General features: G+C 37.7%; 3 protein-coding genes across 6 annotated transcripts; 1 reads left to right on the top strand and 2 right to left on the bottom strand.

Annotated features, from left to right (window-relative positions):
• Positions 1-2,339: 2,339 nt before the first annotated feature.
• On the bottom strand, positions 2,340-23,614 carry LOC140165106 (WD repeat-containing protein 13-like). The gene is made up of 11 exons (XM_072188537.1): positions 23,546-23,614; positions 22,970-23,088; positions 22,145-22,227; positions 10,426-10,566; positions 9,708-9,874; positions 8,847-8,990; positions 5,782-5,840; positions 5,066-5,185; positions 4,640-4,758; positions 4,092-4,240; positions 2,340-2,797 (listed from the first exon to the last, which is right to left on the bottom strand). The coding sequence occupies exons 1-11, from the start codon at positions 23,612-23,614 to the stop codon at positions 2,756-2,758; spliced, it is 1,212 nt and encodes a 403-aa protein (XP_072044638.1). The 3' UTR covers positions 2,340-2,755.
• Positions 23,615-24,269: 655 nt separating this feature from the next.
• LOC140161014 (WD repeat-containing protein 13-like) lies at positions 24,270-27,750 on the bottom strand. Its single transcript, XM_072184397.1, has 3 exons — positions 27,672-27,750; positions 26,122-26,177; positions 24,270-24,404 (listed from the first exon to the last, which is right to left on the bottom strand). The coding sequence occupies exons 1-3, from the start codon at positions 27,748-27,750 to the stop codon at positions 24,306-24,308; spliced, it is 234 nt and encodes a 77-aa protein (XP_072040498.1). The 3' UTR covers positions 24,270-24,305.
• A 10,600-nt stretch (positions 27,751-38,350) lies between these two features.
• LOC140160984 (cytohesin-1-like) lies at positions 38,351-119,674 on the top strand. Of its 4 annotated transcripts, XM_072184354.1 has the most exons (13): positions 38,351-38,514; positions 54,302-54,375; positions 67,854-67,915; positions 89,835-89,904; positions 96,065-96,183; positions 97,746-97,826; positions 99,492-99,604; positions 104,120-104,268; positions 107,457-107,568; positions 116,347-116,423; positions 117,011-117,082; positions 117,821-117,972; positions 119,178-119,674. In XM_072184354.1, exons 1-13 carry the CDS (start codon positions 38,427-38,429, stop codon positions 119,248-119,250), a joined length of 1,242 nt encoding a protein of 413 aa, XP_072040455.1. In that variant the 5' UTR covers positions 38,351-38,426; the 3' UTR covers positions 119,251-119,674. The 4 variants fall into 4 exon arrangements, with proteins under 4 accessions (XP_072040455.1, XP_072040464.1, XP_072040447.1 ...); XM_072184363.1 differs by lacking the exons at positions 38,351-38,514; positions 54,302-54,375 and adding an exon at positions 57,732-58,249 and having other exon boundaries at positions 107,457-107,569; positions 116,345-116,423; XM_072184346.1 differs by lacking the exons at positions 38,351-38,514; positions 54,302-54,375 and adding an exon at positions 62,182-63,574.
• Positions 119,675-123,960: the final 4,286 nt, after the last annotated feature.

The raw sequence follows: 123,960 nt of genomic DNA, 5'->3' as shown, positions 1-123,960 counted from the left end.
AATGCACTTTCATGGTTTTGCAATGAATCCACTGGCAAACCTGGTATTAAGTTATCAAGTTCATGGTAGTATCAAGCTTACAGTCTTCTAAAACAATGCCTTCTAATCTGAAATTTAAGGAGCGAAGCTCTAAATGTTTAGTTCATCTCTTGCAATGATCACATTTGATTTGTCCAACAAGACTTATGCAGCATATTTTGATTTTGTAACTGAAGAATTAGACAGGTGAAGGTGTGCCTCTTGTTTGCTCTCGAATATTTTAAGTTTCTCAATTTTTAGCATATGATTTTTAGTCAATCTGTGGTATACAGTCTGGTATATACTTTGTGGAGTCACCGTAGCCTGTGTTTTTACATAGATTTTGTGTGGATTTTGTGCGGATAAACGAGCACCATTCCAACAAAGATACCGAACAGAATTCAACAATGGTTGAGCTTTGTGCTGTGACAAAAGAGGAAGGGAGCATTATGGGATAGCAGATGCGAAATTACATCAAGAAGACCAGCTAAAAACGCACGTTGGTTGAAACTTTGAAATCCTTGAATTTTACTATTCTATTTTTCACCCCTTGTGCACGGTGGCAGTATTTTAACCAGACTAATATTGTACATCATGATCATGGTCAGTAATTATTTGCAACAATATTAAGCTCTTGTATATTATATGGAAAAAGAAAAAAGTACTTTTAAGGCTAAATCCGATTATATAATAAGATCCGATTATTATGCAGTATATAATACAAAATAACATATAAATAATATTCATAAATATATACATAAAAAGCATGTTTTCTGTGGAATGTGACAGTTATGTACCTTGATGTCAGTACCTCCAAAGCCATCCAAAAAAGGCTCAAAATAAGACGAACGCTGGGGCCAATGGCCCACAAAGTCATCTACAGGTAATGTTAGTAAATTGGTCTTACACATGAAAGTACAAAGGGTATTCCTAATGTACACTCTAAAAGATGAGTTAACATCCATAAACATCCAAACTTTATCAGAGCTTACTGATACCTCTTTAGCCATAGTCCAGCTCTTCCTCAGACACGTCATAATGGTGCTGTCTTCTGATTCTTCTACATACACACATAATGTGCCACATCTTTTTTCATTTCTTTCCAATGCTTTTCAAGTCAGTGAGCAATGTGAAGGAATCAAGCAACATGAGTTATTTCTCACCAAAATGTAACAAGATCAAGGGAACGAGTCGGATGTCGCTAACATTGATTTTGGGATATTGGCAAAGAAAGTGTTAAAATTCTTTTGTTTTCTATTGTTTTCAGTGATTGATAAAGTGATCTAACTTCGCAAAGAAGTTTTTGACTTGGGGTTTTCAGTTTCTGAAAGCTCTAAATGTCCTCTTGAAAAACGTATGTAAAACTTTTTTTTGACCAAGGTCAACATGTGACTCATTCCCGTTGATCATGTCACAAATGAATTTGAGATGACCTTAGGAAATTGTTACCATTTTCTTTCATATTTTATGATTCCCTACAGCCTTATTAAAATTATGTGTCAATCTGAAGAATAAACACACTTACATTAGAATTTCGGCAGATTGCAGCAAATCAAATGGAGAAGAAAAATTAATGATAAAAATTAAAATTGACTTTGCTTGACAAATAAATCATTTTAATTGACCCCATCACAAATGACTTCAAGCCAACAGATTCAACTGTCAGATGCACTTCTGACCCCATCACAAATGACTTTATCAGGCCAACAGATTCAACTCTCAGATGTACTTGTCTGATCATATTCTTCCGCATTGTTAGTAGATAAGTTTGTTAGTATAAATCATCAAATCTGATCCATCACAGGTTGTTACTGATGATTTAGTGTGGTAAATAGCAGTGGTGTCTGGTTGATTTTCCCCAAGATGATGATCAAACATTATACTGAATCAGATTTGATGAGTACTGTACTTTCTTCAAGGAATTTAACCAGGAGAACATGGATGACATATGAAACTCGGCCATATTGGATTCATCATGCATGAAGATAGGGCCACAACCATACCGTGGACACATGGAATGTTGCCTCAGGGGATCGACGCGAAGTCAGGTACCGCGTGAGCAAACTCAAAAATAGCGCAAATAGCGCGAAAGGCGTACAAAAAGAAACTTCACAGAAGATAAGCAATGTCGCCAGGTCTGTACGATGTACCGGCGTCAGCTGAATTCGAGTACGCTTAGAGGGCACAGACATGGAAAATTCCAATCTGTGTATTAATAATCTAAGGCCACAACAATGTACTACAGGCATTGTTTAGGAGAAGCCAAAATGGAATGACTTTTGCATCACATAAAGCATCTTTCCAAGCATATGCCAAAAACACAGTGGTATACTCTTCTCCTTTTCAAGAATGATGTTCAAACATGGCCGAGTCTAAAATTCAATCTCCTTTCTAATTCCTTGATATACTTTGTCAAATCCTTGAGGAAGTCAAGTGAAGAACATATTTCTTATGACTTCCTCTACAGGATGAGTTGTAAGATGAAAAATAAAAGATGGATACAGATTTCCAACCATTATGTTGAAGGAGTTGTCCAATATCACGGCTACCTGTTCAACATGGATACAGATTTCCAACCATTATGTTGAAGGAGTTGTCCAATATCACGGCTACCTGTTCAACATGGATACAGATTTCCAACCATTATGTTGAAGGAGTTGTCCAATTCCCTGGCTACCTGTTCAACATGGATACAGATTTTCAACCATTATGATGAAGGAGTTGTCCAATTCCATGGCTACCTGTTCTTCTGTTCCCTTTTCCATATGATCACCAAGCCCTGCAATAAACAAACATACAATGAATGTTTAAAGTATGTCTTGTCTCCAGTTGAGAATAACGCCATGTTGGATTTTCCAGTGGCAGATTTGAATTGTGCGCTCAACCTATTCCCACATGGCATATATACACACTCGTAGAAGGGCAATTTGTCCGTACGCTGGTGATGCAACTGTGTAAATGCACTGATTCAAATCTTCCACTGCAATATCCAACATGACATTACTCTTAATGTTGGAAGAACATTTTTTTGTTCCCCAAGCTAGACAAAACCAACATTGAAATTCTAACAGTATCTATATCACTTGCCTTTGATAAAGATTCTGCTAGGATCAAAAGCCCAGGCCATTACAATTTTTTTTAACTGATCTAAAATGGTGGATTTACCATAACATTATGCACAGGATAAATCTGAGTCTAATCTCTTTGGTAATTCTTAAAGCACCACTGAATGTTTATTATATTCTTTAGGGACCATATGTGACATGATCTGGTCCATGGGGGCCAAAGGCGGCAAATTTGAAACTGAGATAAAGGTAAAAATACGGAGTAAATAAACAATAAAATACATAAGAAATTAGGCATCAAAAAACTTCATAACTTTAGAACCAAGTATGCTGGACCTTTGGTGCTTTCAGTTAATGATAGCCTATTGTATGTATAATGCAATAATTACAGTAACCCAATTTTCAAAAATGCCTCCTTTGGCCCCCATGGACCAGATCGTGTCACATATAGGTTTGTTTGAAAACTGAACATATAGTTTACAATTTCACATCCACCCGTAAACAAGATTTATTTTTGGTTTTATCAGGGTATATGAAATTTGGTGAAATCCTATCACATATAGCAAATCTTTGTTACCAGCAAGACAAAAACACTCTGTATCATGTGCGTATTATTGGGGGGGGGGGGCTTTGGGGGCGCGAGCCCCCCGGGGGAAAAGCAGGGGGCGGCCAAAACAAAGGGGCGGCGGAAGAAGAAGGGGCGACAAAAACAGGGGCGGCAAAAACAAAGAGGCGGCAAAAAAGAATTAGTAAAGAAAAAAGGGCGGAAAAAATTTGAAAAAGTATAAAAAATTGTGAAAAAAAGGTACTATACATCATAATGTGTTGCTTTTAGGGCGCTAGCGCTTATAATCCTTTCACTTTTTCAAACCACCGAAAAAAAAATCAGGTCAACCTTTTCGGGCTGTTGACGAAGGGGCGGCAAAATTGAATTTTCCTCAGCCCCCCGGGTAGGAGCAGCCACGGTACACCACTTTGTATGTTGATACTGTTAACTGTGTAACTTACATCTGCATCAGATGATGCTAATAGACTCTCATCGTAATTGAAGCACACTGCTAAGACGGGTGCTGAATGTCCCTGCAGTTTATTTACACATGGCTTACTGCTACGTTCAATATCAAAGAAGTACACATTCATGTCCTCACTACCCGTTACTGTCAAAGATAAAAATAAATATGTGATCACTATTAGAAGATGAATGACAATGACTATCACTAAATGAAACATTCATGGCAGAGAAGACTAAACGCTTAACAGAAATCCCTGCTTGTTTCAACAATAACTTTTGCATAAATATTTTTTCTTCCAGAGTCGGACCTCAATAAATGAACAACAACAACAATGCACTTATATAGCGCCCCAACAACAAAAAGGCCTCTAGGCACTTTACAAAAGATAAAAAACTTAAAACTTCAACCAAAAAAGTACATCTTAAAAACTACCAATTAAAAAACAGAAAATTATACACAAAAGTAGCAAAAATATTTACAACGGATAGTCAAATGAAGTCATGTAACCCTACTATTAACAGGCTTTGGCACACAAATACTTACTGACACATGCTCCTTCTCTGAATGACATCAATGGACAGAAAGTACTTTTAATTGAATGAATCTTGTGTTTGATGGAGAAAGTCTTCCGGAGTCTCAGACCTCCATCTCGACTTGTTATTCTGAAATTGTGTAAATAATGTTTATGTTATACGAGTGGATATTCAGATGTAGTGGTAGATATATAATTAAGAGTTATCCCGATTGAAGATAAAGATATCATCACACCATCCCTTTTGCTGAAGACGCTAGTCAACCTATCATGTATCCATGGATTCCTTGCATCCCTGTTTCCCACGAACAGGGTGATATACACACAAACGTCCCAGGGTCTGTTTTCAATTTCGGTCTAATGTCTTTGGTTTGTATCGAGTAAACACACAAGTTTGAGGGATATGGGTCCCATTGAAGTAGATTTCACATACATACCTATGCAGACAAAGTGAGTTGACAGCACAATTAATGAGTAATGACGGATCCCTTGCCTCCCTGTTGATCCATGAACGGTATGATATACAAGTCACTGGGCTACCTTCACATATCACAGTACTGAAAGAAACAAAAAACCAGTAAGATGTCAGAAAGCAGTAGTACTATCATAAAAGTTGAAAATGAACAAACTCGTTCGCATCTGATGATTCTGTCAATCAAAACTCCAGCACAGCCCGTGATTGGTTAGTATCACAGAGCTAGGGCTATGTTACGGCCGAGCCTTTGTTAGCTACGCGATACTAACCAGTCACAAGCCGTGGAGAATTTGATAGGCTCGTCAGATGAGGACAAGTTCCTTTTTTTTCTGGCCTTTTTATATATAACCTAATTTGTAACATTCTCAGCAAACATTCCCCCCAAAATAACCAGAACCTTCATTGCGCCTTCTTTTTCTCCCATTTCTGAAAAGTTGATCAAACATATTTTGGTATGTTAAGTAACCTTTATTCGTTAGCTTTAATAAACCGAAAGAAATATTTCAATCGGCTCACAACTTTTGAAGATATGCTCTTTTAAAAAAAATTTGCATACCAAAATACATTTGACAAACTTTTCAGAAATAGGAGAAAAAGAGGGCGCAATGAGGGTTCTGTTTTTATTGGGACACCCTGTACTATAAAGGTAAAGACTGTCTCTACCATGGCTGTTCTTACCGCTTTCCTTTGGTGAGTTTACCAGTTGCAACATCAAACAGGAATGACATTATAGCACCCTGAAAAGAAATAAAGGAGATGATATGTAAATGTATTTCAGATGATATTTAGAATTTAGCATGACCATGAATATATGAAATCAACATCTTGTATTCTTCCTCTATTAATAATTTACAAAATTATTACAAAATAACAAAGAAAAAAATAGAAGAAAAAAAAATGCCCATCCTTACTTTCAATTTCTGTATCTGTTTATAGATTTTGTTACTTAAAATTCACTTCTTTTTTTTCAATCACATTCATAACTTATTGGAACTATTAACAAAATATGAGCCGGTGTATACATTCTTGCAATGAAATAGCCTCACAAGCCTGGGCATGATTGCTTCTCACTAAACTATTTCTGACATCATCTCTGCACATTGGCACATATAACAACATTAACTCACATATGAGAAGCTGTTAGGTAACACATACCATAAATTGACATAATAAGCAATGCCATGTTCCATTAATTCTAGTCTAGAAACTCTAACCCATACAAAAAGGTGTTAATGTTTTATGGCCAGACATGCAGGTAGCTCTAATATGGTAAAACATAACCAGCATTTGAAATAAGCACCCCTAAATTTGCCTTTTGTGATATAACTTTAAAAGTATGGTGCAAAATTGCGATACCATGTTGAACTGACTTTGAGAGTGTTTCTTGTCTGAGACTGCAATTTAAATTACTCTGCGTCAGATTAAATTGCACCACAACTTTCAAAATGGGATGCAAAAGTGCACCAAAGGTTAAAAAAATAATTCAAAGCAAAGACTGGGTGTAATTTCTATTTGAATCACTAACAATTTCTTCATTTTGCATGGTTGAGGATAATTTTAATATTGAACTCATGTGACATGCAATAGGTTGTCACATACAAAGAGATTCAAACAATGTTACTTCTTCTACCATTAGTTGGATAACTGAATGACACATACTTTGGTAAAAGAAAGTATTGTCCTCTCATTGCTTTTACAAGTTAATCCTTTTACCATGTAAGGGTCATGCTAACTGTCTGTTAAGATTTGATAAAAGAGTAATATTTTATATTTATAAAATAAGAAGCTGTTAATGAAATTAGAATCACAATTTGCCAGACATCAGACATCATTTCTAATTACATGTCTCTAAATTGTACAATTATAAAATGACATTTCAAGTTGCATGCATTCATGGTAATTACATTTCTCTAAAATATAAATTAAAATGACATTTCAAGTTGCCATCATTCATAATAATTACAATTCTAATAAAATATTGATATAGCAGATGTGCATTTGTCACACAACCCTGACAGAGCATACATGTATCTATTCATAAACATTGGACCACTTTACACCATGTGTTATGTACAGCTATTTGGTCTCCTGGAATCACCATAATAGATGCTAATATTGGGTAAGTGAAATTCATTTACTGTGAATTTATTGATTTTAACTTGTAAAACAAATATTATGAAAGTTATTCTGATTAGTTTTGCTATGGTATTAGTGATATAAGTTATCAAGTGATATTTGCAAGCTCGCTATATTGTAGTGTTGAACATCCAGACAGTCATCAGTCAATTGACCTACTGGACATGTGATCGATGACTAGGTATTTCAGAGATTTAATTCCAAACTTTTTCTGTATATTCTGACTGGATGACTGAGGACATCCACTCATTTCTCTATTTATGGATTGAAAATGAGACTATATCTCTACTGCAACTCACACACCACAGAATTTGCTGCATTCATATGCACCAAGGGAAGTTTTACCCAAAGTACTCTGATGGTTAACTTAACCCACTCTTTAAAAAATATTGAAGTAATTCACACCATTATTCTGAATCGTTGTTACACTGCGTATGTCTCAAACGTGTGCTATCTTGTATAATATGACAGCTATCCCTGGTATTGGTTTGGCTATGAGATAATGAGACACACATGTCAGTTCAGTCACCCGGAACCACTAAACTCTAGATACATCATTATCACATTTACATGGTTGTTCTGAAGTACCAAGTGATTAGTTCATGAATATAAGATTGAACCAGTTGTTTCTTGTTTTTTGTCTCAAATGCTTATTATTGCCTTCCTATTTCCTTTATTGCTCATACATTTTTGCAAGTAGCAATTGCAATTTTTAATTCCTCACTGATTTCAGGTCTTTGATCCTTTTTACACAGTTAAGGGATCTAGAATGAGCGTTTATGGCGTTTTCGACAGTATTTTTTGTGGGACATGAGAGCACCTCAGGCGTATCGAATTGCATTCTCAATACGAAGCATGTCTTTCTGATATCAAATAATTTTCATTTTTGAAATTCACGATATAATACAAATTTTATGACAAATTATAAAAATTTGATATTTTTCAAATTTTTGATATATAACAGTCCTCGAAATAAATTTTATAAATCTAATGATATATTCTTAAAGTGTATGTAGCTGGGAGAAAAAAAGCGACGATCAATTGAACATTTTGACCTTTTATATTGAAGATATGGATTTTTCCCCCAAAATCCATATCTTCAATACGAAAGGTCTAAATTTTCAATTGATCGTCGGCTTTTCATCCCACCTACATACACTTTAAGTATAAATCATCAGATTTATAAAGTTTACTTCAAGTACTGTTAAATATCAAAATATCAATTTTAATGATTTGCCATAAAATGTGTATTATATTGCGAATTTCAAAAAATCAAAATTATTTGATATCAGAAGGACATTCTTCGTATTCAGAATGCAATTCGATATGTCTGATGTGCTCTAATGTCCCGCAATAAATACTGTCCAAACGTTCATACCCCTTCCCTTAATGCAATATGTAAAACAAAACACTCACAATTTGAATTAAGTCCGACTGCTTGACCTCATTCTGACTCAAAATGCACTTGGAACTTGCCTGGCAATTAACACCAATATTATTTTATCATATTGTGTGATGAAAATTCAATTTTGCAGTTTTGCTTTAAACTGAACAGTTTCTCAATAAAGACCACAGGTCCCACGTTCAAACCCAGGTCACTGACTTACTCTATCATCTCCTGCCCATAGCACACTACCACCATCATCAAATGCTAGACTACACACTTGACCAGCAAGTTTGCCTTGTCCTCCTTTAGCAGCTTTCCCTGTGGATACATTCAATACTTGCACATGGCCTTTACTGTTGCCAGTCTGAGAGAAATATTTGTTAAAGAAAATCACATTTGTAGAAAACTGAAAACACTTTGAACGCAATAATTTATAAGACTATGGAGGAAATACTCTGTGGTGTGCAGTGTGATGTGCTGAAACTGAAAGAATTTGGCACAATTGAATGCAAGGCCGTCCGTGACATATCCTAATTGCATTTAAATCAGAACTTCAAGTTCAAAGTGCTGCAGTGCTACTTTAAGTAGCACTGCAGCACTTTGACCTAAAACTCACAAATTGAAGCTTTGTGTAATGAAATTTGCACCAACATCACTGAGTTAGAGTTTCAATTTCTCACCAAAAAGAAATATTATTTGGTAATTTTATATTACAAGTAGAAATCTGTTGCAAGCTAGTGTTATCTAACCCTAACACCCAACCCTGATTTTTGCTATAGGAAGTTACAGAAGAAACAAAAATGGAGAAAGGTGAACAAAGAAGTCACTTGGCACCCCCGGGATTTGAACCTGCGACCACCCGCATGCCAAGCACACGATCACCGACCGGTAGCCACACGGGTAATGCTGCCCCGGGCAGCGCTTCCGTGAGCATATAGCAATTGCTTCATCGCAGACCCTGAGATTCACGCATGCGCAGTGGTTTTCATCATGGTATTTTGTGGTATTTATGAGTGTTAGGGGCATTTTCCTTTTGTTTGTATGTTTTTTGTTTATGTTATAGTACCATCTATAAGGATACAACAATCATGTTGTTATTGATAGGTTGAAATCTGCAGACTCTGAGCGCTGCGTTGTCTGTATCTTTGACAGTCCTAACACATTTGCCGCTGCTGACATACCATAACATGGCTGTACCGTCTAGGGAACACGACAGGATCAAATCATTGGATGTAGACCAACAAAAATCTGAAAAAATACAAACAGAAGAAAACATTAACCCCATGAGAACTACCTGCCGATTGGCCAAAACGAAGTTTTCATTATCAATCAACCCAATCAGCAACATTATTAGAATAATTTCATCATGCAAAAACATTGGGGTGAATTATTTGCAAAGCTCAATTCTGATTGGTGATTAAAGTGGAGATATCATGTAAATTGACCAATCAGAGGCAATGTTAAATTGGCAGGAAGTGCTCAGGGGGTTAAGAAAACATGTTTCAATGTTTTAACTTTACACCCAGAGATGCCACTTGTGATGTTGATAAACCCTGAAAATCCTCTACAAAAGTCTAAAGATTATATCAGATTGAGGCAGACAAAAATAAAATCAGGTTTTATCTTGGAAATGTGCGTACCTGCTGTATTCAACCAGTCAGTACGGCAAAGTTACATATTTTAAAATTGTGATATTGCAATTTGCCATCAAAGATAATCTGCATTAAGAAAAAATCTTATGAATGACCCTTAAACTTAGCATCTAAATATGATCCCTTATGAATAACCTTTGAACTTACCTGTGACCCCATGTGAATGACCCTTGAGTACAGCCACAACAGTAGCCGGTGATGGTAATACTTGGCATATGGAGAGTGTTCCATCCATGGAGCTACAGGCCACACGTGACTTGTCTTCATTGGCAAATCTGACTGCAGTTACTGCAAATCAAACACAATGGGATTTGTTAGTGTACACATGTGAGAGCGAGTTGGTGCAGCGGTTGTTCCCTGGCCTTGAACCACGAAGGTCCCAGGTTCAAACCTGACCGTGCCCAAGGACTATGTGCACTTGGTTTATCCCGATTCATGCTCACTCTCTCGCAGATTTTCTCCTGGATCTTTAAGCCCTGTTATTCATAGGCTTAAGTATAAGCTGATTTTGTTTGTTTGTAAGTAAGCAAAGAGAAGAAACACAGTTCAAGGAACTATTCCGAAGCCACATTCACAAGAAGAAACTACAATAGAGTTTGTTTGTTTATTTATTTATTTATTTCACTTTATCACTGGCACAGAATTACACAAAAATATATAATATTGCACATAAGTTACATCAAAAATTATACACAATCAACACAATATTATGAAAGGAACAATATTTGTTTTAAAAAGTCCAGTGAATGGCTGCGAACAGGTGCCAGGCACCTCTAAGACCGCCCCACCAAATCCAAAAAAGAAGGGAAGGGAAATATAAATTAGAGGGGGAAAATGCAGGTTAAGTTATATTTGCCTGCAATTTGGACAATTACAAAATGAGGTCCAAGTGCAAACAGAAGTTGCATCAAAGGTGCGAGCAAATTTGGACTGGTGTTATCATAAAGATGTTGAAATAAGGCTCCGAAGGTGGCAGTGCTGGTGTTCTACCAATGAATAACTTCTCATGGATATCTGCTATAAACCTGTTACTTATGATGTGCATCAATCCATAGATTTTAAATACCGGGATAGAGTTTTCTTCGGAACTTCAAACGTGCCGCCAGTAAATCTGGGAGCAAGCATTGCAACGGTACATGCTACTCCGATGACAGATTGGCCTCCAAACATATCCCCAACAGCGAGCGAGGTCAGTATGCTCTGAAAAACATTAAGCCAATCAGCGCTCACGTTTCATTTATGCCTCGGCACTATAGTACTTCCGCAAAGGTCACACACGCAATGCCACATAGGACAAACAAGCAAGACTACTTACTGACACCTATGTTCTACAAAGCAACCGTGCAAAATTCAACCAGCATAAAGTTGAAGGTACATGTCTGCTGTGTAAGTCAGAAGAGGAAACTAAACATCATTTTCTGCTGACCTGTGAAGAACTAGAACAACCAAGAAAGTTCTACGCCGAAAGGCTTGAGAGATTTCTCTACGAGAACTATCCTGAGTGCAAGGTGAATGAAATTATGCGCAACAGGAAGCTGATTCTTCAACTTCTACTAGATTCTTCACACTCAGATATAGCTGTCCACATATGCTTGACACCTGATTCTACAGCTGAAATCGAAGCCATCACAAGGAGCTGGTGCTACGCTTTACATGTCCACTACGGAAAGCCATATCGGATATGTTGAAGGATGATGTGGAACAGTGAAAAATTGTATGTATGATGATGAAGACGTTGAATGATGAAAATAAAATGTTGTATAATGAAGAATCCACGGACGTCATATCCGAAATTGCTTTCCGTAAAGCGTTGTATGATGAAACACCTTTGATTTCATGAAGAATGATGAATGGGCTCGTTGTGAGTCGTCGTACGATGTGGATTGCGGCGACGTATAACGAAGAGTGAGTGTACGCACGACGTGGAAATTGGTGTGGTGCGATGCGAGATGCTTCGCCGCATGATGATGAAGAAGAGTGTACGTCTGACGTGAAAAAAATCAACGTATGATGAGAAAACGCGATGTATGTATGACGATACTACACTCCACGCCGTACATCAGAAAGCCATTTCGGATATGTTGAAGAATGATGTGAGACATGAAAAATTGTATGTATGATGATGAAGGCGCTGAATGATGAAGAGAAAGCCAAAAAGCATTAATCTTGGATACGTTAATAGTAATTTTCGTTATGAAAATGTTTTAGTTGATTATGGCCACCCTCCCAGCAAACACAAAAACGTTTTTAAAACATTTTAAATAAGTTATATTTTGGGTTTGGGTTTAGGTAAAACGCTTTTAATAACATTAAAATGTCGGGTTATATAAAGGTCATGAAATCGTTTTAAAACGTTTTGTATGAAAACACACTACAACAATATTTTTAAAATGTTTTCGAAATGTCATTGTAAATTATTTTTGCAAACATTTTTGGCCAAATATTTTGTCAATACTTAAATAACATTATGTTAAAATATTTGCACCCAGCAAACACAGAAATGTTCTTAAAATGTTTTTTTTACAAAACGTTTTAATAACATTTAAATGTCGGGTTATATAAAGGTCGTGAAAACATTTTAAAAACGTTATTGTAAACATTTTTTTGCAAAATATTTTTCAACCCCAAAATAACATTACCTTTAGAATGATTTGTACCAAGTTTTCAAAAATGTTTTTGGAATGTTATTAAAACGCTTTTTATACCCTTTATATAACCCGACATTTAAATGTTTTCTGTAAAACATTTGTGTTTGCTGTGCAGTAAATTACCAACAAATGTTATTTAATGTTATGAAAACGTTTTATACCATTAATGTACCCTTTATATATACCCGACATTTAAACGTTTTCTGACAACCTTTTATAACCTTTTGCGAATGCTGTTTGACATGAGAAGTGTGCTTGTGGTCATACTAGTCATGTGCGGATTGTGCCCCCACCCGTGGTTAATGGGGGGGCACATTGTTGTCGTTTTTTTTTCATTTTGGGAATTCAACACCACCCCGTATGTTCTGAGGTGGTTGTTTGGCCCCTTTTCTATTTTCTTATTTTATCAAGCATGATTTCTTATTTTATTCTATAGCCTAATTATTTCTTAACTTTAGTATAGCCAAGGGGCTGTGCAATAATTATTAGCCCCTCCCCGTTTAATTTTTCAAATGGTGTGCCAAGAACGCCCACCCCCCCACATCCGACTCGGTCTGCCCAAATTGCTTCGTTTTTAGTGTTTTTGTAAGCATTGTGCCAAAATATTCCTTGTCCCTCTCCCTCCCAGCTTGCCAAAAATTGACCCCCCCTCCTCTTGGCAACTTTTTGCTGTGCCCAACGCATCTCCCTCTGTTCAAGTCCAAACTCCCCCGTTATTATAAGGACTATGCTAATGATTTAAGGATTGACATGTAGAGAATAAACCATACTTGATTGACAGAGAGTACTAAATTTGTACCTATTACGGTTTGGTGACACCAATCTTCCAAATACGACCAAGCCAGGGCTGCCCGGTGAAGTAAAATCCGGGGGTCACTCCCATTGTGGCCCGTACACCATCCGCGATAATCAATTTTTGAAAAGCACCCTAAACAAGGATTTAACCCTTTGCTAAAACGACACCCTAAACAGGGATTTCATTCCTAACATCAAATTTCATACCCTAAATTTCATTTCCGCGTGTTTAGCACTTTTGCTACCCTTTTTTCCAATTTTTCATGTTTTTGACACCCTAAACGCGATACGCGCGTATCGTGCCTACCCACGAAAAACCCCAGACAAACGTATGTCTATGCGAAAAACGACCATTTTTACGCGTTTTCATTATCGCGGATGTGTGCATACATGTAGGCAACAATAACTGCATGATGTGGGGTGGGGGCACCTAATACAAATGACCATACAGGTATATGTCCTCGGAAAGACCATCCCCCCTTTTATTAATTTCGCAGCTCCTAAAGACCCCTTATATTTGACCAAAATAGAGCTCCAAAAGACCCATGATTTTGATAATTTCAGCTCTAAAAGACCCCGAAATTGCTCATTCCTTATATTTCTGGGTTTTTTTTTTCAAACGATTTTCAACCAGAAAGCCGAGATCGAGAAAGACCCTTATAATTTTGACTGTGTGCAGCTCCAAAAGTTCTCATTTTACTTGTTCGCAGCTCCAAAAGACACCCTTTTACCGGTGCGCCGCCAGCTCCCCGAAGACCACCACCTAAAAATTCGAGGAACAAACCATCAATTTTTTTATGTTCCCATGCTCCTTTCCCCCCCCACCACCACCCCACGAATAAAGCAAATTAGCATTTGTTACCCATGTTAACGCATAGATTTTAAATGGTTAACGGCAAGCAGGAAGATCAGTATTTGTAGTACATAGTCTTTATTACCAGTCGTTTAGTATCGAATTTAATAATTGTTCTCTATTATCAATATCATGAGTATTTGGAATGCTCAGATATCATGTATATGGAAGAACTATTACGAATGTTAGTGATATACGTATTTACAACTGCAGGGATGCAGATAGGGTCCAACGTATGGAAATTTAAAGTTGTGCAAGTATGAAAGAAAACGATAAACACCTAGTATTACACGTATACGAAATACGAAATGCATGTACAATAATTAAAAATTGTATGGGCCCAACGAAGATGTACCCGGGGACGTACCTCCCTCTTTGCATGCTTTTGGTTCTTTGATTCACCATGCATGATTCCATAGATTCAGTGGTGGATCCAGGGGGTGAAAACTGCCCCAACCACTATCAAAGGACATGAAAGAAAAATAACACTAAGGGGCATCGGGTATCCCTGGGTTATCCCCACCCCCATCATGCGGTCGTGGGCTTTGCATGCCAGTTGCCCCTCATTGGGCTCCCCCAGTTGCCTGCACCCTATCAAGGGCGGCACGAAGGAGACATCGGGGTGTTTGCAGTGGCGCCGGCGCCAGAAATTTGTCCGGGGGGGGGGGCATTGGGGTAAAGTGAATTTCGGGGGCAAAATCAACAAGTTTTATGCAAAAATGCCGTAAAAAGTGGAAATTTTCCTAATGGGGTTTTACTGGGGGCAACAGGGGCCAAGAATTCTGACGGGGGTATTTTCCTCCCATGCCCCCCCCCGTGGGCGCTGCCACTGGGTATTCATCCCTCATTTATGGACTTGCCGCCTGTGTCCTCATTTAAATAGGGGCAACACGAATGGGCATTTGTAGTCTTGACATGCTTGAGCCAAAGTTTCCAATTTTGAGGGAAAGAATCGAATATGCACAATATTCGACATGTTTGTTACCTCAAACATTGGTTTTCCCTTAGGTTGGCCGCCATAAGTTTATCCCCCATCACTGACAATTGTTCCGGGCGTTTAACATAATTTCAAGCATTTTGCATGAAATATAAATAATTATGTCTAAAGTTAATAGCACGGGAGGGCAGTGGCGTGGCGTAGTCGGAGGGCGGGGGAAGGGGGCAGCTCCCCCCTGTGAGAAGTCTTACCCTCCCCCAACAGTGGGTTGCTGGCCGCCCTGATCATGCTGATATGTAAGATTTTTAGCCCATTTTTGACTATTTTCGTCAAAGTTTTCCCCCTTAAAAGTTGGTTTGCCCCCCTTGTTCCCTCTTTGCCCACCCGCTGAAAAAGTGCTGGCTACGCCACTGCGGGAGGGGATACCGACCAGTGGCGTAGCCCCCCACATCGACTGCAAATTTTAGAAAATCCCATAAGAAAATGGCCAAAAAACGACTTGTGCCCCCCAATCAGACCCGGTGCCACTCAATTATGGTCGGTGCCCCCCCCCCCAATCGGATGACCCACGCTACGCCACTCATAGCTACCCTTTTCCCACCGTCACCTCATGTGCATGTCTGTGAGTACACAGCTGCCTTAAATACCTTCAAAATTGCCCATTCCTCACATTTCTGGTCTTTTCCAGAAACCAAGAAAGACCCTTGATTTTTACCCCTTTTTCGGTACGCCGTCAGCTCCCAGAGACCCAACACCTCACAATGGATGATGTGGCGTGGGAGGGGGGGGCTTTTTGAATTTATCTTTTGATGGACATTTCAAGCAGACAGGGACATGACCCAAGATTGGGCCCAAGTCACTAGACTTTCGCGATTCGTTTTCTTGCACCATGTGAGATAGTGATCATAGTCTGAACCCGGGGGGGGGGGGGGGCTGGGGGGCTCATCAAAAATTTTGGTGGGTATGTTCCCCGGTATTTTGAGGTGGTGGGTCTTTGGGAGCTGACGGCGCACTGCAAAGGGGGGGGTCTTTTGGAGCTGCGAACAGTCTAAATCGAGGTCTTTCTTAGCGTTTAAGTTGAAAATAGCCTGAAAAAAAACAGACATACGACGACTGACCAATTTTGGGGTCTTTTAGAGCTGAAATTATAACATCAAGGGCCTTTCAGAGCTCTATTTTAGTCAAATATAGGGGGTCTTTCAGAGCTACTGAAATCCAAAAAGGGGTTCTTTCCGGGGAACATACCCGCATGGTCATTTGTGTTAAGTGCCCCCGAGTCTGAACTGAGTCAGAACTGGAACTGAGTATAGTCTGTAACTTAGAAAAAACAGGGGAAGTGATTTGAGGGGAAGTAATTTAAGTGAGTGTAATTGAAGGGGGAAGGAATGAGAGAAAGGGAAGAAATTGGAATATAATGAAGAAGAAAAGAGAAGGAAGGAAACTTAAGGACGAGAAGGGAAGTAATTTAGGGGAAGTAATTTAAAGGAACCGTGGCAGTGGCGTGCGCAGCACATTCAAAGCCCGGGATTCAAAGTGGCGGGGCCAGGTTGTTCAGTTCCCCCGAATGGAGTGTGGTTAGGGTGCGGGCATTGCTAGCGGCTTGCCGCGAAGCCCCTCACGGATGGGGTCCAGGGGGAGGGGCCCGCCTTAGGCCCAGGGGAAGCTCTGGGGTTTTTAGCGTTTTTAAAGGGCAAGGAATCCTATTTTGAGGGGGCAAATTTTGACGTTTTGGCACCGTAAAAGTGACGGACTCTTTCATAAATACTTTCTCAGAGATTTTTCCTTCCACGGGACCTTCCAATTCCCCCCCCCCGAATGACTGATGTCACGCGAATGACCAACAAAAGTGGGCGGGATGTGCAAACCCCTGCCCCCCTTTTTTTGCGCACGCCACTATAGCGGGAAGGAACGAGAGAAAGGGGGAAGAAATTGTAGAATGTAAAGATTTTACAAATGGGAATTCCCATGTAATATTGCGAGAACAAGGAATGGGAAATCCCAGTGTCATCTTGGGGGGGGGGATGGATAATATCTGGAATAGCTCATTGGGTTCCCAAAAATCTGGCATGTGCAAAGGGTGGGGGGGGGGGCAAAGATTTTTTGGCAGGCCGAGAAGCTCCGAGAAGGATAATCCCAGTGTCATCTTTGGGGGATAATATCTGGAATAGCTCATTGGGCTCCCATAAATCTGGCATGTGCAAAGGGCAAAGATTGTTGGCAGGCCGAGAAGCTGCGACAAGGGCCGAATGCATTTTTGGCACGCTAATTTGTACAGCCCGTAAACTTGTTGGAATATTACAGACTGTAACAGTTTGTGAAAACTTCTTTATTTTTAATATAAAGCTAAAATCTCAGGCAATTGAAGATAACAGATGTTTTCCTCTCATCATCACTTCAAGATATCTATGGAAGATACCTGTGATGATGCTAATGCATGTTCTCTTGAACACCAGAAACAATTACACAAGGTCGTACAGGTCAAGTTTATCCTTTTTCTGTAGGGCCATTGTGGGATTACATCATTTTGAAGGTCTATGGTCCAAACATGTTTAATAGTGTTACATAATAAAGGACACCATAAATTATATTTTCAGCATAAACATGATAAGGGACGCACCATAGATTCTGGGGGGGCTTGTGAGTTTGGGTCCGGCCGAAGGTGGCAGATTTTTTTTTCAATTTTATTTTATACCTAGGCCTATACAGAGTTGGGTGGGATAATGGTTTTTACCCATCAGTGAGGCGCAGTTCTTTTTTCGTCTCACTAGTGGGAAAAGGTTTTTTTTTCTCCAAAAACTCCCATGTCCCCCCCCCCCCTCAGTAGAAATCAAATGGTGTGCTCCTAAAGAAAGTATCCCTCGTGCGTACCACTGTGGAACATATATTGGATGTAGGCGTACACGCCTATCTACTTCCTTCTAGAATCTGTTAAGGGGGTACTACACCCCTGGCAAATTTTGTGCCTATTTTTGCATTTTTCTTAAAAATTATAGCAGATTGGTGACAAGTAAGATATGTATATTATAGGGGCAAGGACTACAACTACTGCACTGAAAATTCAACAACTAAAGGCAGAAATGACAGAAACAACCTAAAATTGAGCCTCCCCTTATGATCACAAAACCTTCCTAAAGTGTTTCTTTTATAGGCTAGAAAGCATCTCAACTGGAAGTTGTTTCAACATCTTATTACTAGTTCATAAAATACTCTGAGTACGTATATATAGGCTATTTAAGAAACAAAAAAATTGACATTCAGTAGACTAACCCCTCTCGACTAATGATTGGGATTACTCCGCTTTGTGAGTGCAAACAATAAACTGAAATAGGTATCTGCCCATTTTATGCAATTTAATTACAATTAAGGGCCAAAATTGAGTGTAAATGACACAAATTTCAGCTTAAAGAAAGCTTAAAGATTTTAATTGAAACCGGTTTGTAGGGAAATAGCACGCCGTACTTTGTAGTTTGTGAAACATGCTTTCTGAAATTACTATTTAACGATACTTGAGTGTACCATACGATGATGGTGAAGTGTACGATGATTCACATTGCATGTTTTTTCAAATGTAGGCCTATGTATGATGAACGATGTGGACTTTACGCCACGCATAACGAACTTGAAGTATGTCTGACGAAGTGGATCATGTAGTATGAGGAAGCTGTGCAGGTGGATGTCCGATGAAAAAAATCGGTGATGCACGATGTGGATTTTCGCCACGCATGACGAACGTGTGGCGTGTGTATGATGATGTGAAAGCGTTCGACACTACGTCGCGTGCGTAACACTGTTCATCGTACACCTTCATCATCAGACATACAATAATGATGAGCCAATGAAAATTTGACGAAGAGTGTGAAATCATCGTGCAACATTTTTTCACGTCGTATGTAGTTTTCCAAATTTCATCATCATACAACACATTTTTCATCGTACAACACAAATGTTGTATGATGATGTAACTCTCCATAGACTTGTGTGCAAAATTTCATCATCATACAACAATATCCGATATGGCTTTCCGTAGTCCACCGGAGTGCTCTGATTGCTAGGATTTCTACAACATAGCCTGTTGTTGTGGTCTGAAACTACATTTTTAATAGTTTCTTGGCCTCATTTGTGTGTCCGCATCCCTCTTGTTTTTATATAATCATGGACTGTAGAAACAAAATAGCTACAGTCCATGCTTTAGTAATTGACATGTTCGGCACTTCTCGCATTAGCCGACTTTGGATATGTATTTAATAATGCTGTTGCAGCTATTTTTCATTGTTTATTTTTTGATTAATTGTATTTTGTATCTGAAGTGGCACAATTTGTATTTTAGCCACCTTATGTATTTGTGCTAGTTGCAAGGTCTAAGCCAGTGTTAAATACCTGCTATTGCCAGAACCTAATATATTTGTGCATCACCTACATGCATGCATTACATTTAAAACTCATAACTTCTCAACATCAGCTCAAATGCTATTTTGAACTCACACCATAATCTAGTACCTGAGCATGTACATAATACATATAGCTTGGCTTGCTTTGAGTGTTTTATATTCTATTGTGACAGTGTGGTGTTTTCGTCTGTGGAGTTACCAGTGACATTCACGCATAAAGCGGTGCACCTGAAACAAGAGGTGGGAAGTCCAGAATTGATTGATTGACCCCAAAATCAATAGGCTAAAAAGAATTTATCCGATTGGTTGATCGCAAATTGTATTATGTGACCTCAATCATAGATACTTCTGGATGGTTTCTCAAAAATTTCATCAAAATCGGTTCATCGGAACATGGTATAATACACTGCGAACCTCACACACGTGGAAATAGGTAAACAAACAAGCAATCTTGCTTTGTTTGATTCACACACTCACAAAGCTTCACACATACATTATTATTGACGCTTTTAACCTCAATATCTTTATTTAGTTTCATATTTGTGTACAAACACCAATTCTAAATACATGTTGACTGCGAAATTGTGAATATGTTGGCGTGAAAATGGATTTACACCACCAGCAAAATATGCTTTTCGCCGGGGCTTTTCGTGCAGTACGGTTGTTAGTTGACATGTCATTGGTAGTCGTGCATAGTGTTTGGTATAAACATAAACTCGGCACATCATGGGACATGGACAGAAAAAAAGATGATGAGTTAGCAGGCAGATGGGCACATCCAAAGCCAACAAGGATAATTTTACAGTATTTTCTGGATCATGGACTACTGATTTACGGCAGATTCCAAAGAGGGGGGGGGGGCTTAAATATTGCCAAAGATATACAGCAAAACTGATTCCGGGAGTTATTGGACAGGCAAGTTATTCAACATTTTCATTATTTGTTGATTTAAACATTTGTGCCTAATTTAAGGAGGCTATAATTTTCTTCGGAAGGAAGGGATGCTGCATCTTCTGATCTACCGGATAAGAAATATAAAAACCGGCCCAGTCAGAAGTAGCAAATTAAAGAACGTCATCAGCCAGTTTGTATTTTACTAATGCAATTCTGGTTGAAATTATTTAGAAAATATGTCTGGAAGAAATATTCCGCTTTATACGGAGCTCCGAAATTAATTATATCCTGCAAAGAAACGAAAAAACAAAGATGCTAGACCAACCGACCCTGGGTGTCAATGGGGGGGTCCCCACTTTGGGCCAAAATGACCCATTTTTGTTCTTTTCAGCTACTTTTATGCAATTCAGGACGAATCCCCCTCCCCGACACACACATTTCAAGCAAATTAAAGAATCAATCAATGTAAATATGACCAAATAAGCATGATATTTCAATGACACGACTTGTCCATTTTTTACATCAGATTTTCAAGTGAATTGGGTTTTTTTTTCATGTCTAGAACCTCGATCCCATAATATTCAAGCTTGTTTTGAGTGCATTTATCATTTTATGCATGTCTGACAACAAACACAGTATACCGGTAGGATACTGGCAGTGCATGATGCATGAAATTAAAGCTTAGCAATCATGACAATTATTATCATTCAATCATCGCTAAACGCGAAATAATTAAAACGTGAAGTATACAAATAACAAGTCTACGTAAAAACGTGGGCAATGATCCAAAATTGGAACGTATTCAACAAAAAATATGATAAAACAACATCGTTCATGCACTGAGTTTCCACGTGTGTAAAAAGCTTCGAATTCGATCGAGTATCAATCATGCACTATCACGTCGCACACACTGATCATTTTACTAAATCGGGTATTGAGATCGACGTCTTCAAACTCCATAAACTTCTCATAACCTTCAGGCTCAACATTCATTTCAAAATAATTCCGAAATAATGATAATTTGGATTTAGATTTACAAATTTTCTCGGTACGAACGAACGAACAGCTGTTTAAGATGGCGGTCTAGCGACGTGTTTTGTTTACATCGCTATGCATGCTGGGAAAATTCGAGGCCAGCGAGGCAAGCGATATCGGATTTCTAGGATCGCTGCCTGCTGAGTTTGTTACGTAAGTTTTACGAGCGTTGCAAAGCTAGATCAAAGCTGTGCCGCGAATACTCTATCCCGGTATTTAAAATCTATGATCAATCACACCACTCTTCAACCTATTATAACATACAATGAGGTACAATGCATATGATTCATTTTGAAATCCAAGAGATGATACTCACCTGCTTTATTATGTTGGTCAAATATATGGTGCATTCCTGCAAAGGCATAATTCTCTGCAATGGTTGTACCACCTGCCATAGCCCTACAATAACATGAGACAATACACAATAACAATCACATTAGAAAAATTAAGGAATTCAAAACAATATTGTTATTTTTAAAATAGGTTATGGGTCAGTTTTTGACAAGTATCAAACTTTCCAAATTTCCAAAATAGAACAGAAAGTTAAGATGCTTTGACACTCTTCTTTGGCACAGATGTCTGGAGCAATCAAGGTATAATATAGCCCAATGGCTCTAATAGGTCTAATATACATGTAGCTCAATAGCTATAATAGGTCTATGAGCCCAATAGCTGTAAAAGGTCCAAGAGCTCAATAGCTGTAAAAGGTCCAAGAGCCCAATAACTCTTAGTGACCTGTAAGCCATATGACTTAGTAATATAAAGATATCATAAACTATGTTATAATTACAATTTCAAGAAGCCCATAGACTACTGCAACACTTATCACCAGTGTTCGAAATAAGCACTTATCCTCTTGTCCTCTTATCCAAAAATCACTGGGGACAACCATATTGAGCTAAGTACTTATCCCCTGGACAACCACTATTTGGATTCTTTGCACTCAAAAACATGACATATATATTTTGGGGATAACCAAAATGTTTTGAGGACAAGCAGAATTCATGCTTTAGTTGTCCTCGGGACAACCTCCATATTTTCCTTATTTCGGACACTGCTTATCACATTTATAAAATGTTAATAATCATAATTATAAGCAGTTCCTGCTATTGTTTGTTTTGTCTACACTTGTTTTGTTTACCTGCTGGCATCAGCATTTTTAGTTGGAACAAGACCTTGGTTCTCTCCTAGATCTTCCAGTTTGCCAGAACCTTTGCTATGTGTTCTTCTGTGAGAGCCTTGTACACTGTCATCCAAACTCTATAGCAAGAAAACAAATATATGCAACTTCCTTAGCTAGGCTTATTCACAACTGTTTGGGGGGGGGGGAAACAAGCATTTTCCAAAGGTCATCTGAATAATATGATAATATATTATGGTATTAAAATATACCTTATGACAGGATTTTTGATATTTACAACTGTATTGTATACCCCTTGAGAAATGTATGCTGTATATCACTAGATCCAGCACGACAACTTTGGTTTTATTTGGGAATCTTTCTTATCTTTTGACATATGAAGTTATCTGATCCACATGTGGGACCTGATGTAGTTATAACAACTCCTTTGTTTCATAAGTGCTGACTAAGAAGAGAAAACAAGACACAATATTGCTTTTACAGCATTAAAAAAATTACGACTTACTCTCACTACCTGACCAAAATGTTTTACATCATTAAATAAATGATCACTATCTGATAAAACAGTTAACGTACCTCCAAATTGCCCTTGCTACCTCTGATGCTTGTGTTGCGGCTATATAAGCTGCTGTGAGGGAGAAACATGATGACATCAAAGTTACATGAGTACAACCTGATGATTGGTTACAAGGTAGCTATTATGATTTATTGAGCCAATCAGCAACATGGTAAGAATGGTGATAGGGCTGAAGAGGTTTGATCCCATGAGTTCTACCTGCTGATTGGTTACAAGTAGACTATTATGATTTATTGAGCCAATCAGCAACATACATGGTAAGAATGGTGTTAAGGCTGAAGAGGATTGAGGTTTATTATTTAGAACCTGTGTTTTAATTGGTCACTCATATGAAAATATTGTGCAATTCACCAATCAGCAATCCTGTAACAAAGCTAGTAGATCTATGAGCACTATGAAGAGTGGTAGATTGCACCGTTACCATAATTACAGTACTATGCTCGCTTGTAAAGGCAGTATAATTGGAGTACTCTCACATACAAAGATATATTTTGAATTTTGATGTCACTCGCACTAAAAGCCACAAGAGGTATAGAATTATACTCGACTGATGGATCCACATTTTTTATCCTCGGAGACAGCTACTTACGCTTTTAAAGTTCACCCACTCACCCCTCCCTCTGCAGAAGATTCAGTTTGAATCTTTCTCAGAGAGTGTATTGAAATTCAAATGGAGCTGCCTAATGTCTTCCACAGGGGTAGTGTGGATTTTACATAGAGTGCTGAGTAACCCAATTTTGCTTGGGCAATAGTACTGTATTACAAACCTTGGTCACTCATGTTGGCTCCATATCGCTCAGACAGAAGTTGTGAACGCATTTTGAGGTACTGCTTCCTCATCTGTCCATCAGTCTGAGCCTAAAAAGTAAAGAAAATTTGTTTTAAAGCACCTAAATTCTGAAATATAAATGTCGCAATTCAGAAAATCTTGATGTACATGTACGGTTAATACTATGGATATGGGATGGGTTATGACCTAATATGGGTCTTTTAACAAATCCATGATAAACACAATACACCTGATGAACTTGGAAAAACACACAACTGAGTGCAGGACAAGTTTTTAGTTTGCAGCACACACAGGCGCTTGGCAATCGGGGGGACAGGGTGGACGAAGTCCATGGGCCCCGAGCACAAAAGCGAAAATTAAATAAGGGCTGATAATGGAGAGCAGGGTCAGATGGGCCCGGGTTCAGGGCAATTTTGGGCCCCACAATTTTCGGGACCCCAAAATTGCCCTATGCATCTTTCTTTTAACCCCAATAACAGCATGTTTTTTTGGTCAAAATAGGGCAAAATTGTAAAATTGTCCGCGCTTCGCGCGCATTCAAATACCAAAATTTATGTTGATCTGGGGCCAAAATAGTCTAAAATTGAATTGAACAAAATATGTGTACATCCATATCAAAAGCGATGCACTTGTCGGCTGCTACATGTGTCTCATTTCAAATAATAGTTAGGAATAAATACCAGACTCATCTCAAGTGAAGGTCACTCAGTCAAATCATCCCAAGTCACATGGTTAAGAAAATGTTCTCTGTATTCGTAAACCATGTGACTTGGGATGATTTTAAGTGACCTTCACTTGAGTTGAGTCCGGTATTTATTCCTAGCCACTGTTTCAAATGAGACACATGTAGCAACCGACAAGTGCATCGTTTTGATATGGATGAACACATATGTTAGTCTCCCATTAGTTAAACCAAAACTTGGACATTGACTTGAGTGCACATACCTTCCTGGGCCCCAATAAGGTAGGCTAAATCCCTGGATAAAAGGGCCCGTACTGGTCCTTGTCCATGGGCCCCTGATGCTCTTGCTACGCCCCTGAGCACACAGCATTGAAAGAAATTGGTGATGATATATCAGATGGACAATCGAGTTGACCAAGCATGGCGTTGACTACTCCGAGGTCAATAATGGACTGAGCAGCACCAGGGTCTAAGCTAGGATTTGACAAATGCCTGTCATTTTCTAAAACCTCTACCTCACTCTAAAACCTCTATGTTTTCATAAACCAGACCTCTGCACCTTCTGGGGTTCAGTCAATTCAAATAGCTTGTAACAGTGCAGAATGTTGAGGACAATCAACCTTTTTCTAAGGTCTTGATTTATTAATCTGGTCTTGTTTTTGGTTCACAGAACTTATTAAAGCATTATTTTTAGAATTTAGTATCTACCAGAAGCATTACTCTTGCCTGTCCCAGGAGCAAACTACCGATCCAAAATGACGGGTTGACGGGTAGCTGGCTAAGACTCTGGCAGCACCTGGCAGCAAATTTGCATGGGTAGCACATTTTGGGGTTATAAATTCAGTTCTGTTACATAGATAATAACGGGACAGATGTATACATGTATTACACCATTGGTCACCAGCCATAATTGTAACTAGCCTGGATCCAAATTGGCTTCTGTTTTTTTTCTCTAAATACAGAGCTTGAAAGATGCTAAAAGTCAAATAGCCTGGTCACACAGAAAATGGTCAGAGTTAACATGGTTAAGTACCCGGTAATTTATAGTTTGCTTTGAGAATTTATGCATAAAATAAATAAACTTTCGGTATATTTTAACCTACCCCAGCTTTGGCATTCTCTCTCAAAAGTTGACTTCTTCTCCTGATATACAACGTTCCTGTACGAAACAAAATAATGAAAACAATGTTTTCTAACTTGATTATCTAATTATAATAAATAAATAAATGTTGGCATTTAAACAGCGCCTTTCACAAGCGCTAAGTTACATTTATTCTGTTGTTAGATTAAATTCAGCTGACATTGACAATGCCCAAGGCATGCTCATACCTTTGGGTGGTACTCAACAGACAATATTCATAATAGGCCTACATGTAGCTCCCCATTCCACCAATGGGTAGATTGTAACAGAGAAGCAATGAGGTAAAGCGCTTGCCCCCGGCACTCAAACTGATGGTACAATTCTGGTTTACCATGCGCACCTTGTGTTTTAGGGTTCGTGTTAGGATTCAGCTTCCTCGTGTCGTGAATAAAAAGGCGACTCCAGGATGAAAAAGCACAAATAAATATGATTATAAAAATGTGCAGTTATCAACATTTCTCAAATGGGAAGTCTGTCAAGCTTTTGAATTTCAAACTCAGTTTGATTATGAAACCGCAGAAAAAGAAGGGTGAAATCTCATAGTAAAGTGATGTGTGAAACATGCTCAAAATACATCGATAAGACTAGATTAAACTAAGGCGACGCAAGACTCAGAGGGCAAGCACTTCATAAAAAGGCTGAAAAAGGCTGAGACCAATATAAACTACACATGTTTGTTCGTCTCAGCCAGAAAAAAGGTCCATATCCCGGGGGGGTCAGTACATTGTACCCCTGTGCCTTTTGTGGCCTGTACACCAGCCGCGATATAAAAACGCGTAAAAATGGTAGTTTTTCATGGGTAGGCATGATACGCACGTATTGTGTTTAGGCCTAATTTAGGGTGTCAAAAACATGAAAAATTGGGAAAATGGGTAGCAAATATTGCAACTGCTAATACGCGGAAATGAAATTTGATTCAAAGAACAAAATCCCTGTTTAGGAGGTTGTGAAAACAGGCATGTGTTACCTGTTTAGGGTATCGTTTTAGACAAGGGTTAAATCCTTGTTAGGGTGCTTTTCAAAAGTTGATTATCGCTGATGGTGTACAGGCCTCAATTGGAGTGCCCCCCCCCCCCCCCCGGGTCCATATGACCATTCCATGCTACCTTGACCTTGTGACTTATGTGAGGCTTAAAAGGGCATTTCGTGATCCACAGCCTCATCCCCCACTTTTCTCAAAAAAAGTTGAGATTTTGATATCACTGGAAACCTCTGGCTACATAATGTTTATGTACAAAATATTTCTTGCAGATTAATTCGTTTAGCAAAGATATCGTGAAATATATGGAGCAGTGTAATACACATAAATCATGCATAACTCGCAAAATGCAATATCGGAATCAACTGAAATTTTGGAAATATGCTTTTTTCGTGGATATGTACTGAAAAATGTCATAAAAAGAGTATCCTTTAATCGACAATCGAAATCGAGGAAATTGTTTTGTCAACAATATTGCCGCGTGTCGATAACATAACAGCATTGTCGACAACAGCTATAATAAACATGCTTACGTATTTGAGGGTTATTTGGTGCCCTGTAATTATTGTACCGAGCGTCGAGAGCCAGAACCTGCTGCCACACCGCTGTCATGGTCAGTGATGGTCGGATGATTTTACTTGCAATTAATTTGCATGCAGCAGAGTCGCAAATTCAAATATCAAATAAATAGACCTAAACGTTACAAAGTAAACAATGGTATCTGTGCTACATAATCTAGGTATATTCTAGTAGACTCTGCATTAAATTGAGCCAATTCAGTTTGATTTTGACGGTTTTGCAAGCTTTTAAAAAATCTCTATAAGCTTAAAATTAAAATACAGATCCTCCTTGCCATTCATTTGCGTGTGTTTACTGGCGGTGCCGGTTAATCTCTTGCTCCAAAAACACTACGTATGTCGCGCGTCCTAACATTCAACGTATAAAATTAATGGAAACCAGCAACTTCTCTAATAGTCGTTGACTTGGGGCAGCTATTCAACCTGCGCACCTGCTGTACCCGCACAGAGCCCCCATTCGACAGTGCGACGGCCTGATGGCGACGGCAGAGAATTTTTGGCCCCAGATTTTAGGGACGTAGGCCTACACAAACACTTGTGGGGGGGGGGGGGGGATGCAAACAAATTTCATCGCGAAAATTTTTCGGGGCCCCCTTTACAGACCTCAAAAATTTCAGGGCCCCCCCTTTTTGACATGAAAATCATGGACAACCCCATAGAAAAGCATAATAAACTCTTTCCCCATGAAAATGTGTGGTCATATTTTTCAGAGTTTTCAGGCTCCCCCCCTCTAATAGGAGGGTCAAAAAATTTCAGGCCCCCCCCCCTTTTGCATCAGGCCCCCCCACTCTTAACAAGTGTTTGTGAACGGTCCCCGAGCAAGCACCCCGAAAAGGAAGGAGAAGGACCACTAGGCCTATATCGCTATCAAATAAGTACGGATATTTTAGTAGTCTTTTTGTGTGCAATAGGCCTATATTGGAAACTTTTGCTTAAAAGGGCATTTCGTGATAGCCTCATCCCCCACTTTTCAAAACAAAAGTCGAGATTTTTATACTAGGCCTACTGGATACCTCTGGCTACATAATGTTTATGTACCAAATATTTCTTGAAGATTAATTCATTCAGCACTAAGTTATCCCCAAATTTAAATTTCGTTCTGGTAGCCTATACCAGAAGGAAATTACAACAGTGGCCTATGGCCCGGGGGGGGGGGGCACTCGACTTTGGAAGTGACGGGGATGTGCGGACAGCAGTTCGAAACTAGGGGTCTCATCGGTGAGAGCTTAGACGCTGAGTCTTTCAGTGAGAAGGCCCCCCAAAAGGGGGGTCTTTCCGTGAGACCGGGAAATTCTGACCAAAAAAGGGGGTCATTCAGTGAGACTGGGAAAAATGTTGGGTCAAGATATTAAAGTTGATAAAAAAAATTTCAAAAATTCATCATTATTTGAAAATTTTTTGAAAAATTTGAAAATTTTTGACAAGAAATTTCCCCAAGATTTTTGAAAAAAGGGGGTCTTTTGGTGACAGGAAAACAAAAATGGGGGTCATTGGGTGAGAGGGAGTTCAGTAAAATAAAAAAGGGGGTCATTGGATGAGAGGTAGTTGAAAAATGGGGGTCAATGTGGCCGCACATCCCCGTCACCCATTTTTAGTGAGTGCCCCCCCCCCCCGGGCCTATGGAGCAGTACATAATCATGCATAACTCGCAAACGCAAAATCGGAATCAACTGAAATTTTGGGAATACGCTTTTTTCGTAGGCATCTACTGAAAAATGTCATGAAAAGAGTATAATGCTCAGATCACGAAATCCTGGAGTCTTGCCCCCTCCCTCTTCGTAGGCCCTCTTGTCTACCAAAAATCTTTGCCACCCCCCCCTGATAGTGCAATAGCCAAAAGTCAAACTTAATAATAAAGGTGGGACCACAGATCAAAACGGGCGGCGGACTAACTATGATTAGCCCGGGGTCGGGGGGGCACATCAAAAAATTTGGTGGGTCATGTTCCCCGGAATTTTGAGGTGGTGGGTGACGGCATATCAGTAAAAGGGGGAACAGTCACAAGGGTCTTTCTTTGCTTTCTGGTTGAGAGCGCCATACTGCAGTTACTGTCCGTTTTCCTATACACAATACACAGCATGATGCACTTATGGTCCATTGCAAGCCCGATTCGACCTTTGTGGCATTAAACCCAGTTAACAGGAAATTAATCCAGTAAATCGATTCAATAAAGCAAATAAGCTCATGCATTCGATCACTAACGGCAACCAGCTTCGGTCGATTACCCCAGCTGCAGCGTGTGTAAACTCTAATTTGCATAGAGGCTGTACGTGAAATTATTGATTGGCTCCAAACAAAGGATTTGAACCGGTGCACGTAATCATGGCGCAGTGCAGTCCATTCAATCAAATGTTGTCATCAACCTATTTGATCGCAGTGCATTGTTATGTGTGTGAGACGAACTGTCGCGGTTGATTGCAATCAAACAAACGATGTCTTATGTATTACTTTGTTCCGTGATGAAAATCGTGATGTTTTATTTAATCACTCTCGAAAAATGTATTTCTTTTGTAGGCCTATTACTTTGTTTTGTGATGAAAATCGTGATGTTTTATTTCATCACGCTTTAAAACAAACGATTTCTTATGTATTACTTTGTTTCGTGATGAAAACCGAGATGTTTTATTTCATCATCACGCTCTAAAACAAACGATTTCTTATGCATTATATTTGTTTTGTTATGAAAATCGTGATGTTTTATTTCATCACGCTCTAAACAATAATTATAGTTACATGCATTTCAAGAAAAAAATCTTATTAAAACGGTAGGCCCTATGTTGTTTAGAAAAAATGTAGAAAGTGATGATGATGATGATGTCGATGATGATGATGATGATGATGATGATGATGATGATGATGATGATGATGATGATGATGATGATGATGATGTCTCCAAAAGTGTCCCGGTTTTTTTTTTCTTGCCCTAAATCGTGCGTATCTATTAATAAGGCACTTCAATAATCAATAATCAGTCCCGTGACGGCCTCCACTAACTAGCTACTAACTTGGGTTATGGGCCCTGATTTTCATGTTCACTGTCACTTACTCATCAGCGAAGTACGACCCTTTGTCAATTACCTACCGTACCAAATTTCGGCATACTATTTAAAAAACTCATCATGATGATCGAACAGAGAGTACTTTAAATGTAGCTTGTACCGTTTTCGTGTGGCATTCTTCAGAAGTGAGCGGTCCGTTTACCAAAATTTTCGGTCAAATCTCCATTCAATTAACACGGATTTGGCTAGCTATGCCTTGCCCTCACTCACTGTTTTACCAAAGTACGAATATTTCTGAACATCTAACCTAGCTGTAATTTTAGGTCATGTTAGAGAAATATATTTGCTAGAAGTTTTGAGAGTACTTTTAATATTGGCCGGTTATTTTTCACACATTGACGTTAACTAGGCAAATGCCTATCCTTTTAACGTGGCACGATTTGTAGAGGTCACAGCTCAATGGTGAGAGCACTGTGTATTGTGTATAGGAAAACGGACAGTAACTGCAGTATGGTGCTCTTTCCCATATTGACGCGCGACCTCTACAAATAGCCTACGTTAAAAGTATGGGGATATGCCTAGTTAAACGTCGCTGTGTGAAAAATAACCGGCCAATATTAAAAGTACTCTTCTAAAGTTCTAGAAAATATAGTTTTGTAACATGTCCTAAATTTTTAGCTAATTTAGATGTTTGGAAATATGCGTACTTTGGTGTTTTAGTTAATGTTATAGGTAACTAGATTTCGCGGTTCTCGGGTTGGGCGGTTCTCGTGATAGGCCTATCTCTAATTACCCAACGCCCGTTACCTATAATACTTGTCCTGACCTATACGATATATGTCTCTCAATGATTAAGACACTCAACTATCAACTCTGTTTTGTAGCTGTTACCAGGGGGATGACACTCACCTCATTTGCATGGCAAAATTACCCGTCTCCTCTGCAGCCAATTTCTTTTCGCTCCATCGAAATCAAGCTGGTCACGGAGGAGACTACCTTCCTTTGTGTTTGTTCATTTGTGTATGGAGAGCCTTTCTTGGAGTCCATGACTTAGGCTACTACGCTCTCAGCTAGAGTCCGACGCTGCATTGTACTAGAAATACCTTTTCTGTGAAATCGCTATAGAGCCAATCGGGAACACGTATTCAATTTATAAATATAGCATTAAATTAGTATCACATAGTGGCCTCCGTGCAGTGGAAAACCTTAATTCTTTCATCAAAAAGAAATGAAAATGACCAAAAAACCGGATCCACCTGTACGCCTATAAAATGGGCACAGAAATTTGTCTCAAATATGAATGAATTTTAAGAAACATACGGGATATGATGAACCAATGACCTGACGCCATGATAGCAGGATCTATTAGTTGTTTTATATACAATGCATATACCGTGTTGTCATAATACCAATATTTGGCATAATATATAACGACTAATATTTAGTATTGTAAATATGTAGTTCATATGCACAACGAACACTGATCTTTATGATATTCAGGTTGTTGTACATCTCATATAACATGTCATATAGGAGGTCATATGTGTTGACCTTCTCCTATTGTATTTGTTCATCTGTGTATGGAGAGGATTAGCGCCATTAAACGCCATTAAAACTCCATCAGTATTAGGGCGTAGTTCAGTGAACTCACCAGATTGCTATTCCAAGTACTTTGATAAATACAGATAATATGTATTGATGGGTCGAGGCGATTGCATTGAAAACCTAATACATTATTCATAACAGTTACGTAATCAATCGATAGTGCGGACACTTTTCATTTGCAAACCACCAAAATTCGTGATCTTTTAGCGTTGGAAAAGAAACCACGTGAATAGAGTGCCCTCTCAAGAATATCAACTCTCTGCTGTTACGCTTACTTCGGAACCTATAATCTGAAAACCCATCGTTCGCCTCTTCCAAACCCTGTCCTGCAACCACATCGGAGGACCCCAAAATACCCCGAAATTTTAGTAGTGTCTGGATGTAGGCCGTCAATTCAATCGGGAGAAATGTGAACGCAAACGGGTATGTTAATCATGTCTTTAAAATGGGCCTATTGGTCCGATGAGATGCACCTGTTAGTCACTGTAATACTTTCCGATGCTCGCACTGCGCCCGTCGGTACTCCGCAGCACTACGCGATAGCGCGCGGACAGAGGACAGACACGCCATAATCTATACTACTAGATTTCGCGGTTCTCGGGTCGGGCGCTTCTCGTGATCGGCCTATTTCTAATTACCCAAACCCATATACCTGCCCTGATTTTTTAAACTATGAAATGCGTCTCTCAATGATCAAGACCCAACTTGACACAACTTAATCAATGGCGAGAAACGTGAACGCAAAAACGGTTCATATGCCTTCCGGAAATAGTCATGTTCTGCTGAAATAGGCCTATATGCACGTGTTTGGTGTGTGCACGTGTTCGGTATTGAAATATATGTTGAAAATAAAGGCCTATAATTATTGGTCCGATGAGATGCACCTGTTAGTCACACTGTAATGCTTTTCCGATGCGCGCACTGTACTCCGCGCACACTCCCGTTGATACTCCGCGATAGCGCACCGCGAGCACGCGATAGTGCACCGCGTGAACGCGAAACGCGCGGACGCGAACGCGATAGCGCGCGGACAGAGGACGGACACGCCGTAATTAGTATTAAGATTAAAGAGGAACTTGCCGATAATCGATACTTTGAAGAGGAACTGATCGATTCATCGGTATCATCTCGGAGATTATAGATAAATTATAAATTAATAAATAGATAAATAAATAAGTTCTAGCATTTCCAGATGAATGGTAAATGCATAGATAGATAGATAAATTAATAAATACAAATAATTATTTGGATTTATTCGGTAGATCAACCAATGGTGGCCCGCTTATTTACGGTCCGTTGCTGCGTTGCTATACGCGGATTACGCACAGGTCGTGGCAACTTCCCGACGCGCTAATGGTAACAAAACTTCCAGTTTCATCTAAGACGGAAAATATCACATCTCTTAGACGGAACTAACAAATTAATGGCTGAGACAAAGGTGGTTTTAAGTTACGTATTTTGAAAATAAATGGTCCAAGTGATCTAATAATTTTGAAAGTGATATTAGTTTATCCGTTCGTGGTGACTTTCGACGGAGAGTGGGCATTATGCGGCATGGTAACCGCAACGGCTATAATAATAAATCAACTGCATTCGTTTATGCAAATTATGACTCATACTGCAGTTACTGTCCGTTTTCCTATACACAATACACAGTGCTCTCACCATTGAGCTGTGACCTCTACAAATCGTGCCACGTTAAAAGGATAGGCATTTGCCTAGTTAACGTCAATGTGTGAAAAATAACCGGCCAATATTAAAAGTACTCTCAAAAACTTCTAGCAAATATATTTCTCTAACATGACCTAAAATTACAGCTAGGTTAGATGTTCAGAAATATTCGTACTTTGGTAAAACAGTGAGTGAGGGCAAGGCATAGCTAGCCAAATCCCGTGTTAATTGAATGGAGATTTGACCGAAAATTTTGGTAAACGGACCGCTCACTTCTGAAGAATGCCACACGAAAACGGTACAAGCTACATTTAAAGTACTCTCTGTTCGATCATCATGATGAGTTTTTAAATAGTATGCCGAAATTTGGTACGGTAGGTAATTGACAAAGGGTCGTACTTCGCTGATGAGTAAGTGACAGTGAACATGAAAATCAGGGCCCATAACCCAAGTTAGTAGCTAGTTAGTGGAGGCCGTCACGGGACTGATTATTGATTATTGAAGTGCCTTATTAATAGATACGCACGATTTAGGGCAAGAAAAAAAAAACCGGGACACTTTTGGAGACATCATCATCATCATCATCATCATCATCATCATCATCGACATCATCATCATCATCACTTTCTACATTTTTCTAAACAACATAGGGCCTACCGTTTTAATAAGATTTTTTTCTTTAAATGAATGTAACTATAATTATTGTTTAGAGCGTGATGAAATAAAACATCACGATTTTCATAACAAAACAAATATAATGCATAAGAAATCGTTTGTTTTAGAGCGTGATGATGAAATAAAACATCACGGTTTTCATCACGAAACAAAGTAATACATAAGAAATCGTTTGTTTTAAAGCGTGATGAAATAAAACATCACGATTTTCATCACAAAACAAAGTAATAGGCCTACAAAAGAAATACATTTTTCGAGAGTGATTAAATAAAACATCACGATTTTCATCACGGAACAAAGTAATACATAAGACATCGTTTGTTTGATTGCAATCAACCGCGACAGTTCGTCTCACACACATAACAATGCACTGCGATCAAATAGGTTGATGACAACATTTGATTGAATGGACTGCACTGCGCCATGATTACGTGCACCGGTTCAAATCCTTTGTTTGGAGCCAATCAATAATTTCACGTACAGCCTCTATGCAAATTAGAGTTTACACACGCTGCAGCTGGGGTAATCGACCGAAGCTGGTTGCCGTTAGTGATCGAATGCATGAGCTTATTTGCTTTATTGAATCGATTTACTGGATTAATTTCCTGTTAACTGGGTTTAATGCCACAAAGGTCGAATCGGGCTTGCAATGGACCATAAGTGCATCATGTTTCGGAAACTTCTTTTGTGATGACTTTCCGAAGATTTTAAATTCAAGGTAGGCCTAGGCATATATACGGTATTGGAAAGTAATTTGAGTTTATTCGTTTGTCATGTTGTGATGAATTTCGATGGGGAGTGTGGGACATTATTAGCAGATTATAGCATGGTATAAAACCGCAACCGCTAAATATCCGTGGCGTAGATTTCTTTTTGACATTGGGGGAGGGATGAAAACATTTCTTGAAGTAGGCATATTAATAGTGAATCCGGCATCTTTTGGCAACATTAACAATGGCATAGATTTCTCTTGACATGGCATGGGGATGGGTCCGTTTAAATCAATTTCTTGCAATAGGCCTACAGTGAAGCCAGCATCTTGGCGACAGAATAATTTATGGCAAGCTAATTAGGCCTACTGGTGAATTATATTGTGCAAAAGTGGAACAAATTCGCACGAAGGCCGCAAAAATTGGCACTTTTTAGTTTGCGCATGGCCAAAAATGAGGTTAATTTTGTCAGAAACCCACATCTATTATATGTGAACTTGGGGTGATATTGTACGGACCATTGACCTTATCAAAACATTGGGGGGGGGTTATACCCACCCCAACACCAGAATTTACGCTATGTAACTCAACCTTCTTGAAACCCAATGTTGCTATAGGCCTACTTGATGAAACAGAAACACATATAAAAAAAGAACGAACGAAAGAAATAAAGGAACCCACATACATGCGTCAACATGGAGGTGATTCAGTAGATCATGCCCTTATCGAAATATTGAGGAATTTATTACTCATCCCGGATTTATGCCTATGTAAAGAAAGAAGAAGGAAGGAAGGAAAAAAGGAAGGAAAGAGGGAAGGAAAGAGGGAAAGAAAGAGGGAAAGAACGAAAGAAAGAAAGAAAGAAAGAAAGAAAAAGAAACAACGGGAAAGCAAGAAAGAGAAAGGGAGAGAGAAACGAAAACAAAGAAGAAATAGACAGACAGAAAGAAAGAAAGAAAGAAAGAAAGAAAGAAAGAAGAGAGAGAGAGAGAGAGAGAGAGAGAAAGAAAGTGAACAAGCAAGAAACAGAAAGAGAAATGGAACGCAGGAAAGAGAGAAACTGAAAGAAAAAGGGAAAGACAAAGAAAAAATAAGTAAAAAGGGAAGGAAAGAGGGAAAGAAAGAGAAAGAACGAAAAAAAGAAAGAAAGAAAGAAAGAAAGAAAGAAAGAAAGAAAGAAAGAAAGAAAGAAAGAAAGAGGGAAAGAAAGAAAGAGAAGGAGGGAGAGAGAAGGAGGGGGAAAGAAAGAAAAAGAAAGAAAGAAAGAAAGAAAGAAAGAAAAAGAAAGAAAGAAAGAAAGAAAGAAAGAAAGAAAGAAAGAAAGAAAGAAAGAAAGAAAGAAAGAAAGAAAGAAAGAAAAGAAAGAAAGAAAGAAAGAAAGAAAGAAAGGAAAGCAAGAAAGAAAGTGAGGGAAAGCAAGAAAGAAAGGGAGGGAAAGCAAGAAAGAAAGGGAGGGAATTAAAGCAAGAAAGAAAGGGAGGGAAAGCAAGAGAGAAAGGGAGGGAAAGCAAGCGAGAAAGAACGGGAAAGCAAGAAAGAAAGAACGGGAAAGCAAGAAAGAAAGAACGGGAAAGCAAGAAAGAAAGAACGGGAAAGCAAGAAAGAAAGAACGGGAAAGTAAGAAAGAAAGAACGTCGTTTGCAAAGTAGAGGCAACAAATGGTAGGCCTACCACATCACTAACCGCGTAATAATTGAGCTGTTAAAAGCGATACCAATTGACATGATTACCATTTCCATCGTTTATACTAACCGATCCCGTTTACTAACCGCTCCCATTTACTCATCTAGCGGGGGCCCGCGCGAAGCGCGGGTACCCGCTAGTTAGTATTAAGATAGTACATTGCCTAGTTAACGTCGCTGTGTGAAAAATAACCGGCCAATATTAAAAGTACTCCTCTAAAATTCTAGACAATAGGCCTATAGTTTTGTAACATGTCCTAAATTTTTAGCTAATTTAGATGTTTGGAAATATGCGTACTTTGGTGTTTTAGGAAGGATAGGCCTATGTAAACGACAGATAACACCAAAAAATATGAAGAAATTATTTCCAAACCGTGAAGTCTGCAAACCACCATGTTTCTCATTCAGTTCAAGAACGCTGGTTAACAATAAGCACGTATTTTCTCATTTCGCAAAGACCATACAAAATTGTTCTCTAGCGCTCGCTTTATAATCGTTCACCCAACTGAAAGTATAATCCCAGCTTATTGCTCCATTGTAGGCCTACGTGTAAAGCAGACACATATGTTGTGTGTATTTAACCAGAGAAGATATGATTTAACCGGAGCTGTTTTCAATTAGTGTTATCTTGGTTTAATAGCTTTTAATGGGGTTTAAGTCCTGCAAAGGTCGAGTTGAATTCTACTGTAGACATGACTGCATCATGCCTGAAAAAAAAACCAGAAATAGGCCTACGAGGAATGAGCAATAGGCCTAAATATTTCTTTTAGAGCTGCTATTATAAAAATCAATGGAGCTCTATTTTGGTCAAATATAGGGGGTCTTTAGGAGCAAATCCAAAAAGGGTGTCTTTCCGGGAGCACATACCCGTATTATAGTCATTTGTGTTAAGTGCCCGGGCCAAAATGTGTGCCACTGCACAGTAGGCCCTATGCCCATAAATCCCATCCCAAAAAGTTGGTGAAATTGCAGCCCGATTGCAGGTCTGTCAAAGAAGCCTGAAGAAGAGTCAAAGACAAACCTTAACAGAAGCTACCAGATTTATAGGTTATTGTTTATATTAGTACTATTAGGCCTACAGTCTTACGGAAATTTTACCTTGAAAAAATAGACAAATTTGAGAATTCCTACTTTTTTAAAAGTTTTTTTGTTTACAGATAAAACAAGAAATTCATAATATGCCCATTGTGCTCGTAGAGGGGGCAGTTTTCTGCGGTCGGTGAAAAAAAAAATGAAAAGCTGCCTTGGAAAAGTCCATTCATTCGTTGATCCAGCGGATTCAACTCATTCAAGGAAAGTCAATGGTTGAGATTGTTGTGTATTTACTGCACTTCCGCCTGAATTTTCTACCCTTTTACACCGTTTTAAATGGATGTACTCACCATGTCGGACCAAGATATAACTCTAGGAAATGTTGCTTTAACCCAAATGCAGTCGGATGAAGTTCTTTATCCAGGTAAGCGGTATGAATAAATGTAAACAAAATTCGGCAGACTGGTTTATTTTTGCACTACCACCATCATGACCATGTACCACAACACAGCCAACCATCGCTGGCAAAAGCCCTTACTACTTAGGAATGTCAGTTGTCAATAAAAGTGTGTGGAACATACATGTATATATACTGGGAAACTCTGTTTAAGAATGTCATGGTATTGACAATAATTTTGTTCTTGATATTAAACCGTGTTCAAATCATGAAATTAACGACCAGTAATTTGCCCGGGTAATTTGATCAATCTATCTTTTTTTTTACTATCCATGATATGACGACACAATTTTATTCATGATGATACTGAGTTTAGGCCAAGGAAAGTTGATTTTGAGTTTCCCGTCACCCGCCCTCACTTCATTTTCTGACCCTCACTTGAATTCATTATTGTGATTTTCCAAAATATACCAATGAAAACTGGTTTATATATTTGCAAAAAAAATTATGAATATCCCTTAATTTTTTGTGGAAAAATCAAAATCAAAACATACATTTTGCTGTCAACCTTGCAGACTCTTTGTAATATACTTTTGAATCTCATTTGCTCTCAAACATCCATCTTCAAGTTAGTGAGCAGCAAATAACAACACATTTTACATGCGTGTTGGTCATATAATGAAAGGCAGACAAATAATGAATAATGAAAAAGTTACCTCACTTGTTTTCAGAAATTATGTGACAGGAAACTCAAAATTGACTGTTAGGGGCCTTACTGTCAATGAATTAGGTAAAGTTTTATTCAGATTTCCTTTGACAGCTTAACCATAGCGTATACGTGCGTGACGTCAAGCATGTGCATTGGACCATGTGCAAATAATAAGCGCTGGACGGCTAGTAGTACGCTTAATTTTGTAAAAGGAAATCTGAATAAAACTTTAATAGACCATTTCAAATCAAGATCAGAAAAGTTCGGAAAACTGACCAAATTCAGTAAACTAGGGGGTCACCTTGGCGGACAAGAAATGTGAAAAATGTCACAAATCATTATAGTCTACCTGTTTTGAGTGAAAATACTGGGTCATTGCGAGAAATATTTTCTAAAAGTATTTAACAAACACTTTCGCTATTGATTTGGTACTTCACAATATGTACACCCATCAAATGTGTGTCATCAGCCCTCAGATCGGCCCTCAGACACACATACAGGCATAGAGTTCTGCAGTAGCATATTTTGTTGACATTTTGTGTAATGTTTACATCAATGACAGTTCTTAATACCATCAACAGACAACTCAAATACAAAGGATGTCAGTTGGCAATCTTGATGTTATGCAATCAAGTTTACAACACTATCACTCTTACAATGAGCAGAAAGTCACTGAGTCATGCAATTCAAGTACCAATATTGATTACCTGAAGTAGCCTACTGCAAATGACCAGATATAACCTTTCTGATTTTCTTGTTATTTTGCAATAACAAAACCATGTTTTCCTTGATTTTGGTATGAAATTGAGCAAATAAAATTAATTGTCATGTCAATTTGGAGTTTATATTAGGGGCAACTAAAACTGATATGAGGTAAGTTTTTATATGTTTGGAATCTGTATTGCCTATTCTGAAGGAATGATTGCCATGTAAACAAACCATCCCTTGGCCCATATGGACATGGTGTACTACTTTTCAGTACCCATGGATTCGATCCATGTACACAATATGACAGTAATGGAAAGAAAAGTGCAAATGGTTGACATCTTTCGGCACTTAAAATTAGAGCTTAACCGAATAGATGTGGGGTTTTCCCTGCTCATACGATAGCCAATGTATTTCTTCAGGCATTGGTCCGATACAATAGCCGATACGATGTTGAAAAGTGTTTTATGAGCCCATATTTAAGGATATATTTGATCACATTTGCATTGTTAAAAGTCGTCTTTTGAACGCCTGTTACTTCCCAGAAATGGCAAGAACAAAATAAAGCATCCTGCAATGTAGTCCAAAAAACAAAACATACCAAACTGACCTAGGCCATGTGTTTTGAGTTGGTAGATTTTTCAGTACTCAAAATTTCCAATTCTTTTCCTCTTTGAAAATGCACGCTTTTTGATACAAATATAATTCTTTGTTAAGGGATCTAAAATGAGCGTTTATTATGCGTTTCGACAGTATTTTTTGTGGGACATGAGAGCACCTCAGACCTATCGAATTGCATTCTGAATCTGAAGCATGTCTTTCTGATATCAAATAATTTTCATTTTTGAAAATCACAATATAATACAAATTTTATGACAAATTATAAAAATTTGATATTTTTCAAATTTTGATATATAACAGTCCTCGAAAGTATTTTATATAAATCTAATGATATATTCTTAAAGTGTATGTAGCAGGGAGGAAAAGCCGACGGTCAATTGAAAATTTTGACCTTTCGTATTGAAGATATAGATTTTTTCCCAAAAAGACCTAATTTTTTTTTTTTTTTGGGAAAAAAAATCCATATCTTCAATACGAAAGGTCAAAATTTTCAATTGATCGTCGGCTTTTCATCCCACCTACATACACGTTAAGTATAAATCATCAGATTTATAAAGTTTACTTTCAGTACTGTTAAATATCAAAAATATCAATTTTAATGATTTGCCATAAAATGTGTATTAAATTGCAATTTCAAAAAACCAAAATTATTTGATATCAGAATGACATTCTTCGTATTCAGAATGCAATTCGATATGTCTGATGTGCTCTAATGTCCCAAAATAAATACTGTCCAAACGCTCATACCCCAGCCCTAACTAAACCCATAAGTACAAGAAAAGTACACATGTATTTCCTAATTAAACAGGGAATCCAAAAATGACATTAGTTTCCCAGTAGGAAGATTGGTTAGGGATGGAGTGGAAGTTGAATAGCAACATTTTCCATAAAAAATGTTCTGTCTTCAGTGGGATATATTTTTACATATACCCTATGCTGAAAAAAAGAACATAATTTGAGTTCCTTGGCTCAAGAGCTTTAAAAAATGTATATATATATAACTTTTATTGTGATACCTGCTACAGGTTTCACTGTGTGGAAACATATTTCAAACGCACATTTGAGGCATTCCGAATAGGGATAAATAAACACACAAACAGTGCAATTTAAGGCATTTTCTGTAATCAAGTGATTTGCACTAGAAATTCACTAAATTTTAGGACAGAGTTACCTTTTTTAGTTTCTAAATAATTTTTCTTAAGTCTTTACAACATAAAACCAATTAAAAGAAGCAAATATATCAATATACCCACATTTTTTTGAAATTTTTAGTTAAATTTATATCAATCCTCCATATCAAAATCAATCCTCGGCTCCACCCTGTCAATTTTTCACTAAAATCAAAATAACTTGAGAATGGTAAATGCTACATAAAATGTTATGGTATCAATACAAAGGTCTCATCAAACCCTATTGGTGTACCCAGTTTAAAACGTGTGGCCCCTACATTGTATAAATCACGCTTGCTGAGCCTTGCTCCCTGTTCATTAGCTTTAACATGTACTGTGTGTAGCTGGGATGAAAAGCTGACGATCATTTGAAAATTTTGATCTTTCATATCGAAGATAGATTTTTTCCCAAAAGACCTCAATTTATTTGGTGTCATTTAAGTTGAAGCATAGCATGTCTGCTAGTGCTACTAGGACCAAGAATTTATGTATTGTTTGGGGTGCATACAATGTAGAACTTATAGGGTAAAACTGTTTTGGCCCGGATCTTAAAAATTAAAGCACCATATGTGATTTCTTAAAGCTTAAATGGTTAAATAAGTTAACCTAAATATATATGGAAGTAGGGATACAGCAATTACAGAGTTGACCTATTTCCGCCTTTAGGACTGAAACACAGTTTGTTTTAGAGTCAGCAGTGCAGAAATGAAATAGGCCATGCATTGCCATGGTCTGTGGCCATGCATACTTCCATAGTTACAAGACAAAGTGACAGAATTTAAGTAATTTGTAATTCAATTATTGCACTCTTTTTTATTCCATTTAGCTGCAGATTTATAAAACATTACATAATTTTACAGAGTTTGACAGCTGAATGCCAAGTGAAAATTGGGGGTGGGGGTAGGCCTATATTTTGACATCATAGCCTTTTTGGCAACAAGAATCAAAACACAATTTACATAAAATTTACCTCCTAAGTTGAAAGTTTGTAAAATAATTGCTAAATGTCATTAGTCATTTTGCATTGATATGAAAATGCAGATAATTGCTGACAGTGCTCTAAATTTGGACTATGGCTATTTGCATTTTGCAACCCTTTCCAGCTTTATACTTTTGAAAATGTTACCCTAAATGACCACTTTATTGAAACAAAGTGTTGTTAAAGTGCGACTAGTTTCCTAGAAACTGTAAATTATTTAAATTTTAACATAAAAGAAGGATTGGTTTGTGTCTGTAAATCTGACACAGCAGGATCAATCTGTGATTCATAATAGGTGGAGACAATGAGACTACCCACACACACAAACTTACAGTTCACTGGATTTAACCATGTTAGGATTCTTGGCTGAGATACTTTACCAAGTAGAAATGAAATAACAATACAAGTCTCTAGTCTTAAGAAGTTTTAGACTAAACCAGTGTACATTGTACTACAGTATTTGAAATTGGGGTACCAAATTAATGTATTTTTGCAAAGGAATAAATAAAGGATGAATTCAATACTCTGTCAATCAATATTTGTCATAGAATGTTCAGTAAGAATTATTCATCTAAATAAATAGCTGTGAAATCAATTTTATTTAGGCTTAATTAAGCAGGTGTATTGAGTATCAATGGGCAGGTGCAGTGTTCGAATTTAGGAAAAATAAATGGTTGTCCCACGGACAACCAGATTACAATTTCTGGTTGTCCGTCTAAGTTTTTGGTTGTCCGTAGGCCTACAAATGTGACTTTTGGCTAGATTTATGGTTGTCCAGCGGACAACCGAATCAGTATTTTTGGTTGTCCGGCGACTTTTCTAGTTGTCCCGGGCAACCGGACAACCAAAATTTCTAACGCTGGGCAGGTGGAACTGTCTGACAGGTGTGTGTTAGAGTACATTCCATAAAGAAAACCAGGATCTTTAGCCAAAATTAACCCAGAATAAATAAATAAATAATTTATTTATTTATTTATTTATTTATTTATTCACCTGTAATGGGTTTGAGCACTTTCAATTCCAAAGTTAGTCACCTGAAAAATAGTATTTATTTATTTATTTATTTATTTATTTATTTATTTATTTATTTATTTATTTATTTATTTATTTATTTATTTATTTATTTATTTATTTATTTATTTATTTATTTATTTATTTATTTATTTATTTATTTATTTATTTATTTATTTATTTATTTATTTATTTATTTATTAAAAATAACTAAACCCCACCATAGCCTATTATGTTGGCCTATAGTAAAAAGGGATGGCACCATTGAAGTACCATATTCATAACTGCACAGAGCGCTGAACAAAGTTTAAAACACTCTTTTGAGATCCATACGTCATTGCCTTTCCAGAATAATTCTTAGGTTACATATAAACTGAGATGTAAAGAGAGATGGGTGTATAGATTGGAATAGTGACACTGATGACTTTGTTTTTAAATTGAAGCTCCTGTAGGTATTTAGGGATTTTGTGGGTTGAACTCAACCCTGCTTGAATGACAGTCTCAATTTCATGTTTAGGCGTCATAAATCCTACAACCATTTCAGGGAAGTTGATAATTATAGAAATTGAGCTGATATTTAAGGCATATTTTGTTAAATTTAAAGTATGAAAGTATGCAGTCTTAAAATGGATTTGAGAATGCAGTTTCAGACTTGCAGGCAATTTGTTTTAGCTAGCAAAGGCATGTACATGTATTTCTGGAACTGTCCTTTGTCAAGATTTTTTTTTTCTCAAATTAATCGAACATGTCATGTTGCTGGAGTCTGGACTATTGCATTCTTATTGCACAAGAATTATGAATATCAGCCAAGTTTCTATTTATTCTTAATTTGATTTTAAATTGTCAGAAAAAGAGAACTAGCCATGGAGGAGACAATCAATTTCTTTATTGAATTAAACAAAGGATCTAGGCAAGTTAATTTATGTATTTGTAGTGACAATAAAAAATCAATCAATGAAAAGATATAAAATATTGATGAGTCACCCAGAGGGTTTCCTTCCTCATTGTTGTAAGCTGATTTAAAAGAACCTTTTTCCTATGAAAATATAAAAATGATTTCATCAAAGATCCTGGTTTATAGGGAAATATGGGAATTTTAACCAATTAGTCCATTGCAGTGGGACTGGGAGCTTCAACTTCAACAGTGTTGGTGTTGATGAAGGGCCACAGGTTATGTTTTGAAAGCTTGTCCAATTAATATGCCTACTCCATTGTGGCTTTTACCAAACTCACAGTTGAAGAAACAATTTGTGTATAATTTGATTTTGGTTTAATTTGTGTGTATACTTTAGCTTTGTAACATTGGCTCATATTATAGTCTTGAGGTTTTGTTTGACAGATTTTGATGAATTTGGTTTGGCCTTTGGCTGGTAGACAGCAAAGATGAGAATGGTCATTTTTGTTTAAAATTGAGCAAGTTATGCCTGTGGGATGTGTGTAACTATCCATTGGTCTAATATCATGGTAAAAAGGTTGTCAAAATTGAAAGAAAATATTCTTGTTAATTATTGTTTAAATCCCCATGGTGTTTCAAACAGGCTAGATGGTGAATCAAATATGAGGTGTGTGTGTTCATACAATCTTTGAATCCTCAAGGATTGACATGGGATTATACTGGAGAATTGCGATTCCTAAGTCAGTCCCCAACTTTCGGGCCTTAATGCTACCCCTGCTGGCACCTAGAGGTCCTCAATTCCAAAATGCATATATTTGCATATGGGGGTGTGTATGCTGTGAGAGTTTGATTGACTGAGGATGACCCTACATGTAGTTGTCATGGTTTGACAAAATGTCAGATTATAAGCAGGGGAAAAAGAAAAAATACCCACCTTTGCAAAAGTTAGGAAACACACATTGAACCTGAAGGTGTCTTTTAACTTGTTAAGTCAGATTTGAAGGGAATGACACTGTCTGAAATTATGTCCAAAGTACGCTGAACCTATTAAAGTACCTATTTATACAGTAACGAAGATGGTGATATCATCTTCACTTTCAAATATTATTATGAACACTTTCCACATCTTCCTAAAGCACCCGAGGGTAGTTGGCTGTGATTTTGACAACAGGTAGCCTTGTGAGGAGGAAGCATCATCCGTTTTTCTCATCAATGAATCGGAAAGTAGTGCAATTAATGGTGACATGATCTAAAAGGTTCACACACACCTGAGGATGCAGGATTGTAACAAGGTGTTGGTTGACCAGCCAAGTTCATGTGTCAAGTATCACTGTATCAAGGATGGCTATCATGGCTAATTGTAACTTTCCATGCCCATCTGGTTCAAAATGTGCTTTTCTCAAATCTGACCTGAGTTGAGTTTCACAATATTCTTTATCTGTGAGGAATATTGTGTGTTGATAGGCCTCAAATTGAAAAATAATAACAATAAACCTAACCATACACGTACAAACCCTAAGTCTATCCTTAAAAATGCAGGGTGTGGAAGGTTAACTTACCATTCATACAGGCTAGTCTGTGAAAGCGTTTTCAAATGTACCAGCAGTATTAACTCTCTCCATGCGGGTGATGACAACCGTCACAACCGCTGATGACATTGACAAGTTTCAAAAAAAAAATTTCAATTAAAAAATTTCAGAAATTGTATGTTGACCATATTTGGAATCAGCATGACAGTATTGCATTAAAATGTGTACAAACAAGCCTAGTATTAGTTCAATGGCCCTGCTTCTTAATAAAAGCTCTTGAGATTCTGAAAAAATATCTCAAAATTTGGACTTTTTACTTTTAAATGGCTAGCATGTAGAGCATTAAAGTTCACTGAATGTGAATCTCAACAACACTGTAGCCTTGCTTATAGGAGCCTTTTGCTTTTAGTTTTTACTTTCAATTGAATACAACAAGTTCCTGTACTGCTCACATGACATGAGGCAGGATCAGTCAGTAGGACATTATGTAAAATTGAAAGTTAAGGAACCAATCAAGGATTCTTTTATGCATGCTTCCTTTAACCCCAATGTCATTTTCTGCTTTTTGCAGTGGAAAGAAAGTAGGGATGAAGAAAGAAGATGAAGAGAAAAGTTGTTTTCCTGCCCCAGTTTTGAACCACCAACCCCTCGGGTGCCAGCCACCATAACAGGGATAGGAAGCCATGCCTGTGACCATGGCCTGGCCAAAGGTTTTATGTGTAGGGCCTATTAAAGGTTATAATGACATGAATTTTAATAACCTGGTAGAATTTTTCAGGGTGAACTTTATACTTGAATTAAAGTTGAATCTATCATAAATGTTGTAATGTAAATGATTGGCTTTCCCATACAAATACCTCCCCGGCCACATTTTTGTTGGAAGCAATCTTCTTCTGGTGGTACTGTTGACCTTATTTGGTTTTATTGGGTGACCTCATTAAAGTTTGGGACTCTGAAGTGGTTTCATCTCTCATCAGTAAGGCAAACTGAACTTCCTGCTTGCCTAAATCAAGTAAACTTTGTCTTCACAAAGTTTGGTCATACCATCTCTCTTACTACCATGATCATACCTAACTCAAGCTAGCCATACAATACCAGAAATCAGAAGGATGTGGTTTTAAAAAGGATATAAAAAGTTTGAGCATTATTTTAGAGTAAAGTAGGCCGATGTCTATTTGAAACAGAGGGTTGGTAGTATGGGATGGGTACTTACTTGCGCCATGGGGTCATAGGTGCATTCTTTTAGTTTTTGGCGCACTAAATTAACATAATTTACAGGTTTGCTAAAGGGTCATTTGAATCCTTTACTTCTATTGTTTTGAATCGATAGTTTCACAAAATTTCACGTAGCTTCGGAATATGTGTAAAAGCTATAAAGTGAATTAAAAAATGGTGTACTACTCCGGCCTCATGCGGGGGAGGGGGTCTGTTTTGTTGTATAAGTATGACTTGTCTCCAAAAAAAGTACTACGGTTTGTGTCCAAAAATTTGTTTGAAATAAAAAAGTCTGATGCAAGAATTGCAGATCTGGATCAAAGTATTCTAGCCATATTCTGTAGAGGCCTAGTCTACATGGTCTGTCTTATAATACAGTGTCTGTGCATGGTGAAACATGAGGTGATATTTTAACTTTGACAGGGTATTATCAGTGAATGCAGTCTTTTTTGTAACATCATTCATGCCTGGATGCATACATTGAGTTATGGAATGTAGTGGATTTGATCCCTGGCCTAGTACAAATTAAGTACAATCCTAGGCCTGTAAAGCATGAAATACTGTGCGCTGTAGACCTATTCAAATATATTGAGTGACAGAAATCTGTAAAACATTTCTCTTTTGATTATTTTTACTAGTTTGGTCACTTTCATGCTTTTGAGAACTTTGGGGATAAACAAATCTAAGCAAACCTGTGCTCTACCAAGCTTCCAGGATATGTCCAGGGTTGCAATATTATTATGTGTATGGCTAGTCATTTCTTTCCCCATGTGTCAATATGTCGTTTGGTCCTGGCCTTAATTACAAGCTTACAACGCTAAAACTATGAGTATGATGTTCTGTAAACCACAATTTTATTTCCGCCCTACTGATGTAACCCTAATTGGCAGAAAAGTGAATCCTGTAAAATTGACAATTCCTTTGGAATTGAGCAAAATTGAAATGCTGCAATTGTAACTTGAGTGGCACCAATTCGACATCTAGTAGAACTTGGTCTAATCACTTCCCTGGTCTAATCAAGCTTTTTCATCAGTTAGCACTGAAGGGGAGGCATTCCAATATTCTCTACAATTTCTGCTAATATAAAGTGATCCTAGGTTCTATTTAAACATCCCAGAGCAAAGACCTGTTACTTTTACTTTAGTTGGTGTTAGGATACACCTGTATTAGTTACATAGCTACAAGCCTATATATGGCTACCTGTAAAAAGGGCATAGAAACTGCCTCAAGCCACCAAAGAATGGAAACAAACTACCTGAGTTTAGCTCGGCTGTCATCTCAATCATAACAACACACTTCGGTGGTTGAACACATCTAACAAGTGAGCCACTTTAGTCGCAGGTGATGCATGAGAGCTTGACTTAAGTGAAGAATCTAGGTTTCACAGGTAATTTTGGTATTAGGGGCATACCCCCAATAACAAGACATGTATTTGTAAGGAATGGATGGTCCACTTCAACTTCACTTTCAAGTTTAATGTAAAGGATTCTTTTTGTGTCTTCAGGTAGGTTGTTTTTTATGATTCAGATTCAAGGACCTGAACTAGGCTTTTTGTTTTTTGAATGTGTACGTTTTCACCCTGCTTCCATTGTAATAGCGGTAAGAACCGTTGATGTCTTGATTTCAAACAATCGATATATTGGCCACTCAATATCGATAAAATCAATGTGCCGCCCAATTTTTCTCATATCTTCTACATTCATTCATAAATTTATTATGACATAACCCATACCTATGTAACAGGATGCAATGCCATTTGGACTCTCAAATGCACCAGCCACTTTCCAGTGACTTATGGATTGCTATGCCATTTGGACTCGCAAATGCACCAGCCACTTTCCAGCGACTTATGGAACTCCGATACTTTTTTCCTGATTTTCCAAAACTTTTTTTTTCATTAGCGGCAACTTGGATATTGATTTTTTTCAGAAGGTGATATCGGCGATTTCGATATTATTGGATATGGATAGTTGATTTATTGATTATGATCGATATATCGACGGTCCTTAAATACCGGCAATGTACATGTAGTACTAGTGTAATTGAAACTGTTGGATCAGTGCTACTTCATCTGTATCTTGGGGGAGAGAGAGAGTGCCCATTTTCAGGAATTAGCCTCGATACTTTCAGTCAAATCATGTCAAATTGGTATTTTATAAGCCTAATTTTACAATGCAAATATTTCAATAAATGGTGCAAATTCAGCTTTTGATTTGCTATGCAGTATGTTCACCATAGATAACTTTGAAAATCACACATTTCTTCATCAGTGTTCATATCTGTGTTTTGATCCAATCTAACCACACTCATCAATGTCATGGCTATGTATAGAGAAGAATTAACTTGCTCCACCCTGCTAGACTGATGATCCTGTATGAAGCTTATGATCCAACCATCAACAGGGTGTACATTGTGTATTCTTAGCCCACCCATTGGTTTCATGACCTCATTACCAGGTTATAACCTGAAGGATAAGAAGCATGGAACCATTGTCTACCCTGGGCTACATCCTGCTGATCAGGATACTACATCAATGACACTGTCTCTTGTCTTCTACTAAGCCTTACTAAGGAACATGATGACAGCCAAGGGGAGTTTATGAGGTGATTGTCAAGTACAAGTTTGAAGCAGAGCCGATATCTTACAATTCCCACAATGCTTTGTTTCCATGTCAATGTTCTGAATTGATTTGCAGTAACAGTTCCATCAGGGTAATAGTGGCGAAAGGGATTATGAACAGAGCACATATATCCAGATCTTGCAAATAACGTTATTTCATGTCTATGGACCCATTTATAGCAAATTCTGAACTTAAAAACTAATGGAACATGCAATCGGAATGTCAGTTTCTGTAATGAGGTGATATGTTGTGTTGCAAAGGATTCTGGGAAGGGTAAAGTATCTTCTCTAAGTTGGAAGTGTCAACCTGTCAGTACATAGTTCTTTAACCCCATATGGATGTTTAGTATAGAATGACCTTTGATTACAGTGGTACAAAACTCATCCTCCAAAATGTGAGGTCAATTTTTCATCTAACACTGTTGAATGGATTTGATGAACTATGCCTCTAAGAATAAGATTGAGGCCTTTTTGTTGGGTCATAGTGATGGAGATGTTTTATGATGTGACTGGCAGTCAAGTGCAAGGTTAAATGGAAGTTTATTTGGAAATGTTTGCAAACTTAGGCCCTTCACAATTAATTCATAGTTTCCTGTTTCATGGTTGAAAACCAGGGATGAGGCGACTTTTAATTATTAATTATTAATTATCTTTTATTTTCTTTATTTTAAATTAAGTGGTCGCAACCTACATCAAGCCATTTTGACAAGGAGCATGCATTTAATTATTTTACTACTATGTTTGATTTTATACATAAGTAATGGTACAATTAGGTTCTATGTTTATTCACCATTATAGATGATATGATCAAAGTCAGAAAGTAGCAAATGGTAATCATTAAAAGTTATTTTTAAAGAGAAAAAATCCAAAATATAAATAAAATAATTAAATATTTTGCAATTCTCTACTTTTTGGACGCTTGGGAAACAGGAAACTAAGAATCAATTGTAATTGGCCTTAAGTGTGACTCAGCTTTAAATAGAACTATTAAAATTAAATGAAACAAAAAAGGTATAGATGGAGAAAGAAAGCAGCCTTTTGTTCAGTGTTAAATCTTTCTTTACCTGCACAGGTACACCAGTCATTCCTGCCCAGTGTTGCATATTTCCTCTAAATGATATAAGATTGGGGTATTCCATAGCAGCTGATATTTGTATCCCATCATGCTCTGCAGTACCATAGTAGAACTGCACATGCCATAGAAAGTGTACACAAAATCCCTCGCTTCAACTTTTAATTACTCGCTTATATCAGGGGAGCTCGGCTTAGACTTTTGTTTGAAAAAAAAAGTATTGTGAAACCATTCATAGCTCATATACTTTAAGCGGCTGTTACTTATCTTTTACATTACATTTGCTGAGAAGATAGACTGCAATGCATGATGATGGGATACTCCCTTACTGCTGTGGGGGTATACTGTGTCAAACATTGGTTGAGGAAATTAAATTTTACCACTTATTTGGAAAAAAAATTGTTGTTGCACAGTTGAACCAGTTCATGGCGGACAGAAATCATCAATTCAAACAAACTTTACGGACCTCTAAAATGAGCAAAATGCAAAAGGATATGTAGGCTTGATCAGCTGAGACCTTTCATTTTCGATTAACCAAACAAAAAGCAAATCTTACTCAGTGCTCACACCAAGAAAGCAGCCTCATTTTAAATTTACAAACTTGTGTTTATTTGAAAACAGTTGCACTAAAGTCTGCAACAAGTTTTTTGAAAGAAAAAAATGTGTTTGTAAATTAAACTTGTTACACCTACTGTCACCTAGTACATTTTTGCACTTGTAACAAATTTGTTCAATAGATTTCTATAGCCCTACAATGCATTCCTCTGAAGCAAACCTGAGACTTGGTTACATGATACACATTGATGTGGCGTGCCAGTGTTACCGTTTTCCATTGAACTTGCCCTTGTATTATAGGCCTATATAATTACTTGAATAGTTACAATATAATGCTGGCATACCCCCAATGAATGAGGTGGGGTTATAATCGGACAACAAATACCATACAAGAACATCAATGAGCAACTTGCTTGCTATGATAACAAAAAGGTTGATGGGCCATGTGAAAGTTTGAATTTGGAATAATTCTCATCACACCCGCTTGTACACTCAGTTTGCAGTTTCCTGGTGTCTACAACTCTGATAGTAAACTCTATTTTGTAGCATAGTACTAGTAGCACGGTAAGTTGTTTTTCAAATAGCGCACTGTTGTACCATACCAGCCTTGCTTTTTTCCAGAGGTTTGCAGGCTTTGAGTTTAAAAAATTGAGGAGTGTGATAAATAGCACTCCTGAAACTTGTCAGGGGTGCTATTTTGTGAATGAGGAGTGTGGTTACACTTAAATCTGATGTAGTGCTTTAAATCACGCTCCATGATCATTTAAGGAGTGCGGAGGAGTGTGCAAATCCTGGCTTTGGTTGTCTCTCTAGATGATATACCAGTTTTCAAAACAAAATGGCAGTGTGTTTTATATTATTGGTCAAAGGTTTGCAAGTGTTTCATTTAGCGCTGTTGTCAGTTTATGATCAGTTGTACTCTTTATACCAAGCACAACATCTTTCTGAATTAATTTCCAAAGATTTCCAATTTGCTGCTGAAAGGTCTGCAAACAGGTCCACAATACTTTCAGCACAGTGATTATTTACTTTATAATAATATTTTAGTGACCTAGTGGGTGGCTCCAATATTGTGATCTTTAGTTTTCACCTAGAAATGGTCATAACACTAGTGAATTCATTGATCCGTGAAATATTTCTACCTTTTGTATTCTGTCCTTGTTGTGGAAAAAATGTCACCTGTTGTGGTTTCATAACAAAAGAAATGGAGCTGGAGGGAAGTTACCAATTATTTATTTCTACTTATTTGTTAACTAATACTGTCCATAGATTCATAAACATGTTTGTAACTAGCCAAGATGCATCGAAATTAGCATAAAATTAGTTGGTTTGAAAACCACAGATTTAAGATAATTGTTTTCCATCTTGTTAAAACTGTTGCATGTGATTGCAGATGAACTTTGTCTGCACTTTGCAATACGATGTGAAAGTCATAATTTTCTGTGCATCATTCTTTTGAATATTTTTTAAAGAACTTTAGGCTTCTTTATGATTGTACAAGAAACAAAATGACTCATAGCGAGTCCAGATGTGCAAAGTATGCACAATAAAGAGAAGTTTTACTGTATTGGCTTATTCACCGGCAAAATATCAAACAATTGTTGGAAAAATGATTGTAATTGGAATCATTTTAAAGTGACCAATAATAGGAAGGACATGCAGCTCTTTGCAGCCTCATGCTGGTGATACCATCTCATTGCAGTACAATGTAGCTTTGCTCTGTACAGCAACTACTTTCTATCTGGCTGGGAGGCACAAATTTTGAAATATCAAACTTTTAGGTGCGATTATTGACTGCATTTAGGCATTAACTGTGGAAAGGTAACTATTGCTTGAAAATATAGGGCACTGTACAGAGTATAATGGTTGTAACTAGTCTGATTGATCTGAGGGATTTGGTTAAAAGGATTAATTAATGATGAATCTTATCTTTCCGAATTCCTGGAAAATTTTATACAGGAGGGAAATTTGTTGAACTTGATCAGTTTCCTCGGATCACGATGTCCAAACAGTATACCGAGGTGCACCAAGATGAGAAGAGGCGCGTAGGGCAGACATAGATGCCAAAGGCTGTCCAGTGCCTAAAATTGCTTGTATATTTAAGGAATATGGAAGTAGCATGCCTCGTTGCTTGTGTATTGCAGAGGCTCTATACTAGAGCTATGAAATCTGCTGATCACCTGGCTACACCTGTACCACCATATCGTCACTCTGTTCATGCCAAATGGGCAGAATCAGTGGATCTTTCATCCAGAACTTCAAACAAATAATTATGCACCATGGACCCTGCATTTCAATGGTTTGCACCCGGCTGCACCTGTATGTATGCACCAAAAACTTAAAATGCATACCCATTTGCAACTGATTCAAGTGTGACATAGGCACACAAGCAACAATGATAAATAGTCATTGTTTAAAATAAACCAAGTGTATTGCAAATGCTAATTGATATACAAACTGGGTCATTCCGGAATAATTTTCTTACCTTTTCAAATGATATGGGGCAACAGTATTCTTGTCTTTAAGAGGAAACTGACCATCAAGGCTGGCCAGAATTTAATCCTGGGAGTCATTGCTATTTCCTCTGTGTATGTTATGTTACAGATGTGTGTTATGAGTGTTACTGGAAATGATCTCATTACAATTCAAGGTGGGCTGGATCATAATCAAAGTTATCTGCTGACCTGGATGCCTAATTTATTTAATTTATTCATGTCTTCTTTGTCCTTTTGCAGATTTGACGGAAGATGAGTTGAAGTTGCTGAATGATATTCGCCGGGCCAAACAACAACTTCTCAGGGAAATACATGTACGTATTAATTTTAATCAAGTTTATTTAGTACTTCAATAAGCATGGTGAAAGTTGAGTGTTTCAACATTTGCAGGGCTTTGGAAATACTCCAGCTACCAAATAGGACTAGATTCTTTGGAGTTAAGGGCTGGAATTTGGTAAGTTGCGGAGATATTATGCAGAGATTATTTTTAATTCAATAGAAATTCTGCATTCTCGGTCCATCTGCTCATCAAGACATTTTGGCAAGATTCATTTTGAGGGTTAAGAAGATCTAACACCTAATCTAATGCAGGAACCTAGATCTATTCCCCTAAATCTTTATCGCATAATGATTTTATGAATATGGAATAAAATCGCAAATATATAGGAGACTAGATCAAGTTGGATGTTATTGCATTGCAAATGAAGCCTTGTCTAAACTCTTGATAATTCTTGTAAGTTGTATTATATGCAGCAATTCAAACGGTTGCGCCACACTTCATTTGACCAGGTATGTATTCCCCATCCACACGATTGAAAGTTTCTGAAGAGCACTCTTTATGCAGTTACCATGGTAACATGAAGTAGGGGTTAAAAAATTAATAATGGTGATTTTGCATAAGAAAAAGACACACCACTTCCAGGGATGTGTATTTAGCAGCATTTTCCCCAGGTTTTGCTAAACTCCATCTTTGTTAATTGATTTACAAATTTACTCGTACAAAATGAGCCAGACAGTATTTTCTTTCTGTCATTAAGTAGGCTGTTCAACATTTTGCAATATTTGGATAAAAACTTGAGCAATTTCACATCAATTCATATTTAATAAGTTAATACTGTGTAAAAAATGGTGTCATATTTCTCCCCACTTTTGATGACTGTACCTAGCCCCCTAGCATTAATCAACTTGAAGCGGTTGAGCCATCCAGTTGTGGTTAAACACCATTTTACAAAGATGCTTAGGATGCACTTGATAAATCTACTTAATATCAAAATTCTCCATCCAGTTGTTGGTTTTGAATAATTTGCAACGTGACATATTGAAAACCCTGGAGTGTGTTATCCTGTGGAAGCAACACCTCATAGCAGCTCATTTAGTATGATTTCATCCATCAATATTACATCCTTTTGTTCGGCCAAGACATTGAAAACAGAGACTGTGAAGTTCACGCTCTCAAGCAATCCCACTGGAGTATGGACAAGATTAACATGCATTAGTGTTGGGATTTCAAGTGGGATCCACCGTGTAGTAGGTGTAGCTATAATGTTACTTTTGCATGAACCTATTGTCAGAATATCCTATGTCGCTGATCTCTTTTAGTGAGAGATGCAAGTCATGAAAACATTATATTGATGGGACTTAATTTCCTGAAGCTGTGCCTGCCATCTACAGTATATGTTAATAATTATTGTTAGGACTAATGGAGTAATCCATCAACATATTTCTTCAAATAATGAAATATCAGATTTATAGGATTATTTTTGCTGATTGGAAGAAAGAAAATCTTTAAATGAAGTCAAGCGTTTGGTTAAGGGGCAATCACATATTGAAGTATCCAGGAGTACGAGAGATAAGGAGCTCTTAATTCTTGTCTGCATAATGTACTCGGTGATTGTGCAAATATTGAGGAGGGGGCATTTTTGGTTTTATATCTGGGCTCCAATTTAGCGTTTGTCCGGTCGCATTTGCCAGCCAAAATTCTAATCGTTGGTCCTGTCTTTGGTTTGATTCGTTGATTCCTTCTGTAGGATATGAGGGAACTGATGAGCCTGCCAAAGGTACCCTGAACTTAAAGAAATTCCCTTCATTAAATTGGAGACATGTTACAGTAGTTCAGAGCAAGAAAGGCATATCTGCAGTAGTTGCCGAGTGTCATATACACATGTGTAATTGTTATAGAGTGCGGTAATGGTCATTGTCTATGGTAATTGGGCAGCTATCATTGACGCACCTCGAATAGCGAGCAGTGAGCGAAGCAAGCTATTGCTATTGTTGGAATATCTTGCTATTGTTGGAATATCTTAGATCATCAGCACATTTAGTTATCAGAGTTCAGCACAGAGCCTGTGCTCGGTATGCCTTTGGAAGTTTATAAACTTTCCAATCTTTTCTTTACATAGGCCTACATAAAATGAAGGGTTGTAACTTTTGATCTAAACCCGAGGATCACCCTAAACTAAAACAGCGACATTATTTGCTGGCATATTGATTCGGATTGCAGCATTATTGTCATTAATTTTATATTAATGGAAAAGATAGGCAGGGAATTGAACACAGCACAGCAATTCCTTGTAAACCAGCTGTGACCAAGTTTTAATGTGATTGCCAATTTTGATAGAATAATGTTAAAATTGAAGTTCCCATTTGGATGGTAGAATATGGATGTCACATAAGCATCATTGTTGATTCTGAATTGATGCTATGCCCCTAGAGCACTATACAATCTGAGATCTATGCAAACTAGAGATAAACCTGGGTGGTAAATTGGTATCCATTGAGACAGACATACAAACATATGAGACATACAGAGGAAATTGGACTACATTTAATTCACGCTGAATGAGACGTCTCTTTGGGATAGCAGTGCTTTCTTCTTTGTTATTTTATTCATGCTGAGTAAAAATCAAATTTTCCATTTGCATTTCAGGTTTGTTATGTGAAAAACGCACAAAATTTGCCTATCACTAAAGTTTGTTCAGCTTATAATAATAATTGGTGCAAAAATAAGATTCATAACATAGCAAGATTTCAATTTTGACATAAAACTCTAATTTTGTAGCACTTCACTTTGTGTCAAATCTGGCTTAGTTATCATATCATACTTATGGATGTCATTTGAAATAGAAAATTGGATGAGTTCATGAGAGCCACACCTGGATTTTCCAATCAGAGTAAACGAGCTGTAAATCAGTAATTTATGACGACAGATAATGTTCAAGATGCATAAAATGACAAATCACTGGTAATGAATATTTCACAAATCACAAAAGTTTTAGAGGGTGTGTCATTTTCATAGCAACCATTGATAATGCCAACAAATAATTAACTCTACCCCAGCTGACAATGATAGTGTGTTCAGCTCATCATCAGATATTATCCCAAATGGAAATGAGCAAATGGGCAAATTTTATTTGCTTCAAGTACATCCAAAGCTTGTCATTGTTTGATTAATAAAATTGAACTTGGGGAGTAGTAGTGTAGCACCAATGGTGTGAGTTTGATTGGTTCCCAAATGATATGACTCATTTCTCTGTAACACTGAGTATTTGCTGCCATACTCCTCATCATTTCCAAGTAGAAAATGTGCTCCACGCGACCCGGACAAAGACTTTGGGTGGTACTCGGATTCTTTTAATTAATTAATAGGATAATATGCCACACTGGGACTTGCAGCTATGTGCCATCTGCCCTTGCATTTCCAGCGATGTGATAAGTATTCTGAGTCTGCCGGTAGAGGGTGACTATTGTTACAACTACAATGTTTGCTGGCTATTATAAGCAGGTTGAAAGATTTTTGTTTTGGGAGTTACCAAAGAGCAATTATAACACTTTTTGAGTTGGATTCAGTTTGCTTTGGAGTTGGATGGAGTAAGGTCACACCAGTGCGGTCACCTTGGAGCAGAATAAAGAAATAAAATATCAGTGCAGAATTTTTTAATTATGAAATCAATGCGTAGAGTAGTCAGTGGCAGGCCGTGACGGTCTGATTAAATCCGCCAGGGTGGTAGAGTTGCAGCATCGGCTATATCATCATTGGATGATAGCTAGCTCATGCTCAATGTAGTGTTTTTCATATCGGATTGGATTGTGGATTATAATAACGAGTTTGGTGCTAAGCTAGGAATGATCAATGGCATCATAACATTTAGATGGCGACGATGTAGTAGCAAGCGAGGACGGGTAAAAAAAGTAAGTATGTATATATATATAAATATGATATGTATAAACTGTGCAGTGTGCAAATGTGTGGGAACTTTTGTTTGTTATGGGAGATTTTAAAGGAATACACTGATCTGTGATCATCTCTGCGTATAAGGTAAGGAACACTTGATATGTTACAGAGAATTCTATTTACCAGTAACATTGCCACAAACATAAAAACACTGAACATAGCAAGTCATATATTGATGCAACCAAGCATTGCAGTAACATCATGTATCACGCGCTCATTGCTATTGCCAAATAATTCCGCACAAATTTATGTACGATTTAAAACTATTTAATTTCTGTTATGGGACTATGATATTTTTGCAAATGTGTGCAAAACTGCATTGGATGTTCATCAAGAAGAAGTATCATTTCAAAGCAAATGATAAACAGGAGTGTTAAAATCTCTTCATACACTGAAATTGTGTACCCCTATCTGAATGCTTGAATGAACCCCTTCTCCACATGGATATTGACTGCAGAAGACAAGTTCAGAATTTTCTTTAAAAATTCTAAAATGTCAGAATTGTTCATTTTCGTGACCATATTTGGAATCAACATTACAAATACATTCAAAATAAGTACAAACTATCATAGTATTATTAGTTCAGTGGTTCTTGAGATAGCTCTTGGCCTTTATATGTTGAAGCCTGTAGCCAGCCTGATAAGCAATAAGCAGCTTGCAATGCATCATTACCTGTATTGGTCCGGTGTGGGTAAAGTTAAAGGGCTTCATTCACGTCATTTGGGGATATAAAACTTTAAGATTCAAGTGGTGTATAAAGGTAATGTTTCATCTCATTTGTGCCCAGTATAGTGTAGTGTCCGGTGAAATAGTGAATTCAAAATCATCCCTAGTCAGTAGTATGGTCCTCATTGAGACAATCTGACGACAATAATGCATTTACACACTGTGTGATACAATATTTGTCCTGTGCCATGAGTAGCATACATCCTGTTTAGTAAATGGATGTACACACTCATCATCCATCCCCATCCACTATCTTCAGTCCAGTGCATTTACATACAAAGGTGAGCAAATTATGCTAAATAGCGCAATAAAAGTGGGTAAAATGAAGATACTCTGACTCACCTGCCCTACATTAGAATTCCAAGTAATCTCAACTCAGTTACAATCAAATAGGGATTCAAATGATTCTTGGTGATAATGAAATGCTTTGGGAATCACATTGTCATGTAGTTGTAAAATTAGGAAAGAAAAGATGGTCAGGTGAATAACCCCATAAATGATTTTGATTAATTAATACCACATTTATTAAACCATTTACCATAATTATTAGAGTTAATGACCAAAATCAAACTGGACATTTTTCATGCAAACAATTGAGGATTTGAGGATACACAAATTAGTATCTAAATCTAAACAAATACTCAATAAAATCTCAAAAGCGACATCTAATTGAGAAGAAAATCGCCTACGATGAAAACACAAATATTTATATATTATCCGATCTGATCCACTCAGACCATAGTTGCAAATTTTGCAAATTGAGTTATTACCAGTTGCACTACTAACTTGCTCTGTCCTGTATCTATGCTTTAAATACTGATGCTGAAATCCCTAAATCCCTGACACATTGGATACAAGTTTCAAACCTTTGATCATTCATTTTCTTATGTATTTTATTGTTTTTGGGTCCAGTCGGCATATTTTTTCCTATCTCAAAAACTGTTTTATTGAATCGGACTGTGGTCACAACTTGTGATTTGATGCTCAGAATTTACTTTCAGAGTTGCTAATTAAGGAAAGGTTGTTAATTAGTCAAATATGGTTATCACTTTACAAGCAAACATTTACAGTTCAGGATTTCATGGAAATGATCAAAAAAGTTATTGAACAAACTTACATGTACTCTCAAATATACATTGTAGGCTTTAACCAATGATACTTGTAAATCATTCCTGTATCATATATAACTTGTAAAACAGCCCATTGTCACATTTGTAGGCTTTGCATTACCATGGTTACCAATCAAGCAGGACAGACAAAATATAGGAAATGATGTGCACATAGTTGTTCTAGATCTTGTTTCCCAGACTGTGAGTATCAATGACAGTGAATTTTCCCACCCCGCTGGCCATTGGGCGAGGTGCTCATCCCATCCCACGTCAGCTTAGAAGTCTGGTTTTGATTTTGATAATATCATATATGATTATATTATTTTTAAATGATAACAGTCGTGGAAAGTAAAATTATTTTAAAATAAAATGAACATATGTGCGATTGCAAAGCAAAAATTCCAAGCACAGGAAAAAACATTCTGGATCTGTGGTGTGGACATACATGACTGTATTTAAGGTTTTCATATAATTCTCAAGCCTACAGTCAGCCACTGGCCATATAACACAATATTGCTTACAAAATGTTCACAAACACTGACAGACAATTATGCTAATCAAGGTATTTTTGTGTTATAATTGATTAGTTTTTGTAAATCTGAACAGCTAATGGCTAATTAAGCCTGGTCATTTATAATGGCAGTACGTTTGATAAATATGACATCAAGTGAATTAGAATTATTAATATTACTTAGCAAATTAAAACTGTTTTGAAGTCAACAACTAAACCTTGGTAGTGCGGTAGTAACATCACGATGTGTCTGTATGTGAGAGAGTATTCCGAATTGCCATTTTTGTTGCTATCACACGCGAGCGTATAGAACGGCACACACGTTCCAAAGCTACACAACATTAAACAGGCATTGATATCACTACCAAACTTATGGAAGCAATGAAATTTTCCCGGGGGGGTCACTCCCATTGTGGCCTGTACACCATCCGCGATAATCAACTTTTGAAAAGCACCCAACTTTAACCCTTGGCTAAAACGACACCCTAAACAGGGATTTCATTCCTAACATCAAATTTCATACCCTAAATTTCATTTCCACGGATTTAGAAATTGCAATTTTGCTACCCTTTTTTCCAATTTTTCAAGTTTTTGACACCCTAAACGTGATACGCGCGTATCGTGCCTACCCACGAAAAACGACCCTTTTACGCGTTTTCATTATCGCGGATGGTGTACAGGCCACAATGGGAGTGACCCCGGGAAATTTTACATAGTAGATACGTTTGTCAGTCAACATACTAACATAGTACTTTGACCATTCCCATCATGCTTAGCATATCTGTCAAAATAACAGGAGTCATGGTGTAAAATGAGGTTCACAACTTCACAATAGCAAAGTGATTACATCGCCTGTGGAGGGAGAAGAAGTTCATCATGCGCTAAAAATAGCTCAATATGAAGTCAAGTTGAATGCCACCATGCATTTCTTTCTCTCCTGTGTAGCCATTCAATAAACTCAGAAACATGCCAATTCATTATATAATTACATCACTGGTTTCACATCATCTTTTTTCCCAGGATATCTAGATTATAATAACAGATTAACGAACAAATTCACTGTCTTCAAGTGTAAATGTTTGTCTACTACACCATAGATGTCTTTCCCTCAGAATTATGACAGGAAGTGGAGGCGGGAACCCAAACAATAGATCTGTGCAGATAGCACCCAGGTCTAGGTGAATCTTTGCTGTATCATTAACAAATTAACTGCTTTAAAAACTGTCCAGAATGTAACTGAAATTCAATTAATGCTGCTTATGTGGTTAGATCCTTCACTAATTTGGTCTAAACTTTGCATGGTATTGTTAGAAGGATATAAATCTATTTTGGGAAATAAAGTAGCTATTATTTTATACTGGAATTACATCACAATTTTAGTAAGCGATGGCAAACTTTTTTAAGAAATTGCAGGAAACGGATACAGCTTTGTAAACCCTTTCACCCACCTATATCGAAACTGATCATGCTGATAGCTTTTGTTTTATTAATTTGCATCAACACTTCTGGTATTTAAACATTCATCAATACAATTGTTTAGGATTTATTATGCACAGCTCTTGGAGGTGACAACTCATAGAAGTTTGCTTTGGATTATTTGTTGAGAAACAAGGGACGACTTTTCAGAGAATTAATTTCACAAGTACGTCATGTTATCAGAAGGTTTGGTGAGGATCATGTTGGTACCGGTGTTTTATCAAGAGATGAAACAAGATGTACACCCAGACCCAAAAAGGTTGGGTGGAACCAGGGTTTTACCATCACTTACTGGGTGTGGTGGATGTCAGAACACACAGGCATCTAGCTCAACTGCCAGAGCAAAGGTTTTACCACCCGTACCATCAAATGCTCACGAATCTCAGAATACACATACAGCTGGCCAAAATGGCGGAACAAAAACTTTACCACCAGTACCGGTACCATTACTTCCTCCTCATGAAAGTCAAAATAGCCATAATGCCAGAGCAAAAGTGTTACCAGCCGTACCATCAAATGCTCACAAATCTCGGAAAATACAGACAGCTGGCCAAAGTGGTGGAACGAAAACTTTACCACCAGTACCGGTGCCGGTACCTTTACTTCCTCATGAAAATCTGAGCACACAGGCATCTAGCCCAACTGCAAGAGCAAAAGTGTTACTACCCCTACCGTCGTATGCTCATGAATCTCAGAATACACAGACAGTTAGCCAAAATAGCGGAATGCGGAAAACTTTGCCACTAGTACCAGTACTACCTCATGATTGTCAGAATACCGGGACAGCTAGCCCAACTGCCAGCACAAAAGTGTTACCACCCCTACCATCAAATGCGCATGGCGGAGAGAAAACTTTTTCACCAGTACCGGTACCATTACTTGCTCATGAATGCCAGAATACTGGGACAGCTAGACAAACTGGCAGAATAAAGGTATTACAACCCCTACCATCGCATGATCATGGATCTCAGAATACACAGACTCCTAGCCAAACAAGCGTAAAGAAAACTTTGCCACCAGTACCATCAATTGCTCATGAAGGTCGGAGCACACAGAATAGCCAATCTGGCAGGACAAAGGTATTACCACCCCTACCATTTCATGCTCATGAATCTCAGAATACACAGATCGGGACACAGATAGCTAGCCGAATTATCGGAACCAAAACTTTACCATCACTTGCTCAAGTATCTCAGAATACATGGACAGCTAGCCAAACTGCCAGAGCCAACACTTTACCACCATTGCCATTACTTAGGCCTTCTAATGAACATGATGCAAGTCATAGTCATACTGGTGGAACCAAAGTTCTGCCATCAGTACCGTCACTTTCTGGGTGTCAGGGATGTAAGAGTACACAGATAGCTAGGGGAATCAGAGTTCTACCACTGGTACCATCACTTGCTGGGTGTCAGGGATGTCACACCGCACAGACAGCTGGTCAAACTGTACAGCACAGGGTAAGGCCAAAAGGTTACTACCACAAAATGTGCATTCTTAAGTAAATGTTTATGCAGCCTAAAGCCTAGTGTGATCAAGAAAAAAGCTTTGTTTTGTTCATTGTGTCATCGGGTTAGGTAATGTGATCATGTGAAACTTGGCAGAACTGGTAGGAATTTCAATCTGGAGAAATTATTAAAATGAAAAAAAAGTCTGTCATTCCATTGAATAGAAAAATACCATACTTGTAAATGACTTGATATGATCAGTGCTAACTTCATTGGATAAGGTAAAGAGAAGTCGAGTACAAGTTAATAGTGCCTGGTCAGGCTATCTACTAGAGGTATAATGGTGTGTGGACTGTAGGTGACCTAGTATCAATAATCGTACATGGTACCCATAACAAAAGACCAGCACAAAAAGTGTCACAGTTTTTGACTCAAATTGACAATACTGTATCCGCTATGCATTGGTAATGCCGGCTGCAATGTAGAAAATTACAAGGTAAGTTACTTATGATATTATTTACATAAAGTGGTATTAGCTGACAATATTGAGGCAATTTTGACAATGCACATTTGTACAGTTTATCAGTTTTGGAATTTGGAAATAGCCATTACAATACTGGAATTATGTGAATCAGGAGTTTACTTTTTGTTGCTTTAATTGCCAAACCTGAGAAGTGATACCGCTGGGTTTTGTTTTCAAATTTGATACATGAATTTAACTTTCCAAGAAACCACATAAAATTGACCTTATAATGTACTGTAAATATATCAGAGAAAAGTTAAACTACTAAAGAAAACAATCATAATGGTCACACTTCGTGCAAAGAAATATCTTTTGTGTTTTACAGCCCAGATTTGGTCATGAATGGCCATTTCTTAATTTGACCCAAATCAAGCCCTTACCCCCACAGCAGCTGATAGGTGTATCCCATCATGCTCTGTGGTACCATAGTAGAACTGCACATGCCATACAAAGTGTACACAAAATCCATCACTTCAACTTTCAATTACTCGCTTATATCAGGGTAGTTAAGACTTTTGTTTGAAAAAATATGATCTCTAAAGTATTGTGAAACTATCCATAGCTCTCAATATTTCTTACTTATGTTTTGTATGTATTTGCTATGGAGCAAGCAGATAGAGTGCAATGCATGATGGGATACTCCCTTCAGCTGCTGTGCCTTACCCCATTAACACTTAATCTTTCCCTTGAAGCATTTTGTATTGTTTTCTCTCGCTGATAAATGAATATCGTGATTAATTTGTAACCATAGCTTATGGTAATGAGATTTATATTGCCTCAAAAATTGAAGGTTTAATCTGCACTAATAATAGCCTTGTGCGAGCTGGACTTTCCGATAAAAATCACCGATTTTAGGGCACAAAAGCTTGTGCCATGTCAAGGTATGGTATTCTAGGCTAGCTATTTATCATATGTTTCACAATGAGGTGACCAGTGTATGAATACATTATTCCATTCATTGAGTTTGGATATTGTTGACAGAAATTGGCACGAGGTATTGTCCTGTCAGCTAATATACCACCTCAGAATAAACCAAGGCGTGAATGTTTTGGGGTCATAGGTGTTTATATGACACATAGGTTATTACTCCTTCACTGCATATATATTTACTTTTCGCAACAACAATTTAACAGGAATATTCATTTTGGCAGTCTTGTGTTTGTCTAATTCATGATACATTATGTAAATTATGACAATGGAGTGTTTGTACACTGTGCTGATTTTGAGAGGGTTATTGTAAGCTGATTTCTTACTGACAGGTCTGTGGTATTTACAGAGGCCATAATAGGTGTACTCAAACAAAACATTCACAAAAGGGAGGTAAAAGTAATTGAATATTCACTAATCTGTGAAGTGTTATTGGAAATTAGCCTCTCCTGCTAGTGTGGTGTAACATGTGAACAGTCAGTTGAGAAGCAGTCTGCTAAGAGGATGAACTGGTGCTGCTCTCCTCTTCATCATTCTTCAGAGGATGTAGGAATGATACCATCAGCGGATATGGGAGGAGGGGGGAATTAGCTTAATTAGCTCCCCATCTGTCTGCAGATTTTTTTCATCTTGTATGCTGTTGTCTAAATTGCATCATGACTATTTTACTGAGGAAATTTACCCATGGATTTCTAGTAGGAGCTTGTACTTGTAGGGATACCAAGGAGGTCAAGAAGAAGGTTTGTGTTTGTTAAGTTTGTTTCAACAGATTCAGTCAGCTTTCTTCTGCAAGATCTTCTTTTGTAAATTGTATGATATCTTCTGGTGTGCAGTTCAGTACAAACATTCCCTCACAATCCACTGGTATTGAACAACCAGATCTTTTTTACCATGAGCTGACTGATAATACTGATGAATTCTTAAAATTATTTGGGAAAAAGTGAATACTCACTTGTTTTTGAAAGTTGAAATGTAACAAAAAAAACCACTATTTTGTGTATTTTTGTTTGTGTGCTTGTGATCCTGACTTGTGTGTTTCCTAGTGTTTTGTGAGTGTGTGTATCAGAATTGCAATATGTACAAACATTGAGATGAGAAACAAATTATTTGCAATTTGCTCATTTCAAGAGCTACTTTTAAGTTTTTCACTTTTTGTGACCTACTTTCAATGATGGCAACAAATTCAAATTCTCAAGATGATTTCATTTACTGTTGAAGAAGACACTGTGGTTACTTGTTGTGTGTACTAGCTTGCAGCACAAATTTGCTATTTTATTTCAGGTTCAGTGATAGTCAGAGTAACCCCTAGTATAACCCCATAATAACCACTGTGGGAATCTGCTCAATTGAACAGATGGAGAGCATAGAGGAAGGGGCACATTTCCTGTACTCCAGATGGGATCTATGCGACATCTTGACCCCAAAGACATTAGGGCAATTACAGGCAATGTGAAAAAGATGTCTGGGGTGTAACAATATGTGAATGCACTTCTTGTTCATAGAGGACTTGAAAAGTTGTCAAGTAGAAGTCAGAATGTGAGGAGGGTTTAGTTTGACATCTTGTCAAAAGATCTGGTACATGTGATGGTTGTGTTGCATTGTAAGTGATATTTAAGGTGGTATTGGATGCATTTTCTAGAAATTAGAAAATGCTTTGAGTATGTTTTAAACAAATTAATTGAGTAGGGTAAAGTACACTGATCAATATGCCTTTTGTTTGAACAAATCGGACATCTGGTTTCCAAAATACATCAATTTATATTTTCTTTGTATCCTATTGTTTTTGTCAATAATCAATATAGTTAATGAGCTAAATGGACTGGAAAGGCTCATTAATATGTAATTTTGCCAATATTTTTGCTAAAATCCATGCATAAATGTTCAGGGTACTTTTATTTTGCATAATTTTGCCCTGAAACTTGGTCAAAGTGTTTCTAATATATTAGAACATATTAGAAACACTTTGACCAAGTTTCAGGCAAAATTATGCAAAATAAAAGTACTTGAACATTTATGCATGGATTTTAGCAAAATATTGGCAAAATTATATGTAAATGAGCTTCTCCAGTCATTTTAGCTCATTAACTTGATTGATTATTGATAAAAACAATAAGATACAAAGAAAATATAAATTGATATGTATTTTGAAAACCGTATGTCCGATTGACTCCAAACAAAAGGCATATTGATCAATGTACTTTGCTCTACTCAATTAATATGTTTAAAACATGTTTAGAGCACTTTTATAATGCCTCCATAACCACCTTAAGCATCAGAGGTATTTGTGTCAAACTCAATGATTGCTAGTTTTGACATCTATGGCCTTTACTGCTTTGCTAAAGCTATAGAAAGGTACTAGCATTTGTATTTGTGTGAGAAATTTTGATCCAGTTGTAAAGTAACTTAACCCGGTCTTTTAAAGGAGTACAAGTGAAGTTCCATTTTCTGTCATGTGTTTTTATCTGCAGAACAGTTTGGTGCAGTTTGGATCATCAGTTGCTTGCTTGTAGGATGATATACTAATGTAGTTTGATATACTACTACTAAGTATTCAGTTGTGACAAACACTCAATGGAATAACTATGTTATTGCATGGAAATACTTCAAGTGATGATGATGGGAATAAAATGATAGAATCCAACTTCTCCTTTGTGTATGCATTTCTATATGCCAATGGATTTCTGGTCACTTGAAATACCCTTGACCAATGACCATATGCTGCTGACATACAATACAACCTGCTATTACTAAAGCTGCTAGTGCTACTGTGTTGTTCTAACCATAGCTTGATAAACACCTGATTAATTGCTTTTGTCTCCCATTTTCTTGTTTGTTCTCCAGGACCTGGAAAATGAGATTGCTAATGTGACAGCCGATTTGGAGAGTATGGACTATGATGATGGGTGAGTGTAATGGTGAAAGCTCTCAGGAGGGAGAGAGGGCTAGGGAGGGAGTATAGAGTATGTCATGTGATAGCCTGCAGACAGGCATTAACCCATGTTTCATCAGCTACTGTGACAAGGACTCTTGTTATAAGCTTTGTTCCAGCCCACTGAACCATGGGTAGATCATGTTTTGAGCTGCTACACCATGCATACTATTTATTTCCGACTGTTCTGACAATGTGTGGACAAAGCTGTCAGGGCAGGCAGTTACTATAGCAAAATGCATGATACAATATGTGTCCAGACAAGCAGTTTTTATTTTGTTTTATTATGGATAAGATACCCCGCTCCCTTGGATTAATTTTTCCACCTCAATTTGGTGCTTACCATTTACAATGTGGTTTGTACTTTGCATCACATTGCTTCAAGTGCATTTTTTATGTGACAGATGGCAGGATTTTAAATTATAAATTTGGTGTAAATCTAGCACTTTTTGGACACCTTTTTTGCTTCATTCAGTATCACTGATATGCCCAAAGAAGGTACAACAGTACACAGAACTAGGGCAGTGTCAAGTGTGTAGCAGCATAATTATAAGGTGTGTTCAGATGAACACAATAACAAACATTCAAGGTTTCCAGCTTTCAAGCTTTCCAAAGTAAATAAGATCACTGCAAGTATTGTCCAGACCAGATGGTTTCAGCCATTGAAACTTTGAATCAACAAGTAAGGCTTAAAAAACCCAAAAGAAGCAAGAAGAGGTTTGGGGCTAACAAATAAAAATCCTTGAGGAACACTGGCCTGAACCATAAATGAAACCTCATTTCTGAAACTCAAACTTAAACCATTGTGATTTGTATGGACATTGGTATAATAAGAAGTGTGGATGAAAGAGGTCCTTTTAAGTGTTGAAATATGTGACCTGAGTTGATCATGATCAGATCAAAATTAAGTCACTGGTTTTTGGCAAAGACAAAAATAGGGAGTAGGAGATTAATATCTAATAAGGTGTTTGAGTGAGGAATATGTTAATTTATAAGAGTGGTAGGGCCAGCTTTTAGGTAGGTCTTTTCTTAGCAAATATGAAGTCTGATCTTGAAACAGATATGGGTTTGAAATGAACAAAGCTGTTGGTACCTGTATGCTTAGACTCAGTACACCGGTCGATCTTACCTTTCCGATGTTGATTAAGATACTTCTTGCATCGATCCCGAGATGCGGAAAAACCAATAGTCATTTTGTCCCACATAAATGAATAAATAACAAAACCCCCGATCCCCGGTGGACTCACCCAAAAGGTGACGCCACACCATATGATCGCCTTATCCTCCTTGGTCTCCGACTGACACAGACGTGCCTATCGATTGTTCATAGCACTGTGTATCAATTTCTCGACCAAAGCGAGATATACGGTTGTAGTTTCACACCTTAGGTAAAACCAAACCGGTATTGTTCGGCTGAGGATAGTTTTGACGGCATTTTCTGACGAAAAAGTGACAAAAAACGATCCAAAACTTAGCTACATATCGTGCCTCCGTTTGTATACGGGACACACGAGCAATTCAAAATGGCCGCTCGTTGACGCCATTCATTTTGTTTCCCACGTAAACAACCATTGCAGCCTGTAAGTTACAATAGATGTTTGTACATACACATTGTATTTCATGTACGGTAGGTTATTGTTGCTATGTTAGGGTGATTACTCTATCGTTATGTCTTCATTACCGTCCAATAAAGACGAGTTAATCAGATATTCATACGGTGGGGATTGGTAGGGACCCGTCTGACTTTTTAGTAATAAAGTTAGCCAGTCCTTACTTTACCACTAACGTTAGCGACCAGCCTCCGTGCTCAGGTTTGCTTACTGGGCTTGAGTCGCGTGTTGGGGGGGGGGGGAGTGCCACCCTCCCTTTTCTCCTCGCTTCGCCCTGGCCCTGTCGGGCTTGCCCTTCCCTGGTGACGGAGCGGGACCCACACCCGCTCTGTTTCACCCACAGGGAGTGCTCACGATCTTCTAGATGTCTTTCTTTTGCTTAGGACTCTCCGAGTTCCAGCTTGACGATTTGGATAGGCTCCGTCATCGCCATAAGACGAAGAAGAAATCTACCAAGGGCACTGGTAAGGTCGATCGGTGGATTCTGCTGTGACAGCCCCTATGGGTCATGGCAGGTCTGCTTAAGGGGCTCCGGTCCCCGGACAAGCAAGCGGTTCCTTCGGGACTGCTAAGCGCGTCCAAAGGCTCAGCAGCCAGCGAAAGCACTGACTATACGTCGGAGCAAAGTAGCAGGCAGCAGAGCGGTAACCACCAGCGAAAACCCTAGCGGGTTTTGCAGCAGGAGGATACCAGTCGATCTGACGGTAGATTCTGCTGTGACAGCCCCTATGGGTCATGGCAGGTCTGCTTAAGGGGCTCCGGTCCCCGGACAAGCAGGCGGTTCCTTCGGGACTGCTAAGCGCGTCCAAAGGCTCAGCAGCCAGCGAAAGCACTGACTATACGTCCGGAGCAAAGTAGCAGGCAGCAGAGCGGTAACCACCAGCGAAAACCCTAGCGGGTTTGTAGCAGGAGGATACCAGTCCTCTAGCGAAAATCCTCACGGGTTTTTAGCAGGAGGACACCCGTCTGTTGCAGGCATATCTACAGGCTCAAACAGCCACAGTAGTAGCCAGCGACGGGCAGCATGCAAGGGTACCCGGGCTTGCCTGGGTTGAACCCTAGCATGCATGGGTTCAGCAGAGACGATACCGCGGCTAACGCTGTGGGTGTAGTCTTAGCAGAACCAACTGGGGTTGTCACACGGCAGCGTTCCATGGCGGGACCGCCGAGTGATACCCTGGGCCCTAGAATAGCTGCTGGCTGTCCACAGGGACTGGCTGGCGATTATTCAGGGGTTGGGCTCGCAGTCTCTCACGGGACAGCGACCCAGGTGCATTCGGTGGCAGCTACAAAGCCGAGCTACGGCTTGACTTCAGTGGTAGCCGCTATGCACCCGCCCATAGCTGCCGTGAGTGGTCCGCCACACACAGCGACCTTGGGCGAAGCTCTAGAGGGTACAGTAAGTAGCTTGAACAGCCTAGCTGATCAACAACCCACTTATGTCCTCGAGAGCCAGCGGAGCGTGGGTGATCCATTACCGTCAATGGGTCAATTACCCTCTCTTGATCGATCACTGTCAAATCAACAGGGCATAGCTCCATTGATTGGCGCTGCCTATTCAGGTGGCGAGGTGATTGATCGGGGTATCTGCACGCTCAGCTACCCGTGGTACTAGGCAAGCTCCCTCTAGCCAAGGGACAGCCGGTATAGCGGGGTACCCATACACGCGGCTTGATCCCTTGCGGGGAACGCAGTGAGGCATGGGTACAGTGGTACACAGCCGGAGCCCTCACGGGCACCTACGCTAGTACAGCGCCGGTACCACGCCAGCACACAGCTTGATCCCCAAACAGGGAACGCAGTGTGGCGAGGGTACAGCGGTCCACAGTTGGGAACCCTCACGGGTACCCACGCTGATACCGCACCGGTACCGCAGCGCCCGCCTTAGGCGCCACAGTCTCTGTGGCAACAAGGGGGAGGCGGTGCTGGTACTGCAGTACCATGGGGTTACCCTGGTGGCGGATCCTTTCAGGGTCAGCTGCCGGCTGGGTATGCCCGTGGTACCCGCCGCAGGGTGTTTCTTCCACGGCCCAGCACCGTGGCAAGTGTCGCCTAGCGATGGCCACGCAGTACCAACATCAGCTGTTGACCAGGCCAGCCGGCATGGAGCTAACCCAGATCTTGATCAGGGTAGGCCCCGTGCTGCTAGCGCTAGGACGACGGCGGCGAGAGCATGCGGACCCAGTGGTGCCATGGCGGATACCTCAGGGTCTTGCGGGAGTACTCCCTCTTCTGCTGGCAGGTAGTCGGCGAGCCACACAGTGGTTATGCCTTCTTACCCGCTTTCAGATGCCCGTCCTCAGTTACCGTCATCATCGGAGCATGATCACGGATACTGTGGGCGAGGGAAAGGAGTCGGAAGCTGAGTCCGGTAGTGACATCACTACAGTCTCCTTCCCGCTGCCCCGCGAAGGGAGCAACAGCACTGATCTTCCTCCGGACACCCCCTAAGGGGGAGTCCATGGAGGAGGAGGACCAGGGGATCCTTTCAGTAGGATGCTCAGCTGCTGCTTCCTCACTGGGGACGCCTGCACTCTCATTCCCGGCAAACCTCACGGGTAGATATCGTGGGGCTGTCGAGCTCAGTAGAGCTATGGCGCCGCGTGCTTGCACGCTTCCTCTGCGTGTAACGCGGGAGGACCACGGGACCTACCTGAGGGGATCCGAGAGGGACCCAGATGTCGTCAAGCGTATCACGCTCAGACAACATCTGAGCTCTTCCACGAGGTGAGCCTATTAGCGGTGCTAACAGCTAGCCTCAACGAGAGCTCCATGGGCCTAGCCCATAGGGTGTCCACTCAGCGCGGGGGGGGGGGAGGGGCCTGCCGCTCCAATCGCTCAACGCGATGGAAAGGCAGGGTCCTTTTTCTCTTTGGATGCTTCTGCGCCACGGTGGAGGACCGTGCAAATAAGCTACCAACGGAGCACTCTGAAGAGGTCGGAAACTGCCCTTACCATGGGTAGGAGCTCCGACTTCAGCAGGCCGTGCACCACCAACAGTACCCGAGCCCACTACCTCTGCAGCACCCATTTCTGGGAGGCGCAAGGGTAGCACAGGATCAGCTGGCAAGCCCCGAAGAAGAGCAAGCGCTCTTCCAAGGGAAGCTAGGCAGAGCATTCCTGGGGGGCTCAGCGGTTTTTCCACAGGGGGATCTCCCAGTGGACGACCGCTTATGGCTTTCACCCAGAGGTGGGAAACCATCTCTCTGGCGCCTGGGTATGGTCAGTGGTGAGTGGGGGTTACAGACTGGCAACCCAGACTCCCCACATTTATCTGCACATTGCAGAGGTCCACAGTAGTACCGTCAGACGGCCCCCAGCGTCCGGGCACTACTGACAGGGATCACACAGCTTCTCACGAAGCGGGCGATTGTCCCGGTCTACCCCCGTTCTACGGTGATCTTGGAGCCATTGGCTCCAAGGAAGACCGGCGACGGGAGCCCCATCCGGAACCGCAGGCTGTTGAACACGTTCTTCAGGCCCAAAAGGTTCAGAATGGGGACTCTCGCCTCGGTGCTAGCCTGCCCCATCAGGGGCATGGGAACAGCATCGCTAGATCTCTCGGACGCCTATCTGCATATGCCAATCGCCTCTCAAGATCGGAGGCATCTGCGCTTCTAGGTACAGGATCAAAATTACCAGTTTTGATACCGCCATCCGCCTGTCCATCTCTCCCAGGGTGTTTAACACTCTTGGTCAGAGCGGTGGCAGCGCATCTGAAGCACAGGGGTGTCAACATCAGTTGCTACCTGGACGTTTGGCTCATATACGGACCCACTCCATTGAAGACTACGTGTCTCATGGGGTTGATAGTCCGTAGGGTGCGGACCCTGGATTTTTGATCAGCTCAAAAAGTCCAGCGTGGTCCCGACGCAGACACCACTATTTGTAGGGGCCCGGATCACCCTCACGGAGGGGTTCGCGGTGCTCTCACCCGAGCGGGTGACGAACATGGTGCGGTGTGCCTGACTCTTGGCCGAGTCTCGGGCAAAACCCGCTGTGGCATGGATGAAGGTGGTAGGCCTAATGGCCAGTATGGTAGACCTCGTACTGTACTGCCGTTTCTACGTTAGGCTGACCCAACTACACCTTCTAGCCTGCTTGCAGGCCCAGTCGTCACCAATATCCCTCGCGGTTCCGTTGTCGGAGATCGCGAGAGAACTCTGGTGGTGGACCCATCAGCCCAATTTGACCCAGGGTGTCAGGTTTCCTGCACCCCGGTATGTCACGTGGTGACAACCATAGCGCCAAAAGCGGGGCTGGGGGTCCACATCCACGAGACTCCGTCTCGGGCCTATGGGGGCCATAGAGGCAGAGTTGCACATCAACCTCCCTCGCGCACGCGGAGGTGATCGTGGAATCAGATACCGTTGTCCTGACGGATAGCACAACCGTGGTAGCCTACCCCAACAGACAAGGGACTCCGGGCCACCACGATTGAGCCTGCATGCACGACACCTGATAGGGTGGTGCAAGTTCAGGCAGATTACGATGAGAGCGCTACACATCGCTGGCGTCACCAGCATCCTCGCGCACAATCTGTCACGAGGAAGGGTGTCGGGACCAGCAGAATGGTCCCTTGCTCCGCAGGTCGCTCAGACGATCTTCAAGGGGATGTACCACCCCTCGGTAGATCTGTTCGCATCTCATCGCAATCATCCACTGCCGGTGTACTGCTCAAGGGTCGCGGACCCCAAGCATTCACCGTGGGCGCTCTGTCCATAGACTGGGGAGGATGACAGCTTATGCAGTCCCTCCGATCTCACTACTCATGAGGGTGGTGGCCAAGATCGGGTGGGAAGACTGCATTGTCATTCTGCTAGCGGCAAGGCCGCTGGCACTCCCAGGTACCAGATCTACTCCGGATGCCGGAGCGGAGGTACCAGTCTATCACTAGAGCACCTGCAGTTAGCTGCATGGCCCTTACCAGGGAACACGCAGCGGAGGGATACTTTTCATCAGAAGCTGTTTTCTCATCGCCGGGCTGGGCGGAAGTCTACCTCCGTGCGTATAGCCAGAGTCTGGCTCCATACTACGCTTGGTGCAATGAGACAAATAGCTCTCCCGCTAGAGCCTCTGTGCTGCTAGTTCCGGAGTTTCTGACAGAAAAGTTCCAAGCAAGACTTCAGCGGGCCACTGGGGCCAGCTATAAGTCAACTGTCCTCTCCATTCACCGAGGTTTCGAGACGGGTCGACTATCATAGCCGATGGTTACCTTATTAGTCTACGCCTCGACGGTATGTTCAACGAGTGTCTACCAAAAAGGAAAGTGATCCTCCTAAGGGATCTCAACACAGTCTTAGATTACCTTAAGGGTCACCCTTTTGACCTTCCGTCAAAAGCGACGCTTAAATACGTAACTCTCAAGATGGCTTTCCGGTTTGGCGTTGGCTTCGGGACGGCGGTGCTGAGTTGCACACGGTCTCGAGGTTAGCTTCCGTGTTCACAAACACTGGAGCGACACTGTTTCGGCGCTCTGTTCTCGTGACTACGAACGGGCGCGGTGCATACCGACATTCGTCCCTCTCCAATCCCCAGGGTTGGGCAAGGTTCGGCTGAAGCCAAAGATAGGCTGGGGTGTCCGATAAGGCGCTGCAGCACTATTTCTTCCGAACACGAGCCTTGCGAGGGACTCACGACCGCATTCATCACCCTTACAGAGCCTTTCGGTCCAGCCGCTGTCGCAATGGCTGGTCCAGGTGTTGGTGGGGTCCGGGGATCGCGAAGTTTTCGCGTCCCCACGACCCACTCGACACGAAGCTATCTCATCATCTTGGGTATACCGTTCGGTTGTCCCTTGAGGAGATCTAGCAGGCGGTGTCCCGGAAGCCACCTTCGCCCTTCTCTACGATACTTCCGCTTACGTTAGTAATCAGAGGCGGGCGGGAGGTTTACCGGGACATTGTTCGGCGATCATAATACGGTGGTGTACGGGTACCAGGTTTTCAGACTATACAGAATACTCAGCATGGTAAGAACCAGTGTCGCTATTCTTAACCACCAAACTTATTAAGTAAGGAGGTTTATGTCTGTCATCGCGTGGTCTTTTTTGTTTCCCGACCGTTGGGGGAAAATATTTTCTGACCTCGCGAAAACCATCGTTACCCGCCCCCGATCCCTGATCAGATGCTGACCAATCTTGTACCTCCATCCGTCGGTTACTTGCTAGATCGATCTTTCAGATGTTGATGCAAGAAGTATCTTAATCAACATCGGAAGCGGTAAGATCGACGGTGTACTGAGTCTAGTCCCAAACAAAATGTTTGGTAGACTCATAACCGTGCGATCTTACCTTTCCGATGTTGATTATCCCGACCCCGCCACCCCTACAAGTTTGGTCCGGTAGGGGATCCCAAGTCGGATAAGGGCGATCATATGGTGTGACGTCACCTTTTGGGTGAGTCCACCGGGGATCGGGGTTTTTGTTATTTATTCATTTATGTGGGACAAAATGACTATTGGTTTTTTCCGCATCTCGGGATCGATGCAAGAAGTATCTTAATCAACATCGGAAAGGTAAGATCGCACCGGTTATGAGTCTACCAAACATTTTTGTTTGGGACTATTATTAGTTAGTTCTTGTCATTAGAATTCTCCTTCCAATAATGTAAACGCCCATTATTTTTTCAGTTGCCAAGTAAGCTTAAAACTGACATAACATGATCACAAAATTGCATGGACAAATCTTATTCAAACTTAACCTTTCCATCCAATTCATCACCACATTAACATGTTCATATGTTTAACTAAATAAATCGCATTCTTGCATAAAAATGTGCAAATTTACAGATTTAATATTTCTGATACTGTATACGCTGAAATTTTCGCGGTGGTTTAATTTTCGCGGATTTCGCTGATCAAGAGGCATCCGCGAAAATAAAACCCCGCGAAAACCTGATAATTAAGCATTTTACTATGTTATTCTATTGAGGAGATATCCACAACCGCAAATTTAACAACCTGTGAAATTGTCAATCATACATGAAACCGTGAAAATATATTCCCGCGAATATATTGGCGTATACAGTAATATGTGGCCCCTGTATGCGCTGCCATGGGTGAAATACGACTTCGAGTTTGAAATTTTCAAACCAGAAGTCATATTTTGTGAGTTTTTCCATTGAAAATTCACTTCCAATTCACTTGGAAAAATGCAACACCCCTGGGGCGTTTATTACAAACAATACGGTATGTGAAATGTGTACTTATCTGGCTAGAATTGAAGTTAACATGCACATATCCTTTATATCTGTGTTTCCAGCATGTAGAAATAACAATACCCTGGGTATTCATTGAAAATACAGATCTCTTTTTTCAGGTAACCAGACCAACTGTTTTATTTCATACTGTTGAAAACACAGATCCTAGAGAGAAAACAAGAAACAACAGCAACACTAACAAGCTTAAAACTCAATAGGAAAGTAAAAGTGGTAAAAGAGCTACATATGTTGAAATTTGAGACAGAATCCCTGGATTATAGGAGTCAGTGTGGTATTATTCATCAATAATGCAATCACAATACTCATCACTGCCCTCATATTGAAGCAGAAAAATTGAAGCTTCTTAAAAAGCTTTGCCCATTTGAACATAAATTTTGAATATGTTGTTTGTTAATAGTATTACAGTATACTTTGTATCCATGGTTGAGTTGTCATGGAGGATGGTTGGATTAAACAGGATTTACATCCTGTTTTGGTAACTCTATTTTCTGATGCCTCCAGCAAATTCAATCTCATCAAAATACTAGATTTTCTTGAGGTTTTTGCAAAGCTTTATTTGATAGTTATGCAGAATTGCAGACGATTAAGAACACACATCTGGACCTGGAATCTGTACCAAATCAAATCCTGGGGCTTTTCAAATTACAATCTCATGTTTGGAACATCCCTGTACTATTGTCAAAATTTGCATAATTTGTCGTTTTTTGTGGGACAAGGAAAGCAATGATTTACATATGAGCGAGACATGAGTTGGGGTTTGAAATTAAATAAGGCAAAATATTAAATTGTGTAAATTGAGGTAGAAATGAAATGTTGCAATGCAACCTCACTATTCATGTAGAGCATGAAGTTCACTGTCTATTTCATCACAGTAAAGTCTTGCCTTGCAACAAGATGTATCAAAAATCAAAATTCACATGTTATTTTATACTTATAATAATGCAGTTAGATTTCAAACCTAGAGGCTCTATGTTATATTTTGTTTTACAGGCTGCATTGCCAATATTAAATTGTACTTGTGCCAAGAATTCTCTGATTAATTCATGAGTTATTGAAAGATCAAAGTGAACAAACTCCAGAATTAAATCGTTTGTTTGCCCAGTACTAATTCTTTTTCCACAAAGATCATAAATTTTCAAATATTATTATTATGTAATGTATTTAGGGATAGGATTTGCCCATTGTATGAGCTGTAATAGGCTTTTGATGTTTGTGTAATTCCTTGCATTATATTATTTAGATGTCAGTATATTTGATCCGCTTAATGTGATCTCTGTGTATCATTTACATGATTTACCTACATCGGGGCATCAGGGCAAGCTCAGTTTGCTTTTAAATTATTTAACCAGTCAGTCTGTGTGCTATCTGTTTCATAGTCTTTGTATGAAATATATATCTAGTGTATAGTGGCATATGTAAGTTATAGTATAGGCCGCATAAAATTAATGATTTGGTTCGTGTCCAGAGGATTTTCATGACTTGATGAGGATGGGAGGCTTGTTTTCTTCAATGTGAAATTAGCATTGTTTCTAGTTTTCAGTCTTTCCCAACAGTATTTGAGGAAAGGAATAGGCCCTTCTTCTTTCTCCTTTTTTTTAATGTGAGGTTCTGAGGGATAAACCCCTAGATTACCACAAAAAGACTTGGAAGTGATGTTTGTTCTCTAATAAACTTAAATCCTAAAGCATTACAAAGTCTAAAAAATTGGAAAAATCTATTTTAAAAAAAATCTGACAAATCCCAAAATTTGACGAGGGAGAACGAAAACCAAAACAATTTTTTTTTTCGGCCATATAACTATAATGATGAACATAGTATCTCATAATGGAAATGAATGATACATGTATGATGTGATACTAATTAGCTTAATTTTATTTCACGCTATGGGGTATATGTGACATGCTGCCTAACATGCCTAATGTTCACCTACATTGAGATTATTAGATTACTTGTAAAGATAAAATTAACTAGAGCGGTTCTCGGCTTTCGCGGTTCTCGGCATTCGCGGTTCTCGGTAGTGTGGGTTGGTCCGTATGTGACGTTTCTGTTCAGAACCTTGTGTGACCCTTCCCCCCCCCCAGAAAAAAATCATCCGCCACCACTGGTTATAACAAGGGCCTTGTAAATGCAACTGGTGAGACAGAGCCTCAAATGACGTTTGTGTTTTCAGTCTGATTTCAGTTCCCTAACAGGTACAAAGTTTACGCATTATCATTAGGCCTACCAAGTATTGTATGTCCTATAATCTCTTATGTATGACATGGATCTTTACCATGATTGTGCAAGACAAAAAAATATCATTTCAATACCCCAAACAAAAAAAAAAAAAAGACCATGTTTTACACATGCAACCTCAAGTTTAGACATATAATTTAATTTTCCTAAACCCTCATGCACGGGAAAATCATGCCGCCACCATTGGTTATGACAAGGGCCTTTTAGGGTGCACACCAGTAAATAACCCCCACTGACTTTCTGTACAGACAGGGGCCGGAAAACAACTCAGTTCTTCAAAACTTCCCTTTCTGCAAGCAGAAGGTCAGATGACGACATCCATTGTAAAAATTAATATATGGATTTCAGGATTTTTTTCCAGAAATATTGTAAAAAGTTCAACCTATAACCCATACAGCTAACGCCACCTCACAAACAGCTTGGTGTTTCTGAAATGTAACACATTTTGAAAGTCGTCATAAAAAGTCGGATCCTGCTAAATGTACACAGACAATCTAATTCACAGGCCTAAATGATGATTAAATATGAATCAGGGCCTAATAGTTGCCTTTTAAGCCTTTTCTAATGTATTACATTAAGTCATATTGCACATTTCCTCGTTTCAAATACTGTTTTTTCCCTTCCAGGGTGTAGCTAGACTTCTCCGTACTCCACTTGCCAATTGTGCTTCTGGCTATTGCATTTAAGCTTAAAACTCTGATTATTATTTGTGCACAATTGATAGATTTTCACATCTAATCTTTTCAGTCACCGTACGCCTCTGTTTGTTAGCTTCCCAAGTGGACTACTGACTTTGGATTATGGATAACTTTTTAACACGGGATTCTATGGAGAGTTAGGCCAATTTCTGGCCTAACTAAAATTGGTCATGATGTAATGCATCTTTAAATGAATCTGGCTTGTGATTGGTCCCCAGATATCGTTATTGATTGAACAAATTCATCAGGATCGGTAGAGTAAACTAGTAAACCAGAGTTCGTAGTATCTGATCCAAGAAAATGCACTTACTGTGTACGTTTCAACAACCACTGTTGTCTTTGTCAACACTTGATGAGGAGTGACTGCAATCTACTGACAACCAACGCTAGAGGATATGTAAAATCAGGCGGTTTTTGGCGATTTTAGCCATTAAGCCCCCCCCACCGCATAAATCTGAAAGCCCTCTGAGCCCCCCCTCCTGGAGACGCTATTGCAAAATCAATGGAGAGAAACTATACTACCTTGTTTCTTAATAAAATGTAACGGGTACATCAGGCAACTATGAGAGTCAAAAAGGCCTCAAATTGAGCAAAGAAAGACATTAATTTTCACGCGTGCATTTCAACCAAGGCGCTTCATTAGTGGTGTTCGCCCTTAATGTCATATTATCATGACCGTTTATTTTGTTTTATGTTAAGGGCTGGGGTATGAACGTTTGGACAGTATTTATTGTGGGACATTAGAGCACATCAGACATATCGAATTGCATTCTGAATACTAAGAATGTCCTGATATCAAATAATTTAGATTTTTGAAATTAGCAATGTAATACACATTTTATGACAAATCATTAAAAATTGATATTTTTGATATATAACAGTCCTCGAGTAAATTTTATAAATTTAATGATACATTCTTTAAGTATATGTAGCTGGGAGGAAAGGCCGACGATCAATTGAAAATTTTGACCTTTTCGTATTGAAGATATGGATTTCCCCCAAAGAAATAGGTCTTTTGGGGAAATAAAATCCATATCTTCAATATGAAAGGTCAAAATTTTCAATTGATCGTCGGCTTTTCCTCCCAGCTACATACACTTTAAGAATATGTCATTAGATTTATAAAATTTACTTCGAGGACTGTTATATATCAAAAATTTGAAAAATATCAAATTTTAATAATTTGTCATAAAATTTGCATTATATCGTGAATTTCAAAAAATGAAAATTATTTGATATGAGAAAGACATTCTTCGTATTCAGAATGCAATTCGATATGTCTGATGTACTCTCATTTCCCACAAAAAATACTGTCGAAACGCTCAAAACGCTCATTCCAGATCCCTTAAGTATATGTCATATTACATGTTTCACATTTGTACGATTTTAAATAATTCTTTATCATGTTTATAGGACATGCTCTGTTATATTGTTATATTTTTATATCCTCTTTTCATTCTTGAAAAGATAGATCATGCTTTTTATTTCACCCATTGGGTATTTCTTTATTAATTTGTGTTTATATGGCGATTTCAAGTGGGATAATAACTCCTGGATGACGTAAGCATAATGTTGATAGATTGAAATATCATTATAAATAGGCACTTAATAATAATGATATTGAAATAAATTGATAAATAGATAAATTAATAGATAAATAAATAAAAGATATATAAGCCTAGATAAATAATAAATAAATGATAAACTAGGAGTAAATTGCAAACATTAAATATCTTAGAGCAAATGAGCATTTAATAAGTTTTTATGCGACAAATATTTTGCCCCTTCTTGTATGCGTTTTATCATTATTTTATCTTTTACTAATTTTTTTTGGGACATGCTCGCTTATTTATTTTTATGTGTTCCTCTTATCATTTGTGAAGTATTTCTTTATTTTTGTTTTAGTACAAGTGATCACTGAGTATGTTTAACTGTGGAAATATCGGTAGATAAGGTGTTTTTTATTTCACCTTGAGTATTATTTATAAGTGTATCAACATACATTTCACATGTCATGATTTTTCATTGTTTTATTTTAAAGCAATTCTTTATTGGGGTGCATGCTCTCATATATTAGGTGTTTTTTTTTCATGTTCCTCTTGTCATTCTTGATAGATGGCTGTTTATTTATGTCGCGTGTTAAGTATTTTCTTAATTTTTGGTCGAAGTGTATAATTATCATCAGACACATGTCACATTTTTATGTATGATTTTGCATTATTTAATTTCAAATTATATAATTTTTTTTTTTTTTAACGTAGTTCTTTATTTTTGTTTCTGTGAATATTATCCGAAAAGTAGGCCTCCTGCACATTATGATTTTGCCTTGCTTTATTTAACTCTTTACTGGGGTGCATGCTCTCTGCTGGTTTTTTTCATGTTCCTCTTATCATTATTGACAAGATAGCACCTGCTGTACGCTGTTTATTTATTTCGCCCTAAATTATTTCTTTACTTGTGTTTTTAGATTTTGAAGTTTATATCATGATAGCACACGCTATGTTTTTATACCAACCGCGTTTTCTTTTTTTTTTTTTTTTCTTGTTTCAAATCCTGGTCCGCAATGTCAACATTCAGTTCGTTCATAAAATATGGCTATTTATTTATGTCGCGTGTTAAGTAGTTCTTTATTTTTTTCTTGTTGTGTATAAATATCATCAGACACCTGTCACATTTTTATGTATGATTGTTCATTATCTAATCTTAAAATATATAATTCTTTAAACTTATTTCTTTTTTTCTGTTTCAGTGAATATCATCCGAAAAGTAGGCCTCTACAGTCTACACATTATGATTTTCCTTGTTTTATTTAAACTCTTTATTGAGGTACATGCTCCTCTTATCGTTATTGACAAGTCATCACATGCTGTACGCTGTTTATTTATTTCGCCCTCATTTTCTTTACTTTTGTTTTTAGATCTTTAGTTCTTTATTTTTGTTTCTGTGAATATCATCCGAAAAGTAGGCCTTCTGCACATTATGATTTTTCCTTGCTTTAGGCGCTCTCCTCCATTTTGAGAAATATACTTTTACACACACACTACATTTATAATTAAAATGATCAGCCTTAAAGTTTTACCTTTTAGTGGGTTAAGCCAAACCTAAGTGGATGAAATATAAATCAACACTTCTGGCACTGATTGGTTTCCGTAGTTGTTATATGGAATACGAGCTGTCTGTAGCTACAAAATTGTCTGCAAATCGGCTTTTGCCGGGCCTCTCTTTTTCGGCGTTTTTCTCATTAAATTAGGGTCCCGTTCAAATAAAAAATAAACTGGTGTCTAGATGTAATCACAGTTAACACACCAGGAAAATTATAGAATATACAACAACCTAGTTACACCTGTAGACTGCGAACAAACATGCACCTGGCCAGACCTGGCCGTAAAACAAAGTGTTCTCCCTACGGATACCCTTAAGGGTCACACAATTAGTGGAAGTCATTAAGAAGCACACTAAATAGGATCCCATCATTCAGGGAAAACTAAATCATCTTCATCATCATCACCAGTTAATGGTTGTACTTCCTGTCATCCAGGGTGTCTATAATGAAGATATAGCTGATATTAATGATGCTAGTGACATCTTCAGCGATGGTGGTCTCCAGATTTAAGACGCCTGTCTTAAATACCACTCTTAGTAGTCACAATTCTCTAGATGAAACAGAAATGTCAGATTCTGTCATTCTTACCACTATAAAACCATGCTAACATGTCAAGTTCACGCAACATGCCCAACTATTTATTTTTTACAATTTTATTGAAGATTAATATGATATTACTCATTGTGAGCAACTTGTCCCAGCACATCCCTTATAAAGGGATTTTTATTACATTCATTTTTAGTCATTTTTAGTTATGCAATTTCGCTCTGTTTTCTCACCATTGAATTATCTTTGGTTGTGGAAATCTACATGAAAAATGCTTACAAATTTATGAATAATTACATCCGGTGAATCCAAGCTAAGCATAACTGGAAGAATTTTTGAAAAGGTTTGAGTTTGATTTGAAATTACTTGGTACTCTAGGTCAGTAAACATGAGTAAGACTTAGTCTTTCCCTTGAGAAGTCATCTTCAGAACCAAACATGTTCTAAAGATGGCACTCGCTAGAGTTCCAAAAGCTCAGCCCTCTGAAAAGGACTTCTTTAGGAAAAGACTAAATCCGGGACTAAATCTTACCCAAAGTTTGTGAAGAAATGTCATTTTCAATGATGGTATTTTATTGTGATGAAGATGACTAAGTTGTTTGTGTGTTGCTCCTTTGTTGATGAAGAGCATTGATGAGTTATAAGTGGTATACCAGCATAGAATACCAGGCATACATATTGTCATGCTCTAATCGCATCTCAGACACTTTAGGCACGTACTTTGTAAAAACAAAATCGTCTGTAATGAGGCTTGACATGGCATCACTTTAACTGGTTAAACTTGATGACATAATCATAAGTGATGCGAAAAGTGCTACTGGGCTAGGTCCTTGTCAAATTTGGTATCCGGTAACACTCTAGTCGGTGTTCCAGTTCTGATTTTTATGTCAGAGACTTAAGTTTTGAGGAAAATGACTTATGGAAGAACTGCAAACTTGTGTCAAGATTAGTGGAAATTAATAGTATTGTTGAGATCATTTGCAGGATTTCTGGTGTTTATCCTGGACTTCAAGCTACTTGAATGTAACGTTTCCATGATTCATGTAAATCATATAAAATGACATTCCAGAGCTGCATATTGTGCTTCCATAACAATTAAAATTTGAAATAAAATATCAATGGTTTATTAAGCCTCATTTGAATTCGATAAGAAAACAATGTTCAACTCAAAATAACACTCTAGTGGTTTTCCAACAAAATAAGTTTTTTTAATTTAGCTCTCTTGCTCTAAATAATGAAACTTGCAAGTTACATAGAAATCAAAAGCGGAATACTAACTTCTGCATTGCTTCAACTCAAGTTTGAACTTAGCGAATAAAGTACAGCATTGTCTATCATGAGATATAAATTGAAATGTCAGTAGTTAAACTGTTACACCATAGGAGCACAGTGACAGCAGAGCACCTTTTGACAAAAGTGTCAGAAGTCTAGTGAGATAGCAGTCATCTTCAAAGATGTCCTACCAGTATGAACTTCAGTAAACCTGTAAACTGCACCAGATAAACCATAGGCAGCATTTTCATGGAGGGGTGAAGCACTAGCTGGAGTCCAGCGGTCATCAGTCGGGCCCTGTTGTGGGTCATATTGGTCAGACAAAGGACAGTTCAGTTCATCCTAGTACACTGCACTAGTTATCTATAGGAGGGGTATTAGTTCATAGGACACCTACAACTCAAGCATCAACTATCTGTGATCAAAGGCTGGATTCCTGATTAGATGCTACATTATTTGAAAGTGATCAATCTAAACAAAATTACTATCATACTAATGAAGAAGTTCAAAACCATATTTGGAGTTTGCCAGAAGATGGAAAGATTAACAGGCGCGTGTCAACAAATTTGGGTAAATTAGGGGTGCATGGTATTTCAGAGGTCAATTATGGTAAAATTGATGAGCCTGACAACAAATTGATGTCACTTTATAATAATTATCAAGTTTCATGCAATTTCACTTTTGAAGGGTTGTCTTGGTTATCAGTTACTAATTTCTTTTTGAAAGCTGGATAAAGTTACATATTGATTGCTGTTGCATCTATTGAACAGCCTAGGACACATTGAATTAGTATGTATTGCTAGCTGTTTGAGTAGAAAACAACTTAATAGTAAATTCAACTTCCTTCATTAAAGTTTTAGTATTAGCATTTTAGTATCCTTCATACTTCAATTTAGATTAAATTGTTCTCCGGTTTTGCAATTTGTTTTGCAATTTTGCATAAAGTTCCCTAAATTTGGTATGGAATTTCCAGCTAAAGTAAGATCATTTGTATTTGACTTATTTTATCACTATTTCTCTTTTTTAAACGTTGAGCATCTGAAGCAAAGAACAAGAAGACATTCTTGCAATGCTTTCTATTAACATATCTGTATCATAATTTAATAAATTGAAATTTTAACAGATGTTGTTGAAGCATGTGATCTGGAGGTACAGGTGGGGCGAAATGCGCTCATCTAATGCGATATAATCGGCTTCATCACCTGCTAACCAGCAAATTAAGGCGCTTGTAACCAATTACTATGTTTGTTATTTTTTGAGATGAAGATGGGGTTGCAGGTAAAATGAGCAAACATCTTTGGCGTGGTTCTGCTGATTGGTTTGATGCAATTAAAACTGATTAGTGATCAGTCGTTGAACTGTAGCATATGCTGGGTAATGGAGGCTGATTCCATTTGTAATCCATACTCCCTCTGTGGAAGATGCACTTGAAGTCTTCAACAGAGGGAGTATGGGTTTCAAGTAGATTCCATTTGCAATCCACACTCCCTCTGTGGAAGATTTAGCTTAAGCCTTCCACAGAGGGGGTATAGGTTTCAAGTAGAACAGACAAATTTTGGGTAACTTCCATTTGAAATATCCAATCCAGTTGTGGCAAATAATTATAGGTTAAGTCATGTACAGGGGGAGTGTGCGTTTCAAATTATTAAACCTTCACCATTCCATTTGAAAAACACTCTCCCTTTGTGGTACATGGTTATGGCAGATTTTCAAATGGAATAGCAAGCGCATTGGACACCTGGGTGTTGTAAGAGTTTACTTGAGTCCAGGCAAACAGCAGCTGATGAGTTTGATGTCATTCATGTAGCAGTTGGATACCGCATGGTCATCTCTCTTGCTCCAAAATGATCAATATCTGTTGCATGGAGGTCAGTGATTCAAGATTTGTGAGGAATATGATTTCAGGATGAGATATTAGGACACCTGGGTGCAGAAAGAGTTTACTTGAGTCCAATAGCAAAACATCAGCTGATAGTGTGATGTCATTTATGTATTAGTTGCTTACCTTAATAGTCTTTGTTCTCCACAAGACATTTTAAATGTTAATGCAAAACTTGGTGGTTGCTTTTGTGTCAACATACTCCAACAAAATATTATTTTTTAACTGGAGGCAAAAGTCAAATTTCAATTGTGCAACCTTTTGTTGGTACTTTTTGATTAACTATGGATTTGTATACAGTAATCTGATTTTGGGTACTCACACCTGGTGTTGTTTTCAGCTCAAACAATTGAAGTCAGATTCAAGTGTTTCCAAGCAGAAGTCCATAAGTAGTTGAGGTATGTTTGCCCGAGGACCTTATAAGCTTTATTACACTCAAGTTCCATGTTTAAGTTTAAAAAATGAGTATGGGGCTCTTCACAGATTTCCCCCTAAGTGGGTAAACTTAGATTTAACTGAACAATATTGAGAAGTTTAGGACTTGGGCTTCATATAAGAGTAATTGCATATTGGGCACAACTTTAATATTTTATACAAGAAAATGTTAGGATTACTTTTCTTCAAGTCAGAAGTTCAATATCTTAAAGCGAAGAACCGGTCTATGATGTAAATGGCAGCTAGGTTTGTAATAAGAGAGAGTAATGGGTGGTCAGTCACTTTAATATTGCAAAATGACATAAGTACTTGCCATTACCTTAAGTACATATTATAATTTTACACTTTAAGGGCCTGGGATCTCCCCACCTGTTTCTCCATTATCAGTCCCTGTTGGTAGCAAATCCCGTACACCACATGCTTTGTGTTGTCACTCCAAGTTTCAAAGTCCAATATTTATTCACTCAGTAGTGTTGGCTAAAGAACCATTGCCCCTGGCATGTGTGTTAAGTCCCACCCTACTACGTCAAAGGGAGTCATTCACTATGTACACAGGTGCATATGGAAGTCATCAGTACTCATGGATGAGACGATTGGGATGAGTTGGCATGTGATGATAGTAGCCTGCAGATGGAAAAGTCGAGTCGCATCAGGGATTCTAGATCTGTAATTTTTTTTCACCAATAGTTGGAATGATTAGTATCATATCGAGTCGGGGTTGTGCTCATTCGTTATAGAAAGGTCAGGTGTGCTGTCTGCTCAAGATGAGATGAGGAGATAGGGGTAATCATTAAAGTGGAGATAGATAGGTAATGAACTTGAGTGCCATGTGGAAATAGTGTCAGACAGGTATTGCTAGTTACCTGGATAGGTAGTGAAATGGAACAATGTGTGTGTTGGAATTCACTGAACATGATGGAATTATCAGATCTTGTCTGATTACTGGGATATATTATCATAGCGTTCATCACCAGAATGCCGGGACCAATGTGCAATAGAAAGTAAGTTCCAGTGGTTTTGTGATTTGATTTAGAATAGATGTGTTAGGCACAATAATAATATCTGGTGTTGAAAATATAATTTTGTAGGGTATTTCTAAATGATATTTGAATCATAATGAAAATCTTGTTTCTGTTGGTAACAACGGCAGATGTGACATCATCTTGAAGTTGGTGTACATAATTTTGACATACATACTGTTCAAATGCTCCTGTCATTCTTCCACACCACTTGTATGACGTATCAGCCAATGGCAAGCCTTGATTATGTCCGTTTGTCTGCAATGCGTGTGTGCCACACCGCTCAATGGCAAGCGGCATGACAGTATGCAACTACCAAGTGTCCTAAAAAGACAGTGACACTCATGGGTTGGCTCAAGTTAATCCCTCTTACTAGTGCTATCTTAGGTAGATATGTAAATTGGTCAAAGTTGGAGGAAATAACATTTGAAGGAGGTAGTTCACTTATATTGGAAAGGATGCATTTATTTCATCAATGCTAGCCAAAACCATGAAAATAGCCTATTGCTAGAATTATTTTTTCCCAATTCTGATCTGTTAAGAATTTACTGAAAATACATGTAGAAAGATGTGACTTTCTATCATCAACAAAATTCAGTTGCTCAAATGAAACATTGTTTCTTCACAGAATACATCCAAGTGTAATGAAAATGATTTCACATATTGGCACTTCCTTCCCTGGAACTTGCATTAATTAATCATGCTTAATTTTATTCTCTGTCTATATTATTTATATGTAATTCTTGTTACTGTGATTATTTCCTTTGCCATTTTTGTTACTTTGCCAATGTTTCAAGTTGGAGTTAAACATATAGTTGTTTCCATGTGTTTTTCATCAGCAATGACTTGTTTCTCCTTGAATGCAAGGATGAGCATTGCCAACTGAGATGAAACTCTACTACTTCATAATTATTCCCTTCAACATATGAAAGTAATAATATCTTAGTTAGTAAAGAAGACATATTTCTTAGAATATTATTGAATTCAGAATTATGAACTGCATAATTATGAATGCTGGGTAGTGTCTTTGGGGAAAAACTAATTGAAACAAGAAGTGTTTCATACACTATTTTTGAGATAAATGTGAATAATCTGTGAAATTTCACAGTGTATGCTACTACTTGGGATATATTCAAAATCATCGCGAATGTAACTTGATTTGATGACTCAGTTATAAGTAGAATAAGTATATGTTTTTATGTTGTACCGTACTTCAATGTTTTTTAATTTATTGTTTATGAATTACTTTCCAAATGTGTCTAAATGATTTTATATTTGTGTTTCGTACCAGTTATAAGGAAAGAAAGTAAAAGTTCTGTTCAAACAAGCAGTATTTAATCTTGCTATTAAAAACCACACAAAAATGCGAGCTTCATAGTGAAACAGTACATTCTATGAAAACTTCAAAAGAAGCAGGATATTATAAGTCTTCCTTAGACATTGTCATTTTAATTTAAAAAGAAATGTTTTTCTAGGGTTTGTGAAACACATACAAGATATTTTTAATGATAGCGTGATCAGCAGTCATGACCGCTGGCCATTGGGCATTTTACTTCGGAGGATGATACAGGAGGTTTTTCAAGAATTCTTACTTCAGGACCATGATTACATGTGAGTTTCACAAGTGAGATATAAAAGTGGAATTGCCGCCAACTGGTACATAGTTACATGTATGTAGTGCTCACTCTGCTCAGTAGACAACTTGATAATGGCATCCATATCAACTGCAATGCCACATATAAACCAATGAAACTGGGTTTGATTTCATTTGGGATCTGTTTTACCTTAACCTTTTCCTTAATTAATTGTGCTTGTTTTTGTTATTGTTTATTTTCCCTTAATTAATTGTGCTTGTTTTTGTTATTGTTTACCTACAGGAGTAAAGGGAATACTCAGGCTAAACAGATGCACACAGGGAGGAAGAAATTCAACACAGCTCCGAAGAAGGTATATATATTCATTATGTCTACATTATGTTATGATGTATATTCATACGTGGCGACAAACGTAAATAGAAAGCAAAATAATACTACGCTACTCAAATTGGGTAGTTTTGGTACACTCAAGGTAAATTTGGTACAACATCTTCCTGTTTGACGTCATCAACATCTGTGACGTCATCGGAGGTGTCCTAGTACTACATCACTAGCAACAACAATCTTCAGAGCAATAACATCCGCTGAAGACACCGGTTGACCTGGTGAAAGCGCTTTGGTTAGTGTACCAATGGTTCAAAGGTGCTATACACTTGTTGTACCAAGAGTTTGGTAGTGATGTGGGTGCTTTATGTTGCAATAATATACGCTCTGCAGGATTAGGTTAACATGATTAGAGAATATGACCAGCGAAATATGCGCATACATCATTACCAAACTCAAAGTGAAACAGGGCTAGAGTACAAGTATTGGGCTATCATAGTCGAAATCATGCACCCCCCTATGGAAGACATGACCTTAGTCTCCCACAGAGGGGTGCGAATTTCAAATGGAGCCATCCAATCAGGTAACCCCATTTGAAATTCACACTCCCTGTGTGGAAGAAAGATCATGTCTTGCATAGGGGATGTATGGATTTTAACTGGAATAGTCTAGGGTTGTGGCAATGAACTAGAAAAATTTCAGTTAAAGGTATCTAACAAATTTGAGGAAGTTACATTGGGCTAAAATCCACACTCCACTGTGGAAGATTTTAGAATATTTTTATAGCTTCCACAGTATGAATTTAAAATGGAATTAGCACATTAACCAACTCTTTGAAACTCATCCTCTATCTGTGGAAGATTCAACTTGAATCTTTCTCAGAGTGTGTATGACATTCTAATGGAGCTGCCTAATGTGTTCATTCAATTTGAAATTCATGCCTTGTGGAAGATTTTTCTAACATCTTCCACAGCTAGGTAGTGTGGATATTCGAATAGAATAGCCCGTTCATGTAAGTTAGGCTAGGGCAAAAATTATTATATTGCCGTGTTGCTGTGCAGTGCAATGTTTCAAGATGGGTCTGTTTTTGTTGGTTGAAAACATTTAGTTTCATTTATTGGTTTGCCAGTACCTATTTTTTGAAAACACACACACGTAATTGCTCAATGAGGGTGTGTTTTCTAACTATTTTTTTCCTTTGTGTGTGTTTTGTTTTTTGCTTTTGGGCCGTACAACTATTTCCTGGTTTTCTGTAGTGCAAGGTCAGCTACTGTAGGGCAATGCAGAAACTTGCTTTCCTTTTTGCTGAAATGTCACAATTATCAAGCACAGCATTTCCTTGTTTCGATACCAATAAATACTGATTTCTTCTACATGTAGCTCTGTGTTTGTTTAGATCTACAGTTTGCACGCAATTGAAAACAGTGATTTTTACTTAATTTAGCACCTACTGAAGTCTTCTGTATGTAGACCATGTTAGTGCATTTGAAAGTTGTAGCCACACCCTTGATATTAGGTAAAATTTTAAAATTACAACACAAGAGAATTTTTCTTAGAATGGGGAATTTGTGTTGCAATGAAAACATTTAAATTAAAGTATTTTGAATATAAAGGTCCTGTATGAAACCAACTTGAGTACTACAAAAATACATAATTTTGCAAATTGCCAATAAGTGCTTATTAAACATGCAATGTGTCCTATTGAAATTTCAGACATGAAGCACTGACATGATTTGCTCTAGTAACCCTCACTAACTAAATATCACCTACAAATCAAGCTATACATAGGGCAGTTTGCTTTTAAAATGTAAACTTTATATTTATTTTACAGAATTAGTCTTTTAATAGATCAAGCTATATGTAGGACAGTTTGCTATTAAACTCTCTGCAGTTGCATTAGCAGATTGGTGAGGTCTGCTTGTTTTCTGTTGACAAGGGGCAGTCTTCAGTGAACAGCTCTTTTCAGAGCCGCCAAACCTTTAAATTTAGCAGATAGGCGAGGTCTCCTTGTTCCCTGTTGACAAGGGGAAGTCTTCAGTGAACAGCTCTTTTCAGAGTCACCAGTAGGCAAGGGGCGGCCTGCATGTCTCATTCTTAGGCACTTTGTCCTAATGAAGTCAGAGCTACGAAACCTTGACAGTTCTAAACTTGTCCAACGGGGAACCCACTAAAAACTTACCAATTGTTTGCTATGCAATTGACACATTTAAGTTTTTTCAAAGTTTTTTTGTTAGTCCACCCAAAGCAGCCTAAAACTGTTTCATTTAGTTCAGGGACCTCCATTCAACAAGATGATGGGCATGCGTTTTAATACCCGATATGACATAGGTCATTCTGTGAATTTGCAAGCATATAAATGAGGCTTAAAGAACTGTGCCATGATATACTGGGCTAATTCTGGACATGATTGAGATGCTAGTGAAATGGTTTAATATGACAAACTGTTTACAACACCTACCTCTTATTTCACTAAGTGTTTATACCAAATATTTTGACTTGGCCTCTTGGTCACAATATCTGGAATCCATTTCTAATAGCTTACAACGTTGCCATGCATGTCAGGTAAATCTATACACCTGTGTGCAATTAGTACAACTCTTTGCTCTGTTGTTCATTATGACAGGTAAATTTTTTCCCAACAGTAAAATTTCACATTTGCCAATTGCCTATTCCTTGTGTTTTTGTAGTTCTTCGCCATGTGCAAAAACAGCATTTCTCACCAAATTGTTCAAAATAACTACTTGTTTGCATTTTAAATTTTGAAGAAAAGTTAATTTCAAATCGTTGGGGAATGGGTGGTTCAAAATAAAATGCTTTATGTCTGACAAATGGTGTCCAATCAGCTATTCATAATTGCTGCAATATTTGTAGTTAATGATGGATACAATTACAGAGAGTTTGTGACGCACATAGAGCCAGGCAGGTTATATGTGATGTAATCAACCCAAATGAGTCATTTGTCGCTATTATCCCTGGTGAGATATAGCAATAATAGTATTTAACTTCCTTTGTATTTTATTGTTCTGAGCAACACTATTAAATAACCAGTCCTTTAGAATCGTAAGTCCAATTATGATGGCGTTTTCAGCAAAATAAAGCTCTGCTATTGCATATGAAATGAAATTGAAAAATCAAATTTTATACGTCAAATGACTTGATTTGCTTGATCGCATCACATAATGTGGATATCTATGTAATAATATCAGCTTAAATGAAACTTAATTAGCAATTTAAAGGTGACTAAGGTGTGGGGGTCATCAATTGTAACTTCAGGTTCACCCTGTGCATTTTAATTTGGAATCGCTACCAAATTCAATATGCCTGATCTATAGTGTTGCATTGTCTCAAAACGTGTTTGCAGCAGAATTACGTTAATTCTCCAGGGTTTGTAAGTTTTTGCCACAAGTGGAAAAACCAGTGTTTTAACCATGTTCTTTCCACTTATATAACTTGGCAAAAACACTTTTTTGTTGGTAAAAGTGGCAAAAACTAACAAAATGTCTATGTTACTAAAATATTGTTCTGTAAGCAAGAAGGCGAGAATTAAATGAGTTTCTAGTTTTGTACATTTTTGTGCACATCTACGAATGACTTGGTCTTGAATGTTTTCCATCAACCAATACACCTGATTTAGCCTAAGGTTTGTGGACACAACAAAAAGTGCTGACTAGTTCATCACAGTACATAGACCTACTTATTGTATTTCAAAAGTTAACCAAATTTTTGTTTATTTTTAGCTTTCATAAGAAACAAAAACATGTTTTTGTCTTACCCTTTTCTTGGGCTAACAATCATGACAATTGTAATCAGAGATATTGCTTGCATTTCTTAATTGAAAGTTGAGTTGACTTTACTACTACTGTGGATATGATCATATTACTCCAATTAAATATTACCATATTGGGTATTCCACTGCAACGTTTTACCCGTTTTACATCTCCCTTTCTCCTGCGGTCCTTACCGAATGATGTAACATAACACCAATTAGGTAGTGAACTGGGCTACTGTTGTGGTCGCAGAAATGGGTGGTCCCCACTCTAATTACAACCTTTAGATGCGTGGGTTCAGAGGAGTAGAGAAATGGAGGGAGGGAAAGAAAGGAGCAATTGTGACTCATGGGAATGTTGTTTGCAAGTGTTTTGACATTTGTGGGCCTAGAAGATGAGAAATTTTAGTGCATTATTTGCAGTAAATTATTCTATTTTAGTGTTACACGGGTAAGTTAGAGATGATGTTGCATAACATTGGTATCATTTCTGAATTTGATTGATTAAATTAACAGTTACCAAAAATGGGATTTTAATATGAAAATTTGTAATTGAGCTGCAAGAGCAGATGCTATTAATTAATGTTGCCATGGCAATGAATGGATAAAATAACAGAAGATATAGAAGTGAGGAACTGATTGTCATTTTTCTCAGCGGTGGTCTTGAGAAGGAGAGTAATTAGGCATGAGAAAGTTTAGGAATCAATTAATCTATCAGAAAGTAACACATGGGTTGGATTAAAGCTGAAATGTGCAACATAAATGAGCATGATTAAATGTATTAAATTTTCAGTCTTTTGCCTCTTAAGCAAAGAAAATACCCAGCTAGTGACATTTATGATGACATGCAAAGGGAGCATATATTGACATATGTTTTTTCCCCATTGCAAATTATTTCAAAATTTATAGAAAAATAATAATTTTGAAATTGCATTGACAGCATAATAAATAAATCACGTCAAGCAGAAATAGTCTAGTGGCATCACTAATGCATCAAAAATAGACCCATGTTTGCATCAACTGCTAAGAAAACCACAATGCAAATTTTGGTTTCAAAACTAGCAGGCTTTCTTTATTCAAGTATTCAAGCTGGTTACTAGGTTCCCAGAAACTCCTAACTTCATGTGAGCTCATATTTGTGTGTGCAAGCTCTTACAAGAGACCAAGAAAAAATAGGGTCATTTGAAGGAAATAATGCCTGGCTTATGTCTAGACTTTGACCCCTGGTAAGAAATGAACTAAGCCCTCTGGGATTCATGCTTGTTTTCTTGTAGGAAAAATATCTCAATTTTTACAAAATTTTAAAGATTTTGTCATGGTACCCTTTATGTCACAATGAAATCAAAACTGTGTTCTTGTGTATTAATGTAGCTGTCAAAATAGTTAAGTTTTCAGCATTTCATTTTTCTCAAAAAAAACTTGCTTCATTCTTGTCACATTTCTTGCCATCGTCAATCCTGCCTTCATACTTTCAATGTTATATCAACATTTTATGTTAATGATTGACTAGATTAAAGTGATTTCCATTAATTTATATGTCGTAATTTGTTTAAAGAAGGGAATTTTCTTCAAAGTGTTTAACTATCCATGACTCACATACAGGTTTCTTTCATTGCCATCTTGGGTGTACTCTAGACCAGTGATACAAACCATTGCTGCTGACCTAAAATAGCCCCATTTTGGGTGGATAACACAACGAAAGGTCTAATTTGACCTATTTTGTCTAATAATGCTATTAGTATGAGAAAACCCTTTCTATGTCAATTTAGATCAAGGCACCAATTTGGATACTAATTTTGGATCTCTACGTCAGGCCTGTAAAATATGTTTATTTCTCGGCAAGAGAAATACATTTCCCTCCAACTTGGCAGCATTTCCCACCATTTATTTCTAGTATATTTCTTTATCCAGAAAAGCAAAATTTCGCTCTAAATGACCCAATTTCCCGGCACAGAGATTGTCATTGCCTATTTTTTCCAGGCTTGCTTTACATGGACCTTTCACCATCATGGGACTTACTAAAATACTGTAATCTGTTACTTAATTGATTGATGTCATATGATTTGGAATCATCCACACCTGTGTTAACCTTACTGAATAGGGTACCTTACTAAACCTTGTGTCACATTTCTCCTAATGTGGCCCCTTTTCATGTGAGCATATTATACTGTGATTCAGAGAAGACACAGCTTAAGACACAGAGTGACATCATTACCAAACTGAAAGTGACACAAAGAATAGCTATGTAGCTATACTTGTAACTAGCATGACAAAAATCAAACTGCACTTTATTTTACCACCAACTTCACTTAAAAAACAGCACAAAATACATGTATGATGGTGATCTGTACATTTTGATGCAAGATACAAATAGTATTACAATCCTTACATTGTCTTGTTATTTCTTTGTATATTTTTGCAGGGAATACAGTTTTTGATAGAACAGGGTCTCCTTCAAGAAACTCCAGATGATGTTGCACAATTCCTACTCAAAGGAGAAGGACTCAACAAGACTGCCATTGGTGACTACCTCGGTGAAAGGTACAGCAGAATTAGACACAAGTATTTTAATCAGAAATCAAAAAAAGGGGGGGGTGGCAGTAGTTTTTAGTGAAAAGGTGGGTACAGGAATGTGCAACAGACTTTGAGTGCATTTTCAGGCTGTTCGGTATCAATCTGTCCCTCAATTTTCAGATAATTTGTTTTGATCATGTGGTGTTTCGCATAATTTTCACCAAAAGTCTGAAAAAGTCCAGATTATTCATTGTTTTTTAGCAAATTTTCCAGAATTTGGCAAATTTGTAATAATTTTGAACATAAATGATAGAAAATTAATTATTTTGGGTCTCATTTTTTTCCAGCCATACATCTGTATCCAATCAAAAAACAAGAAATATACAAATTTTTAAAGCTGATATTTAAAGAATGACAATCTGTTATATATATATGTCATATATTGATGATACAATATTGACGAGAACAAAAATAGTTTCATGCTGAAGTGTTTTGTTTTGGTTCTAGTCTGTCCATATTTATCAAAGTTGAGTTCAATATCAATTGGGTTTTTATTAGTTGCCTGCTGATTAGATGTCAGGAATATTTGTTTTCTCAGTTCAAAATTAGGTGAGCTATTCCTTGTTGATAAAGGTCAAAATTCCATCACATGCTCTGATCAACAGAGAACAGGTTGTTGAGCAGAGGATAAAAATGGGTCGATATGAATTCTGATAAAACCCGGAAATGTAAAATTGATGCTAGGGCAAGACTACGTCAGAAAACGCAAATATCTATAAATATCTCCGCAGACTACCCTAGATATGACTGCATTAATTGAAACATCAATCTGTTGTTTATATTGATTTTGTTTCATAACGATTTACATGCAATGTCATTGTACTATTCTTTATTGCTAAGCTTGCAAGAACATAGAATTGCAATGAAGGTTTCTATTGCCAAGAATTAAAGAGAATATTTTGTATCAGTTTTGTTTTTAACAAGGCAAAAGTGAATTCATATGAAAATATATCCAAGTGACAAACATGGCAAATTATGTTTACAAGTCCAGAATTTTAAAGATGTTTCATCTTCTGTGTGGAAGATTTTATCAGCAAAGCCCTAATCCTGTCGCACGTCCTCTGGACCGGCGCAGTACTGACAAAATCTCTCACATGGAAGATGAAATGTCTAAACTGTAGGTTAAATTCTGGACTTCCAAAATGTAATTTACCATGTATTATAGGCAAAATGTGTAATTCTCGATCATGAGAGGATGTGTCAGCATACTTGTCGTGGAATAACACGATCGTGCGACCTACATGACCGTACCTTGACCTTGCCATGCGACGACTGTATTCGAAAAACTGATTGGTCAGTTCTCAAAATCTGTTTATGCACCAGAAGCATGTGGTATGTGCGTTGTACGCTCGGCACATATATCTGTACGTACCCAAGTTGGCTCTCATGATCGAGAATTATTTTGCCTATAGTATGAAATATTGGTCCTGATGAACTTATTTTAAGAGTATGTTCAGATGAGTGACTGATCCACCCAAGCTGTGTTTATTTATTGATATACATGTGATATGCTTGTTCTTCCCTCATAGAAATGATTTCAACATCGAAGTACTGGAGGCATTTGTGGCTCTACATGAGTTCAAAGACATGATCTTAGTGCAGGCACTAAGGTAAGAGGAAGTAGGCTGAGGCCTTGTGAAGGTATCTAGTGGTATCTTCGTATGTCAATGTCACTCTAGGCCAAATGGTCTTATATCTAGTGCTAGTTCATTAACCTCTATTTAACAACAGTACATTGCGGTATTGTTGTGTAGTCATGCAAGCAAAGGTTATTCTTCAAGTTTTAACCAAAATCATAGCTTATGACTTTAAAACGTCATAAGCTATGATTTTGGTTCAATTTTAATTTTGTTATTCTTTGCCAAAACCAATTATATCAGTAACACCTGTCTGGAAGGTTTTTAGCAAGGTAAAATGAATGCCGATTCCAATTAGGTGTACGTTAGGACATGCATAAACATAGGTTTAAAATTCATTTTAGAAGATCATACATTATGGCTTTAACACAGACTTTAAATCCGCATAATAAATCCCTATAATCACTGTTATATCATTCCTGGTATTAAATTTAAGTCTTGATTTAGTCACAGAGAAGCCCTGCTAATTCTTATAATTCAATCAGAAACATCCCATTATGTACTTCACAACTTAAAACAAGACAGGAATATAAGTTACAAATTGTTACAAATGCCCAAGTGTTAAACAAGCAAGCTGGCATAGGAAATGAGGGGAGCCAGATAGCAGGGTTGACTGATTTCTCTAATAAGACTTCATTCATTGACTTACTGACTAGGCGTTGACCACATTACAAGGCTGAGTACATAGGAAATCAGCTGGTAGATACAGATATAACTTGAGGAGTTACAGAAGGCAAAGTGTCAGCAAACAAGCTCCTAAATGCAGAGTCTAATGAAGAGCAGAATTTTGCAACCCCAGAAGCTTTACAACAGTGCTCAACTTTCCTCAACAATTCCTGGATATGAGAAGAACAAGTTTCTCTGAACTCACAATGATTTTTTGAGTATCCACTTTGACATCAATGCTGTTCAACTTACAAGAAATTTTGTTACATTTTACCAAACTAAATGAAGTTTATAGATGCTCTCATTTCATCCTTTTACAAATAAAAGACCAACCAGTCCCATAGACTTACTGCACATTTAATATACAATCCAGTAATGTTGTAACAGAAAGAAGATTCATTGACCTAATACTGAGACAGATAATCCACCAGATGACTAAAATTGTTCTATTAACTCGTCTTCATTTCATTACTAGGTGTAAGTTGGGGCATGCATAAACATTACAAACTTCATTTTAAAAGTTCATACATTATGGCTTTAAAACAGACAGACTATAAATCCCCATAATCACTGCTACATCATGCCAGGTATTAAATTTAAGTCCTGATTTAGTCACGGAGAAGGCTTGCTAATTCTTATGATATCATTCATAAACATCCCAGTTTATACTTAACAACTTTAATAACAAGACAGGAATATAACTTACAAATTGTTACAAATACCCAAGTGTTAAACAAGCAAGCTAGCATAGGAAATGAGGGGAGCCAGACTGTCATCTCATTATGGTGTAGGTTCAATGTAGCCCAAAGACTAAAGCTAACAGAACAGAACCTGCTTGAAATATTTAACTGATTTGCCCATAATCCCTGTGTAATTTATATCTTAAAGTTTATCTTGGTTCAATGCATGACTGGTTATGGATACAAACAATTAATCCTGAATTGATTGACAATTTTCACCGTTCATTTACAGGCAATTCCTGTGGAGTTTCCGTCTACCAGGTGAAGCTCAGAAGATAGATCGCATGATGGAGTGTTTTGCCAAACGATACTGTGAAACTAATCCAGGAGTGTTTGAGTCCACAGGTAAGGCTATGGACCACAATGGCCTCATCCCAATGGCATAGTTCAATAACCTCAATTAAACAATCATAGTACAAAAGTTGCAGAGTATGAATTTTTGTACCCAAATTTTCAAAGGTCATTTAATGAATGTACAAATGTATCAGGGTTAAAGAACTGTGCCTTGATAGATGAGTATGTTGTGGATCCTAGTGCAAGGTGCAGCAGCCAAATTTGTTTGATCTCGGCATCAACCATTGATACTTATTATTAATGAACTATCGACTATATTACTTAATATGAAAATGTGTGTGTTGGTGCAGATTTATTATCATATCCTAATAAGGACCTATTCCAGGACTATTTGACTTGAAATCATCTTCTTTGTGTCGTTTGTAGGAAAATTTTGAGGCTTTAAGAGATACAAATTTGCTCAGTATTATAATAATGTGGAATCAGGTCAGGTGATTACAAAGCATGGATCCCATTGGATGGCATATATTTCAAAATATAAGCCTTTTATAACTATCTTTTATGACTACCTAGATCTTCAAATAAAATGTACATTTGAGGCAACCAGTCGCTTTATAACTTGCATTTGAATAGCTGTCATTTTGCACAGTAATGTATAGGGGAATGTATTAGTGATGTGGACACTAATGGCACAAACTCATGCTCCATTTATTTTCACTTTACTCACTGTCCTAATAAACTCATTAGTCCTATAAATAAACATGAATATCAAACAAGATACACAGAAGTATTCCTCAAAAGCCAATCATATAAAAGTAACTACAGGTAAATTAAGTAATTCTTGGCCAAGATTGAACGCTAGTGGCTCTGCAATAAACACATGCGCACATAGCGCGGTACAGAAGAAAGCATACACACACCTTACATTGCGTACACACTTAGTACGCACCTTACATTGTGTACACACTTAATACCCTACATGGACGCAACACACTTGTTCCAGTTTGGCCAAGAAATACTTAATTTGCCTATAGAAGTCCTTGATCACACCAAAGAACCTTAATATATTTAGACAGCATAATGCTAAGAGGAAATCTGCCAGATTGTATTGATCCGCATGGGGACCAAAATAGTTACTGCAGAGCTAAACTCGGAATGTTGTGTAGTGTGTACATCACCTGTCACTCAAAGTAGAAACCTGTTATGATTGGCTGGCTTATTAATTGGCCTAATATATATTGCATCTGGGTCATAATATGCACAGTATCGTTTGATTGCACACACTGACCTAATACATATTGCATCTGGGTCACAATATGCATAGCATCATTTGAGTGCAGACACTGACCTAATACAGAAATGTATTGCATCTGGGTCACAATATGCATAGCATCATTTGAGTGCAGACACTGACCTAATACAGAAATGTATTGCATCTGGGTCACAATATGCATAGCATCATTTGAGTGCAGACACTGACCTAATACATAAATGTATTGCATCTGGGTCACAATATGCACAGCATCATTTGAGTGCAGACACTGACCTAATACATAAATGTATTGCATCTGGGTCACAATATGCACAGTATCATTTGAGTGCAGACACTGACCTAATACATATTGCATCTGGGTCACAATATGCACAGCATCATTTGAGTGCAGACACTGACCTAATACATAAATGTATTGCATCTGGGTCACAATATGCACAGCATCATTTGAGTGCAGACACTGACCTAATACATAAATGTATTGCATCTGGGTCACAATATGCACAGCATCATTTGAGTGCAGACACTGACCTAATACATAAATGTATTGCATCTGCGTCACAATATGCACAGCATCATTTGAGTGCAGACACTGACCTAATACATAAATGTATTGCATCTGGGTCACAATATGCACAGCATCATTTGAGTGCAGACACTGACCTAATACATAAATGTATTGCATCTGGGTCACAATATGCACAGCATCATTTGAGTGCAGACACTGACCTAATACATAAATGTATTGCATCTGGGTCACAATATGCACAGCATCATTTGAGTGCAGACACTGACCTAATACATAAATGTATTGCATCTGGGTCACAATATGCACAGCATCATTTGAGTGCAGACACTGACCTAATACATAAATGTATTGCATCTGGGTCACAATATGCACAGCATCATTTGAGTGCAGACACTGACCTAATACATAAATGTATTGCATCTGGGTCACAATATGCATAGCATCGTTTGAGTGCAGACACTGACCTAATACATATTGCATCTGGGTCAGAATATGCACAGCATCATTTGAATGCAGACACTTGCAAGAATTATGTACAATGCAACATCTCAAGTTTATCTCTGTAAATCTTAAAACAACTGATAATAGTTTATTTAAGAAAGCATTTTAATCCTAATTAAAATTAGGATTATCAAGATTTATGAATCTAAAACTTGGCATATTATTAACAAACTGGCATTTATGCAGGCAGCAAACAAGCATGCACACACAAAATGAAGTTTGCTTGAAACATGGCCAAATAATGCATTCACTATTTGGTTGCTTTTCCTCAACAAGCAAATATGGCAGAGTCTGTTTTCTACGGATTCATTGGTACATTATAAATGAGGATGTTAGCTATGTATGGAATATGGCAATTGTCTACAGTTGGCAAGAAACAACTTGTCTGACTAATCCAAGGGGTTTCATTATTTATAAGAGAAAGAGAGGTCAATAGTTTCTAGTTCTGCCAACAAGATGCAAAATAGACATGGTATAAGCAATGCTTGAAAATCTACTTGAATTCTGTGTGGGATTCAGTCGTATGTGTTCACTTGATTGAGACAATGCAAAGATTCAAATTGTTTCCACCATGTAATGTCAGATCTAGTATATTATTCAGAATTTTTAATTAAAATTCTGTTACAAGTGTCATTAGTAGTACAAAGCCATGCTAATCTGATATTCATTTTGTCTGTGATATAAATGCAGTTACTAAAGGTCACACCTGCATAAAGAAATACAATTATACACATCATGGCAGTTTTTTCAAACATTTTCACTTCTCAGAAGTAAAAGTATTGATAATTCTGATTTTGTCACAGTAAAACATTATATTTTAAGCACAAATAATACCATGTTGTAAGAAGGTTACATTTCTTATTTTGAAATGGGATTTTATTTAAACCATTTGTGATGTGATTATATGTTTTCAGTCATTTCAAAGTTGTGTCATCTTTATTTAAGGAAAGTTTTTCCACATATAGTTATAAAAAAAACAGTGTAATTATCCTCTCCTATGTGTAGACATATCAGACGAGATTTACCCTTATGGGCACTCGTGTATTTCCATGTGATATGATCACTTGAAAAAGCCCAGGAAATGTTCAATTTCCTTGCTATCTTATCGGATAACAGTGAATGGCACAGTTAGGCAGAGATAGATTGGATGTGTGATTGTATACATTCTAACTTTGTGAAGTAATGTTATTTGAAATGCTATAATTTTACATGAAAGATAAGATAGATTCAATATAGGTAGGCACATGATGTGATGGCTAACAAGGAGCTTAATGTCATGTCCCCCCCGATGATATCTTACCCTTCCCAGACCCAGAATCCTTTGCAACATGATGCATCACCTCATTACATCAAATGACACTCCTATTACTTTGTACAGGTTCCCTTTGTTTTCATGTTGAGAATAGACTAGCTGAACATAGCTCAATAGTCAAGAAATGAACATAATTTGCAAACTCTGGATGTGGTCTGTTCATTGAGGTAGTTTTTGTCACTATTGACCCATATTGCGCTACATATCAAATCAGTACAGAAAATTGAAATGGAAGAAATGCATTGTGTGAAGTGTAATGAAAAAGGAAGGGATATTGGATAAAGGTCACCAAAGCAATATTTTTAAGTTAAATTGCTCTGTGGGTTGGATATTAAAAGCCAGAACGTGCATCACAATGGCACAGAGAATAATTCAGGTGGTATAATAATATAATAATAATAGAAATGTGTGAAGCGTAAACTTGAAGAGCTATAAAGCGGTGAAAAAAATAAGACAAGAATGGGAGGTGTGTGTTCATACTATTTTAAAAAAGGAAATACATCTGAGATCCAAAATTTTACAGTGTTACAGTAAAAATATGAGCTTTCTCCTGAATACCAAGATCACGCTTTTGATGTGTTAATGTGGAGAATGGCGCTGTCAATCAGGTCACCCACCTTTAGTAAACTTCCCTTACATTTTGAAGTTACTCCCAATAATTAAAAAAGGAAAAGCAAATGGGTATTTTCTATGTGGAACTGAAAAAGCCCTGTACAAACCATTAGGGATTTTGTGAGGATGTCCCATTTGACAGACGTGAGATGAATCAATTTATTTTTTTCAATATCTTGTTGCGTACTTCTTGATCAGAAGTTAGCCTCTTGATTGCAATATAAAAAAATTAAAAGCAATTCTAGTTACGTTCTCCTTATGCTGCTTTCAATTCATGTGAATCCAGACAAGCAATATAATAATTAACCAATGATGATTTATTCTCTCCAACCTATCCAGATACCTGTTATGTGCTGTCATTTGCCATCATCATGCTCAACACAAGCCTACACAACCCCAGCGTCAGGGATAAGCCATCATTAGAGCGATTTATACAGATGAACAGAGGCATCAACGAAGGCAGAGATCTGCCTGAAGAACTATTAAAGGTACAAAGTAATTTAAATATAGAGACCTTTTCAAGAGGACTTTTACAAAAAACACTGATCATATGCGATCATCAAAACTAAAACCAATCAAATTCTGTTGCAATGAACACCGCATCCAGTACACTTTGTCAATTAAGAGCAATGCGGTACGTAACTGGTATGATCAATCATACCATGGTACACACTCATCGAATGTGCTGTCGTCTGTGTGTGATTGGTTGTAGTGTTTTTGTTTGCTTATTTCCGAAGATTTCTGTTCAACTGCTAAAAATGTCTTTTAGAAATGCACAAGGGTTGAGCAGTCATTTAGAAGCCCTATTATTGCAATGTGAAATCGTATGTTGCATCAGAGTACTTTCCAAAAGTATATCACAGATATGACACGATCAAACTATATGAACTGTTTGTTCTTGACCATCAAAGTTGCCCAAGAGTATACTGAAAATATCATCAAAATTAGACTTAATTGTACCTTTTCATGATGAAATTATGCTAAATCATGCATAGACAATTTGCGATACTTAGAGAGGATAATCACTGTTAAATGGAACAACAACAAATTCAAATATGCATGTTGCAACTGTTATCTCAAACTTAAGTCAAATTATTTTTTTAAACTTATGTATAGAAACACTGGAATGATGGGAAAGGCATGATTCAGTGGTTGCAGACAGCAATGAAATGCAAAGAAATCCAACACATTTTATAACATATCTTGCTGGATTATCATCATGTTACAATTAGTTGTAAAAAATTTGAACAAAAAATAGCTACACATTTAGTCTAGACCGACTATTTGATCCAAATTGTAATTATTTTAGGCTGTTCAGTCCGTACTTAGAATACCATACAGCGCAAAGGAAATGTTATTATTTCCGGCTGGTGTCATTTGGCCTACAACAACTTCCTTGTCTCCAAGGATTTACGTTTTTCCATGATACATGGAAACAGAAAGTTTTGATATGATGACTGGATCAAAAGTTAGTCTTGAACATCCCTATTGTTATATTAAACCCATCTTGGTGATATCAATGTACATATTTTCAGTTTCATGATGGGGATGGCGCTTTGGCTTTTTTTGTCTGTGCTGAACAAGGAAGTAATTTGAGCAGAGTTTGAAACCGATCAAGTTTTGCAGACTTTCTGACTAGCGAGATATGACTGTTTGTGGTGCTATATTTAGCCACCTTATAACATACTGCAAACGGAGCATCCAGTATGAGCCATAATGTTCTCATTTGCAATGGCAAAGGTTCTTCTTTGAGTATCTGAGCTTATTGGGGTAAAGGAACTGTGTCTTGGACATTGTAATGCACATAGTCTTTGAAGAGGATCGATAAAAGTTTAAATTTTCCATCCAAATCCCTTTAGTAAATCATCCTAGCAAAGCAAAGTGGATGCAGTTGGCTTTACTTGGTAAAGACAAGGCAACGACAACATTTTAATCAGGCTCGTAACGATCCATTTGTTTAACTTTATAAACGGGCACTCTAATTGTTTCCCGTCACCACAGGGGACCATTAATAGCTTTCCCCAGATCTGACCTTGTACATGCCATAGTTTGACACAGGAAACATTACTCATATACGCATTTCCTATCACTGGAGACTGTGGAAGAGGTTATCACAATGATAAATCAAGTTGATCAAATTGTGTTAATCTCTTCCAAGTCTTTGGTGTTGTATGAGTGATTGTATGGAGTAGGCCTAGATTCTCATAAGTGGCATGCATGGAGAATAGACTGTAGCTGAAATGATATTTCAATCTGAGCATTTCACTCTCAATCTTGACAAATTATTTTCAATATAATACAGTGAATTTGTTCTAAAGCCAAAGTGTTGTTACACACCAACAAATTCCCAAGAGTAGACCCAATTAATTTGAAATTAAACACTTATGAATCTCACTTCTATAGTTAATAAAAGTTGCAGTATATTGGAAATTTTCACAAGGTATTTATTTTCGTTGTTAATTTCAGAACCGCAAACTTAAAAGCCAGCAAAAATATTTTCTACCCATAGGCTCTAATGTGTAACTTTTTGTAATCGTAAATATAAGGAACCGCAAGACTACTCCGAACAGTTCAAATTGCGGAAAATTAATACCGTGAAAATACAGCGCTTTCAGTAGCGAAAATAATAGAATATAATAGGCCCAGTCCTCTTACACAAAACGGCAGAAAGCAAAATTATAAGGTCTGTCAATGCGACCTGCTTCTGAATTTCCTTAGCATAAACGTTAGAAAGTTTGTAAGAGGTTATATTAAGTTATTGCTGTACAAGCAACTCACGTGCCACTTCCTGAATCAGATAACGGAGTTATCCCCAGGTAGTTAGCGGTCCCATGGTACTTCTTGGTAGAGATAAGAAACAACTAAATTATCCTTGTTTTTTCAATTTCAAGTTGATTAGCAATGAAATGGTTGTTATACAGAAAATAACCAGGTTGGTTTCTGTATTGTAGCTGATAATAAGAGCAAGTACTATATAAAATAGTGATTTATTGCTTATTAGTATGCAGTTACATGTGAAATTGACCCATTTTGATCCCAATTTATGAAGGATTTTGCATTCAAAATTGCAATTATTTTGTAAGAGTCAATCATAAACCATGAAACGATGGGTTTTATAACTTCATTATTAAGGATTAAGTGGATGATTGAATTGAGGTAATTGGTTATTCCAGTTAAAATCCACACTACCCTTGTGGAAATTTCTTCAATAGGAGGGCTTTTAAATGGATTGAATACATTAGACAACTCCAATTGAATTTCATACACCCTCTGAGAAAGATTCATGCTGAATCTTATCGAAGATATATGAGATGTGATGCAGCACAAATGTTTAAAGAAAATGATTTTAAGATGTTTCTTTAGTTTTCTGTTCTTCAGGTGAATCTTTGAAAGTTATCTTAAAAATAACTAATTTGATTTTGGTAGCACTTTTAGCCAAAAAGTTAAACATCTATATACAACAGAAAGATTTGAAACAACAGGACAAAGAAGACATTAAAACAAACAAGCATCAAACCAGAAATGAGTAAAGAAAACCACAGTGAATAAATACAGGACAAACTCAATTAAAGGCCAAATAGACAAAAGATCATGTTTCTTTTATCCATCCTATGATGAATATGTCCATTTGCAATTAACATAAGAGTGTTCTTCATAACCATTTTTCTTGCCACAGAGTTTGTATGATAGCATCAAGAAGGAGCCATTTAAAATCCCAGAAGATGACGGTAATGATCTAACACACACTTTCTTCAACCCAGACAAAGAAGGATGGTTAATGAAACAAGGTATGTAGTCCAACATAACTCATGCTATCGTCAGCCGCATGTTGGCTTTCAATTTGCTCTAGAATGTGTGAGTAACCAGCTTATTAGATATAAGCTAGGATTAACATTGGGCTATTCCCTTTAAAATCCACACCACCCCTGTGTAAGATTTTGAGAATATCTTCCACATTAGCAGCTCCTTTTGAAACTCATCATCCCTTTGTGGACGATTCAGGTTGAATCTTTCCCAGAGGGTGTATGAAATTCAAAAGGAGTTGCCCAATGTGCTCATTCCATTTGAAATTCATACTCCCCCTGGGGGTGGTGTGGATTTTAAATGGAATAGTCCATTTGCTTCTAATCAATTCTACTAAACTTGAGAGTATAATAAATAAAAAAGAACTAACAAATTGGTAAACGGTAGGGAATTTTAAAGATACAATACCTATTTGGGGCATACATTTGACAACATAACATCCCCAGTTTTGAAATGATTAATTTATAGAGATAAAATTTGACTTGAAATTTTGTAACTTTACTCAATTGAAATTTTTTATTCTGACTTTAAATATGGAGGAAACATTATGTTAGACATAAAAATCTGTAATCATGCATGAGTTCATATTCTAGATGGTTCTCATTTATCTGTCGGGCAAGAAAATAGTGTAGGGTTATTGTAACTTGTTGTGAATAACATAATGTTGGAACAAGTGATTAATCTAAACTTGACACAGGTAAATTAGTTGATTGGATGCAGAGGATTGAAAATAAATACTTCTTGGTGAAAAAATTCCAAAAGTTTGATTTCTTATGAGGGGAATTAACATCCAATAATGACAAAAGTTTCCCCTTTGACAGACATTAGAAATGGGTAAGTGCAATAGATGGAACAAACCCAACCAAGAAAATGCTTGTGATATAAAATACTTGTAATACTTCTTATATAAAGGTTGTCCTAGTACTTTAGCAAAGATAAACTTACTATATGTAGCTCCCTTTGCACCAAGGTTTTTATCCCATGATCAACAAATTAGGTTTTGTCTTTTGGGATGCAGCTTTTGATTTGGAGATGCAGCTGATTTGGATGCTGGGGTCATTGTCTCTCCAGTCTCTAGAGTTTGATTTGCAAGTTTTTGGAAATATTTTCCATAGGGGGAGTATGAATTATAAACGGAAAGGAAAGGTTTGGTGAACTGATGAGAGAGCCACAAAATCTGAACCAGTGGGGACAGCTTATTCAAGATTTCAAGACTTAAAACTTGACAACATTCTGGACAATTTATCTTATCATGACCACTGATCTGTCATTCATATCATTCTGTCTCTTCTTTATTATATAAATATCTAGCGATTTCAACTATAACTTCATTTTCTTACGCCATACTGCGATGACATTTATGTCAGATTACAGCTGATTGAAGTTCATGATCTTGTTGAAAAAGTCTTAAAATTGGGAAGTTTTCTTGACATTGTCCACATTAGTATGCTTGATAAGGTCAAAGTTGTAGATTTAAAACCCAACAAATATGGACAGAGACAATTCCATGAATTTATGTGATAAAAATACATTGATTAATTGAAGGAATCCTGCTTATATATGGCAAATGTTGACTGTAAATACGTAACATCTGCTATGTGAGCTTTCTAGCTAGGCATGTGTGTCGGGAAGGTATCTGTGGGATGATAAACAGGGATAGAGTATGAATATGTCACAAACAAAGATTGAGAATCAAACCTCTCTGAGTAAAAGTCCCCAGCCCCACTCTTGTATATTAGAAAGCCTTAAATCAGGCATCAATCGGAGAAGCACAGTCATGTTATGACATCTCACATTTGGCAGTTGTTTCTTTAATTCCCAGATAATTTCCTATATTACAAATGTAATAGCAGTTGATAGTGTAACTAACAGGTGCGATAAGATACACCAATAACAAATTAGAAACTTAACAAGAAAAACATACAAATGTGTAATAAATGCTATTGCTACTAATGTATCATTTGGTGTAATGCATACCAAATTTATTACGCTTCTGCTTGTGACTATGAGGTCCAAGTTACACAGTGCTAATTGAATGAAGCATGAAATGATGTATGCTGATTTATAATAAATTATAGGCACAACATGAAACTGTACCAACTGTTACATCCTACTGTGACAAGGCAACCAATAGGAAACCTTAATCCTAGGTGAACCAACACAGATGAACTGTCATGTATTCACATGCGTCTTAGTTGCAGTCATGTGGTCATGTGTGGTTGATAACATATTGGAGTCATTTCTAGTTTCATTTGGAATTCATTTTAGGTTAATAATATTTTGAAATTGTGATTAACCTTGTCAATTTGGGCTTGCCAGCTCCAGTTTAGTAAATTTCAGATTATATTGTTCGATTTTATTTTTAGAAAATTTTAGATTATCAATTTACTGTGATGACTTACTGTGATAATCTTAATGTAAAAGCTAGTAAGGCACCACATCAGATTTTGTCCTGTAGTACTATCGGTGCCCGGTTAGGTACCGTTGACTCTTTCTGTCATACCCTGGTGATGTAATAAATTGTATCAAGCGTAATAATTAACATTTGCATAGTTTTATCTTATATGTTCAGGGTACACTAGAAAGAGCCATTGGTACGTATCGGAGCACCAATAGCGCTATAGGACCTAATTAGACGTTGTGCCAAGGATTGAATAATGGCTTAAAATTAAGCCATGTTATACTAACAGAAATACATGTAACTAATTAAGAAGGGTGGACTTATGCAAATTTGAATGCAGTGCTGTTATATCAGCTTTTATATTTTAGTTTGATTTGATTTACAGCATGCATGAAATTTACCCCGCAACTTGCAGTAGCCACTATGGACCACAATGGCCTCATCCCAATGGCATAGTTTAATAACCTCAATTAAACACGCATAGTGCAAAATTTGACCTCAAGTTGCAGAGTATGAGATTTTGTACCCAAATTTTTCTAAGGTACAAATGTATTAGGGTTAAAGAACTGTGCCCTGATAGATGAACATGTTGTGGATCCCAGTGAGCTTTGCATGCTTTTGCCTGAATTGGGTTTGTTATTGAAGCAGCTAACATGTGATTGAAATTAACCATAAACAGCAACTTATTACTTGTCATAGATTTGTATTTCTAACCAATTATATCAAGTTTAACTATCTAACAAAATTTAATGTAGAGTTGATTTTATAAAATGAACTGTTTTGCAGAATATGTTTAACTTGCAAAGTATTTAGAATTAAAAAATGCAGTAATTATCAAGGATGCTAATGCTAATTAAATGATTACAGCAAATGTGATAGCTTAGACTTGCAGAAATAGCTGACAATAGTCAATACATGTTGCACTAGGCCTTTTCTGTTTTAGTCAATATATCTTTGTTATCTATATTATAACATGCTGATTTAACAAACCGGTTCTTTCTTCATATACTACACTGCTTTTGTTGTACATCAACATATATTGTCTGCGCCACTCTGATTGGTCAACACTTGTAGGAGGTTAGTCTTGTTAATGCCAGCCCGTGTGACAACTTTTTCGTCTTGTTAATGCCAGCCCGTGTGACAACTTTTTCCAGCCTGTTTCAACTACCATGGTTGTGGTTGAATGTTATGTTTTTTTTTAAATTGTTCACTTAATTTCGTTTGTTGAAGTCATTCTAACTTTTTATACCTCTGTGTTTTCCTCAGTAGGTTAAAGGTCATCTTAAAGGGAGATACAAAGTAAAAACAGCAATTTGTTCTCAGTGACTGTAATTTTTTAACAAAATTTAATTAAAGATATTTTTAAAAATCATAAATAGCAAAAAGAAAAAAAAGAGACCAAAATAAGACTTTCTATGAAAGCAAACCTACTTGCGGGGAACACAGACGTATATATCTCTATTTGTTGTTCAGAAAGGAATGTGTCTATTTTCAAGACAAAAATAATTTGTCAAAAGTTTTTTCTTAATCAAACCCATACACAGTTTGCTCATGAAAAGGTGATGATATATTGTTTCTTTCAATGAGCTTATTTGAGACATGAAATTGCTGTTTTGACAGTGTTTCTCCCTGGTGTTTTCACCAGTTCAACTTGTCACTAATAATTACGTTGATATCTCTCCCTAACCAACCAACGACAAATTCAATCATTCTCGACTCAACAACAAAATGGACGACAACTCTTAGAATGACCTGATTGCTTGCAGCCTGCCTTCTGGAATGGGCTATTCCAGTTGAAACCCATGCACCCCCTGTAGAAACATGACCTTAATCTCTCACACTGGGAGTGTGAATTTCAAATCAAGTGACCTGAATGGGTGACTCAATTTGAAATCTACACTCCGTGTGTGGGAGATTAAGGTCATGTCTTCCATAGGGGAGTATGTATTTTAACTGGGATAGCCCAATGAATGACACACCTCCAACACTTTTATGTTGATTTTGCCTGTGGTTTTTTGTTTTCATGTTTTTTGTTTGTTTTTTATTGCACCTGTGTTCAAACACATGTGAAACTGATTGTCAAATACAGTAGTACATTTGGTTTCACTAAAAGCTAATTTTTCTTTCCCAAGTTTTTGTTTCTTTGGTGGATTTTAAACATGCAAAATTTCAACGAAAATAATTGTCTGTAATTGATGTAAAAGAAAGATATCTTAATGAGCTGTTACTTGGAAGTTTATTTTTTATTTATCATTTGCTAGCTTTCTACATACAAGATGATAAATTATATTTTTTCTTGAATTCACATATAGAAAAAAAACCCAAAGTATATGGATAAACAAAAAAATGAGGCACTTTGATAGACAGACATAATGCTCTTTATCTAAAATAAGGCGGGAGTTTGAGAGGCAAGCTGGCATAACTTATTACAGTCAGGGACAATGGTAGCACCAAGGTGGATTGGGTTATTCTTGTTGAAATCCATGCACCCCTGATGAAAGATGCAATCTTAATCTCCCACACAGGGGTGTAGATTTCAAATGAAGTCACCTATTCAGGTTACCCCATTTGAAATTCACACTCCCTAATGTGAAAGATTAAGGTCATACTTCTTTAGGGGGTGTATGGATTTCAACTGGCATAGCCCATTTACATCTCCCAGAATCAAGTACCCCCAACAAAATTGAGCACAAATCTATACATTCAGATAAAATGTAACATATCAGCCAGACTTTTTTGAAGCAGAACACATGTTTTGACATGAAGAATGACTTCTAAATTTTAATCGTGCCTCAATCTGCAGATAGCTGTGTATTCCCATTAGACCTGATTGGTTGTATACCGCTATCATAACAGTCTGTAGGCAGTGGAAATCAGAAAGGAAATCTGTCATGTTCTAACTTTAGTTGAGTTCCTACACAACAAATGTCTTCAATAGTCTCATGCAAATTATACTGCACATGGGTAGAGTTAGCTCAAGTTAAAAGTTTTAAAACAATGATATTAATATTATTCATAGATTGAAATTCCCAATTTCAAATGTTTTCAACAGTTCAGTTAGTTTTGCCATCGTTATATGCTATTTTAGGAGGAAACAAGACAATTGTTTTTAGTCAAAATCATCATACATACATATGACTGTTTTGACACAATACACTGCACAATGGGCTATTCCAGTTGACATACATACACCCCTGTGGAAGATATGACCTTAATCTGCCACACAGGGAATTTCAAATGGAGCTACCCAATCAGGTAGTCCCATTTGAAATTTCTACTATGTGTGTAAGATTAAGGCTATATCTATAATAGAAGGTGTATGGACACCAACTGGAATTACTCAATCTTTCCTTTCTCAGGTATGCTAACCAATTTTTCTTTGGCATGTATGAAAATTGGTTGATTTTTACCCATCCGTTTTCAGCATTTTGATTTCACCGTATTTTCATTTTTTAGCATGCTCCACCAGTCTGCAGAATTCCACTCCCTTTTTGCATCAGTTTGAAGGTTTTAAGGTGTTAAGAGGGAAACACATGCATGTACTGCATTTTGAAAACACTCCCAACTGGAGTCTCTCTAGAAATCTGCAAATTTTTATTTGTTAAATCGTCGGTTTTTGAAATCATATTGGTTTTGTTCATATTGGTAATTGAACTTTGTAATCAATTAATTTTCAAGTGGCAGTATTATAGTGAGCAAGCTATACTAATGAATTCTGAATCAACTTAGCTATTTGGAAGATTAATGAAGGATTAAGCTATCATGGCTATATTTAATTCTCGGACACAGGTGATTTGTGTCGGGTCAATGCCATTATGTACTTTGCAGAAGCTTTGACCAATAGCAACTACATTGCGTAGCGTGATTGGTTAAATTTTTCATTCATAGTTTACAAAATGAAGGCCTATGTGTCTGTGAATTAAATACACCAACAAAATCTACATGTGACGTAATAATTACCGAATAAGTTCTTACAGTGAACTTCCATGAACTCTATCTATAGCCCCCACCCTTATTCCTAGTATAACAAAATGTCCTTATGCTAACTAAGTATATAGGACACACAGATTAACTCGACTTACCCAAGCTATAAAGGGTGAAAACAGGATGGAACTATTTTTGCTGGTTTAAGATTTTAAAGTACTGTGTATAGCAAATGGCAAGCCAGAAAAACAACAGTGAATCAGACAGGATTAGAGTACTTGTTGGCAAATAGTTGTGTGCGTCAGTACAACTCATGGATGACTTGCGGTGTTTATGAATCATACTATCACATGTAGCCAACAAGGGTGCAGTGTAAATGCCTGTGTAATTTAGTTGTATTGCCTACAGGCTCTTTCTCAGTGCCCTGTTCCGTACAAGTTGAAAATGAATTTTCAAATGTTTTTGAATTGTCCATAATATGTGTGTCTGTGGTAGAATCATCAACATTCAGATTCTGTATTAGTGTATAAGTAATTAGATGGTCTCATAACACTGTCAATCAAATATTTTTTGGTGATCAAAATGTTTCAATACTTGTCTATTGTAATCATATGATGATCTAATCTCATGTCTATATTGTCTACATTTAATGGCAAGTAATATCTCAGTTGTACCTCATTGACATTATAATAAGTGTATAGTGGGCCATAGTAGCCATCATAGTTCGGTTGTTTCCATAAGTTACAGTCGTGTCTAACTAAGTCAAAGATTTAGTTGTGCTTAACTAGTAGCGTGCCCCATTTCCTAGTCATGTTGTCATCAGTAAGTATAATAATCAGTCATCAAAATTGTGTAGTAATTAACTGTATATTTATCATAGAAAGCATTCTAAACTATGTACAAGTGGATTTTCTTCTTGATGTCAATTGTTCCTAATTTGCTAACAGCATAAGCCCATAATCACGAGGATGCCATCGTCAAATGTTACTTATGTTACATGTAGATTCTGAAAATCCACTATGAAGTCTAGCCCATGGATTCTTTGTCAAAGCTTTATACAATGTTAGTTGTAGATCACATATCATGACACATTATGTGACATTAAATGACCATCCATAACCCCTCATTCCTCAAAAAGAATTAGGATTTAGCAAAGTCTGTATACCATAGGATAGTGTACAAATTTTAACTGTCTACAAGTGTGGTGTATGAACTAAAGTAAGTTTGTTAGTAATTCTGTGGACCAGGTACCCGCCAGTGATAGGCGATCATGTAGTAGCAAGGTCTCCTCCCCTTCTATGTGGTGACGACCAATGCGTCAACCGTCTTGTTGTCAAGACCGTTGAACAGCCAATCAGTGTAATTGTTTCTCACTTTTGTTTTTGCACTCGTGTACGTCCGGCGCACAGCACATATCACGGAAGTAATGCCAAATTAACTTTATATTTACACTTAAGGTGAAGACAGTTAATGTTTGTTATATATCACTCATGCATAAATTAAATGTTTCAAGAATGTTTCATATTTTGTAACACAACACCAAGTTCTGCCATGGCTTATTTAATTTTATCCAAATTTACCCCAAACTTAATCTGCGAGTCAATAAAGTAACACACATGCAAATCCGCTAATTAAGGTGTCGTCTCTCCCTACACATAGATGGCATTTACCATGTCTGACCAAGGCACAGAGGCTTGTTATGTATTGTTCGACATAAGTATCATGAAAGGTGTAGAATTTATGTATGAATGATAATAGTGTTAAGTTACATTTATTGTGTCTAACATCTTACATCTGTTACAGACCAATAGTAGAGTATTGTTAATATCACACTAAATGTGACTATGAATTAATTAGACTTTGTTATTGTCAGGAGTCATAATCATAAATGTACCCAGTTTAGAGTGATGTACCACTAGACTGATCATAGTAAAATGTCGTCCATGTTGGCAATTGGTAGTTTTCATATTGGCCTTCGTAAGAATGGTCTTTTTGGTATCACTTTTTGTACCATCACTTGTTTGATTGGTTCTTGTGGGGTAATCATTTCACTTCACACTGATATAGGACAGTCTCCATCCAGCATGCAAGGTGTAACACAGGGATATTCCAATTGAATTCCATACACCCCTGATGGAAGACATTTAACCTTAATCTCCCACACAGGGTGTGTGATGGGAGTTACCTGGGGTGACTCCATTTGAAATATATACCCTCTATGTGGGTGGGAAATTAAGATCATATCTTCCATAGGGGGTGTATGGATTTCAACCAGAATAGCCTATTTCCAGGTGTGGTTTCTATCTACCCCATCATCAGTCCAACCTTGGATCCTGGTATTGAGTGATTTCATGCATGTACTATCCATGCATGTGATTCAATAATTGTGTCTACTCTAGATATTTATCTTTATTTTCTTTCCCTTGTCTATTATCAGGTGGTAGATACCGTAACTGGAAGCGTCGCTGGTTTATCCTCACTGATAACTGCCTTTACTACTTTGAATTTACAACTGTAAGTATAAGTTAAAATAAATCATCATATTTCAACATCCCACAATATATTATTCCATTTCCACAAGGTTGTATGCGCCAATAGCACGGTCATTTCAAAAGGAGGTTCTAAGTTCTAACCCCAAAGTGTGTATGGTGTGTGCATACGCCTGTCAAATGCTTGTTTTAATTACCGTGTACGTGTTTGCAGGGAGAACCTCATTTTTGTAGCAAGATGGCTGATCCGTGCAAAGGGTGAATTCTCCATAGAGATAAGACTCTGCCTCAGAATAGCATCGAGCGCATTTGAAATCCATAAACCACTTATGGAAAACATTAATGTCCCACACAGAGGGTGTAGATTTCAAATGGAGTCACCCATTCAGGTAACCCTATTTAAACTTCATACTTCATACTTCTCTGTTGGAGATATTTCCAACCTCTTCCACAGAGGTAGTATTGATAGCAGTGCAGTTCACTTTTTAGACAAGACCAAAGTGAATAATATTACTGACAGGAATTGCACTATTTCTGAGTGAATGTACAAGAACCATTTCTGCTAAAAAAACAATGAACGTAACCTTTGTGATGTTGATCTGTTTGTCACAGGACAAGGAACCACGTGGTATCATTCCATTAGAGAATCTGCAGATAAGAGAAGTAGAAGACAAGAGCAAGCAGGTATGGAACAGTGTGTACTGTAAATGTGGACATTTTTGTGCATGTAATTTTTGGCGCTTTGCCAATTTTAGACGACTTCACTTGTTTTAAATTCACGATTCTTAGCTTCGATATACTGAACTATACACAACAGGAATATATGCGCATATTGTTATTTTCGCAGTAGCAGCTTGCAACACAAAAGGTGCAAAAATAAATGTAGCCAGAAAATGTCCAATTATACAGTAAATGACGGCTCAGAGAATTAGGCAGAGCATCAATTAGCATTATAGCATTCAATTTACTGAACCTTATGGAGCAATCTTGAATCTTTCCTTTCCTCAAGCATATACCTTTTCAATAAATTAGTGTGTGATATCGTTTCATATCACACAGGTAAGAACCAATAAGGTTGCAAGAATGTTCTCAAGTGTTTAAGAATATACATTATTAATATATTAACTGTGTATGAGTGTAATGCTTGAAATATAATCACAAGGTTGTTCCATTTCACAAGTGCTGTATCACTCATACATAAATGTTTCCTTATATTTTATACTCATTTGTCTACACAACACCAAGTTTTGTTGTGACATAATCCATATTCCAATAATTTACCCTCACCTAAATCCACACGGCATAAAGGTAATAGAATAGCCCATTCATTAAATGCGGTGATCATGATGATTTTTATACAGCACAATTGTAAAATGTTATTCTTGCTTGTGACATGTCATGTATTTGCTTGTTCTATTGTAGCACTGTTTTGAGTTGTATGCTTCTGATGGTCGTGAGATTATTAAAGCTTGCAAGACTGATGCAGATGGTAAAGTGGTAGAAGGTAAACATCAAACCTATCGTATGCAAGCTTCTACCCAGGAGGAGAAAGATGACTGGATTAAAGTTATCACGTAAGTATCTACTTAGGTTATCCAGAGATGCCAAATCTCCCTATTTTAGAAGGAGGCTCCCTATTTTTGGAAACATTTTTGTCCATTTTGACATCCAAATTTGAAAACCTCCCTATTTCTGACAAGTTATGTGCCATTGAAGTTGCATGTAATTTTGAAAACCTCCCTATTTTTTTTGTTTGAATCCTCCCTACTTCCTGGATGTTAATGTTGGCATCTCTGGGTTATCCCTTATCATCATTGACACTGTTGATTTGGTCAGGGCCTATCAGGAGTCAGTTGTCTGTGGGTGGGGCATATCAGGGGTCAGTTATCTGGGGTGGGGCATATCAGGGGTCAGTTGTCTGGGGTGGGGCATATCAGGGGTCAGTTGTCTGGGGGTGGGGCATATCAGGGGTCAGTTGTTTGGGGTGGGGCATATCAGGGGTCAGTTGGGGTGGGGCATATCAGGGGTCAGTTGTCTGGGGTGGGGCATATCAGTGTCAGTTGTCTGGGGGTGGGGCAAAGGTAAAATTATCCAGGTGTACATCAGTGTGGTCCGGTATGCTCTGTAGTCCTATTTTAGAAAGTGTATTCTGTAGGAAAATGGTAGAGAAGTTCTTCTGATATCCTATTTTATATCACTCATACATAAATTCTAGACAGTTCATTGGTTGATTACCGTTTGCCATTTTTACTATCACCTCCTCCGTGTGATAGTCTTTACCATCATAGCGCTCTGCCGTAGTGCGCCTGCGCCAAGCCGTGCGCTGACTCTTGACTCGCCGATTTAGTTATGGGGTGAACCCCAAAATGTGAAGTATATTACGGCAAAACATGGTGTTCTGTTGATGAAAAAATGTATTTCCTACCTTAAATAGTATTTTAGTAATAGAATTTATGTACGAGTGATATAAAACAAATATTAACTGTCTTAAATTAGTAATGGTCGAAATATAATCACTGGTGAAAGATGTATCGTTCCATTTCACTCGCCGCCCGGCTCGTGGAATGGAACAATCCATCTTTCACCTCGTGATTATATTTCACCATCACACTCATAGACAGTTAATATTTGTATACAGTCACATGATTTTAGATGGTGTAATACTGTTTATAGCTTGCTATCCATTTTACACAGGGCAAGTATAGCTACTGATCTGTTTTATGTCCAGGTAGTGTAATAGTTTGTGTATAACATGCTGTCCATTTTGTTTTGTCCACAGGGCAAGTATAGCAAAGGATCCATTCTATGAGATGTTAGCAGCCAGGAAGAAGAAAGCCTCAGGGAATAATTAATGGCAAACAAGCAACTCAATCTAGCTATCTCATCCTATAGTGTGTTGTCTCCCCCGTCACAGGGAACATAGCTACTTACAACTCGTCAACACACTACAAGGATCAGTTAGAGGACCAGTCAGTCACCTAATAGGGGAGCAACTATCCTAACCTTGGTGTACAGGTGTCATGAAGTCTGAAAAGTGTGTGCAGAATTATTATGTACCAGACTCATTCCCAACAAAATATGGACTGGACTCTACTAAACAGGGCAGCTTTAAGGGCCAGGAGAGGGAGAGAGATAGGTAGCAGTGAATTCAGTAACTGTTAAAAAAGCTGCCTTACGTAGTTAAGAGAAGAATGCTTTGAATAAGTAACTCAGTATGTTACATATAAGTGTGAATGTTTTTGCAAAAATGTTCATATCCTAAATATTTATGTATTTTTCTCACTCTGAGAAAAAAATTCCTAAAAAAAGTAAATCATTGATTTCTTTGAGTCTTATACTGGTACATGCATGCAACATAGGGCTATTCCGGTTGAAATCCATACACCACTTATGGAAGACATGCCTTTAATCTCCCACACAGGTGGTGTAGATTTTAAATGGAGACATCCTTTTGGGAAACCCCATTTTAAGGTAATTGGATTTCAATTGCACTAGCCCAATACAAAGACATGTGACAAGTTTAAGGTATTGTGAATTTGTACCAAATTATAGCTTAGGAATTCTTTCATATTATCAGTTTCTTAATCATTGAGCCCACCTTTTTATACATTTATACCAGAAACTGTGGCTCATTGTTTGATGAGTTGTGTTAATGTTCATCTTTATTCAGGATAAGTGTGTGTATTCGCACATCATGTTTAATAGGATGCCGAAGGAAGGCAATAATACTTAAATATTTGAAATTGATTTGATTTCTTTGAGTTTGACAAATATATGGCTGAGATACTATATATGAGTCAGTGCTGTTATAATTTTGATTAAGGTTTTTCTTGGATATTTTACCCAGATGTTAAGGTCATTTTAAAATCTAATTATAGGTCTTAATATATCAGGTATGCACTTCAGGTTAAGCTTTCATTCCAATAGTCAACCCCATCCCAAACTTTGGCCAGTTTGATAAAATAGATTGAATTTTTTTCAAATTAATGGCATAATCTGCAATTTTTTTTTACAGGGTGTGTGCAGATGTGGTGTATTGTATACATGTGCCTGAAAAATGAGATCTGTTTTCTCAGATGAAATGAAGCCAATGTTTATTTGATATTCTTGTTTATTTGATGGGAGGACAAGAGATGCTGGTTTTATACCATCGTGTCACTTACCGCTTTGCTGCTCTAATGAAGATTTTGAAGTCGGTACGCAGTTAGGCCAGCAACACCAGCGGCAAATGTCAAATTGCTTGCAGTAAACTTCTAAGGCAACTCAGGAGCATTGCCGCTCTGACTATGGATTTTGGAGCGGCAACACTGGCTTTCTGAGTCATGCCGATGCCACTGAATGACTGGCGCTTGCATAAGTATGTAAGCAGCATGTTAAAGCGCCATGGCGGTATGAAACCAGCATAAGAGAGTAGCCAATATTTTGTGCAAAGTTTAAGAGTTGTCCCTACACATATTATACTTATGACAAAGCAGACGTTTAACAATAATATGCACATGTATACATAAGTAAGTAGTCTAATGGTGCAAATGATATCGTAAGTTTTCGTTCAGGGGTGATTACAACTGTTGCTACCACCCATAGACTTGAGTATCTAAACCTATTACCCTAATCCTAACCTGCTAACCTACTAATGTTGTACATAGTAAACCTGTTACGATATCAATTTTATGTCAACATGAAAAAATCAGTTGTCTTATTTATTGAGTGAGAAAACTGAAGAAATTGACCCTCTTATAAATACTTTGTGTGCTATATAAAGCTGCATGTCCCAATTATGTGGTAAGGTTAATAAGATAAAATTAAATTTTCAGAGAGATTTTGTATTGTTTAGATCAGTGATGCATTTGATATGTTATCATGACAATATTGGAAATTCTTTTATTTTCTGAGTTCTTTGTTATCCAATATGAATAGACTGTGAACAACACTGTAGCCATTTGATAAAGGCCCACTGCAAATTAGAGATTCTACTCCAAATAGGGCTGGGTGGACTTTTACCTACGAAAGGGTTAGCATGAAAGATTTGTAATTTGTTAGCAGGAAAAGAAAGCTAGACACCAGAGCACCGGCTACAATATCATCCTATGTCCAGGTTACCTGTTACATTGGAGCTGTCTTACTGTTATTGTCCAGATGTTATTGGGCATTGTGATTGAGCAAGTTACAAAAGATGGACTTACACCAATGTGGTTACACTATTTTCCAGCAACTTTTGGCAAATTATAACCCCCCCCCCAAAAAAAATTAAGATATCCAAAAAAGTTGGTTCTCTGTTTCCTACGCCTAAAGCCAAAATGTGTTTAGTTCAATTATGTAAAAAAAATAGTATGCAACAAATTGATCTTTCTTGAAGCAAAATCAATTTTGGAATTCTGATTTTTATTTATAGTTCACCCAATAATGGGTTAGTCCAGCTGAAATCCATTCACCCCAATGGAAGACATGGCCTTATTCTTTCACACAGGGAGTGTGAATTGGGTTACCTGAATGGGTGATTCCATTTGAAATCTACACTCTCTGTGTGGGCGATTAAAATCATGTCTTTCATATGGGCTGTATGTATTTCAACTGGAATAGCCCAATATATGCCAGTCTATGTAACCTTTATGCAAATTTGTTACTTTACAAATTTTCATGTATATATTATCTACAGCACATTGTACATAATGCATGTTAGTGCTATAGCAAAAACAAATATTGATGTATTTTAATGTTTTTTGTACATATGTGTATCTAAACCCCATACAAATGTTGTACATATTTTGCAAGATATTTTTTCTAGGTGAGATAATAGTAGTATTTTCTTTTCTTTCTTTAGAGTTTATGTAAATAGAGAACAAAATTTGGCTCTTCCAGTTAATATCCATACTCCCTCTATGGAAGGCATGGTCTTAATCTTCCACACAGTGTATATTTTAAATGGAGTCACCCATTCAGGTAACCCATTTGAAATTCAGTGTGGAAGAATAAGGTCATGTCTTCCATAGAGGGAGTTTGGATATCAACTGGAGCAGCCCGATGTAAAGTTAGGTTTATTTAGATTGATAACTATTATTAATGAAAGAGTTTTGATATTTGTAATCAGTGCAAGATACCCGGGGTTTTGAGCCAGACAGCCCTATTTGCAATAGCTGCCCTATAGACATTTTGACAATTTCTGCATTCTATATTGTACACATTTACAAATATGACACCTGGGAGCTATTGCTGATAGGGCTCTCTTGCCCTAACCCTCAATATGAAGTTTTAATTTTTGTTGATTGTTGTATCGATTGATTTCCTTGTAAACTGAAATGCATATTTAACAGTAAAAGATGTAAATATTATGAGATGATTATTATGTTAAGTTGTGAACAATATTTGGCTGCTTATAAGTAATGGAATTAAGTTACAGAAAAATTTGTAATTGTGTCCAAAATATCAGGGTTCAGCTTAAGGGGGGGGGGGTCATCAGATTTGTTTGTATTGTGTTTTTGACCTCACATTGAGGCCTGTACCAAGATAGTCTGATCCCCAATTTTACAAGTTAAATTTTGCCATGAGAAGCAAAATTTAAAAAATGTAACATCTAAAAGGAACACCTTTCAGGCCAACAATTTCATTGGGATCATGAGATAAACATGATCTAGCATGTGATACCCAAATCTACATTTCCAAACGAAATAGAATTGCATTTCTTTTTCACAAAATGGTAGTTTTCCCATGTCCCATGTTCCATGTTTAGTTGTCACTGTGTCGATCGTTAGACTAATATTTTGATCAATTTTGAATAAAACAACATACCCCGTCATTTTATTCAAAATCACAGATTTTGTGACAACTACAGCGCCTACAACCTTAATGTTAGGGTATGTTAGTTAACTAAAGTACTCACAATCATGTCATCAGAATTTTGAAAAACATGGAGGGTGTCCTCCTCGGCAAATGTTACAGTATGGCTACTAGCTTCAGAAGATTCCTAATCAACTGCTGAAATTAAGCAAAATGTAACCTGAAGAATATCAAAATGAAAAGAAATGGATTTTGTGTGACTAGTGATTCATGTTGCCATTTAAAATAAACACGTTAACAATGTACAGATTGTGATCTGATCTGGTGCTACACAGTTTTATGTTATATGGATTCAGGTTACTAAAAGTTGTACTTTGTGTAAGATCTGATCACCTATGACGTTTGTAGTTTGTACCATATATGATGCATGGGTATCAAATGCCTAGTCATGGCAAAACAAAGAATACATTGACGTCACCTTGCATTTGACATGTGATGAATTGTATGATATCGATAGGATCTAAACAATTCATTACTAGAACTATAAAATGTGCCAATATGGCATTGATCAATTTTTAGGGGCGGCTTCAAATCTTGATCTCCGGTTGACTGGCGGTTAAACCATGTTCCATTGTTTAGAGAGTAGAAACAGGCTCCAACTGAATGGAAACGGTGGGCAACCGGCGGATTAGTTTTGAAGCCATCGCTTGTAGACATACAGTAAATAGTACGAAACAGGCATGACATTTTATCACTTCAACTCTGTTGATATGACATGTTTTGTAAGT

This window comes from Amphiura filiformis, chromosome 1 (genome assembly GCF_039555335.1).
Source record: "Amphiura filiformis chromosome 1, Afil_fr2py, whole genome shotgun sequence".
NCBI lineage: Eukaryota > Metazoa > Echinodermata > Ophiuroidea > Amphilepidida > Amphiuridae > Amphiura > Amphiura filiformis.
The sequence above is the reverse complement of the archived record's forward strand: the minus strand, read 5'-3'. Positions and strand labels throughout refer to the sequence as shown.

Bases quoted from the DNA above. Each gene is read 5' to 3' on its own strand.
- LOC140165106 (XM_072188537.1), bottom strand. From the start codon at position 23,614: ATGTTTCTCCCTCACAGCAGCTTATATAGCCGCAACACAAGCATCAGA. The intron at 10,567-22,144 runs GTGAGTATCATC...TTTGATTTGCAG, and splicing joins TGACCAACATAATAAAGCAG to TAACTGCAGTCAGATTTGCC. The intron at 4,759-5,065 runs GTATGTATGTGA...ACACAATTTCAG, and splicing joins AACTCACTTTGTCTGCATAG to AATAACAAGTCGAGATGGAG.
- LOC140161014 (XM_072184397.1), bottom strand. From the start codon at position 27,750: ATGACAGCGGTGTGGCAGCAGGTTCTGGCTCTCGACGCTCGGTACAAT. The intron at 26,178-27,671 runs GTAAGCATGTTT...TGTTTCGTACAG, and splicing joins ACCAAATAACCCTCAAATAC to GAACGTTGTATATCAGGAGA. The intron at 24,405-26,121 runs GTAGGTTAAAAT...TTTACTTTTTAG, and splicing joins GAGAGAATGCCAAAGCTGGG to GCTCAGACTGATGGACAGAT.
- LOC140160984 (XM_072184346.1), top strand. From the start codon at position 62,288: ATGTTATCAGAAGGTTTGGTGAGGATCATGTTGGTACCGGTGTTTTAT. The intron at 104,269-107,456 runs GTACAAAGTAAT...TTCTTGCCACAG, and splicing joins TGCCTGAAGAACTATTAAAG to AGTTTGTATGATAGCATCAA. The intron at 116,424-117,010 runs GTAAGTATAAGT...TGTTTGTCACAG, and splicing joins ACTACTTTGAATTTACAACT to GACAAGGAACCACGTGGTAT.